We start from the raw sequence: 124923 nt of genomic DNA, 5'->3' as shown, positions 1-124923 counted from the left end.
AAACAAACCCCAATATCTGGATATCCTTCTGCAAAGAGTTTGCTGATAAAATTTTCCTCTGAACAGTCACAATCTGAAATTTGAACAGTGTGACCTATGTGACCTATTACATAAATTCTATTTTCTCTTCTCTTGTCAACCAGTGACCCACACTTTGTAAACAACTTCCTTTATTCCTCCCTTAACAATTGGTTTCAATCCAAAAGAACTTACCTTTTGAAATTTTAATTTTTTTTTTCTTTTAGGCAGGGAGACATTTACTGTTGTGTAAATCCCCATTCTGTCATGTTCTTCTCATAAGACATGGACACGAAGAATAAAGCCAGACCCCCAGCAGACATCCCAGAGGAGGTGGCAGCCAGTCAGTCCTGTTTGCAGAAAGCCTCCTCTAGAAACATCAAACACAAGGATTGCTGCAGGTATATACAAGCTTGCTTGTTTTCATCAGCTTTCACAGCTTCCCAAAAAGAATTCCATGGGCTCCCAAGGGTCCTGTGTGTTGAAAAACATTAAGTTAGAGAGTGAAGACACGTCTGTGCTCTGAGTGCAGCAGTGTACAGAGGTACCTTAGCTGGCATTGAGTGAAAAATCACTGAAACTAACACCCTCATTTTCATGCCAGGGTACAAATAGGTACACATTTGTAGCAGGACCTTACGTGCCCTGACTCAATTCCCTTGCAATAACTCATTCCTGCATCTGTGTTGTGTATTAATATTCATATATTTGAAGAGCACATCCATCGTCCCTCTTCTCCATCCCGTAGAGCCACCACCAGAGCCAATGGACACTGACTTTCTGTGACACTGAGGAAACAAGCAGCTGTCCTTCAGGGTGGCTGTTCCACACCACACCCCCCGAGCAGCAACAGGCAAGTGAGGTCAGCCCACAGCGAGCCCCAGAGCCACACACCCTCATCCCTGGGCAGCAGGCAGGCCAGCAGACTGCCGTGGGTGCCACTGACTCCCTCTGTCACCAGGCCAGATCCCAAAAGGCTTTGCTATCTCTTCAGTGCATTTCTGCTCCTTTCCTCCCTCCCAGAAGTTTCTGAGATTAAAAGCCTGGAACTTCTTCTAGTCATGGCAGGAAAAGTGGGTGCATTGCTTAGGGTCCCTTCAGCCTCTCTGTCAGGATCAGGAGAGGAAAGTGCTCACATCCAGCCCAAAGCTTCCCCCAGGTGAAGTGCACAGCATCTCCACCACTGGGATGAGCAATTAAATTGTTCCAACACAGACTCACACAGCTGCAAGAGCTGGCACAGAGGGCACTTAGGAAATCCTGCAGAGCAGGCAGCAGGCCTTCAGAGGCCAGAGAGCTTCTTTTCTGTTGCTTTTCCTACTCCATCATGCTCTGTAGAAGATGAATGACCAAGCTTGACTTTTAGCAATTTAATTTTCTGAGAGGGTTCTTTCATTGATCAAGAAGTTGCCTGGTTTGGACTTTACCTGATTGTCTCTGAATTGTTACTCCACACACATGCCTGCAAGCAAGGTGCCCTGGGACATCTCTGCTAAGCTAATTGCTTCCTGCCTCTGAAGCTGAATAGGTGTCACTCCTCTGCCATGCAAGGCCTGAAGTTTTCTGCTGAGGAAAATTGAGTAGAAATTGGACCTAGGGAGAAAATATTTTCTGCAGGATAAGAATTTTATATAAGTCTTAACCTTAAACAAAAACACCCAATCAAAATTAAGGAAATGAAAACATTTACTTTTCTAAGCAGCAACATTTTTTCCCCCCAAAAAAACAATTTTCTTACATATCTGGAGAGAGGCTGGATTGCCTCTATGGGCTGGATTCTGCCATCCCTCATGCTTTGAACCCACTCCATTGCCCAACCCAAAGCTGTTATCTCTGATGACTGATGGCCAATAGCACAGGATTTTGGTCTGGTATTTGCAAAGTTCCATCTTTTTTTTCTTTTGGAATGGTTGGTAACTGCATTTAAAACCTTTGAAGGAGTGAAGAAGTTTGGATTTTTAGCAGAATTTTCCAATTAGCAAGTCATGCCCCATGAGAGGGACTGCACACACCGGCCCTCAGGAGGAAGGTGGGCTACAACTCCCTTGTGCAGAAACAGCAACCTAATGTTCCTCTGCTGCATCACAGGCAGGTGTCCTACATGCACCAGGGAGCTTCTTCAGGGATGCAAATTACCCTGAAGGGATCAGACATGTACCTTGTCATGAATGACCACTGGTAGTTCAGGATCCAGAACTTCAGGAAGGCAAAACACTGAAGGCATCAGATGTTCAGAACACTGAAAACCATCTCTCTAGAGAAAATACAAACTATTCCCACAGCCTGTCATGCTTCCTCCTTCTGCCTTTTTATTACTAAGACCTTTCTTTCCCAATTTTCCCCTTCATTTAAATTTAAGAATATCTCTTTTCTCATAAGAGGAAGAAATATTGCAACCCGGAAATGTTTGTGGGTCTTTATCACTGACAGTGATGCACAATTTGTATTTTCCTCATTAAGGACTTCCCAGCCAAACTTCAGCTCTTCCCTGACTGTTGCTTCAATTAATCTTCTCTTTGGCATTTGGCTGCCTATTAACACTAACAAAATATTGTTATGAAAACATAGCAAACTGCCCTTCTTAGGCTATAATCAGTCTTTCTAGCATGAAGTACAGTCAGATTCAATGTAGACTATAAGTTCACTTCTAAACTTCAAAATGCGATGCAATCTGTAGAGGTTCAATAAATTAAATACCTTCTGCCCCATGTGATATGTGAGCTAATCTACTTTTTAATTTAATTTGATATGCCCTCAAAGTCAGGTATCACATCCAAAAAAGTTTATCTCTTTGTTGAATGGGTAATATCCTCTCTAGAAGTACTGGAATCTACTAAAAACTGCCTAACAGATGCTTGGTTTGACTTTATTTGTTTTGCTCACTGGTCCATATGGAATTTCCTCCACTGACCCATTGAGACCCCAAAGCTACCTCAGATCTCCACCTCTTGGGGTCTTGGAATTCCTTTTGAACCATCTTTTGTGCACAGATCTTTACACAGGGGCAAGGGGGCGGGCAAGTTCCTTTGACAGCTCTCAGAGGGCTTTACAAATAAAAACCTAATTTTCATAAAATGGCTCTGAGGGAGGCCAGTCTTGCCTCCCTTGCAGTATGACAAAGGAGTTGAGACATGGATGCTTTGTCTAAGACTGGTGCTAGTCTGGGACCAAGAAGTTAGAAGTCAGACCTCTCTTCTCCAGGTCCTATCCCAGGGCATTCCCATGAAGGTCATCTGGCTGCTGACAATTACCAGGGTCAGTGTAATCACTATATCTCAATGAATACCACAGATGAAACCATTTTGTCCCTATTTGTATATTACAGAGTAGATCTATACAAGTCCCTTCTTTAGTTTGTCTCACGGAAGCATAAAATGGTTGTTTCAGTACTTCAGTGACAACTTAAACTGCATATGCTGGAATTGAATGTAGTATCAAAGTATGCACATTTTAAATATGGCTCTCTGTGACAGCAAAGGAGATCAGATAACTTGAGGACAAACAAATTTAATTATATAAATATTATTAATTTTATTACAAATGTTTTTTTTCTGAGCATTCATCTAGAGGGGATTTTAGCTTGGCTAATCCAATAAAGAGCAGTGACTTGGAATAAAAACAGCAACAATTACTCCAAGTCCTCTGCTTTCTCTGGTAGCAAGAAGTGTGTCCCATCATTAGCTTCTAAGCTCTCAAACACATCCTTTCCATCTCGCCCACTGCTGCCATTTCCCAAATGCACTGCCTCCATGGACAGCAGTGGTTCAGCAGTCGGTCCCTCCTGCCACAGCAGATCCCACAGCTGTCTTATCCAGGGTACCTAATCAACCTGCTGGGGAGAGCTGGATTATCACTAATGTAACAGTGATTGAAATGAGTGATTCTGTCCACTTAATCTCAGTGTGAAAAATAGAGAGCTTGCATAGATAAATACCAAGATCTCACAAGCAAGTATGGAGCAAAACCCCCCTGAAATACCTGGGTTGTTCTGTCAGTACTGCTTGAGTTACTGGAATATTCTGTAAACCAGCTGAATGGTGATTCTAAGCTTGATTCAGATTGTCGTCCTGGGTATAGCTTTGTATATGAATGAGTCATAACTAGTACAACTGAGATTTCTTAGGGCAGACTCTCAATGCTCTAGTTCCAGCCACGTGCATTTCATAGGAAGAAGTCTTACAGAAGCCTTTGAAGATGCAGCCAAGAGTTTGTGTATCTTTGTCATGGCAGCTGAAGCTGAAAAAAAGCCTCCAGCAACTATCATCACAGATTCCCAACCCTGGACATGGCACCCTGGATCTAGAACCGAGTAGAATAAAATAGAATAGAATCCAATAAATTAAAATACATTATTTCTGTTGGAAGGGACCTGCAATGATCATCTAGCCCAACTGCCTGAGCAGTTCTGGGCTGATCACAAGCTAGAGCCTCAGTTTGTCATGTCAAAAGGAAAAGTACTGTAGAAGTCAAAGATAAATTCTGGCACCACCACATCAGTCAGGGAAGGAAACTGTCCAGTCTGTTTGAACAAACAGCTCAGATGTCTAGGAAAGAGAGACTCCACCAAAAGTACATGTAGTCTAAATTCATTTTTGCTCTTTCACCCTGGGCTCACTCTTGGAGGATACTCCTCTTATGATTCCTAGCCCCCACAGGCCAAATGGTGAAACTCTGCTCCTGAGAGGGTGCCCTGAGCCACGAAACCAGGGCAGGAGCGTTCTCCAATCACCCTCTTTGCTCCAAGCAGTGCCTCACATTGCAAGAGACTGTAATGAAGTCATTAGGTCTAATGGAGGAGTAAATAGCTATTTAAAGTAGATCTAGCACCAGAACTGGACTGAAGTGGAATTTTCCATTTTATACATATGAAAGATTAGCTGCTACTGCACCTCACTGCTGCAGAATTAGCCATGGATCCAATTATGACTCTTCTCCGTTCAGCCATGCAATCCTTTCTGAATTCTCAGTCAGCACTAAAGCAGCCAATGTTTATCTAAAATGCTTATAGTGCTTCCCTCTCCCTTGTGCTCCTTGTCAGCTACCTTTAGATTGCAAGAAAATATATTGTTTTTCCACCCCAGAAGCATTGCCCAGATGCCTAGGGAAACCCTTCACATAGCAGGTGCTGCTTTTAATGAGTAAGGCTTTTAACTTTCAGAGCTATGGTGTCACTACCAGAAGTGCTATTTGCTGCATGCTGTGATTTAAAGGTGTAAAAAAAAAAAATACAAAACACCAAAAACCGAAAAAAAAAAAACCAACCAGTAAACCCCTTAAAAACCACAAACAACAAAAGCCACTAACAAGACTGTCCACTCAGCTCACAGCCTCTCCCTGTCCTGGGCTATCACACAGCATGAGCCCTCTGAAGGTTACTTCTCTGCCAATTTCAAATATTGACCTTGATGTCCTGTCCCTTACAATATTCTTTAAAATCCATCATCTGCAAACTAAGTTCAAGTCAGGAAACCTAATTAGTAACAGAGACAATAAATAACAAGCTTAAGGGGAGGGAGGAGAGAACCTCTTGCAGGTGGCCAGATCTTAGCTGAATAATTCTCTGTGCAATGGTCATGCTTCAAAAATTTAATTCTCTGTAATTGCATTTAGGATGGGGAAAACAAAACAAAATGAGCAAAGTGATATAGGATTTCATTTGTATTCTGACAAGTACATTCATCTAAAGTTTAACCATAATAGCTGCAGCTACTGTATCTTTCTTACAAGCATTTAATGGTGTGAAGGAAGTGGCAATAAAAATTTAAAAAATAAAATAAAATAAGAAGGACCTACTTGGTGTTATTATTTGCTATTTTTATACCAAAAAAAGAAGAAGACTCCCTCCTGGCAGGCTGATTGTATTAATCTGAGATTCCTATGGTCTTTCAGACTTGATTGCTTTTGATTCTTGCTTAGTAGAAGTGGTGATGAAGGAGCTGAAATCATAATTCCTATTTAGAAGGCAAAGAGGAGGCCACTTCAGTTCTGTGGTGAGTAGCACATTTTGTTGTTTTAATTAAAAAGTTTTTCTGAGAAGCTTCTGCAGTATTCAGAGCAGAAAAAGATGGTATTTTCAAAGACACTTTGGGGATCACTCCTGCATTTTTTCTGAGCTATGTTGATGTTGCTTAAGCATACTAAGGAAGAGAAGCAATCACTGGATTTGAAGTACATTTTCTGTCTCAAAAATTGTAAATCAATTCTCTCAATGATGAAAATACATTTTCTTTTATGCAGTTTTTAAATTGCTATCCATCTCTATTAAGACTCTTAAAGAGAGATTTTCATCAACAGAACACCCTCTAAAACAAGAAAAAATCAAGAACTTAAGGTGTTTAGCCCAGAATGGCAAGGATTTTCAAGTGCTTGCTCCCTTTGAGATGAATACCCAGAAAACTCTACAGGTCAAGGCTTGTACCCCCTGAGAGTGTTGCCAGAAGTGAGGGACATTGTTCAGCCATGAGCCACCATTCTCTTCTGGAGACAGCAATGGCTGTCAGGCTCATCAGTGCATTGCACAGCCCTCCAAGCTAGCCAGACTCCCTCAAGATTCAATTTTCACTTTTAAAAATAAATACACTTCGCTGGTACTTTCAGTTTTTCCTGTGACAGCACCATTGAAAATTAATATTATACTGAGATTGCTAAGGATGGACTTAGGAGGGCATATAAGATTTGAATCCACTTCAGAAGCATGTGATAGCTTAGGTAAGATGCTGTTGGCTTGGAGAAACTAAGATAAATCATATTTAGGATTTTTATTCAATGATGCCAGGATCCTTCACATTGTCTGTGACTCAGATCAGCTGTTCCTTTTGCACTGGAATAATGACAAAAGCCTCTTAGATTTAGCTCTAACCTCAACTCAAACTATACAGATGTATTTCAGGTGCCTGCTGTGTTTCCCTCTGCTCAAGGTAGCAGCCAAAATAGCTCTCCCATGACAAAAGTATAACTAGTTGCAAGGGATGTAAAGGTCCCAACATTAAAGGTTAATTTCCCAATCTCTAGAACTACCCTTTACTAGAGCTGCATTCTAAATACCCCAAGATGCTGGCACTTACCTGAAAACTAATTTCTGGCTAAAATTTAGGATCCAGGTTTCTCTGCTGGAAAAGTCAGTCAGGAAAGCCTCAGACTTGCACGGGTTCACCTACACATCCCAAAGCATCTTAGTGTGACCTTTCCTGCTCACACCTGGAACAGGGCAGGAACAGCTCCTCCTTAAGTCTGCACGTCCCTCCAGGCCATGCTCTGTGCATTCATGAAGAGCTGAGGAGACCAAAACCTCACCAAACCCCTGCTTGTTTTGAATTGTGAGGGAATATCATTATGTCATCATCCTTGAGCTGCTCCATCAATGGAGGGTACAAGGGGGCCTGGTTGTTTGTCCTGCTCTCCTTTAGACGTTCTGAGTAGCCCTGTAACACACTGTGAAGCCCAGGACAGATGTCACAGAACACAGGAAAACACTCTCAAGCTGGGACCAAGCACAGCCTTGAAATGCTGCCATGGTTTCCAAGCCATGTCATTCTGCACTGCCTTGTGACACTTGAGGCAGCATTAAATTCCCTGCATCTAATCCTCTCATTTGGAGTGAAACATCTTCAGCTGCCCTAATGTTTGAGCTCAGCCTCACAGCTGGGGAAAACTAGCAGCTGGTTTGTGATTCAAAGGGAACAGAACAATAACCCATTGAGGCTACTCCTCCTGTCTGTGGATGGGTGAGTCAGATGAACAATTGGACAACACAGATCAGCTAAGCCTAATTCAGTTAATAGAATTAATTTGCAAATTAGTACACATTAGGTGAATCAGCTGCAATTCATTTTGACAGAAATGTTTAAAAATACTAGTTATAATGAAACAGATAAATATTACTGCAGGAAAGGTTCCAAAGAAGGCAGTGTCTCCGTGGAAATTTTTATCTGTTAATGCTGTGGATGCATAGGTTGAATTTCATATAATCAGTAGGAAGCATATCTTCTTCCTGGCTTGTATAGCCTTTATTACCCACACAACCTTTAATGGATCTTAAATAACCATTAGACATGGGCTGAGAAAGTTCTGACTGGGATCCAGGCATAGATGTTGGGAGTGATAGAGGGTCTGGTGCAAGGAAAAGGAAATAAACCATTTTAAATTTAAAGCCTGCCCTAGGAAAATTAGTTGGCAAAATAATTTGGTCCTCTAACATTCTTCCTAGGAAAGCTTGGAAACAGGTCTGTGCTACTGTTATTCAGTGACACACAGAGCAGATACACATCTGACATTTGAACAACGTCGGTGTCTTCAGGGCAGTGATCACAGGGAAGAAAATGCCAATAGCATGATTTTATCCTTGAAAGGCTTGGAAAATGCTTTGGGCAGGTAGAGTTAATAGGATCTCCTGAGCAAAAGCTGAGCTGCAGCTCCTGGAGCACTAAGATGATTTAGGAAAATGCTGAGCTCTGAGCTGTGTGTGGTCAGAGTAAACCAAGAGGCAAGAACAGGGGAACAGATGTGCCACACACACGAGGCTCAGAAGAAAACCTCCATTGTTGGGTTGCCTGCACAATGATGGCAACCCTTGGTGTTGAATAAATGTGTCTGCAGGAAGAAGATCAAATCATGGCCGCATCAGTTTAGCAGCGTAATGTGGCACCTCCCTGGAATCCACAAGCACCTGAAACACACATTGCTGAGGTCACTTCACCGTATCAATCCTTGCTCCTTCTGAGCTATACATAGGGGTTTGATCCCTAACAGGAACCAATGGTGCCTCTCTGTAGACTTCAGTAAAACTGCACTTTGTGCTTGCTTTGGATATCACAAATCGACACTCTATTCACAGGATTTTGTTAGCAGTGCAAATTAGGTAACAGTTTCAAGAAACAATTTATTTCTTTTAGTGATGGTCCTTTATATAATTTTACTGATACTTTCCTGCATGACAAGGATTCACAGGTGTAGCAAACCTTTTGTAAAGTACTTCACTGAAATAAATTTGACTTCATCCAAAAATAGTGGAGCTGCCACAAAAGCTAATCTATCTAAAAAGTCTTTTACCTATAAAATTTTTATTCTATGTTCAAACTTCACAGGTATGCTATTGTGCCTTTCTGAAAGGATTTAAAGTTGCAGAACAGCCATAACAGTTATGTTGCCCAGACAATTAATTATACCTTGGAAAAACTGACCTAGCATTACATGGTGTCTGTCAAACTTAGAGCCTCCCAGCTCACAGTCATGGCTTATCAGGTTTGATGGGGAGCTGGCTAAATGCAGTGTCAGAGCAGTTACCTGGGGCAGAGCACTGAAGGCTGCTTGACAGTTGGCTGAAGGCCTTCTGGTATCTATCAAATCCAGCAACATACTGTAAAATAATTCCCAATGTAGGCTTCTAGTGACTGAGTCATGGGTTCCACTTTTCCATGTTAATGCTCTCTAAGTATGGATGAGAAACGAGCCACTCTCCCACGCTCTGCCAGCTCTTCACAATCTCCTGCTCCTTGTACACATTATGATTCACAAACCACACACAGTGATAGCTGGAACCCCCAGTCCACAGCTGCAGGACTAAGGCACACGGGTCACCAGGCAGGCCAGGACTCTTTGTCATGTGGCCTTCTGTCCTTTGGCCTGACGCATTTCCAGTGGTGCCCACTGACTCCCCATCAGCAAACCCTGGGAAGGCCAATGCCAAGGGTGGGTTCAGGTGCTCTTCCTGATCACTTTGCAGCTGGGGAGCATCAGGACATCTTCTCCTTTGATGGCTATTCTCACTGCTGTCCCTTGATGCTCAGACTCCAGCTGAAATTGTGCTCAGCAGGGAGAGGCAGAAGTGGATAAAATAATTCAGTCAGAAACCAAGTGACAAATGCAAGTGACAACAGCAAACTGTAGTGCTGTTGCCTCTGCCTGACTTCAGGCAGACTGCTTAGCTGAAGACCCACATCTTTGACTAAGCAGCTCTTGTGTAATCAAGATTCAGATCCTGTTGAAAAAAAATAGACTTCAGCTTTGTCCAATAATCCCATTAAGAGGCAACAAGAAAAACTGTGGACAGAACTCTCCCAGAGCTGCGTGCAGCTGGGGGAATAGCACAGGATTCTTGGCTACAGAACCATTTTCCAGGACATGCTAGCAAAGACAAACAGCCCTGGGCTCTGGTAATCTTCATCCAGCTTGAAAGGAGGCTTTGCAGGCCAGAGTTCAGAGACATCTTCTGTCTCAGAACGTTCATCCTAGAGCACATTGACTGCTGTCACAGCACACAAAACAAAGCCAGAGAACCAACGGCGCTTTTAGGGCCTTTGAACTGCCAGGGCTCTGAGGACATGTTGTAGAAACATTACCTATAAGATAAGGCATGTATGTAGGTAGCCACTGACGTGCTGTAAAAGCCTTTGTTTGTGTGACCCTGCGTGTAGCTCGGGCTGTGGCTCTCTCCAGAGGCAGAGGAAAGCCCCTGGAGATGCCCACGCAGACATTAACCTCGCGCTCAGGACACGGGTTACGTAACCCAGCAGCAGTGGGGCTTTAACCATTGCTTCATCCAAAGTGCCCCTTCTTGTTGGGAATTTCACAGTTCAGCACACACTAAATTAATGCTTTTACTAGGTCAGGCTGGTAACAAGCGTTGATTTAAGCAGCTTATTGCGACAGAAGACTCAACGCTGCTCCTAAATGGCAGCTCTCTGTGATCCTGCAGAGGATGGATTCTGCTCCTGCTGCCACACACCCAGAGACACAGCCCTGCTGGGAGCCTGGCAGAGCAGAGAGATTTGCTGCTGCTGTTCGGGAGCATTTTCAGGGAACACCAAATGTTATTTACTTCCTAATCTTCCTACAGAATATAAAGAATTGCTGCTCTGGGCTATTTCAGAGAGATAATGTGAGTGACTCATTTGAGTTGTATATTGACCTCAGGCACTGTAAAGATACATTTCACAGTGCTTTAAAAAACTACTAATGCAGATTTCTGTACTTCTGAAGATCCCTAGAGTGCACTTCAAAGATTTTCCTGAGGTCTTAAACCACACACATCTGGTCAAGCCCCATGTTATTTGTTGCTATTAGTCAAACACCCCTAATTATTGGTCCTATCATCTTCCAGGCTATATCCCCTACACTAAAGCAGCTTCTTAATAACTTGCAGTCCTAATTTGCCTAGGCATAACAGCTCCATAAGACCCATGTTAATTATAATCAGTGACAGAGACATACTAAATCCGATGTTGAAACATGGGAGTAGTTTCTGTGACCAACTCTTATCTCTAAACCCAGAGCTGAAACCAAATCTCAATTCCTACAGTGTTAAACTGTTTAAAGACCTGGATTCAGCAGGTCTGTCTTTGGCTTGTGTTGCATTTTAATAACTCCCCACCACTGTATTTGCATTCTTTTTGAATGTTGCCAGTCTGAACTTAGATGCTTTGAAGCAGATTTTGCTAGGCAGGGAAAAAGCTTTCACCATGTTGCTTCCATGCATTATCCACTGAGATGCCTGATCATAGACTCTGCTTTCCAGCAGTGAGTTTTAACAACAAGCTTTCTCAGGCTCTGCTCTTCTCCTGCAAATCATCTCTTCATCCTTTAGGTTTCCAAAATTCCCATTGCACCCATCTGAGCTCACCCACCACACACCCGAAGGGCCTCAAATTCCCTCCCTCTCCTTGTCTTTCAGTTGCCTTTCAGACTCAGCAGATCACAGCACATCAAAATACAAAAATCTCTCTCCTACATGTCCCACTTTCAGGGGCCCAACAGCACTTCCATTTCAGTAGGGTGACCCTACACCTGGGCCCCTGTTCATGTGGTTACCTGGCAAAGGTATCACCTGTGTGGCAGGTAGAAAATTGAAGCAGACAAAGTTGAGGGATGGAAGGACTGAGTCTACTGAAAACACAGACCACAGCTCCTTTTTGCCCAAATTCCAACTGCCTACCACTCAGCGTGGTACTGCACCCCCATGAGGGAGTGACAGACCTTGGGGTGAAAGGAAGGGATCCCAAAATCAACAAAACATGGCTCAACCACCAGCATTCTGCAGATGAGCAAGGAAGTGCCTACAGAGAATCATTATGGAGAAAATCCCAAAACCCTTCAGGAAATCATGCTGGGCACCCCTATGAAGTACCTGTATGTTAATGCACACAATATGGGGAATAAACATGAGAGGAGAGCTAAGAGAAAGAAGGACACAAGAAAGACAGTTAATATTTGAGGAAAACCTACTCCAAGCTCAAGAGCATGCTGTGCTGGTGCTTCCCCCTCCTTGCTCCTCCTCAGGCCACACGATGATCTCAGAAAGGCTCCTCAGGCCACCAGCCTTTGAGAAGGTGCTGCTGATGGAGTGGGGCTGCTACCCCCACTCCTGGAAGCTCACCTTCCCCAGCACCTGCTGAGAAGATGCAGAGGCACCCAACGTGAGCACCTGACTGAACTCCAGGGGGTTTTCACAGGAACACACTTGTACACACTCCTCAGTAGGTACATGGAGAGTAGTGCAGAGTGCGCATGGGAGTGTGAATGTGCTGTAGTACGGGTACTGTGAATGCTCTGTCTTGGATTCTCAAGTATGTTAGGTGTAGTAAGAGAGGCTTCTAAGGGAGTTGATGTTGTTATAGAATCCTTTGTTAAATTGTTTAAGATAGGCTGTCAATTAAGTGCTGTTAAAACCTTCAGGCCAAAAAGTGTTGGACACATCTGGGGCTCACTTTGGCAAGGGGATCCACTCTGAAACTTGACTCAGTGGGAGGATGTCTCTCATTCCTTTTATCCCTACTGTTTTTTCATCCCCAGCCTCCATGTAGATAATTTTAGGTTGCTTTCAGTTTTAGATTAGCCAAATCAATTTCTTTCCACTGAAAGCACACAGAGGGGCATATTTTAAGCAAGCTAGCACATGCCTGGTTTTTATTTCTTTCTTTGGTTGATTTTTGTTGGTTTTGTAAAGCATAACATTACTTTAATGGCATATCTGCAAACATTTCCATTTTTATTTTAGTGAATGTGTTGAGGGAATACTGACCCTTCACAAAACCTGAAACATACTCAGGCAGATTGTGAGAGTGGTAATAAAGACTAGGAATTTGATACCATTTCAATATACAACTTAATGTTTGTTATTTTTCTAATCAGTGCATTACAGAATAAATGCAGAAAATACAACTGGGATTGCACAGATTTAGGTATTTATTACAAGAGGTGGTAAATCATTATGCTTTCAAGATTTTATGTAAAATCCACTGAGTTAATTGATTCTCCTTAGATTCCAATGGGCTTTGGCTGAGTCTCCTAATGATATTAAAATCCATCTGTTATTAAACGTCATGTATGCAACAGTATGCAAATGCTGGGATTTGTAAGTATCATTATGCAAAAGTTCAAGTCCAGTCATGCTTCTCTTGAAGTTTGCAACATAAATTCTGTAGACATCAATAAGAATAGATTTGGGATATCTTTTTAATTGCACTGTATACAAGTATCGACAGAAGAATACAATAGAGTAGTCACAAAATCAAAGAGGCTTCTATGAAACCTACAAAGTAGAGCAGCATAGAATCAATGAAGTAAAAGCAGTATTTCAAAAAATAATAAATCAGACCTGGCAGTTTTGGAAAATGTACTGAAAAAAACCACAAATTAATTGGCACAGTTTAACAACCTAATTTCTAAGTGCACTTCATAACAAATCTCCTTACAAGCTGCTGTTTTCCCAGAAGATGATGACAAAAAGCCTCATTAGAACATCACTGTTTTATAGTGACAGATTTTATTGCATTGCCAGCTGTGAATCAAAAAAAAAAAAAAAACCTCCCCCCTAAAAACTTATATAAAGGTTCCTAAAAACCGTATTTTCTTTTGTAATTGTCAAAAAATAGCAACATAGCACTTCCATGTTTGTGAATACCCACAATTCTATTTTTAAAAAAAATAGAAGTTAAAGAAAAGTGACTTTTGTTTTAGCTTCAAAAATAATGTAAAGGAACATTTAGGAACAAGTTATTTCAATGATCAGAGAGATATGTACAATATGATAGATTTGAGTCCAATCCATGTTCATGAACCCAGACTTAGAACCTGTTGATCCTGAGTAACTGTAATTATAAACTGGCAGGAGCAGGCTCTTGGCTTCACCCATTATAAGCTTTTTCACGTTCTGTCCTAGGCTAAAAAGTGTAGATACAGTATATACTCTGTATATGGATTTATACAAAAGGTCTTTTACAGCTCTAACCCTGTTATTGCTAGGCTAAAAAATGACTATTTTGGAACAAGTTACATGAATCATAAAGGGTAAAACTGAGATGCAGCTTCTGATGACTGGATTTCTACTTGAGCCATTTTGAACTGGGTGCACTGCAGCCACTTGCGGAGCACAGACGAGCTATTGTTCATTTGTCCTGACCCCTGCAACATCCTCAGGCTGTGATGGTTGACATTGCTCTGGATGGCTTGGAGGCGGAGCTGAAGGCCAGCAGATAAATGCTGTTGAAATGATGCAAAACATTCAGTTTCTTACCTTTAACATGTGCATTAACATAGCAATGTGAAGGGTATTGGTTTGTTGGCCAGGAAGTTTCTTGCATTGCCCCATGTCAAATTTCTTTCTTGCACATCCTGCCCCGTGGTGTTGCCATGGAAGGCAAATGTGCTTACAAACACAACTCCATACTGAGACCAAGTCCAAAACTTTTCTTCTCTTCACCAAAAATCTCTTGACTCACAGACCACACTGATCCATCTTTTTCTCCCTTACAAAGAGGGCCAGATGGTAGTTTTACCCAAGCAAACAGTCCCACAATATCTTCCTTAGAACCCAAATCCATCTCCTGAGTCAAGAGTCCCAATGCTGATTTGTCAGGGAACTCTCAAGCCTAAGGCATTAAGAAAAACCACAGCTCAGGGAACAACCAATCTCAGTAAACAGCAAGGAAAGGTCCCAGTGCAGAACCTGGGCAAAGGAAAATGTTCCAGAAGGGAAATGGATAGAGCAGAACTGACTAGAGGGCAAGTGTCTCAGCAGATGATGCTCTATCTATGCTCACACTTCAGAGCTTCATCTCAACTGCATATGCTACAATTATCTATTTTCACACATCTTACTTCCAGAATTTAGAGAAATGTATAATACTAACAATAAAAGGATAAAGCACTAGAAACAGCTTACCTTTAGGTTTGACTGTATCATTGGCAACCACATTGGTATGAGCTGCAAGAAGAGGTGCATTTTGTTATTATACAAGTGACTGTAAACATGCTACAGTCAGAGAAGGATACATCTCATGCATTTAGCCATTTGAATTGGCATGGTCTGAACCACAAATCTGAAAATGTGGTTATTTTAAGAACTTGGAGAAGGTAAATCTCAGATGTAAAGAAGCCAATTTCTCTTGTCGGTAGCTTGATGAATCACCAGTAGCAATTATTGATATCCTGTTTAAGGTAATGATGATGAAAATACAGAATTAAACTTGTTATAGGAAGTCACTTATTACTTTCCTTGTAAGGGTGTTTCTGTATGTGCAGGTGAGCAATATTGGAGTAAACAGACTAAACATTTTGCATGGTGAGGTAAACATCAAAAAATAAAAACAAAAAGCAGCAGCAGTTCTTAATAACAGGTCATATATTTAAATAGTAACCAACAGTTTTAAGCCACTAGTCACACCAGTGCTTCACTGCAGAATGTGAGACATTCTGTAGGGAGCACAGGTAAAAGCTATCCAGAACAACAGGGTGAGGAGGTCTGAAAATTTGTCAGCTCTGATTGGACTGGAGTTACACTATTTCAGATTCCTGCTCTTCAGGGAACTTTTTCTTCTGAGGCAGTGTAACATGACAGCCTTATGAAAGCCAGAGAGGCATTTCTAGCAAAAGTATTCATGTTTTTCAATATTAATTTAACTATTGAGGTTACTGTTCTAAAATGTTGCTCCAAATGGCATTAAAATTTGCAATTTGCCAATTATGCTACTGGAGCTGCAAGTTAAACCTAATCACTATTGACAACATTAGATAAAGTGCTGTTTCCCTTGTGCAAGGAATGACAATTGTTCAATTTCAGTGCTCTTTTGCTGGAGAATCATATGCAACTCTGTCAGGACTCATTACTGAGTCTACCACATGAAGAACCATAGTCAAAGCTCAGCATTTACAGACAGATGAATGCCAAAACAGCTGGAATTCAGCCAGATGCAGCAGATGTGTGAGCTCTGTACATCCTTCCATGGGCTCTCACACTAATGAAGTGCTTAATAAGATGCAGTGACCACAATCCCAAGGTGTGTTTTTGGTGAGGAGGGTACAGGTCTGGGAGGTCATGCTCCACACCTCACTGCCATCAACAAAACATTCATCTGGCACTGATGAAGTTCCTGTGGAGTTAGCCACTGGAGGCAGGACTGGTGTCAGAAGTACATCAAGCAAGAAGGGAAGCCAGGTAGAAAACTTAGGGTACCCCTCTGCATCTGAACCAATTCACTGGACAACTTTTACAGTCAGCTGAGAGCATCAAGCACTTCACATTCAGTTCATCTTGTCCCAAAGCAAGTATCTAAAATAGATCAAGATGAATCATGTCCAAAAATACTGACTGTAAAGGGCACTCATGGAAACTAGCTTTTATCAATATCTCTTCTGGACAAGTCTAAGGTTAGATACAGATCTTTGTCCTCCAGCACCAGTTCTGTCTTGCAGGGTCTGGACACATTTAAGGAAATGAACCTTCTGCTGCACGCACAAGCAAGCAAACCCTCTAGTGCTACAGCTGCCAGACAGATAAGTCACACAAGAAGACATTTTTATGGAAGCTCTTGAGTTTTGTTAACTAATCCTCAGCCAGCCTTTTCTTCACAAAGAAGAATACAAAACTCGAGTCAGAAAAAACACCTGGAAGAACAGAGTGCTGTCAGACACTATCAAATTTTTTGAGTTTATATTTTCAAGAGAACTATATTGATTCCAGTTTAATTTTTAAAGGGAAACCAGGCTGTACAACAGGCTGGTCACGGTGCTGTTCTGGCTCTCCAAATCTGCTGCCTGTGCAGCTCTCTAAAAAGCTACACAGCAGCTGCTGGGGCTGCCCAAAACCCCTGGGTCTTGGCAAAAGCCCTTGAGTTGTTCTTGTCTTCACTGCAGGCTCCCAAGTTCCTCAGAGACACAGTTGATGGTCAAAGATGTGACCAGCAAGGTACTGGTCTCCAACACCAATGCCTAACCTGGTATGGCCACTTTTCCAGCTCCTCTGACATAGAAAAGCAGGAGAAAAGTTCAACACTTTCAATTCACAGTCACTGAAGAAGAGACTGTCTCAAATTTGACTTTTTTAATTAGAGAACCCACTCACTGGTTCCTGTGTGAATAAGCTTTGCACCACTGTGTCTCTGAAGGACTTCAAACATACAGTAAGTCCCTAAATCATGGCACTTATTTTTCACATCTACAAAAAATATTTTTACAATGAGTTCAGGAAAAAAAAATAGTAATCAGGAACTATGAATCCTATAGTACTGATATGCAGGTATACTGTTCATGCAGGATTTCACTTTAGGGCTGAGTAAAGGGGATTTGGTCACCCAAATTCTTCTCTTCCATCTCCCACCCACTAAACATGAAAGCTTAGCACCTTAACTCAGAGTTCCACAGTTTTATGAGCTTGATTTTATAGTAACAACAATGTCCTTTTAACCTGACTTAGCATTATATTGATATATGCTCTCAAACATAACCCCCTGAAAGCATTCATTTGATTTGTGACAGGGATTTGGCCCTAAAGGCCTCTCTTTTCACAGCTTTAAAGCCACTCTTCATCTTTGTCAAATTCTGAACATCCTGGACTGGCTAAAAGAGAAGCCCGTATGTCTTTCAGACAGAGCCATAATCACTATAACAGCCCTCAGTGACAGAATTTCTGTAGTGAATCAAGCCATTACAAACCTGTATTTTCACAATGAGTGTGAATACTTTCATGTTGACATAAAGACCTTCAATTTTAGCTACTTTATTTTCAATTCTTGCTTGATCATAAAAGACTGGAGTAAAGCAATAGACAGAAATTTCCTTTATGGCAACAGAAGAACTATATTAACCTTAACTACTTATGTGGAAACACTCTTGCACTGGGAAAACATAAAAAAGGATAGTAAAATTGATTTATGCTTGTGAGACTACCTCAACCCTTCTGCAAACAGTGTGATGGAAGACTGGCTATGGATTTCCAAAGAAACAACTCATATAATAACAAGAAAATCAACGTAGCAAAAAGTTTTTGTCACCCACCAAAGGACCTATGATGACTAGAAAATACAGAATGGCTGAAAATTCAGGCAGTAGCTAGAGGTTTACAAAGTCAGTGACATTAGTTGTGTCTCTTCGAGGAATAAGATCATTACTGACATTAGTGGCAATGGAAAGAGGAAGTAGATTAGATGGTCATTTAAAAAAAAATCAGGAGAACTTGAATTTGAAATTGTGGTCTGGTTTTCTTAGCACGGATTTTATTTTTCAGTATCTCTGCTAGGGTATTTTGTGGCATTAACATTCAACCTCAGTTTCTTCCACTCTCTCTTTTTTTAAGTGGGAGGGAAAGCACAGGACAATATACATTTAGAAATCAGAATAATCAGGCAATATAATTTAATACATATTCATGGTAGGGTATGCCTACCTTTACAAAGATAGTAGAGTTGCATTCTTGTAAAGCCTCCATTAAACTGATCACATGCAGGCACACCATTTCCACCATCTTGGAAAAGAACAATCAAGCATAAAACCAAATTAATATCCAGCATAACAATGTAGTAAGATAAGCCAACAGCCTCTAAGAAGGATCTTCCTGTATTTGCTAGGCAGTTTTTTAACCACTGACACAGAAGATTAAAGATTACATGAGCACATATGGGATGTTTTTCTTTGTTTAGTTTTACCCCAAGGTGGTGACAGCTAGCTGTTACAACCTTTGATGTATTTTAATTCTTACCACACATCAAAACAAGCTGTCTTTGGCTTTGCTCTTTTCAGACATCATAAACTGTTTTTTGTGTCTTCGCTATGCAATTCTCATCAATCTGTGTGTCAGAAATTGTTATTTTTATTTATTTAATCTTTGAAAATTAACATTGTCACAAGCCCCATCTTTTTATCCCACATCAAAAGACAATTTACTGTTTTGAACTGACAGCTAGTCCATAATTCTTCCATTTTGTAACATAATGTATGACAGATGCAAATATCAGTTATTTGGTAGCAGACAGCTTTTTATGTTTAATATTGTGTAAATTCACAGGTACAAGACAAACACCCTGAGCCAGCAATGACTATTTACAGTGCCTGTCTAAACTACATGTAAATTCCCCTTGATAATAATAAACTCAGCTTTTATGTTGTGCTTTTCATCTTCAAAGTGCTTCACAAACACTAACTAACTAACCTTAAAACAGCCCTGTGAGACAGGCAAGTATTACAATCTACATTTCACAAGTATTACTATCTACATTTCACAGAGCAAGAGCTGAGGCTGAGAGCTTAATAACTGTGGCTCTAAAGCTACATTATGATATATTTTCGGAGAAAGGATTGGAACTTGGGACTTCCCAGTCATACTCTCATCCTGGGGCTTGACAAGAGGCTTTTGTGTCTGACTAAACAACTGGCTGGCTGGAAACACAATGCACACTACCTGTTCCTTCAAATGGAGCTTCCTGAACTACTGTTCCCAGCAATGGCTTGTGACCCACAGAGACCCCACCGTGTCAGAGGCTAAAATATCATCTAGGGACAGCTTTAGGTGGTTCTTGCCTGATATGGACAAGACACAGGAAATAATAACTGGCTAAGACTTTCAATTGCAGCCCATGCAATTACAATTAAAAGGGCAAGGTCCATACCTGCCTGGGATGGAAGATGCTTCACATGGGAAAAGGGGAATTATATAAAACAATTTCCATACACATAGCAGATCTACATTTAAAAAGAAAAAAGGAAACCCAAACAAACCAGGAATGAAAACCTTAGTAGCAGCAAACCTTAAAAACCCAAACCTTAAGACCTAACTTAAGAGGAATGGGCAATGTATAAAAATGTTTCCCAAAGCTAACCTCAAGCTCTCCAGAGCCAGAAATACTAGTGAACATTCCAGTTAAAAAGTTTTGACCTGTCATGACTGTCTGGGATGTGGGAAACACAATAGGCCTTGCCCATCAGTAACAAGCTCTTAACTCTAAGCCTGTAGGTACAGAGAATCATTAGTCAAGGCTAAGCAAAGGAGCAGCTATGAGAGGGCTGCTGGAAGCCCTCTGGGTTCTTATTCTACAAAGTTGCTCCAAAAGAAGAGAGTATTTGGGATAAACAAACATTTAAAGGTTATGTCCAAGCAAATGGTATGGATGATTTTTCTTATCTCTATCCTTCCAGTCATTCATTACTCAAAAATGTTTCAAGAGATATTTATGTAGCTTATTTTTGATGAATAGCCTGAGAATTATGGGTGGTCAGTTGTCAGCAGTTGAGTGTTTTTTCACCATCACATGGTATAACATAACCAAATGGATATTCACAGAATTATCCTAGAAAAGTTCATTTGTGCTGTAAGGCAGAGTCAGATAAAACAATAGACCACAGTTAAGAGCAGGAATATATACAAAATGAGATGTGATGCAAGGAGCTTTTAATCCAACAAGCAGCAACTCAAGCTCCTGATGCTGTTTCAGGTAGATTCTGGCTACATCCTGTTTCAGGCTCACTGTGAGGTTTAATCACTACTAATTAGCTATCTCTTTAATTTCTCAAAAGCATCAAAGTCACTTTATGATGTTACTCATAGTCTGTTATATTCCACTGAAACAGAGCCAAGCCTCCTCTGAGTTTAATCTGCACTAGATCTGTCTGCAGCACCTGACTTACCACTTTGTTATGTGCCATTAGCTGCAGGATGCTGGGTGTCACTCGGCTCCAGAACTCCAGGGCTGTGAGGATTGCTGTAAAGCTAAATTCGTTCTGATTCTGGACTGTCGGAGCTACTGCTGTTTGTTCACAGTACACTGTCCAGAGCTGAGCAAATATAAATGCATGGAACAGGGAACACATGTGCAGAACAGATGTCTGTAAAAACAGAAAATAGAAGAAAATGTTTATTTAAGTAACTGTATTGGGACACAGTGCAGAGGCTTTCATTCCCTGTCACGTGTCCCGCTGTGCAGTTTTGCCCCTCACTTTCCCATGTTTCCCTCCCATTAGGAACTAGTAAGTCAAGTACACTTGATAACAGCTTTTCCATGTTTACAAAATGGGTTTATATTTGTAAAAACTGCATTTGCAAATATGCTCCCATGCCATCCAAGTGCCTGGCATTAAGGTCAGTCCCTTTAAAAGAAAGTTAGTTTTGCAAAACAGGTATTCAGGACTATTTCTGAAACTTTCTTAATGGAAATCTCCACTGCAATCTGTGGAAGGTCTGAAGGCTCTGGCACACATGACTCCACTTCAGAACCTGAAAGGACAGTTATCATATAAAATACATGATTTTACATCTGTTCTGGTAATCTGTCATCCAATTTCTGCTTTGCTGGGACTGCTCATAGTCACAAGGAAACAGGCAAGGAAAGAGAATTCATTTTGCATGCTCAGACATGGCTCCTTGCTAATCCTTGTTATATATCACAGTGTCTGAGCCTCCAGGACTGCTGGACATTAACCACTTCATTACAGGAAAGATGCTTCTGGTCAGAGATGTTTTCTCAGTTTGCAAGAGCAAGAGGGATTCATGCTCTGTGGCAGTATGACTTCACCAAACATTGCAATGGTTGCTTGGTAACTGGAAAGAGGTATTTGAAAGAGCAAAAAAAAGGCCAAGGAAATGGATGGGAAGCACCAGTGTCTTGGCTGGGTGGAGGGAAAGAAAGGAGTATTTTATGTATAAGATAAATGTGTGATCATTCTCCTTCTGTCACTAATAAAAACCTGGTTGGTGTCAAAGACCGCTGCTGTATTTGTGTTAAACTACTGCCACAAATGTCTTATAATCTGTAATAACTCTTCTTGTCCTGAAAACTTAAAGTTGTGCTTGAATCATCACTGCTTGTAATTATCTTGATCATAAAATTATTTACATGCTATCCAATGCAAATATACAACAAGAATAAATAACTATCTGAGAGATTTGCTACAGAGGTGGTCACTGCTAAAGCTTCAATTCAGAATTCAGTTTTTCATTTCCTCACTCCTGTGTTCAGACATTTTGAAATAGCCAAACCTCAAACTTAAGTGTACTAATATCATCAGTCTTCTAGGCATGTAAGAAAAACTGTACAGAGATTTCTTTCCCTGGGTCCTGAGTTTTAGTAAGCTTTTACCCCTCCTTTTACTTACTAAAATAAATGTTTGCAAAAAGGCCAATACAAAACACATCTCTACTTAAAACACATAATCCCTTACCTTTGATTGCTCTGGAAACCCAATCAGAATAACAATAAGGTGGTCAGCAATTTGTGAACCTGCATCCAGTGGAATAGGCATGCAAGATGATGGAGAATTTGGACAGACAACATTGTGTGTCAGAGACCCCAGAAGTAGCCAGGACAGCAAACGAATGTGTGAGACACATTCTATGAACTCTTTGGGCCTGTCAAGAAAGAGCAGATTTTACAATGATACTAAGTTTTCTGGCTTTCCCCAAAATATGGAGTCTCCTTATGCACATTTGGCAGATGCAGTCTCAGTGTGCTGGAGACACAGATCATTGGGAAGATTCCAACCACACAGATCTTGGTGGCCTTGACATACCACATTCAAGTCCAATAGAACCTATTTGGTGGGTCTAAGAAACAGTCTCTATAAAAGGTTAAAGCATTCACAGATTCATTGCTCCCATACAGAATGATTTTTTACACAGATGTCATCAGATGGGAAGGATTGCCCAAGTGGAAATGCTCCTCTCAGCTGCCCTGGACACCACGCAGCTGCCTTACCTCCACTGTGTTCCACCTCTCCCCTGGTAAGGCAGACTTAATTTCTGTGTTCTTGGGCATCTCCTTGCACACTTGGATTGTGTTTTTGAGGGCAGGGACAATGCTTTTTTATGACACTCAAGTAGCTGTCCACTGTCTAGTGCAGTGTCTAATTGCAAAGCGTGTGCCTAGATAATCTAAAAAGGAAGAGACCTTTACTGGTGACATCTTGTCTGTCCCTTTGCTGCTTCCAAGCTCTGACTAAATACTCATTTGGATTCATAGGCACAGGAAAAAAATAATTGTTTTTCCATCTATAAATCACTATTTACTAGGCCACTCTCCCTGCTGGTTTTAGCTTCTAATTTGATGTTATTGTCAAAGACTCATATTACCCAAGACACATTCCATTAATTTTTGGTCTTTAATAAAATCTGATACAATGCTCTTCCTCAAGTCCCTATAGGACCTTAAAGTAACTCATTACTTTCAATTCAAAACATGTGTTCTTTTTTTTTTTCTTTTTTTTACATGTAAGAAACTAAAGTGCAAGGATTTAAGCACTCCAAAAGTAGATATGCTCCACATAAATACACATGCAGATGTACCTAAAAGGACTGCGCCTAAAGAGCTTAGTCCCAAGAATCCTGGACAGATAGTCTGGGAAAAAGCTGGGACAGGTTTGGTGAAACATAGTCCAGTTGCCTACACTCAAAACAAGTCCCTTATTGTCACTGTAATACAAGGGAGAGTACTCCCTTATTTTAGAAAACAAAACACTGTACATCAAGATTTCTCTCAGTGAAAAGGGACAGAAAACAGGTCTTGAGCAGGATTTCTTTCATGTAACTTTAGCCAGGTGAACTCAGTAGTTTATCATACATCAGTAGGCCTACACTTTAGAGTTCTCACTCATTTGTACTGCATAATTTCAAAGGCCATTTCCTGCGGTATTGTCTATAATTCAGAGTATATTTTCTGTAATTCTACAACTGATCAAGTGCCTGTGTGCTTTTCACTGTCTGCACCTAGACCAAGAATCAAGTTAATTTCCAGTGTTACTCCAGTCAAGCCCCTGGAGTAACCTCCACTATCCCTTTGGCATGTACTTTAAATACTACATTGACAAACTCCTCAGTTAAGGATCAGGGAGATGCTGAGCAGCTGTTTCAGTGTCCCACTGCCACCATTTCCTACTGTGGGTCTTATCTGTGGAATCTGGCAATAAAAACATAATTTTGTGAAGATTTCCAAGTCATTTTAGTATTCCATTTTGTGTAAAAGTGTTCTCACCCTTGCTGCATTGCTGAAGGAGGATGGTAAAGCCAAGGCAAATACCGGATCACAGCTTTGTTGTCCCTGTGGTTCCCCCGGGTGATTTCCATAGCAGCAATCTGAGCTAAACCAACTTTCAGATGTCCACCAAATGTGTCCTCATGCAGTGGCTGAGAACAAGTCTTCATGTGACTCTGCAAGGCAAAGATCTGATTTCCTACCCATAAAGAGTATTTTGCTTGAAATAAATTCTTCCAAAACCCAGCCTGTTCTATTTCACTCCCCCCTTTCAATTCCTTCCCAGGATCTCTAACTGTGTCTATGAAACAAAGCTCAGAAATAGATTTTTTTAAATTCTCCAATCCCTATATTAGTAACACCAGAATGGTGCAGATCTTTCCACAGAGGGCCAGAATTCCAAGAGGCCATAATATAATAGTATAAAGACATAATATAATTTGGGCAAAATGTATAGGCAGCTTTTGTACAGCAAACTCAACAGCTGATAAATACAAACTAATGCTTGCATATCCAGAGAGGTTAGGTAAAAATGAAAGACTCCAACCATTTAACAAGATAGCATCTGGGCAGGAAATGCCTTCCATGTGCAATATCCCATTTACATGTTCAGAAAGAAGCTCACTTACTCTCCAGCAATATGACTGCATTACACTAGCCAGCTATATTGCACTATTCTGTTAGAAATGCCTTTAAACTCTGGCAATAAAATGGTCAAACCTCTCACCAAGAAACACTCAAATATTTATGCTTGTAAAGATAATTTATTCTGCTTTGCCAGCTTTCAGGGATGTTTCCTTGCTGCTTCTTGAGATACTTCTGTATTTCTATTCAGCTAACTTTGCATTACCTTCTGGTACTAGACTATAACAGAACACATGCTGACTGCAGTTGCTTGCTTAAAAGGAGAGCCATATGCTTTGCACAAGAAAATCAGGTCATCAGTTATCCAATTATTGTAACAGGATAAAAATCAGTGAACCAACAATATTTTTGTAGCAGATAAATATCCAACCACAGAAACTTACACTCTCAAACTGCACTTACTTAAATCTCTTTGAAGAGAAAAACCCCAATGTACCAGCATGAATACTTAATGACTTTGTTATACAGACAGGTAAAAAGGGAAGACAGTTATGTAGGCAGATATATTAGAAATCTTAAAAAATGGTGGAATTTTCTAAATAAAATCCTGCCAAGCTTTACCAATTACGATGTTATCTCAAAGGTAAAAAGAAACCACAATAAACTGAACAGAAACAGTATACTGAAATGAGATTATCTTGAGAATTAACATTTACACCTTTTTTATAGTGCAGTAATTCCTAATATACAGGACTGAAAATAATTAGCCTCTTTCAAAGAAATTATTCTTGGATATGCAAAAGAAGACATTGGATTTAAATAAACTACTTTAACTAGGTCTGTTCTCTGAATTCCTACAGAGAGTAGAAATTTCCAAATTAGAAAACCAACATTTGAAAACCATCTTCTGCTGTTGGGATTGTTACTGGTCATATAAATGATACAGGATTCTTTGTTAACTACAACCCCAAATGCTGCTGCTAAGACACACTTGTTGTAAGAAACTGTACCACCAGATGATCTTAGGACTCATTTTCTAGGGAGTAACACTTCTGTTAATAAAACCGAAGCAATGTAAGTAAATATATTAAATGAGCTGCAAGAATTTGAATCTAGATGCTGTGAATTTGTCTGAAGTTCTGACTATCTGTAAACTTAGAAATGCTTACAAATATTTTCTCAAACATGTTGAAACCACAAAGTAAGCTCTATCTGTTTAAATAAAATCTGCCTTTTAATTTTACAAGACAGAAAAGCTTATTCTTTGCAATACATAAGATTATGGTCATATTTGACTCTCCTATTATGCTAATATGTCCTCAGATTCCTGTATTACATGGCTAAATCAAAACAACATGGAATTTCTGACTCAGTTGCAAATGGCTAGATGACTGACTTGGGGAGCTTCTTGTCCCATTTCAAAACATGAAAGGGGAAAAAACAGGTAAAGTTTTAGTGCATGTTCTACCTATATCCATATATAACATTTTTAAAAATAAATAGTCCCACTGAGGATAAGAAGTAATCAGCAGACTTCTGCACTATAAGAACAATTCTACAAATCAGACTACAGCTCCAGGGAGATGAGCAGAAGGAGGAAGTCCAAATGACAGAAATTTTTCTACAGAAACATTTACACAGGAGAGAGGATACCTGCAAGTATTTACAAACATATTTTCCCCATTCCTGGTTTCAGGTAAGCTGATTTTTTTCCTGTGGAACTAGCAAACCAGATGTATCTCTTGCCTCATTTATGATTCATTTGCTACCTATTCTGAAAGCAGTTCTGAACTTTAACAGAAATGGTGAATAACTTAAGAGGATAGAGTGGGAAGGTAATCCAATTCAACTTCAATCATTAATTACTTTGTGCTTTGAAGTAAATTTCTACTCCAGCATAACAGGCTGCTTCCCTTAGACTATTTTTTTTTCTAATTCAAAGGAATTCATGGCCAACAGGGTAAGAATTTAAGAAAGGGAATATTTTGTCCAGTAAAATACAGTTACAGAGAGTTTCAAGACACAAGTTTCAGTTTAGCTGGGATTCTTCTTCCTTGGTGGTAAGTATTACTAACATGCAATATGGCTTTCCCTCTGGGGCACAAGGTGGGTTTGAGGGGCCAGAGGGACAGTGAGTGTGTGAGAAGCTAGCAGGGTAAAAATTCTCATCTCATTGCTTCATAAATGAACTTCAGAGCAGCAATGTTACTTAGGCTACTTGTTTGTCAAAATATTTTAGAGAATTTCTGTAGGAAATTTAATAGGAACATGAAGTGCCTCCATGAAATAGGAATTCTAGGTTCTGATTAGCTAATGATTACTAGAATCTTTTTATGAAATGCATTCTTAAATAAAATATTTTATGTTAACAGAGGTATTTTCCTATCACTCCTCTTAAAAATTTGTCATCCAACTGATATAAAGAAACCAAAAAGCAGTTTGGACTACAACTGTACGAGCCATTTGGTTTCTCCCCACCTCAACAGAATACAAACTGACAATGAAAACAACAGAATTCATTAGGAAAAGGACACCCCCTTTTTTAGGTCAATTACTGCATTTTAATTACCTCTGAACTTCCAATAAATTTAAGCATCTGTTTGTATCTATAGGAGACACAGGATTCCTCCACAGGAGTGTACTTAGCTGTACAGGCAGGGAGTTTTATGCTTCCCTGGGTTATATTAAACACAACTACTTCTCACAGTGACTCTGGTATGACATTTGCTTTTCATCAGCATTTCAGAAAAATCATGCCTGCATTTTTATTATGTGCTCATGATATTAGAATCAGCCTCCATTTCAACATCACATAAGCTACTTTTTACTGATGCCACAGAAATCTCTAACCTATAATAGCACTAATATTCTTTCACAAGAGAAAGGAAAAAAAACCTGTCAGTCACCCTCAAATACTTCCTACTACCTACCCAGGCAGGTTCCTTACAGAAAACATATTTTTGGCAAAAAACCTCATACACTTTAGATCAATATATGCCAGAACCAACCTTCAGTTTGGTTAAGGTATGCATATCTGCAATGAAATCCAGCACTTCCCCAACATACTGCCTCATGCATTCCATTGCTGCTGTTCCACACTAAAACATAAAAGAAATAAGTTTAAGTACTGGGTTTTGCTTCACCAGAATACAATTAGTCTGTCTCAAATTCTTTATTTTCTTTTTTAGTTAGAATAATTAGGAATAGGTATTCTTTGATGTTCTTCTTCTCACTGTATTATCTCCTCTTATCTGCTTACAGTATGAGAAGATAGCCCAGCTGCTGTAATTTCTTCATGCATCATAAAATACTCTTATCTATGACAGCAGTAAAAGATCAACTGATGATACTTTCAGGAATATTCTGGTCATGTCATCCTGAAATTTACAGTGGTCCAGAATCAAAGTCTTAAAAACTCATGAGAATTGAACAACTCAGTTTTTCCAGCAGCTGAGCTTTTCTGCAATTGAAACCAATCACTTACAATCAAAGAAAAACAAAATTCAGTCACAGGCACAGATGCCCTTATTTCCCATTAATCACACTGGAAAAACAGTTTAAATAACTTCAGGCCTTTTATGTGTAAACATCACTGAAATGAACATCACTGAAATGTGTCATGTTTTTTCCTTTACACAAAAACTAGTGAATATTTCCTGTATATTCCTGAAGAAAAAGCATTCAAAATACAGCGTCTTCATGGCATTTAAGCTATGCAGTGCTCCAGTTAGATCATAAAGGTATAAGCTTGCTGAGAAACCACCTGTGCCAGAGCAAAAACAACCTCGAAGGGAAAACAAAGGGACTCAATGTGGTGCTTGCTGTATTTGTGCACTACAGATTTTCATAATCCTTTTCCTAGAACAGTGAGAAATGTGAATCTGGCCCTCAGCAAGCACAAGATGAGCCCGAGGTGCATAAAGCAGTCAACAGAACAAAGCTGTCAGATTAAATAAGGGCTTTGAATAGATCAGAGAGCCCTGCAGGGAAGCTTTCCAAAGGTGACACTACCAACCCACTAGGTATCACATAAACCTCTGTTTATATGTTAATAGTCCGAGGTGAAGAAAAAAAGTGCTACCTGAATTCAACAGGAACTCTGGATGCCTCATTCTTAGGGGTGAAGTAAAAGAAATGCTTAACTTTGGAGGCTAAATGGTTACACTAATAAATTGGATATCTTTTCAAAGTCACCAAAATCTACTTTATCCCAAGTCATAGGCTCAGGGCAGAGAACTGCAGTAAAGTTTACAGAAGAAAACTACTGTTCTTTGACCACTTTTTGATTACCTGCACTTTGAAGCACAGAAGCTGATTATCCTATCTGAGCATACAAATTAACTAGATTTACTTTTAGTCACAGAATTATTAAGCCACAGTTGAGTTTTAGTGGCTGAAATTTGAAAAATCGCTAGCATTCTATATTTAAACAGCTGACCTGGGCACTCCTCATTTTTGTATGTTCCCTTTCTATGCCACCTCCTGGCTTTTCAAATGTCAGTTTCCTGTCAGTTCCCATGACAGAATAAAAACCAGTGAAACATGGTCATTGGGAACCCTGTCAGTATATCCTCCAGCCAGTTTATGTGCACTAAGGATTCGACCTGGCTTCTAGAATATTGAATAACAGAATTATGAAGGAGACTTCACTTCAATCTCTGAAAAGAAATGCTCAGTTGCACAAGACTTCTCTCCAACGATCTATTCTGTTTCATGCAAGCAGTAGGCAGCCTAATTTTCTATGTTTTCTTCTGAAATGATCATGTTCCTATCATACCTTGTAACACCATTATTAGTCTATTCAAAGCAAGTATAAATTAAAATATCCTGTTGGGAGGAAAGGTATTATTAAAGACTGGCATGTAAAAAAATCACACACTTCAGAAGATACATGGGAAAGATCCTGTTAAGTCATCCCCAAAGCTGACAAACACAGGGAAACAAGTTTTCCTTACTCAGCTTGTAAAGCAAACTTGGCTAACCCTCTTCCATCTGCTTGGGCACTCAGTCACATGTGTCATGGAACAAGTCAAGACCTCCCATGGTGCCACTTCCTCCCATACTCACCAGGTGCATATTCAGTGCCCAGGCAAGGAGTACTTGTAATTTAGCTACTCTCATTAGCAGGATACAGATTAATGAGTTACACATTACTAGAAAAATACCATTAACTCCCTTCTTTAATCAGATAATCTCTGGTGAGAATGGAGGCAATGGCTCATAGCTTTCCATCTTGCTGCCATTTTTGGATGCACTCAGCTGGTCTGCTCCCCACTGAGAATTGCAGATCTTTGATTTGTTTTTTTGAGCACAGGTTCCACTGAAGTCACTTATAGGACTGAAGGTTATCAGTGAAAGCAAGGGAAGCAACATCAAATTCAGAACCTTTCCACTGTTAATAAAAAGAATGAAGCATCTCAGCCTCTGCCTGTAATCCATCTTGCCAATCAGAGGAGAAATGGAAAGGAAAGAGCACTAAATGAAGCAAAGCATGCTGAATAAGATGTATTTTTTAAAAAATCAGAACAGAACTAAGAAATGGACTTTGGTTCAGTACTTACTCCAGGCATTGAGGCAATCATCTGTTTATGTAGGATTGTTGACTCAGCTAGTTTTGTTCCAGCATCTGCACAAACAAACTAAGAAGAAATTAAAGACAAGTTATTTTTAATTATTTTTGAGGAACCTGAAGACCCTAATAATTTATTCATTACTTCATTAAAATCAGTTCAGATCTTTCCTTGCTTTTATTCATAGTAATTTGCCTTTAGAGATCTCTTTCTTTATAAACAACCTACTTAACTCACCATTATAAATGAGATAATTTTCTTGAAAAAAGATCTCACTTTAATGTGCTTAATTAACACATATGCTGTGCAGAAGCAATTTGAAGAATATTGTGTAACAAGTCAGACTTTCTTTATGGAAAAAATATATATTTGCTATTTCTTCCATTTATCAAATGCTCCTCTCATTGCAGAGTGAACCATGACGGAGAAGGATGAGGCAGGGTGCCATATTCTTCACTGGGATATTACAACTGGGATGTCACTGAAGTTCTACAATGATGAATTATATGAAGAGTTTTGAAGATGACAACTAGTATGGTGTGGTCTAACTTCTGTACAATACAACATAAACAAGCTGTTTCTGAGACATGGTCAGTGTCATGCTATTACAGTGGAATATCTCTCATTGCTTTTCTTGCGCTTTTATTTTACCTTTTTTCTTGTTTCTTTTTGTTTCCAAATCCCTTGACCTAAAATCTCCAATGTCCACATCATTCATACATTAAACTTGCTAATGCTGTTATTTAATCACTATAAACTTCAATAATGCTTTGGACAACCTGCAAATGATTTCCTTGTTCCTACAACTTCTTGTCCTAACATTTTATCTTCACTTGAACCATTTTTGTTCATAGGGATGCAATGTAACTTTCTTAGAAAGAGCAGACAGAAAATAACTGTCAACTAAGGTCTAAGCCTTAATCTTCCTTCTGATTAAAAAATTAATTTATACAATAGTACTTTCACAAACTGAGACAGATATTGACTACCATATTTTATGGTTGTCTAATGCATATATGTTAGCAGAACTTTCAGTGGCTGACTGCTCTTCATGAAATATTTCAAAATATCCTTTACAGCCCTAGAATTTACTCTTACACTTCTACAAGCTGTACAACAAAACAGATCAGGTACACTGAATTTTAGAGACCAACTGAACAAGCAAATTCTAAAGAGACACCAGTTAATTTGAAGTCAATGGAAATCCTGAAGATGTGTGCTGATGAAATGTGAGCAGGAGAAAAGTACTGGGAAACAAAATGCTGTGTGAAGAAGCAGTTCCTATGGAAACCCATGGAACAGCAGCATGTACATGATGGCTTTCATTTGCTAGGACAAATCAAGGAGACAGTCTCTCTGTACCCTTTATCGTCCACGACACCTATGCAAAGACTGGAGTGATCTGGTTAAAAATTCTCATTCTTTGTAAAGTGGGACAAAGTTAACTCTCATTTTAGCCTTAATGTCACCAGTGACACTGATGGCACTATGTAACATGGATAAACGTGGGTGTCAAATGTACCTTTCTAGGAACTCCTTTGTTAGTCAGCCCACGACTGATCTATCATTAAATTAAAGTGCTCCTAGCTCCTTTGTTATCTGGAACAGTTTGACAGAATCTCTGAATTCTGTGTGCACTGTCTGTACAGAATCTTACATACAGGCTAACATGTCCATGGAGACATAACTGCAGGAAATTAAAACCATTTCCGTTTGGTGCTGTGTTAACTCTGCTATGCCTTTATTCATTCAAAAGCATACAATTTGAATTAATATCATGTGGTAGAGAGGTGAACCAATCCCTTAATTCTATTAATGGCATCAGAGAATATTTAAAAAATAAGAGACGTATGCATTTTTACTGGTAGATTTCTTAAATTACAGTGGTGCTCTAGATGGGCTTAGTGGTTACTATGGTATTGCAATTCCAGAGGCTGTTGAGTGATTCAGACCACATACTACAGAGAGCTGCCAATTTACAGTCAATGGGAGAAGCAGTCATCATGCCTCCAGTAGGCATCTATGGCAGATGGTCTGAATACAACCCCTATTCTTCACCACTGACTGCATAAAAACAGAAGCTGGCTGCTTTGGATAGCAGGAAATATGAATCACTTCATCAGCCTCTGAAAGAGAGACATCATAAAAGACATTTATATCCACATTAGATGCTGTTGTATAAGGTATGAATGCATCCCAAAGTGAATACAGCATATGGGAACAGTGCTCAGAGGGAAACCCAGGCAAATGCCATTTTATCTTTATGAGATAGGGCAATGTAAGAGAGTTTTGCTTACTGGGTCTCTCGGGCAATTGACTCAATGCAAAGAACAGGTGTAAATCAGTTAAACTCCATTGCCCAAATTGACATGGCCTGTTTGCATTCTCAGACGACAAATTCAGGAAGGACTAGACTAGGAAATTGTCATGCTTTGAGGTAGCCATAGGACTGAACTATAGGAGTAATGCAGAATAATTGCTTTATTCAGTAATACATGAAAAATCAGTTCAAGTCAACAAAAACCAATGTACATGGTATCAACGTGCATCACTGCAGCTGTAAGACAGAAAGAGGTTGGTAGTTCTTATTTGATATATTGACTGGAACTGAAAAAAGTAAGTTTGAGTTTAATAATAATTAACAAAAAAACCAAAAAAAGACAAACTTGTACTTTTAAAACTAAATAGGTTTTAAAAAAGCATCAAAAGAAAAAAAAAAACCTGTGTTATTCTTCCCTTCCCAACTTGTTCCCCTAACACTGCATAATAATTGTTTTCAGAGTTAGGATAACTGGCATATTATTTCATTTGTCAGTATTATTTCTCTGTCAACTGGCAATCATTTACTTACTGTGAGTAATGTACCAGTACTCAAAAGATAATGAGTCCATAGTAAGCAACGTGAAGCTTTGACCCATCATGGGAAGGAGTGAATGGAGCTGGGATGCTGGGGGCATTATGGGGGATCTATGTAATAAACACCTCACCTGGACCTTATGAAGTGTTGTTATGCTGGTCCCCTATAATTTTGTTTCTGAATTTAAGTTCCTAACATATCATTGTTATCTCTTTGTAACAATGAGCCCAGTGCTTGTGATTACATTTTATGGACTTCAGCAAACTCTTTTGGTGACAGGCTTGTGATGCCAAACTGTGCCACACTTGCCTTCTTGGAGGCAGAAGTTTTCACAAGCCTGTATCTTATTTCCTCATATTTTCCAAAGGTAGCTTGACTCTACAGAATGAAAGCAGCAGAAATATTTTCAATGTTTTTGTTGCTGGAAAACTATAGGGCAAAAGCAAGTGGCCTTCAGGAAGTGGAGACAAGCTCACTGCCAGAAACTGAGTTGTGACCCGTGATCCACTAGCAGCCCTTCCCACACACGCTGGTGACAGGGATTGAGGCTAGGATATAAAGAAAAGGCAGCACCAGGGGCAGCTGCCCCAACAGGACATGATATAAAACGCAATGGACTCAACCCTTATGAGTCCCTTCCAATTCAAGATATATTCTGTGATCTTCAATAAATCAGCAGTGATGCACAGGTCATTATCATGATGAGAAATTTGGGGTCCAATTTTAGTTTCTTAAATTTTAATCTAGGAGCCTAAAGGCATGCACCAATGCATACAAATGCAACTGGATTTGGATTTAAGAAGTTCTTGTTTCTCCAGAAATTGCTGGTACTTTCTGCAGCCATGTTGGACTCAGTTCTTCAGCCTCTTCCCCACTCCTGAACCTGGACCCAGACAGGATCACTATGAGAATTACATCAGAATTTCCTGTACCTGCACCAGCAGCAGCAGATTCATGTCTGGTAAGGGCGACTTCAACTTGAGTGCTTGCAGTAACTCCAATATAACACAGCGTGTCAAGTAGAACTTGTCCCTTTCCTGCAACAAAAAAACCACAGAATTATGAATGTCCTGAAATTCACTGACAGCCACCAGTAAAGCATGAAGATATTTTTTATCTAAGTTTGAGAATAACAAAATTACAAAAATATACCAGCTTCTGCTGTCTAAAAAAAAAGCCAACATCACTCATAATTTATATAATTCTACAGACTTAATGAACAGACAGCAACAAAGGTGATTTTTCTTTGCTGTTTTGTCAGACATTATATCCAAGATTTAGTATTTCACCCATGAAATACAGACAGATTTTATAAAATAGTTATAAAACCCAGGTATGCAAGCACAGCTTTCATTAAGTAGTCCCATGAAAAGAGAAAAGAGGAAAGCAGTAAGAAATGACACAGAAGAACAAAACTTGCATAGTATTTAGCATTATTCTTTCACTGAAGCTGCCAAAAACAATCTATATTTCCCCATACTCTCTTTCTGTTGTTATTCCCCTTTGAAAAAAGAGTGCCTCCACTACAGCTGCTTGGACCATCAATTTCCACTCATTAGACTGGCAGTACTTTTCCACTTCCACAATAAAAACAGTCTTGGCTACAGCTGCTACAACAGAAACACTTTAAAACATAGGGGGAAATCAGCCAGTGGAGATCAGAACACAGAAGTCTAAGAATAGAGTTGTAGGGCTGAGTCAGCAAGGAGGTACAAGAGATAAGATGGCCTTGTTGTACATCTTACTTTGACATTCTCCAACGTTAGACAATAAGATAAAAACATGAAACAAATCCATAACCTGCTACTGACCACAGCAACTCAAGAATTTTGCTAAGCAGGGGAAGTGCTGTATTTCAGACAACCATTGGAGATGAAATAAAGGGTCTGATAATGAGAGCATATCCAAAGTGTGCTTAAAATCTAAAACCTGGCGTCCTCCATCTTGTAAATCCCATGCACTTGCCTGCTCACCTAAGTTAAATGTGTGAAAATTCCTACTCAGTCAGGGCCTCAGTTTCTCCACAAAATCTGTAAAATGGGATTATTGGTCTCTTCCTCAGAGAAGTTTTGTGAGGTTAATGAGTGAGAGACAATTTGAAGGCCGCCTCCAGCTGCACACAGGAGAAGCTGAGAGTGAGAGTGAGCTTCTGTTGCAGCAGACCAAGCAGTCACCAGTGTTCCTCCTCAGGGCACTGCTGTCCCCACACTAGCTGGGTGGCACACTGCCTAACAAAGCTTGCAGCAGCAGAGCACATCTCCCACAGCACCCACATATCTCTGAATGGAAACAGACTTTAAATATCAGGCCTTGATCTGAGAGAAGGTGCCAAAACAACAGAATGGTGTGCATTCCATGGAAGTTATGATGCCAGCCTGTGAATCAAGAGACCATACTTCAAGCTCCTAGTTTCCTCTTCAATTACATGGAGTGTGCAGACATTTAGATGGTAGAATGGGTCCCAAACTGCAGTCCTTGTCCCTTTCTGACTACACTGTTGCAGTCTAGGCAGCTAAACTTGCAGGAAGCTAACACTCCAGAATCAGCTGTATTATGAAACCATTTCTTGAGGGGACAAATATTCAAAAGTCACACATTCCACATGCATCAGTGCTGCTCTGATAAAAAATATACAATATAATACTCAGGAGAGGTCAGATGGGAACAAATGTCTTCAGTAAGTTATCTCCAACAAGGCCATAAGCAGAAGCAAAAGGAAGAATAAGAGCAAGGCAAGCATATATAATTTCACCATCTATTTTCAGTTCAGAGAACTTCTGAGCTCAGTGTGGTTTCTGTATAATTCAAAACTCTCAATGTATTTCTCTTCACATAACTGTCCATTGACCTCTGGGACTCATGCCAACCTTTAGCACAAATAGTAAAGGGTCACACACTGTTGAAGAGTCACTTCCCTTTACTTGCTTTGACTAGTTCCTATAAACTTAGTCTGTTCTTTACACTGGAAAAGCATGAAATTACCTATCCCTGTCTGGATCACTTGGGACCTTGCAGGCCTCCCTCACATTCCCATCAGCCGCTGCTCTTTCAGACCAAAGAGCTTTGACTTAGTTGCTCCATATGTGGAACTCCAACCGTTTGTTCATTCTTGCTGAATCACCTCAACTTTCTCTGACACTACAATATTCTGAGTAGGAATGGAGAACCAGAATGGGGCATAATACCCACAGTGTAAACAAATCCTGATTACTTGTTAGAATTCCCCAGGAAGAGTCTCCCTTCCACCATCAAATGCCTTCCCAGACCTGAGACACAGACACTATGCAGTGCCACACTCAAGTCAGCTGACTTCTACATCCCCCCAAAGAGTGGACAGAAGCTTCTATCAGTAACCCAGTCCAGTAGCCTGCACATACTGAAAAAGAAGGAAGACATAATTCAGCTATTTTACATACCAACATCTCTGCTATACAGGATATAACCTGGGCCCTAATAAATTGCTCGTCAGAACACTGGAAAGGAAGCATAGGCTTCATGAGCCCCAGCTTTTCTTGGCTTTAGGGATAATACAACTGCTAACTGCCTCTTTCTCTAAGGAGTCTCCTATCTCACAGTCTAAACTCTTGAAGTTTGTTGAGCACATGTAATGAACAGAGATTGAGCAAAATCAGGCAAAATGGTTTTTTGACATCTGATCTCTTGCTTCCTGCACTGCACAGCAGGGGTGATGACATATAAGTCAATGGCCTAGAGTATCATTCCTACCCAAGTCCATTTATTCCTATCATCCTGCTGGTGATAAATATGTATAAAGTTTATATTCTGCCACAAAGCCATTGCTCCTTGAGAATAACATCCAGGGGAGCCCCATGTATAAATCTGATACCAGAAGTGTCAGAAATACACTACTTCAGCGACTGTTCAGCCAAATTAACTCTCCCACATGTCTATGTATCCCCACAGAAAACAGCTTTGCAACCTTCAAATTGTGACTAACCACATGTCAATATGGAGAACATGAAACTACTGAAGTTCTAGTAGTACCTCAGGGTCCAAACTTAGTAATAAGAGTCAATTTGGATCTTTAATGGAGATTGCTATCCTCCAAACAAGCCAGTAAAAAGCAAAAATCTTTATTTATCACTGCTGCTACTACAGTAATTAAAAATACTGAAGATCTGCCTCTAAATATTCTTTAAACGATTAAATAGCAAATTCATGTGGCATTCTGCATTTACTTAGTAAGGCACAACAGAACACCAGCAAAAGGCTAAGTTAAAGTTCAAGCTTCTGCCCTTCTAAGAGATAAGAAAGCCAGAAAGTGTCCATTTAGGACCTTAAGACACTTGAAAGGAAAAGATAAGATTACAATCCACAGAAGAGACGGTATTCTCTACTGAGAGTTCCAAAGTCACTGAAAGAAACAAATTGCTGACCTGGAACAGAAACTCAGACAAGGAAATATCAGACTGACGTGAGTCTTCAGGCTCCAAGACAAGAGAAACTCAGATATTCCTGCCATAGGCTATTAGGAAAATGTTGGATCTTTTTTCCTAAAAAAAAGATTTGGAGTGGTTGTACAGCACTGACCTCTACAAAGTGCATGTCAGAGTAGCTTGCTCTTTGAAAAGACAAGACTCCTCCACAGCTTAGCTGAAAGTTGGTGTTCTGTTCCAGTCAGCACACTCAAAGTTGCAAAACAAGCAATTACATTTGAATAGCTTCAATGCTCACAATTATATTCCTTCTGGAATTCACTTCTATGTGGTCCTCTACCTCAACACTATTGTTTACCTACAGTGACTTCCACTGGAGAGAAACACAGACATCAAAACTGATCTGGTGTTTTTTCTAACAGCAGTCATTACTTTGACACTTCTACAGCAAAACTACGGCAAGCTTTCAGAAACAGCAAAGATAATATAGTGTGGAGTTCCACTAAATCAACTATTCTGTGGCCATACAATGCAGAACATTCACTAATGCTTCCATTTCTGGGTCATCAGGCTGCATTAAACTAAATCAAGAAGATTTTACCAAGCACTGTAATGCAAGCTTCCTGTGTGCAATTAAGTACTCACTACATTAACAGAACCATCAACCAGGAAGCATGCAACAAACACACGTGGGTTTTCCAACACCATGGTTTTAACTTCATTTCTCTGAAACTGCAGAGCCTGAGGAAAGTGAAAAATTTCCTGTAGGTCACCATTTGCTTTAGCAGATCTACAAAACACTCTGATAAGACCACAAGTGCAAGAGGGATATTTTTGCTTCAGTTTTAAATGAGGCTTTTCTGTTTCAATGAAAAAAAACTACACTATTAGATTTCAAGTTAACATTTTACTCACTTTGCCTTGCCCAAACCCTTAACTATAGATACAACTCAATTCCAAAAGCTAGGCAATCTCTTCTTAAGGATTATTCCACAGCATAATCTCTTCAGGATTATTCCACAGCATAAACTCTTCTTTCTCAAATTAGACAAAAAGTTGAACTTGCTTGCTGTCATTAAACATACTGTTAATTAACTTCTATTTAATGCTTCAAACCATTACACTTTGTAAAAATATTTCCTATTTTCTTGTGGTGCAGTTTTTCTGCGAGAGTGCCATTGCTTTCATCATTTCTTCTTCACTGTTTGTACAGTGATATTTTAAGTCTTAACAAGACTCAAAGAATGCATGTTCCAGTTGTACATTATCAAAATAGAAAATCATGTAGCTACTTATGACAGAGTGTTTCCTGAGGATTAATTACTGCTCTGACAAATGTAGCAAGGATGGAAAACTGTGCACTAAGAGGCTAAAGCAACATTTTTGCTCAGTACCTTGACAATCTACAGAATGGAGCATACATGACCATGGGCTCAGTTGTGTTTTGTTGTTGAACTTCTCACCGATAGCTACAAAAATGAACCCGAGCAATAACTAATTTGTATGCCATACCTTTCATCCAGGAATCTTTACATCTTTTTAAAAGTGTACATATACTGTTCTCTTTTTCACACAGCAACAGCCAAAGGAAAATACCCAATACAGAATAAACAGGATCTAAGACTGAAAGCTCCTAACTTGGAGTCTTCCATTTTAGTCAGTTGTCTACTGCCTCCCCCCTCAGCTGTGCTCTCAAAAGGCTATACCAGGATTATTTAAGCTTTTACTTTACTCACAAGTGTGAATGGCTAAACTTGTGCACCAGGAGATATGCCTGTACAGACATTTTAAGCGATGCATGAATACCAGGTATTTTATCAATACGAGAAAAAAAAGTCCAAGTCCCAAAATCACATCAAAAAACTTTTCTGAGCAACATCTGCAGCAGGTTCTCATCATCTGTGTCTTCACTGTGAATGTAAAACTCAGCATTATGAAAAGGCAATGAACCATGATCATTACTTGATTAACCAAACTATGTCAAAACTGTTGACATGCCTGGAACTTGATAGTGATTCCATCTTTACTTCCAAACTACTTGTGGGAAGCAGAACTTTGTCCTATTCTCACTTGTCCCTGAAGGGAGATACAGTGTCACTGTTACCTTTGTGAAGGCTCGGTAGCACAAGCCACATAGTTCCACCAGGTAGGCCAGAGTGAAGACAGCATTCTGAATTACAAAACTCAGTAATTTTGAAAAAGGTTCCAGAAGACTCTGCAATGACATGTGTTACAGAAATCATTAACTCATTGCCCAAAACAGCAAAGAAGCATTCCAACTCTGAAATGCCCGAATGGAACAGCATTATTTTTAGCTCAGAGGCTATCTGCCTGGGATTCACACTGTTTTGGCCAAACAGCTGTATCATATGCCTTCATGCTTCTGTCAGAAGTTAGAAACAAAAAGTTAGAAAATAGTTTCTCTTGTGACACAGTGTTTATAAGAGATTCTGTATAGTTTATGCAGGAAAACCTCACTGACTTCAGTGGAATTGTACTGAAAAAGGTCTAAGGAAGCTCATTACTCTTTTTTTTTAAAGGAAAAAAAAAAGAAGAGGGAAAAAAAAAAAGAGAACATAAAATCTTCAAGAAGATATACATTCACACCCACACAAGAATGTAATTCTACCTCCATTTTACTGTAACCTAGATTCCAAAGCTCTTATCACTCTCCAAACAGTATTGGACTGCACAATTTCATGCTTACATATAATGCTTTCCTAGCCAGGGGAAATGAACACATCCACACAATTGCACAGGCTGGCGATATCTGAGGCAATAGAATTTTGTCTTCTTGGAACTTACCCTGGTGGCACTAGTGGTAGGTATCTTCAACAAGCAAATCATGATTCTTAAACTAGAGTCTAAAGAACACTGAACATATTTGAAGACAAAAAAGAAAAAGAAAGCAAGTTAGTGCCTTTCTGTGTACATATCTTGCTTATAGTGGTAGCAGCTATGAATAACTTACAAGTGAAGTCTGAACAATGATCCCTGATGATTGATTTTTAATTACTTTCTCTAAACTGGCTAATCCTTGAACACAATCTGCCCCTTCAGTGGTAACATCATAGGTGCACACCATCAACCTCATTTTATATGTTTGTACTTGTTCTGTACTATGATATTGTCCCTCACGTATTAAGACATCTCACAGCCTTTATTTTTTTAATCTTTATTTCAAGTAAATCACACAGGTTACAGCACAGAATGGACTTTTCAGGATCAATCCATTGTCTTGCCTCACCCCTACTGTAAACATCTAGAATATCAAAGTGTCTCCTACGACCCTAAAGAAAAGAACAGGAGATGGAAAGTTCAGGAGTAAGCAATGGCTTTACTTGAATCACTAATAATACCTCCCAGGAATAGAAGGGAAATCAGAGTAAAGCCTCCCCCTAAAGGTTCTGTGAATGGTGGATGTGCAGTTGGAACCACTAAGATCCAATTAATTTCTTTTTATTTATTTCAGTTACATAAGATGCAGCAGATTGGGGTGGCTAGTACACAGAGGGAATGGTTATTGCCTGTTTGTCTTAGTAAGTGCTGAAGGATAATGCCACAATTTACCAAAATCTAAAGATGTTTCAAGATCTGATTATTGCATAATAGTGCCAAGGAATTTAATATCATTCATGTAGCCAGGTGGTGACAACCAATTTAACACAATGTTAGCAGTCACAGATTTAGATTTTGGATCCCTCAGCCCATATGGAACAACACTGCTTAGTATAGAAGAAATTACCACTGGGTTCATTCACACCATAGCAAGCAGATCAAGTGCATCAGAATTCCATTTCATTTACTGAAGTCTACTGGAAAGACTCTGAAGTTTTTACTGTGTTTGCTGAACTATGCACACCAGGAGATAAGATCCTGCTGTATGTCGTCTGAGCTCTGAAAAATCAGAGCCTAGAGCTTCTGCATTCAATTTCTGTAACAATATTCTATTACAATGAGAACTACAACCTGGTCAGCCAAACACACTAGACCCCAGTCCCAGCAGTTTCAGTTCTCTCTGCCTGTCTGGCTGCTGTGTACTTTCAGCAAATTAATTAGGTGGTGCTCTCTTCTTAAGGGTTTTATTTAGTTTCAACAGTTAAAACCAGATGGATTTTCACTGTCTAAATACTGACTCCCTCAAATGCAGTATTCTAATCTGACAAAGACAGAGCATAGAATATGCATAGGAGAAAGAAGTGAAAAGTAGCCCCGGTCAGAGTTGCTGTTGTTACCCACAGAAAACATAATTAAAGGGATGGATCAGAGACACAATAAATCCAGTCCTCTGGAAACATCAGCTGAATCATTAGGAAACATTCACAACAATCCACTCTGATTGGTTATCCACAGTTTCTGCACAGTTTTGGTACATTCTGACCAATGGCAGCACAGCTTGTTTCAGATGCCCACACATCATACCTTAAGAGGCAAAACACACGGGAGTTTAGTAAGGAAGGTCTGAAACTGATTACTAATTGTGGTCCAGAGGTTGCTGGGGGAATCCATTGGCAAGGCTTCCATAAAGGTAGCAATGTTTTCCAAACAGCGGAGCATCGCACCCCCTGCTGGCAAATTCTTTTTGTTGTTTAAACCCTGGGAAAAGAAAGGAGAACTGTGAACGATCACACACGAACAGAAATGGTCCCTGACACAGCATTTGGAAGTGCTGAGGTTAATTTGTTGAGACCGAATACTGCATACTTTTTCTATTATTTTAATGATAGTGTTGTGCTGGGAATTTGAGCTGTGTATGTGAAAGTTAGTCTAGCAGTTCCTAAAGTACTGACCAAAAGATTTTGAGCCTAAATGTTATAAGCAGGGTCCTAACTCATAATCTGCTTAGACTGGCATGGCAGTGAAAAAAGCAAAACTCAAAGTATTCAACAGCAGATTTTTCATGTTTTCCTTTAGACAGTTTCAAAGAAGATATGTTCATTAATGTTCCACAGACCATGTATACTTTTGTGGCTTGTGTCCTAGGGTGAGGCCTGAAAAGACAAGAGCAGTTTTAAAGTGGTGCCAACATCCTGTATGAGGTAATTGCCACGTTCTTGGAAGAGCAGGATACATGCAAGTGACTAGTTCTAGCAGGAGAAAAAAAGTAAGTAGAAATAAGCCAGCTGCGTAGAAGGCAGTCAGTGAAAGGCAGGCAATAGATTTTTGGAATACTTAAGAGAAACTGTCATCAGATAAAATGAAGAGCGAGAACTGAGATGTATGAGTAGAAATGTTCCTGAAAACAAAAAGCAGTGGTTGGGGAAGGAATGGGGCCCACTACCAGTGGCGAGGACAGCCTGATTCCTTCCAGGGAGGACAAAACAAAAATTCAATGTTTTTGATGAAGCAAGCTTGAACTCTAATGAGGAGAAATGACCCCGATAATGTTAATAAAATTAGCATCACTAACACAGCCAATTGTCAACATACCTCTAACAGCTGACTCAGAGCAGCAATGGAACTCAGCTCACTGAAGTCCATCAGAGACGTAGCCAAGGTCCGTAAGAAACTTCCATCTGAAATTTGAATGACATTTTCACACTGGCTGTTCATAGAGAGGAACCTGATGGTCAGAAATGCACTCAGGTATTGCACATTACCTTTAATAATGCTCTGGAAGAGCTGAGGGAAGATGCCATTGGGAGCCAGCTGATGGAACACACAACGGAGGAACTGCTTGGCCACACCTGCAGCATTTCCAGGGATCATCATGCTGAAAATGAGGGAAAACAAAAGAAGACAAAAATTGCATTGCAGATTAAACACTTCTCATTGCTGACTACATGGAGGAAATAAAAATGATGCTATTCTTTTTAATTATGGAATTGTTCAGTTATGAGTGAGACACTCAAAAACAGAAGTGTCCTGATCCTGAAAAAAAGTACAGCATGTTTATTTTCTGACTTGAGCTCAACTATGAATAGATTAAAAAATTACATACACATACTTAAAGTGTTTGTCTCAATAAATACCTGCATTTTTCCTGATTCCCCACATAAGTTTATTTGTGAGTCATCTGAATTTGAAATATAATCCTGCTCTCACCTTGTGTATTTCAGTGGCACATAATAAGGTTTCTGACTTTTCATAAAACACATGAACAACAGGTAAACAAAAACATTATAATATTCATTCGCCTCTTGCGGTTTCCTTCAAAAGATTAAGTACTCCCTAATCATTCATAAATGAATGGTTTAATTTTAAAAGCCTAAGTATTATCTATTTACTCATAAATTGCAAATCTTAACATGCTTTACAGCTTCACAAAATGAATTTATCCTATTCAGCATCTGATTTACATAATGAGGCATCACTACCAGGGATTCTCCATGGCCAAGGAGGATTCACTTGATTGAATTTATGGAGATAGTTTATCAAGACAAATACTGAACACAGAATCAGTTAGAAAAAGCTGCACTGAAATTGTGAAGACCAAACAGCATCTGAATCTGATTTTTTTCCAGCTTTAACACTTATGAATATGGGCTCCTGTTCATCTCCAGAAAATACAGGATATTTCAAATAAGAGTAAAGGGCTTTTTTTCCCTTTTACTCACAAATATTAAATAACATTTTTTAAAAGTTAAATTTTGTTGATTTTAGAGTCAGGGAAGATGATGCTTTAGATTGATTGTTTCACTTTTGTCAAGGTATCCTTTGCTACCATACCTTTCTGCTTGATTAGAAAAACTGGTACTTGATGCCAACCTGGAATAAAAATAAAAAAGAAATTGAAACTCATATACTTTCTGTGTGTGTGTGTTTCATTTTTAAGACAATAAAGTACTATTTTAAATAAATAACACACACAAATTCTAGAGGACATTTAAAATGTTAACATAAAGATCTTCTGAAGAGCACCTAAATTCAGAAAAATCATATTTGCATGACATAAACTCTATTCCGTCTTCAGTCTCACTAATGCTCAACTGCTGCAAAGACAAATCTTGCCTCCCTCTAGTAGCACAAAGATAATGAAGTAATGTTTTTGCCCTACAGCATATCATGGATAACTAAATTTTTTAGAGAGAAAAAGAGTTTGCCAGAAGCTGCCTACTGACTGAATAGTTTCTGATTAATGCAGCAACACAGACTAAGCAAAAATTCTTTGCTTGGCCCTCTAAATTGAGGCTTCTAGTTTCCGATATTGGCACCTAAATAACTAGCCTAATTTCAAAACCACTAATTACCTACAAGCTCTTCCAAAGTCAGATGAGAACTGCTGTATTCTCAAAAATCAGGTCATTTATTTTAGTACCTAAATATAGACTTTAAAACCAAATACGGGCATTCGGGGGTGAAAATACTGAACACAATCTTAAAGTAAAATCACACACTTCAATATGCAGGAAATGTAAATGAACAGAATCAAGGCTTACAATATCAAAGCAAAACATCTTTAATACCAAAAGCTACTAAAAAGCTGTACACTGTTAAGCCAATATAAAGATGGACCCTGGAAGCATCCCTTATATACAAAATAAAACTCTTATTTTAATCTGCTGCAAATCAGTATTTCAGATGGTGTAAGCTGATAAGTCTAAGGGGAAAGTTCATAGAGCTACACTATTTTATATCTAATCTTCAATGGGATTTTTTTTTTGATTAATGATCCTTTTATCCTGGACATAGCTGTTGCTCATCCTTGGTCACCCCCTGTTCTGAAGACAGTTTCCTCTCCAATCAACTAATAAAATCCAAAAAGGACCCTTAGGCAGCTCAGTCAAATGCAACAGCGTGAACCAAAATTATGGTGATTTTCATGAATTATGCATGACAAGCTGGGGACACAACATACTTCCAACAATGCAATAATCTCAAACTTGATGGTGCAGGGGATTAAAGATCATATTATCTTCAGTTGCTCTAGTGTAAGTCAGAAACACACATTAGAGTTCCTGACTTCAGTGCTGTTAAAAGGAATCCACACTAAAATACAACATATTATTTCTGATGTGTAATTCTGGGTGAGAAAGGTCTGAAGCTACCATCAAGCAACACAGGCTTTCATTCTGGAATGACTGTAGTATCAGCTTACATTAAGGCACACAAGGATTTCTGCAGAATGCAATGAGAACAATCACATGCCCAATGGACATTCCAAAATCTACTGAAGTACAGAAACACAACAATGTAAAATCTTTCTTCTAAAAGAAATCAAAGTCTAATGTTTTTCTCTCCTTTTGAATGTGATAATGCAAGCATGGGGCTTGTGACAAACAAAACACTAGGTTTCCAACTTCAGAAAAATTTCACCTAACATGAACTACAGTGAACACCTGGGAACATCTGAAACTTTCCAAAATTTACAGTCCGTATATATTTATCATTACTACTCTAAATATTTTATTGCACAAATGCCATGAACTCTCATCATTACCTCTTTGCAGACCACAAAGCAGAACAGGAAATGGATGTGTTCAAATCTGTACATGTTAGGAACAGAAGTTAAGCTTTTCACAGCTCCTCACAAACCCAAGCCTAAATTTAACTTTCAAACACAGCTTTAATGCTTGGAAAGCTAAATCTCACTGGAAATCAGTTAAATAAGAATAATCAAGTCAAAATTCTTGATTGAGGAACCAGATCATAAATTTAAATGCACATCAGAGTCTTAGAAGCACTCCAACCTTTAATTGTCAGTAACCTGAACCCAGAAATTTTTTCCCTTCTGAAAATCCCAACAGATGCCTATCTGTGCCTGTGGGTACCAAAATAACTTTTGAAAATCTTTCTGTGTATTGTTTAGGTCCTGAAACACCTGGGATGTCCTAACTCCTTATTTCCCCTTCTATGCATGAAAGTAGTAGCTCTATGAGTAAGAATAAAAGTGCAAAAAGTCTGATTCATTTTCACTTCTGCTGTTAGATGGGTATTTGGAGCTATATATATATATGGCACCATTTGATGAAAAACAGAGCAAGGTACATATATGAGGCACCCGAGTGCCTCTCTGCTTATATACACTACTTATTTTGCATGTTTTCAAAGTAATTCCTTTGTGGGGAGCCTCTTATTGGACCTAGAATTTGTCAGAAATTGCAACCAGCAGTAACAAGACAGGACATTTACCAGGAATGCCCCAAGTTTGCACTGTTATCTGCTGCTCTAAAACAATCAGCTGTCTCACTCTAAAGATGCAGCATTTCCCCCTCAAAACACAGAAAAAGGTAGCCCACTTATCCCTCATCCCTTGATAATTCATCTTCCAAATTATTTCCTCTCTGTGGCTGTAATACTGCTGGATTTACAAGAGTCACACAGAATGGGCAGCATCCGTCTAGGCCAGAAACTCTGCCTCCATCAGAGTTAATTAGCAGAGACAGCAGGGAACTGCAGCCTTGCAGTTAATGGAAATGGAGGATTTAGAGAGCTGCTGTGCTGAAATGGAATTGGGAGGGAGTGGAGAAGCGGGGCTGTGGAGAGACATGCCTCTACAGAAGCCACAGTCAAGCAATTTGAACTTCAGCCTCCAAAAGAGCCGTGGAGGAGGAGAGCTGTGCAATGTTTCTGCATGTCTAGTGCTGCTCAGAAATTTATTCAGGAACACCCCATCACATCCATCCCACCTCTGAGGCAAGAAGTTGTGGAAGTGGCCGAGACAGCAACCACACAAAATTCAATGGTAATGGCATACCTTAACTATCCCATGCACACTGGTAAAAGTAACAAGAGATAAATAATGGCAGCAAATGGTCAAGACTTTCTCAGAGAATTTCACACAGCAGCTGGTTTGGAAGCCCTTATAAGGCAATGCAAATTTTCACCTAGCATACAAAATATGGTTGAAAAGCCTGAAGGGTATCAGGTATGCTAATGAATGATCATACTTAGGAGTCAACACTCCTCCAGGAGCAAAGTTCAGTAAAGCTGACCACATTCCTGCATAACTTCTAAAGCAGGAGCCACATAAAAGTAAAAAATTGTCACAGCAGCAACAAGGGGGGAGCCAAGAGAATGCAATTTTTGTAAGAAGCACAGAAGCTGTGTATGAGCATTACACCAGAAACACAGGGCCAAGGCACTCCAGATGTTAAGAAAGATTTCAAGAGAGCAGAGGAGAATAAGGTAAGGGAGGTTATTAGAAAAGAGAAGGCTTCTTTCAAAAAGATTGAGTCCTGTCTCAAATGAAAGCAGACAAGAGCATAAATTCTGACAAATGGGGTATAAAAACCACGAGGAGGCAGGACAAAAAAAAGAACAAAAACAACCATTTTAAGGAGCAGCTAGCAGGAGGAATAAAAACTAACAGTAGAATTTTCTTTTCTTTTCTTTTCTTTCAAGCACCAAGCTTAAGAAGCACACCAATTGCTGCCACAGTTGCTGTTCAGGTAACAAAGTAGTAAATAAATAAGGGTACTGCAGGAAATCTGAATTTATCCTTTACATCACTGCTCACAGTGGGACAAACTGAGGAGATTCCTGAGCTGGAATTTCCCTTTGGAGGGTAAAAGGGGAGAATATCAAAGGAGCTGCCAAAAATTGAACTGACAGTGGAAGAAGTTACATAAGAGATTTATAAAATGATGAATAACAAAGACACAAGACGGAACCAGATGTTATTCACCTAAGAGTTTTAAAATATACACCTTTGTATACTGAAGTTTATGTAAACCCAATTCCAGGCACAAAATCCTTTCAATTTCGTTGGAGAGAGGAAAGTCCTGAATTTACCTTCCTACAGACTGCATGATGTCCAACAGCAGAGGAGCAGCCAAGTCTGGGCTGAGGTGAATGAAGGTTGAGAGCACAACTATGGCCAGGCCTAGTGTTTCCTCATCATATTCTTCAAGAACAGCCCCACAGTCATGGCACCTGCAGGGAAATTTTTAATGATGTTAACAAGTTTCATACAAAGCATTATTATGCATAAATCTGTGTTTAACTATGTCTTTTAAATGTATTATTACTTAGTACATTCTATTCCACATTTATTTAGAAAGACAATGTAATTGTGATCTTTCTATAATTTCAAACATTAATAAAACTTCTCACTAGCTACACTGCCTGTTTCTTTAGTGGCAATGAAAGAGGGCAGGCCTTGTTTTGAGTCCTTCACTGGTAATTGTACTCCAGCTCCCTCACTCTGTGGGACTGTATCAGCTTGCACTGCCCAAGAGGAGTCTGCAGCAGTCTGGCCCTCCACAATGTGAGCACAGCCAATTTGTGCAGCTTGGGCTAAGTCCCAGGCACCATGGACACAAACAATGACACTCACAGATGATGTTAAAGAGATGGAACAATTTCACACTGCCCTTCCTGTCAGTCATGAATTATGAATAACAAATTTTACAATTAGAAAACAATGATCTGATTGGTTCCCACAGCAGTTACAGCTATTAAGAAATAAATGAAAAGACCCCTCAGGGGCACAGAAGCTTAGATGTCAGGAAAGTCTCCTTTCCCAGGGCAGATTTGCTGCTGAGTCACTTATCTTTCCTGAAATACTCAAAGACAACTGAAGGAGGTCTGAAAAGGCTCCAAAATGTCTAATTATAAAGGGGATGTCAGATCTGGGAGAGATGAGACAGGCTTTCACAGCCTATGAAAAAGACAAACCAATGTGGGAAAAGGGTTTATCTCAGCCCAGTGAGGAGGCTGCCTTAGTTTGATCAATCTGTTGCTGATGACTCCAACAGATTGTGAGATTTTAACCTAATGGAATTGAACAGGCAATTTTCTTGCCTTTTTTTACTGAACATAAAGAAAATATGGCAACAAAGTCATAGAAGTCAAGCCCAGCTGGTCTGTATGTTAATATGTAGTGCCTGAGCTTTGGTGAAATGGCCAAGGGCAGTGCCACAGACCAGACTAACTTTGGGATGCTTCACTTTGTCACACATTAAGGTCCACTACACAGCCTGCAGAATGGCCCTGTCTTTCTCCAGTGATCATCCTTGCATGCCTGTCTGTCCACTGGACTGAGCACACACTGGAGCTTGTGGTTTCTCTTCCCAAGTTTTGAACAAGTCAATGCATGGCTCCCTGCTGACTGCTTTACTTCTCTATTAAATGAGTACACTTGTGTTTAACATTCCCTTTCCAGGCATTTTAACCAAACAATAGAGGTTTGCCAAAGCTTTGAGGATCAGTGAGTATCAGCATTAAAAATGCTATGTAGAATACACATGATGACACACCAACAGCTACTGATTTCAACAGAAACCCAAAAGAATTTTTAAATGGAACTTTTTTTCCCCCCCCAGAAAAAAGAGGTTTCTGATGGATCACAAGGAGTCCTTGATTTAAAGTTAGATGGAAAGTGCTTCCCCTGACCTCTGTGGACACACAATAGCCTGAGTCATCATTTCACCTGTGCACAATCTCCAGGTCCTACTGAATTGAAAACACATCTTGCTACCGTGCTTAGAAAATGTTTACCTTGAGGTAAAAAAAAAAACTTGGCATAGAGATAAATGATAGAATGGATTCTGTATTTGCATCAAGTATATCTCTACTTGACATATTTAAAGTTCAGCTAGTTCTTTGAAAGGAGAGAGAAAAAACCACTTACTTGTCAGTCATCAGAATGGGCTGGTCATCAGCAAATTCTTCTGGTGCAGGTACAAACATACTGACTATACTGGGTGCTGACAGCAAACTAGATTTTGTAGCACCTTAAGACAATTAGGAAAAGAATTTAAAAAAGGAAAGAATCATCAAACAGAAATCCAAAATGTGTAATGAGCAGGTTTCTAAAGAATAGCCATAATGGCTTTACTATGCCTAGAAATAAGAAATAAATTGTGTCTATAAAAAGACATATAAGCACATTCCTTGTTTCTGCCAGATTATTCCAATTACCTAGAACTAGCAATTCAAAATGGATAAATCCTTGGGGAAAAAGATAACATAAACCAGAAATTCCAGGAAATTGGATGCAACTGTTATCTACTAGATAGAGAAGTTGATTCTGCAGTTGCTACAAGACTGGACATCAGAAGATGTGCAGTATTCCCCCATACATTTTGGGAATTAACTTCCCATAGTTCTCAGGTACATGAAGAAGGAATTAAGTTCACATGTCTCAACACCAGGTCAGCAATCTAATCATACTATCCTAACAGAGCCACAGGAGATAAACCAGGAAAGGACAGAGAGAAGAAAGAATTCATAACAAATTGAGAACATTGAAGGGCTGATCATTAGAAATGCTTTCCATTGAAAATCTTCAAAAGTATCTTTAACCTTCAAAGCTGAAGGTTAAAGAGAGAGCACAGCCACAGTGATCATTCCAACATGTGGGGCTCACTTTGCCCTTGGCACTTTTTGTGCACCTAATTTCTGACAGATGCCTATTTTATTAGGAAGAGCCATGTGTTATCGGAGATCCAAACTCTTGACTTCTCCAAGTTCTGCCTTCCCAAATTACAGGTTAAATAATCCATTGCCAAATTTCTTTCTGGTTCCTTCAATCTGTAGATTCAGATTGAATTACAACAAGAGCCTGCTCTGGTAATATTTAACTATGGAAAAAGGAAAAAGCTTCTCTATGCAAGATTTAGATGGAATTTATTATAACAAAATCCTGGTTACTGCAGGAAAAGCAAATTTAACAACAGCTCTCAGGCAAAATAAGCTAAGAAGCTCCCACAATTTCTGAACTCAACAAAAGTGGAGTGAAATGAGAATAAGGCAGATTTTAAATAACCGTTTTATGAAGCATGAAGGAAACATTTCTTTCACATCCAGAGTTCACAACTTTATAATTGCTCCCTAAGGTTTTATTGGATATGAGCAGATACTTCAGGAAGGCTAGAATACTCCAGAGTAATGCAGAAAAACATCCAGAATGCAGGGGATAGGTATAGATTTTGTATCCAGGTTTTTCTTCCCCTCTCAGATGCATAAAGATCCATCTGCCATGACTTTCAAAGTTTCACTATCATATTCTCCAGATGGAAGTTCCACTGCAGCACACAAATGCTAAAAGCAGTCATAATGCATGCTAAAGTGTTGGAATAAGACTTAACCACTCAAAAACGTCCTCTCTTGTGCAGTGAACAGTAGGAAAAAAACATGATTTAGTCAAATAAAGTAGGTCACTGCCCCATTGCAGGGCTGTAAGAGAGTCTGGGTGTATTTCAGCTGTGAGGGAGGAGAGTTTACACAGAAATGAGATTCAGCCACTCTCTGCACACTTTCTGCAGGAAAGGACAGTTGAGGGTTTTAACAGCTGAACAGAACACAAAATTCAGCACCATTTTGTATTAACCATGAAATCTTCCTGGCAGTCTTGGCAGAGGACCAGGTCAAACACACACTGAACTAACCTCTGATTCTCAGTGGTGGTCCCTCCAAATCTGGGTTTAGGCAAACAGGGACATTGCACAGCCTCTTTCCATGCTGTATCTGCTCTGTGAATAAAGAAAGAACTTCAGTCTCCAGAACCACAAATCCAGCACCTGTCACCAGTCAACTGCACCACAAGCCTTAAACAGTTAAAACAAGAGAAAGACAAATACAACTGCTATAGGGGAAAAAAAAAGAAAATAGTTAATTTTTTAAGCAGGAAAAGAAAAAAGAAAAGAAAAAAAAAAGAAAAAAGAAAAGAAAAAAAGAAAAGAAAAAAAGAAAAGAAAAAAAGAAAAGAAAAAAAGAAAAGAAAAAAGAAAAGAAAAAAAGAAAAGAAAAAAAGAAAAGAAAAAAGAAAAGAAAAAAAGAAAAGAAAAAAAGAAAAGAAAAAAGAAAAGAAAAAAGAAAAGAAAAAAGAAAAGAAAAAAGAAAAGAAAAAAGAAAAGAAAAAAGAAAAGAAAAAAGAAAAGAAAAAAGAAAAGAAAAAAAGTCCATACAGGAAAAAGGACACAGACAACCTAAAAATAAAGGCATTTTACACAAGAGTTATTAAACAGGAAAGGAAATGTTAGCCATAAGGATTCTACAAGATATGGAATATATGAACCACAAAAAGAGAATGAAACAAGTGTTTAGAAATACCAATACTAGAAGATATAGTTTGTACTGACAGAAGCCAGGCACAAAACAATTTTTTTTTTTTTTTTACAGACAGGAAGCTTGGGAAAAGAGTGGTTTGAAATAAGAATGGAAGAGACACATGGCACCTACCCAAGGTAATAAAAAATAAATTAAGCATGTGTGGACCAAACACACATGTTTATGTGGGATGAGACTACTTCCTAGTTGGTATGCATGAGTATAATGAGTCTTAAAATTGTGGGGTGGCATTCAAATGACAAACAGTCACACTGAGCCTTTGTCCTAAAAAAAAAAAAAACAAACAAAAAACACCCCAAAAAAACAAACAAAAAAAAGCCTGTCCAAATAAAAAGTTTACTTTGAAGCTAGTGGTTGAACAAGAGACTGAGAGATGCAAAGCTTTCCAGAAAAGAACATTTAATTGTCCCTCTCCATGCTTGATTTTAGCTGAATTGAATATTGGAGGGAAAAGTCAGAGATGTTGTGAAGAAAGCTACCAGATTTGGAACAGGATTAACCAGACAGAGATTCTGAACAGTTCTGAGTATTGACCTGCTCATTTTGAATACAGGCTAAGTACTCCTTGCAGAACAAAGGCAGTAACTTTTAAATCTCTAAAACCCTGCCTGAGAGACTAGGTGATCCAGCTAAGTCTCTTCAATAAATAAACTTACCTGCTTTTAGAACAAAACCCCCATTGTGACCACTGGCAAATTCTGACCTTTATGACTGAAGGGTCTCATGCTGAGCATGCTATTCAGCAGACTGGAATAGAAGGGATAATCCTGAACTATGCACCACATCTTCAGCCACTCTTAGCTACACAGCTTAGTTTGATGGAACTTGATGCTGAAGACTAAATTAACCAAAAATTTCAACTCAGCTGTCCAGGGCTGATGGTAACACATTCATTCAGCATGCTAAGTTCCATATAGTATTTTAAGCATTCCTTTCTCTAGATGCATCTACATCTGCTGATAAATTCCTGAGAATTTAACAGCAGTCAGTAAAATCAAAAGGGGCACTAAAATATCTAGCATTTTTGATAGACCAGAATGAATTTATTGCTTTGTGACATCTGCTGTGAATTTGGTATAACTGACAGTGTTTTACAGAAGAAAATTAAAAACAAATGAAATGAGTAGTGAATAAACTACATGCTTGATTCAGTTTTCATTGCTTTGCATTCATCTTAAAAGGAGAAAAAGCAGTGAGTAAACAGAAACTTTATGTGTTTAGCATGAGTTGGTGAAAACTTCTTTAAAGAGAAACAAAACTGGCTGGTAGAAGGCACAACTCTGTGGTGTAACAGCACCATTGTAAACACACATACAAATAAATGATTCCATGCACCAGGGATGAAAACTTAGACCTAATGAATTCAACTGTGATTATTACATTTCCTTCAATGAGACCAGGAAATAATCTGAGTAATATGCACAATTAAAGGGACAACAGTGTACCAGAGGGTCTACCTCCCACATATGTAACTATTCCAACACTTACTAGGTGATAATCTTGCACTGTCTATGAAGATTCACTTTAGACTCGATACTGATCACTTATCTGCAATGGTAGAATGGAAATACTCCCTTTTTTTTTTAAGTGGATTGTTACACAGTAATTGGTTTAGGAAATAGAAATAAAGAACAATAAATGCAGCTCACCAGTATCCCAAGTGCTGATATTGTGGGGAGCACTAGACTGGTGTTCCAGCTGCCTCTTCATTAGCTGGTTCATTGTCAGAGCTCCCAAAGAGCCTCTTTTCATTTGTCTGAACTGAGCTGCAAGTCAGAAATGCAAAAGGATTTCAGGAGCTCAGACAACATTTAGAACTACACTCATTTCCTCATCTTACAAGCCAGCATGATATAAATACTGAAATGACAATGATGGCTGGCTCTAAGGATCTTGCTCAATTCAATATGCACCTCTCACACAGACTTGGTTCACTGTGTCAACTGTCAGTGCCTTTTTACCTCCAAATACTAGGAAAGCTAATCAAAAGACTTGGTATCTGGGAAGAGCTAAGATACTACCCCAGAACTCCCACGCTGGAGGCAATAAATGTACATTCAAATCTCACTCATACATCATAGCAAGGAAGGAAACTCAGCCTCCTCCCAGCAAAGCATGAGGACTGCTGTGTCCATGCTGACCCTAGGGACACAAAGTCACTGACACCATGTACCACAGCATGGGAGGCACGAGCTGAACCTGCCTCCTACCCCCACCCTCAGGCAGAGCACCTGCACCTTCTGCTGATGGGTGAAGCCAGCAGCCTTTGAAGATGAGACCCTTCTGTAACTTCTCTGCCATTTATCTTACAGAGAGCTATCAAGCAACAAACATTCCGTTTTTATTCATCCAACAATTCACTTCATTTAAAAGATTGATTTGTGAGATTGGTGTCACTCAAAGTAAAACCATAAGGGAGACTGAAGACTTTTGGTTCATATCAACGTGGTGCTCAGGAACATGACTTAGTGATGGACTGGCAGTGTTAGGTTGGACTCTGGGATCTTAAAGCTCATTCCAACTTAAATGATTCTACATATTTTCTCTAATTAAATTGAGGAGGAAAGAGATTATACACAACTTCTGACTTTCTCACTTTTTTTCTCCATTCATAAAAAAAATTCAAATTGAACAAGCATAATACATTCACTTGGACAATTGAGTCTGAGCAGTACACTTCCACCATAGAAACTAAAATCACTGTTCACTGAGTGAAGACAGAGTTTTAAGGCCCTGCTTGAGCAAGGCCTGTGAAACTGCTGACACAAGTATCTAGGAAAGCTTTTAAAATGTGACCTTGAGAACAGCTTTAAGTTTTTCCCCAACAGGCTCTTAGAGCAAGGGCAACAGAGTAAAATCTCTGAATGATCATTTTCATCAGTTGAACTACATTCAACATCATTAAAAAGACCACTAACTAGGAGTTCCATTCTAAAATTCTGAACAGTAACCATCTAAGCTGTGAAATTAGACACAGCATTTCACATTATTAACTGTGACAAAGAAGTACAGATAAAGGATAAAGTGCAACTTTCAGAAAGTCAAGAAGGGTTGAGTGCCTTTCCTAAACTTGTTCTACTCATTTTCTATCAAAGAGTTTTAAAATTCAGAGTAAGCAGAGTACTCCCTCAAAAACAAAACAAAACAAATACAGGCCTTGAGTAACAACAACCAAAACAAATATTTCAGTGAAAATCTGCACTGAAATTATTTTATTAGATGAAATATTTATGTTTTCACTCATTACATCCTTTCCCGTTATATCCTTCTGGAGTGCATTTAAACTCCATTTTTTGGCCCAAGTACAGCATTTCTGCAAAGCTGCCCTGGTATAACTGAACCTGTAGAACTGAACCAGACCAAGAGACCATTCTATGCTTCACTTTTAAAAGTTATATTGCAGCTGCCTTTCACAGCAAATTAAGAGAAAAACAGAATTTCCATCATTTCTAGGGCAATGATTTTAAATGGATGCTTTATCACTTTATCAAGTATGGAATTTCCTGATAAAAGAACAGCAATTAATGTTAGAACTGACAAGACTGCTTGGAGTGCAGAAGACTGTCAAAGTAGAGAAAATTATCTCTTTGAATTTTCTCTAGCAGCTTTTTGCAATTGCAATTAAAAATTTTTCATGACTATATCACATAATCAGGCTATTGGTGAGCAGGTTTGGATTTCCAGGACTATTTACCTGATTTCTCAATGACAGCAATGACTTCAAATAATGATAAGTTACCAGGCAAAGAAAAAAAAAAAGAAAAAAAAAAAACCAAACAAACAAAAAAACCCACCCAAAATCCAGACCACCAGAGAGCTACAAAAAAAAAAAAAATTTAAAAAAAACTTAAACCACAAAAAATGTCAGAGTTGCCAGCCTCTGAACAGTGTTGGATCCAGGATGATTGCTGTGGACCAGCAAGTGACTTTTCATGCCTGTGACTGACTAGTGGGCAAAGGGAGCTGTGCTGGTTTCTGCTGGGGTAGAGTTAATTTTTGACACTGTGGCTGGTACAGGGCTGTAGTTTGAATTTGTGCTGAAGACAGGGTTGATAATGAAGAGATGTTTTTGTTATTGCTGAGCAGGGCTTACACAAATACAAGGCCTTTTCTGCTTTCCATGCTGCCACACTGGGGGTGCATGGAAGGCTGGGAGGAGACACAGCCAGGAGAAGTGACCCAAACTGACCAAAGGGATATTCCAGACCTTATGGCATCATGTTCAGCATATAGGGTGGGTGAAAGAGGGAGGAAGGCAGGACACATTTGGAATGACAGATTTCATCTTCCCGAGTCACCATTACTTGTGATGGAGGTCTGCTCTTGTGGAGATGGCTGAACACCTGCCTGCCCACAGGAGGCAGCGAATAAATTCCATTTTTTGCTCTGTTTGCATGCACAGGTTTTGCTTTCCCTATTAAACTGTCTGTATCTCCACCCATGAGTTTTCCAGGTTTTACCCTTCCCATCCTCTCCCCTGTCCTGCTGGTGCGAGCGAGAGTGAGCGGCTGCCTGGGGCTTGGATGCTGGCTGGGGTTAGACCATGACAGGGGGGATGTTTTCCTCTCTCAGGTTCTCTGCAAGAAACCTAACAAGCACATTAAAAGATGAGTAACCTTCATACAGTGGCTGGCAACATTTTTCATTTCTTATCTACTGAACTGGTCAATCCTGTAGAATTCTCTACTCAAAGAGAGAAGTCCAAAGGCAAAATCCTCCCATTGCAGGGATGTATGCTTTGTGTGGCCAGGTTATGTTACCTGTTTGTGTTACAGAGGTGCCTTGTGCTCACAGGCCTGATCAGAGCCTACTACACAAAGCACTGTAAAGATACATAGCAGAAGATTAAAATCATTTCAGTCTAAATGCACAAGAGACACAATGGAAGAATTCATGTCCCTTCTGGAAATTGAGGCAAGTTACCAGAAAGAGAAAAGAAAGAAATATTTACATAGGAATGCAGGCTCAGCATCATATAGGTACTATTCCCAGTTTCCTGTGTTGGAATTTACAGGAACCAGTAGCACTGGGCTAAAAGCAAGAGAAACAGGTCTGAACTCTTCTGCTGCTTTAGTAAGTGACATCTGTATCATTAGGTGGCCACGTACTCTATGAGATGCATATGACCTTGTGGGAAAACTGGGGAAGTACACAACTAGCATGTCTAAAATAACATTCTTCCTTTAATAAGCTAGACAGCCCTTCCAATCAAATCAGCAGATGATGAACTTCCAAAAGTTAAATTAAAATTTAATATTGCTATAGCAATCCGAAATTGAAGTACAGCAAGACAGTTGAGCTGACCTAGCAGTTCACTGGTATAAGAAGAAGTCATTTCCCCTCTCTTTTTTACTAGCCACAGTTCTGCCCCACTGGCCTTCAGATGTGTCACCTAGATGGACACACCATTCTGAATTTTGTTCAGGTGCCTCCACCTTAACTTCTTATCTTCATGTGCTCTGTTAAGCCATTTGTCATGTCTACTTCAAACAACAGAGTTCACTTTCAATTGAAATGATTATGGGAGTTTCAGACAAAGAATTACCACATTTCAGCAAGAAGCTGAGGAAGTGGCATTCAAGGCATTTTACAAAAATTGAAAGAGATTTTTTTTTTCTCCTAAGGTACAGCAAAAAACGTACCAAAGGCCATAGTAACAGCCCTGTGGACTCTCATCTTCTGCTTCTGTGCACTGACAGTTGACAATGCTTTCTCACAGGGGAAAATAAACATTCAGCTTTAGTGAATTACTGCTTTTAGCTGCTACCTACTTTAATTCAAGAAAACCACATTTACCCAACTTGCCATGTCCCAAGAGAAAACCTTTAGCTACTACCTGTTAAAATGCTGCTGACCATCAGAGATGTAACAGTTCTAACGATATCCAAACCGGCTGTACTTCGAAGAATCAAGGGAACTCAGAGGAAGGAATTTACCATACATGCTGTGCATCTGATGCACAATACATTAACTTTGATTTTAATCCTCAAACCAGAGGTAAACTTACTTGATATGGAAGAGTGACTACTCGTCTCTGGAACACCTGCTTCAAGGGTTGGTGCAGATGATGACTCTCTAGGCATTTCCAGTGTTGAAAGTCCTTTGGCAGCAGGATCTGCATGTGAAAATTGTGCTTAAACTCTCAGCATTTAAAATCAACAAAGTTTTTAATCTTTCTTCTCCCTAGATGTCCTTTTCGCATCATTTCAGTCATCCATTCACCATCTGGCATTCCCAGCAGTTTTAAAAGGATTCAGTGTGTGTATGTCATAAGAATTTTTATAGGGGCACAGGGACCTATTTCTTAAAATCACTTTTTAAAGGAGTCTTCTGCCTGTGCTCTTTAGAGCTCATGACTAATAAATGCACATAGAGTTTGATATTGATCCCACTCAAGGGATTATTGGAACCACCAACATGGAAAGGAGAGACCACTGAGACAAAGCAAGTTTAAGTGACAGGTTAGCATCTTTTAAAAGCCTTAACCCCAACATGCCATCAGTTTTCATTCAAGAGGCTGTTGATCTAGCATTTGATCCTGAAGAGTCACAGTTTAAAATTCTGCATTAAAAAGGTTCCACGTGGTGTTTCAGAACTGGAACAGCCCTTCCAGGCAGCGTCAAGGGTGACAGTGTTCATTACTGCATGAAAACTGGCCCTTTTTAGTGGTCAAAAAAAGCACTGAGTCTAATTGCACAACTCCTTCAAGGCCACACTTCTCTACATGAAAGGCTCAAAAGCACTCAGCTCTCCTTAATTTTTATAAAGCTCCCACAGTTCTGCAGATTATTAGAACCATAAATGGGACGACAGGCCTGAAACATAAAGGGAACAGTGTAACTACGATTACACACAACAATTTCACCTTGTAAAAGTGGAATATCCTCAGAAGAATTTATATGGTGATTCCCTCTGAAGCACTTAAGAAAAAAGTGAGGTCAGCAATGCATGAATATTCTCCCTCACTTCAACAGCAACAAGGAACTGAGACCTGAGGGATTCTGTCCTTTTTCATTAATATGTTAAAAAATATGGTAAAATTCTAGTAACTGAAAAATCCTAGGGAAAAAAAAGCTAAGAAATTAAAAAGGCAGCAGCATACTATTTTTCAATCTGTTTGATAGATCCATTTGGACTCTGAGGAAAAGCTAAAGCTCATTTTCTCTCCACCAGAAAAAAGTTAGTAAAAAACTTTGCATTGAAATCACCTGAAAAAACACTTAGGGTACACAGAGGAATCTTTGAATCTTAACTCTTTAACAAACACAGACCAAGAAAACTTTGTGGATACCCAGTACAAAGAAGGCTACAAACAGGTTTTAGTGTATAAAAACAAAATATATGTGTATGTCTATATCTAATGCTCAGCCTTACACTTCATGATCCATTCTGCTTTCCATTTCCTTATGCTGGCAAAAGAAATAAGGGCCAAAAATCACTACAGCAAAAGAGAATCAGTGTAGCATGGACTAGATTAGGAGGATAAAAGGCGTGGAAGTATCTGACTCCCAGCATAAGGGGGACGGGGAGTTTCATCCCCTTACTTGGATATCAGAAATGAGTATTTTTGTCACAGAGTTCCACTTCCTTTTCAAATGGGTCTTTTACACATTCCTCATACCTGAATGATTAGCACTTTCCTTGTGAGAAACAAACACCTCAAAGCACTCAGCCAGCACATCAGATGCTATAAATACCCACATCTCACTACAAATATACACATCTCCTTATACAGGTCTGTTACTAAAACCTTCACACAAAAATAAGCCTTTTGACCAGGTGAGTGAGCTCACCTGCCTCCTTCTGCTCTCCCAGCTTGTCAAGGATGTTAAATGAAATGTCCAGGTATTCTCTCTGAATAGCACTCACAGCAATCTTCCTCTGCTTCCTCTGGCGAGGAACAATCTGAATCTTAAATTCAGACTCCTCAGTCTCCCCTTCTTGTTTCTGCTCTGTGTTTTGTTCGGTGTCAGACTCTGTATTGGTATCAAGTTTATCACTTTCTGTTTGCTTTTCAGAATCTTCAGGGACTTTAATAAGGACTGTCTTTACATTTGGGCTTGGAATTGTTCCACTAGGTTTAATTTCCTCCACACTGATCTCAGAGTTATCATCAAGGGACATTTCTGGAAGGGCAGATGATTTCTGCAGCAGGTCCCTTTTCTGTTTCAGAGTTAGCGAGTTTCCAGAGGACATGTCCTGAAATTCTTCTGGCTTAACTAACTCTGAAGAGTCCTTCTGATCTTTGGGAGAAATGGAAATGACCTCCTCTATTCCTGCTGAGGCGTTGTTGCTTGTATCCTTAGAACTGAAGTCTTTGGAGCAATCTTCAATGCTGAACTGTACCAGCGGAGTGGTGCTGAGGCTGAGCGCAGACACGTTGATAGGAGTTGAAGGAGATGAAACAGCAGTTTTGCCAGAGACCTCATCATTCAGCGGGTTTGTCGCTTCCTCCTCTTCATCACTCTCCACTATTCTAAGGGGAGGAAGTGGTTCAAAGACTAGAGAGTCACTGTCTGAAGTGGAGAGCACCGAATGTTTCTCAGGACCCGACGTTGAATCGGAGGACAAATCTATCAGATCTAAATCTTCCTTGGGATCAGCAGTTTTAACTGGGGAGTCCACTTTCACTTCATAGCTTTCCATACAATTTAGCCTAACCTCTGGTATGACAGGTCTTTTGGTTTCCTGGAAACTCTCTGCATGAGGAAGGCTTTCTTGCGTGTCTATATTTTCGGCTCTAGTGGAAGAATTCTGCCGAGAGCGTCCATAGTCGCTGTGCCTGTGTGCGGCGTAAGCAGCAGGGACAGGAGGCTTGTCTAGGTCACAGCGGTCTATGCAGGACTTCCTGCGGTGTTCGTCTAGCGAGAACAGCAGGGAGTCTGCGTTCCCTATATCAAGAGATTTTTGTTTTAGAGAGCGCAGTTTTTTTTTCTGAATGCTTTCTTCTCTCACACAGCGCAGAATACTGTCTTGTAAGGCCCCCGTCTCTCTATATTCAGCCAGCTCTATTTCACCTGATTAAAACAGAAAAAGCTAATACTACCTCAGTTGGAGACTTTTGGCAGATACCTTCATCTTTATATCACATTCAACATGACTGACATTTTGAATACAAACCCACTATTAGTCAAAATTGCCTACATTTTCTTTTAACCTCAGAAGCCAATTACATGGATTTTTTACAACAAATAATAACAAAAACCTGCTATTTGGATAGTAGATTTTACCTAAATGCTGTCCAAAGTCTCTTCACCCTGGACAGACGTACATGAAGATAGACTGTTCAACCTTGTGCATTGAAAGGAGGTGTCATAGGCAGGTAATTTCCACAGTACCTGGGATGGCTGCATGTAGTACATCTATTATTTACTGCAGCAGAACAGGCTTAAAATGGATGCCTCTGATTCAAGAAGCAAGGGTAGTATTGGCAGTGAATATATTGCAGCACAAGCCTGAGATCAGAGAATTTTTCCCTGGTGATCCTAGAACCCAGCAGGGTCCAGCAGCTATCACAGCAGCCAGTGCCCCCTCCTCATGCTGGGGAGGAGGGCAGTGAGCACAGCTGCACCTGCTGGCACTGCCACTGCACTGGTACCTTGCTATGTGAACACACTCATTGAGAACATTTTCAAAGATTATCACCGTTGCTGCCACTGTGAATTACATATTTTCTCATAAAATAGGATATTCCTAATCATTAATATCCCCATATTTCAAAATACTCCACATTCAAATCACCATGCAGAAAAAAACAGTGATAGAAGTTTAAGTGTTCACTCTAGTCAGAATCACTTCCCCTCCCTCTGCAAACACCTAAAATGAAAAAAAAAAAACCAAAAAGCAGGCAGGTGGGTGGTAGTGAAAATCTCTTCAACTTTTTTTCAGGCTATTGATTCCAGACACCTTAAATTGGAATCAAATTTTTGAAATTTGATTTTGAAAACCTACTTTTTGAAAACCTCATTGTTGCCAATGGAAAACCATAACATTTGCAGCTGCAAAAACAAATTTGCTTACCATAGAGTCCCACCTTATCAACAAAATCAATTTCTCTGAAAAAATAATTTAAGTAAAAACTCTTTGGCCCAATGGTTGAAGAAAATTTTTTTAAAAATCCTCTTAATTGTTTTTTTTTTTTTTTAATTTAGAAGAGCTTAATATTTCAAAAAAAACAACTGCTGAATTTGGGTATTTTTACTCTGGAGTGCCTACTTTGAGATTCCTGGAAGATAACTCGTTCATGAAAATAAGTGTTCTTCAGAGTAAGACAGAGTAGTTATGTTAAAATTAGGCAGTGCAACAAACTCTACAAAGAAAGTTGGCAGCTTGAAACTAAGAGTAGAAAATTGTATTTCTGCAGGAGTTTATACCAACAAAACAATTCATACTTCTCTGAGCATTCATCTCAACTGGTTGATATTTCACCATTTTGCTGCCACCAATTCTTTTCAGTCTTGCAAAGAAAGTTTGAGACTCTTTATTGCCAGGTCCAGTTGGTGTATCATGGATATCAGATTCATCAAAAACACTGTCTTCCTCTGCTGGAGAAAGAAAAAACATTATTACTCTTAAGAGGGAGCAATTTCTTGAATGAAAAGCTGTGCAACAAAACCTCAGCTAGTGTCAATTAAACCTGAATTGAAAAATAAAATTTGCTAGAAAATCTGTATCCCAGGTTTAACTTTGTCATTCTTATTACATCTTGAGTTAAGGTCTGAGAGAAATGAAGAATGGGTTACAGTGCAGCAAAAGCATAACAAAGCTTTTACCATTCTAAGGTGATCTTCTCTACCAACAATAATACAGATTCTTTTTTTTTTTTAGATGGAAGAAATACACTAGATTGGGACACTGACTTGAGTAAACAACTTCTGCAGAGCTCAGTGAGAAATGGTAAATTGAAGATGGAAATTAGTGAAAGAACCACAAGGTAAGGAATAAACCAGCAAAATAAGAAAGTAATAGATAACTGTGGGAAGCTGATAATGGTAATAGTAATACAATAAGACCTAAGAGTATGAATTATGAAATTACTGATCTAAGTAGTAGATTTGAGACCAGCCAGATGAACATGGCAAAGAGAAAAAAATATCCAAATCTATCTATCCATCAAAAAAGTGCCATATCATCTCTATGAAATGGCTATTAAAAACAAAACAGAAACAAAAAAAATTAAAAATCGATCATGTGGAATCATTCTGCAATTCTACGTCCAGTGATTCATCTCCAAGGAAATAAGAAACACTACTGGGACAATAAAAAAAAACAGAGCACTCAAAAGAAAAACAAAGTTGGCCTTGTTTATTGTAGCAAGCAAATATGGAGAGGAAATGCATTTGATGTCTGGGAGTGAAGGGGCAAGTACGTCAAAGAACCAGAATGGACAAAACCTGAAGACTTAAATGAGACATAAATATCTTCTGTTCTGAAATTGCTGGGAAGCTGCTAGTACATGTGAAGCTATGAAACTGCCACCTAAAGGCATCAGGGACAAGACACCAAATGGAAATGATGAATCCAGAAAAATCAGTCAAGGTTGATAGTAAGAATTTCTACAGCAACTGGCTTTAATAAGTTGGAAGATTACTTTTAATGTCATGTCCTATGAGTAACTTCTTCTGCCCCTTACCAACAAACGCTTTTTGTCACAAGATTTAGCATCAGTTTCACAGCAGTCTGTACACTTGATCCCCAGACAAAGTCTGGCAGAAAAATTAGGAAAAAAGTTCAGTACTGGGGAAATCCATCCTCAGCATAGGAATTCTTGCTGTCTGACAACAAAATCCTCATTTGTTCACTATCTAAACACCACCTCTGATGATGACAGCAACACACACACACACACACACACACACACACACACACACACACTCTACCTGACTAGTGATTAAACAAGTCCCTGGGGAATTGTATTTGCTGATTTTGTAGGTGAAATAAAATTTTTCTACATCATCCTTTTTCTACATCCCTTCCACAAAGGAGGAGAACAAGCTTTGTTGTTAAGGCAGTAGTTACAGAGTAAGATTTGCCCATTTATGGTCCTTTACCTCTGTGCAGCCCAAAGCCCTTCACAACAGCTTTGAAAAGCGAGTAAATATTATTCTCCTTACTGTAAACATAAGGAAACAATGCTGAAGTGAGACACAAGGCCACCCAGGGAACCAGTATTGGACAAGATGTGTACTTGGGCACCTCGATTTGTCTTTAAAATCTCTCAGAATCAATCCAGAAAGTTAATGCACTATTAAGCATAATTAAGTCATTAACCTGTCTCAAAACAAATTCATAGTAAGGCTACAGTTGTCTCTTAGGCCTTCACTAGCAATACAAAATGTCCAACTGAGTGAGGTTATGCAATATGCAGTTCAAATCCACATTAAGATTGCTTTAATTTGCTAGAGCACAGTAATAGGGTGCTCAGGTAAACAAAATATTGTGCTCTTGTTTTGCTGTACATCTTTTCACAAGCAATAAGCAGCAAAATAGGAAAAGGTACTGACATGAAAACAAGAGAGTTTCTTGGATTTTTCTTCAGAAGTGTTTTCTGCATACTAAGACTATTTGAGAAGGAAGATGTAAACAGCAAATAAGCAGCTAAAAGGAAAAACAGCTGAAAGAAGGCTACAGAATGTCAAAAGAACATGCTAATCATTTACACTTATTATTAATAACTTCATAAACCTAAGAAATTACACTCAGTGACACCATGGCATTTGAAGCCCCAAGCTTGCACCAGTTCACATCATCACAGTACCTCTGCTACACCTGGCAAGCACATACAGAGCTCACCATCAGACACAAAGTATTGAACCATTCTTTTGCCTTTAGACAGCCACCTACACCTTTGCATTACCCTTAAGGACAAAAGCAAACTATAGCCTGAATTCATAGTCTTTTCTGTATCAATATTTGCTACTATTTCATGTTATTACAAAGTTAAATCAGAATGTGGTGTCAGGCTGGTTGCACTCCTTGTGTGATGCAGGATCAGCTAGCACTGCCTTAGGAAAGGCCAAGAACTATCCAGGCACGGTGACTGAGTGTGAGATACACTCCCCTGGGAGATGTGAGAGCACTGTGCTATGCTCAGCCTACAGAGCAGCTGAGAACCTCTTTTACTGTACATGGCTATCCTGGTCAGGTAGAGTCCACTTTAAACTCAATTACAAGTATTATCTTCTAAAGTTCAGACCATCTTTACCCATTTCTACAACATCTGCAAGACTCAGTGAATTAAATCAATGTCTCTCATACAAATCAGAGTGTTAAAAGTACCTTTCTCCTTTTCACTGTATCGGCTTATGTTACTGTTGTCGCTATACAAAGGACCAGCAGTTGCATGGGGCTTGCAGCTGTGATACTGAGCGTTGAGGGTATTGACTGTGATGTGGATTAGGTGAAGTACAATCTTGCTGATTTCACAGTCTCTGTAGGGGTACTGTTCAGCAAAAGAGAAAAACTTCAGCTTAAAAACTAGCTTTTCTCCTTGGATAAACATTTAGGCAGTAAAACAGAAAAATTACAATAATATTGTCAGCTGGATGCCCTTTGCCTTCCCTTGACTATACATTTCCAAATATATCACGAGAAGCAGGACTCTTGTCAGCTTTGTACACATAATTATTTTATTAAATATAAAAGTCCATATTAGTAACATTTAGTGTCTGCACTTCCTTGTACACCCTACAGACCTGCTAGAAATTTGTTAAGCACATCAAAAGTATTTGCAGCTCCATTTCAGTGCATAAATGCATTACATTTTAACAGCATTTAACAGTAATAACTAAAGAATACAAACTGCTAAATTGACACACTCCTCCATTTAAAGTCACTACTTAGTTTTTTTTAAACTAATTCTAAGTTACTCAAAATACTCCTCACTGGAATTTCGTACATCATTTTCCTACTTTAACATTCATATTTTCCTTTCTCAGGTAAATATCTGAAAGACAATAAAGACTGAAGGAGCACAGAGGAAGTCAGAAGCACAGACTAAATCCTAACTACTTCAGACACTGAAATTAAATGCAGTAAAGTATATCAAAGAAAAGTGTCCTTTACAGTTCCATTCCCTTGCCATACATTTAGGTGTTCCCCATAACAAATTTCAAATTGAAGTGTAAATTTTTCTGTGGACGGTGTCTTGTTAAGACCACTCACCTTGTAGAGAATAACAAGCAAAGCCTTTAACCACATCTGCCGAATGTGAGGCTTGAGGGACCAGAGGGAGCAGCGAGGAGGCTGCTGAAAGTAATGCCTTAGCTGAGGACAAGTGCAATATTTCAACACCTGCACCACCAAAGGAAGAAGGTGTTTTCCCAGGTTGATGTTATAGTCCATCACCTGAAAGGAACACAGGAGTTACCTCACTGAAATAAATCCAATGATGGTAAAAAACAAAATTATTAATACAGTTGAGGTATTAGGTAAGTGAAAGGAAATCAAAGGTTTCAAGGAAATCTCACTAATAGAAGCTTTCTGCCAGCTTGCCACCTTCTCATTTAAGCCAGATAGGCAGAATGTAACAAAGAAAATGTGTTCTGAAAGCCTTTCATCCAGCATGGTTTAAATTTTAAGATACACTGGCAAGTTCATAAAATATATTATGCTGAAATAGCCTTGTGTTATGGCAGAAGTTGATCATGCTTCAATACACAAAACCATATCATGTATATCCCATGTTTAACAGGATGCAGATTTTGGGGTTTGGGGAGTTTGGTTATTTGGGAGTTTTTTATTAACATTTTAACATTAAAAAAACAGAAAACTGCCAGTACAGACTCAATAGGCTTGCAACATTAGGCATTAAGGTTTTCTAAGCCCTGGGTTCTGGAATCAGGTAATGACATTAGGTTCCCATTCTCCACCAAAGGTAAGAGTTCCCACTATGTTATGCAGGAAGTTTATGCACACAAATCCTAAAGGATCCAAGAACAAAGCAAATGAAAATGATCTTTCTCTAAATAAAATGCTCATTATTCTTAAGTGCTAGTGCCTAAGAGAGGTTGCTGTGATTACTGTTGGTCTCTTGCCTTGCCTCCATCATGACCTTTGAAGAGCATCATGCTATTTGGGGCCAGTGGTTGGAATCCTAGGAGTGATTAAGAAGTGCAGTGAAGCCATATATTCCCACTACCCTGGCACAACTGTGTTTCACTTGAAACTGCAATGCCATTTTGCCATTCTTCATAATCTTCCTATCAGTCTTGCAACATGAGCTATTTTTAAAATCACACCTGCTGAAATCAGCAGTTAAACTAGATCACATCAAGGCTCCACAAAGCCCTTGTGTCTGATGCTGCCCTTTGCTGGCTGACACCTGGGAAGGTGCAGCAACAGGCCAAGGCAGCTCCAGCACAATTCCTAAGATCTAACATGCCCCTGCAGATTCAGTGAACTTACTGAATTTTATCAGCACATCTAAACAGAGAGTCTATGCTGCTTTTGTTTTGTTTTTATTAGAACAAGCAGAAGAGACTAATTTACAAGCACTAAACTCATGGTCTCAAGTTCTCTCCTGAAGAAGCCAGCTAGAAGTTTTTCCCTGTAAAATTCTCCAGTTTGATGAGCAGCTGTCTCAAATACTTGTGTAGACCTGAACAGATGAATCGCGTGTCTGTCTATGTCGGGTGAGCCAGTCGAACGTAGGACCTATAACCACCAAATTCGGTCCTACCCCGCAATGCCGCGTTCCCCCAGGGAGCGAAAGTTCCCCGGCACGGGTGGGAGAAGCGCATCCATACAAAGGACGCAGAGCGCTGCCTAACGGAGCACATCCCGTAACGCAAACATGCCTGGCGCTGAGCAGAGCCATTTCCAAGCTGCCGAAGGAAAAGAAGGAATAAAGGAATAGAAGAATAAAAAAAGAAATAAAGGAATAAAAAAAGGAATAAAGGCCGCGGGAGAGGCGGAGCGGAGCCCGCACAGGGACAACGCGCTGCCCAACAGCGCCACCGCGCGGGCAAAGCCCGCCACTGCAGAGAAAGCCGGGCTTTCGGAGCCCAGAACACTCGGAGATCACGGGGAAAAATACCGAGACTTTTGGGGTTTTGTCTTTTTTTTTTAATTGAACTGTCCACTCGAACCAAGCTTCGAATAAAAATCAGCGAACCAGCAAGCCAACCTAATCGCAACCTTTGTGGGGCTCACGGGGTAAAGCAAGTATTTACGGCTTGGGAAAGAAGAGCAACTGAAATAGATCTCTGAAGAGCTCAGTACTAAGTTTTCACTCTGTAAACACATCCTCGGATTGCAAACGGCATTTCTCTTGCAGAAAAGGTGATTCCAAACACAAAGCAGCCTTACAGTAAGAAAAGAATTCTCCCAAAATACAAATTAAAGTTGATGTCTGCTTCACAGAGAAAAACCCTGGACTACTGAAGCTCTCAAACTCCTTTTGACATCAGAGGAACCAGGATTCAGTTATAAAGCTTTAAACACAAATGGTGAATTTGGCTCACACAAGACATTTTAAAGGCGGAAGAGAAAGACAGGGGCTGATATTTACAGTTGCAGTAAGGAGTACTTGTGAAAATCAGTCCAATTATAATCACTGAAATTTGGGCTTCCAAAATTGGAAAACACTTGGAAAACAAATGTGGAAGATGCTGCCCTGATCTGAACTGCCACTTCCAGATTCTCAATACAAGAGCAACAGGTCTGAATCTGCTTTTACACTCTTTAATTTTAAACTGCACAAACAAAAGATGATTAACACAGAGCCGTAGTGCTCTGGGACAGTAGCTGCATTTGCAGCTACTCAGTTTGCATTAACACCATCCGTTCTGCTTCCTGACAACTCCCCAGCTGTGAAAGTTGATCCAACTATCAACATCACATTTAACTTTGAACAATCACTGATTCCAATGCATGAACCAGAAAATCTTGCCAAGATCTGCAGATCCAGAAGGGACAAGGATAGCTTTGAGCAATGTTCAAAAGTTACAGAGGACATCTGAAAACACAGCCCTCTTGGTCCCCTAAGGTAATCCTTAATGAGAGACTGTGATAAGGAAAAAGCACTGAAGTGATGATGATGCTCCACTGTGAACAGGAATACTCTGCAAGTGTGAAACATTTTTCAGACCACTACCACCCACTACTCTATCAGTGGGAATTAACTGAGCCTTAGAAAAGCCTTGTAAGGTAGAACATTATGGTCCTCCTTACAAGATGGAGAAAGAAGGCACAAGGATGTGCTTGGTCATTCATCACAGCAAAATAGGCAAAAGTTTATAATGGCAATAGCACTCCCTAGGAAAGGGAGAACAGAAAGTCCTGGTGCACTGTAAGGAAGAAAAATGAGCCTCCTGAAAAGTGAAGAATGTTGAAGAGTTCACAGACCGTGAACTCTTCTTCCGTAGGGAAAGTCTTCTGCAGGGAAACAAAACAAGAACAGGTCTACCTGAAGAAGAGAGGAGGAAATATTCATGAGGAAAGTAAGGCATTCAAAGGCTAGGGAAAGAAGGCAGAGGTTAAAAGCAGACTCTTATTTTTCATACAGTGGTAGTATCCGCATGCCTCCATGCACACAAAACTATAATCTCTTGGCCAGTGATGCAGAAACTTTAGATTACCAGTGGAAAGAAATTCTTTCACAAGCTGAAAATGTGTTGAAGTTTTAAGTAGGATTGTTGAGATATTGGGACACAAGACAGATGATGGACTTTGGACGTGGTTAGCATAAGAGATTTGATAATAGGATGCCTTGACAAGAGCAAAGAGAACTTTGAGGATTAAAAGAAGATTCAATCAGACTGGTTTACCAGAAAAAGAAAATTTCATTAAACTCTGCAAGCAAGAGATGTTGTAATATGCGTAAGTTTGTGATTTTAACCTAATCATGATAGTAAATGTTAGTAGTCTTCCTAAAACAGTACATAATCATTGGTAGTGCACAATAAATTCAGATTCTGATCACCTATCAGTCTTGCCTCTCTTCATCACCGACACAGGATTACCTCATTCAGCCATTAATTTGCTACAAAGAAGGCTGTGCTACCATTATTTCAACAACAGGCAATAATAAATGGCATCAAAAGCGAGCAAGTGCCTTCACCTACTTGTGCTATTCCAGCAATAAAGGCGTTAAAGCAGGTTGAGACACGCATTTTTTGGGGTGCTATCATGAAGCATCCTTCCTGCTGATCGTAGCCAAGCAGGACGTACAGATGGCGCTTGACCGTGTTGAAAGCTTTGGCACTGCTGATGTCCGACTCTGCACTGCTCTCATCCTTTGCCATGAACTTCATCAGCACTGTGATGAGCTGGTGGACAGTCTGGTGGTCAATCCCAGCATCCTCTGGCAGCAGGTCTTTAATTGTATTATCGTTCTCTGGGGAAGGTTGTCCTATGCGCACGAGAGACATTGGTATCAGAGACTGGAGAACACTGTGTAAACTCTGTAAATCCAAAAAACACGGTACAGAACACAACAGAACTTTTTTCCAGAGTTCACCGCTCCATTTCTTTCCAAATACAGCCAGTGAAATTGCAGGAGACAGGAATGCACTTCTGAGGACATTGCTCCTCTCTTGCCTCAGGTCCAACAGCACAGAAACACCTCCTGTGTCACTCAACTCCATTTCTCAGCTTTCCCATACTTACTGGAGCACTTTATTTCCCATCCCTGTGCATTACTGCCAAATTGAACATTATTATTCTTCCACATCCATCAAATCCCACTGCCACCAAATTCTCATCTGGTATGGTTATCAGTCCTTCCTCAGTAAACATGAACAGACATCACTCTTTTCACTGGAAAATGTACAAAATGGCAAGGGTAGGAAATACGAAAAGTTGTATCAAATAATGATTAAACAAAGAATGAAGACTTCCCCTATTAGCACAAATCTGTATTTCTCTTAAATAATTTGTAGTACTACAAATAACTTGTAAATAAATCGTGCTATCTTAATATTCTCATTTTCCCATATTCTCAACGTGATATGCTATTCTAACAAAGGATTCCTTTGCTGGTACAACTGCACCTCTCTTAGGTTCTTCACAAGAAAAACTGCAATGTCTGTAATTTCTTTTAATAGTTTTAAAGTGTGTTGCATTTGTATTTGAGGGTGAACAGAGGTTTGTCTGGCTGTTTTGCAAAGCATGGGAGATGGCTGCCATTTCTATGACAGGTGAAAATTAAAACTATGCAGGGGGGCAGGAAATTTCAGACCCACTTCTATCAAGAATAACTTTCCTTTATTGGTCTTATTTGGGTTAGAAGAAATAATGGAACTTTATGTTACACAAAATTTTTGGTTCCAAACAGTTCTCACTGGAACTTTTTACTTAAAAACCCTCCTTCAAAATGGAAATTCTCTACCCAAGCTTTTGCTGGACCAAGATTTGCAGATACAAAAAGAAAACAATGAATTCTGAAATAATTAGAATCAGAAATAAAGCAAAACCATTTTCAGAAGTACTTCAAAAATGTACACAGAAAGTAATCTTAGTTTCACGGACATAAACTGAGAAATAATCTTTGATTCTTATATAATATTGCACCCAGGTTAAAATTTTCCATGGAATTATATCATAAAGATACAATTTTTGTAACAATGATATCTGACTGTATTATTCAGCTCTATTTATTTTCATCTCTATAACATCTTGTGAGATTTTCAATAAAATAAAGAAGGAGATAAGATTCAATGAATGAAATGATCATTTGGCTCTAAATAAATACTAGTTCTGCAAATAGAATTCAAAGAGTAATTAATCTGAAAAGACTAAACCATTTTATTTTCACTTGCTGAGCAATATAATTTAGAAGCTCAGTGCTAAAATGTTCAATTTCAAAAGTGTTTCATAACTCTAACACAAGCTAATAGACACTTCTCAGGACTTTTCCTGACTTTTTACTTTTCCAGAAATATAACTGCATTTTCTGATGCATTAAAAATCTCATTTCTCATACTGTACCCTCAGGTAAAACTATACAGCAGGATAGAGTGAACAGAGCTTCACCCGGATTTGTCACATTTGTGACAATGTAACAAAAAGCAGCAGATCAGGATTACATCATGCTTCATCACCCCAACTGCGGTCCCTATCAGTGAATCTCTCTCACTGACTGTCCAGGATGCTGCAGAGGACAGGCACAAACACATGATCCTGGTGTTTAACCCATACAGAATGCACACTCAGTTCAGCTTGCATTTGGACTGTGCAAGGATGCCTGTTTTAGATCTAGAAAGAACAGATGAGCATGAAAACTGGTTCATTCAAGGGCTATGTATAAAAAACATGTTTTTCTACAACAGATGTACATCCTCCATTTAGGAGTCAGTCAGTTCCTTAGCTGAAACACAGATGCTCAGTACCACCAATGCAGCGTTAAAAACTAAAATGAAACAAACCTCTTTTTTTTTTTTTTCCCCCCACAAACATACAAGCTTTTAGGAAGAAATAATAAATATTGGGCAGGAGAAAAGGGACAGTAATTAGTCCTCTAGTTTCCAAATCATCTGTCATATTCTGAATCATATTATCAGAATTTTCTTGAGATCAGTAGTTACTAGATACGTGAAACATTTTATATACATATTTTTAGTGGAAACTTTGTTTTAACCTTAGGTGATAAACTACCTAAGGCTGGAAAGTCAAGTGTAGCAACAACAAAATACATCTGATAAAACCACAATGTAACAATGCCTACTGTGACACTGAGAGTTCTTATGCAACAAATTTCTTTAAGCCCAGTATTTAGCAGGTGGTTGGTGCCATCAAATGAAGAACAATCATCCACTGACATACCTGTTTATTGCTTGATGTCACTTGTTCCCTCTGTGAGCCTGTGACAACCCACACATATGTTCTGTAAGGAACTAGTTTATTTCCAGCTCTCACTGGGCTAGCACAGGAGGGCTATATCCTGATAATTCAGAAACTCCCCTATTTCATTTCACAGCTTAGTCAGCTCCCACAGTGACAAGGTATCTTCCTTTCAGCTGATCATCAAATAAGTTGATATATTTTGATTAGGAATTTGCATCTGTTGGAAGTATTTCAAATCTTGAAGACAGAACATGAAAAGATCTGAATCTGACATCTTTTCACTTCCAAATCATCAGCCTACACACCACTCAGAGCAATAACTGTCAATAGCCACAATTATTAAGAGATTCCTTGGATCCTGCTGTACTACCTATTCTACAGAAGCCTGACAGAAAGGTGTTATCTTCAAAAAATCTCAGTAAATACAAAATAAGGGACATGAGAAATCTATAAGCATGCAGAGTATAATATACAGTACTGACAGGCAAAAGCATTCTGTCTGCTGCCTTTAAAATCTGAAGGACTCAAAGATCTGACTCAAAACAGGCGACCCATGGGGCCAGTCTGGCAAACATTTACTTGTGGGCAATCGAACCCAGGAGCGTGAGGCACTGCTGGCATAGCTGACTGACTCCAACTGGAGGCAGCCTTCAATACAGATTGAGAGCAAAGCTTCAATTTACACTTTTTGGAACCGTGCTGAGATGTGATTCAGTCTGCCACTTAGACAACTTCCATCTTGTGCAAGTTTATCTCATGATTCAGCAAGAAAGTCAGAGTTAGAGCCTTCCTTTTCCTGTTCCATCAAAACACACCTCCTTTGTCACACCCACCTGGTGTTTGCTCTGGTGTTCCTCCAAGTGCTGGTGCAGACTGCTCATGTCTGGTCAAGCTCACAGCTTTAGGAAAAAAACAAGAGCAACTCTGTTTAATAAGGCAGCACTGACATCTTACACTTAGCATATATTCAGTGCTAGCACATTTATGTTCATTTTCTCATGCACTGTTGTCAGGCAGTGAGTGTAACTGCTTGGAACATGTCACTTGTGTGCCCTACAGATTTTGCGCACTATGTTCTATAACTCTAATTTTCTCCATTATTTAATTTTGCTGGTACAAGAGTCAGCATACAGAAGTCCCTGTGCAGCATCAGTAACTGGTCATGAAGAATTACCTAAGAATCCCAAAATATTCAGGGGGACTGTGTTGGAAGGAATATATATTGCAGTGTTGGAAAGAAAACTACCTTTTAAGTTAATGGTTCACTAGCACCCAGGTTTGAAAGTTTTATCACCTCCTATTACATGGGTAAGAGCAATGTGAGAGGTCCAATTTGAATATAAAGACTAATCTGCTTTTGCAAAATTCTCTAAATGAGAACAGACAAGCTTCATTTCTGCTTGAAAAGGTATCTGCATGGCACTCCAGACAATCCCATGGTTTTCCAGCACTAAGTCCTCCTGTAGAAGCCATCAGGAAAGACGAGTTGCATGGACATTGTTTCCTTATCAACAGAATGCTGAATATATTCAAAAACTCATTTGAGCCATTAACAGCTGTTTTTAAGACATCTAGCATATGCTGCATGCACTGATTAATAATTATAACTAATAAATATATAAGTAATAGAGGATTTTTTTCTGTAAAATCTGTATCTATTTAAGACAAAACTACTGCATATTAGCCACAATTAAAAATTAAGATCTAGAAAAGACAAACTAGTTTTGGAGCATTTTATTCTGGCCTTTTAAATAGACACATCTAGACACAATTTATCTATGTCTACTTTCTTTGTCCAACTCACTGACTTGTCGTTATCTGAGTAATGCCCAAAGCAGTCAGAAACCAACTGGATAAATACTGACAGCTCCAATGTGTACCCACTGACGGGATACAATCCATGGGGAGAAGATAGAGGCGTGTCACAGAAACATAAACAGGTACTCAACGAATTTTGGTGGTTAAGGTTTCGGGAAGGGAGAGCGCTCTCTTGGACTCGGCGGGTCCCTTGACGCTGTCCCGCAGGGAGCGCACGCTCTTCTGGCGGTTACGCGCGAAACGAGCCCTCTTGATCTTCCACATTGCCGCATCACTGAGGTTGGCCACGTTTGTCCTGACAGCAGTGATAGCTTTGCAAATGCAATGGACCAAGTTAGGATTCAATCCACAGCATGGGGAGGTCCTACTGCGGCCAAGTGCCAAATGCAACTGGGCCCCGGGTCCCACTCGAGCCAAGGAAGTTTCAAATGGGCCCACGGGGTCCATCTGCAAGGTACTCATGGGCATGCTCTCATTCTAAAAACCATAAAACCCCAAGAGGCATAACTGTGCCAAAAAATGATCCTGTTACTTGGTCAAAAACAGATTCTTGAAGCCAAAAACTGAATTTCAGGCTAAGAGAATATGAGGTGGCCCCTATTTAAAAGGGCAGAAATCTCTCAAGTGTGGATGACATTTAGTGCACTCATACCTAACCATGATCTCTGGTTTTGCCTTACTAACCTCCTGTTCTGCCCGTACCTACCATCCTGATTTTGAACTCAAAAAACCTGTGAGTGTTGATTATGGAGTTACAGTGGTGCTGTCAGCAGTATGACTGCATATCTTAATGGGATCACCAATACTTTTCCACACTCATATCTATAGTGCACTGGAACCCTTAGAGTTTAATCATCTGAGTGACTGAAGTGAGTGAGCCCATCCTTTACATCACCCATCTCTTTGAAATGGCAAAGAAAAAAGGTGAAAAAGAAATCTGAACCTTTTCTTGTGCTCATTTTAAATCACACAAAAATATTCCTGTTTAAAGATATTGCCCTACTACTGCCCTACAGCAGCAGTTCGCAGCATTGGGTCAAGCTACTCACAAATGGAGAAGAAAATACCTTTGCAGTTCCACCCCTCTCCTGTGGAGCAGTCACAGCACCCAAACTTTTTCAGGCACTGGGCTCCATGCAAATGCAGAAGGAAGCACTAGGCTGCTGAGGGAACTGTTCAAACAGCTGTTCTCATCTCCTCCAGGAAATGGAAATAGATCTGACTCATAGGCCACCACTTGGGTTAGGAAGTTTTCAATTATTCAGCATTCTAAAAATTTATACATTAATTAACTTTTAGTGCCTCTCTAGTGAAACTAAGATTTGGTTTCTCATTTAGAAACCAAGTATGAATAGGACAAACATTTAAAAACATTTGTCACTGCAAAAATAGTTAACTGAGCACTGGCTCTAGGAGTCCATGTATCTCTTATGCTGTGCCCCACACACTGGGGCTTTTCAGGGGGTCAGACAGCTCCTTGGGCTGACTTTGTACAGACCACCACAGGACAGGGCTGGGCATGATCTGGGACCTGAACAATAGCAAATGTGACAGCATTAGAACGCCTACAGTAGAACAAGTGGGTTAATGTGGGTTGCAGGTGATCACAGAATCAGATTACAATTCAACCAAGGCTGGCAATCACATCCTAGTGAGAACAAAACACAACACCCCAAAGGAGCAGCAGAATACAGCCTAATCTGTATTCAGGAAATAAAAAATGCTTACTTCAATTTATTTTATTTTGGCCTGAAAGATTACTTCAGAGAATTTGTACACAGGAGACCTGCAACTCTCTCAAACTCTTGCAAGCAGCTAAAATTCCAGAAGCTGGTAAAAAGTGATCAGATTGATTTGGAATATGCTTACTTGTTGGGAAAGGAAATTCTTTGTTGCAGTCCAGATGAAGCTGAGCCTCCAAACTCAGGGTCTCAAAGCGATTCACAAAGAACTCCCAGCTCAAAGCTGGGATATCTGCTTTTAGAAAATGAAGTAGCAAAAGCTTACTAAGAATTGTGGGCCTATCCTTGACAACTGTGTCAAACTGGAAATCAAGGCAGAGGCAGAGACCCTATAGAGGGAAACAAAGAAAACAACACATAACTGAGATATAAGATCTCTTAAGGATTTTTTAAAGAAAGGGAGGTCAAAGCTGACATATTTTCCTGTCAGTTAATATAGGATCAAGGTTTAGCTCCTTTTTTCTACCAAGTCCTTTAAATTAGAACTAATGCTACTGATCTCAGAGAAAGTAAGGACATAAATAAGCATCATATTTTGAATGTAGAATTTTCTAAGATTTTTGAGTAATGCAAAGGTACAGGCAAAATTCTATCCTACTGCATATTTGGCACACAAGATCAAAGTGCTTTGCTCACGCTCCCCACCTGAGAAAAACATTACATTTATGTAACTGAATCAAGCCCTTAATTACAAAAAGAATGAATCACCAAGGTTAAACAAGGGAAGAGAGATTACATTGTGAAGTGTATCAGAGGCACTTTGCCTGAAAATTCTTCTGTAGATTATCTGCACTAGAATTTTGTCTGGACAGTCAAGATTTAAGTTTGATAAGAAAGCCCACAAATTGAATATGAAAGTGCAGTATACTGGTGTCATTGAGCCCAAGTTCAGAAATAGTGTCTCTGAACTCAGTTTCTCTGGAAATTATTTTGAAAAGGTACCAAATGGAATTAAACTAGCAAACATTAACAGCTTTTTGCAGGCAGCAACCCTGAGATCTTTAAAATACATATTCATTCTATTCTCCATAGAACTAGAACTGAATTGTTCTATGAGATTTATTTTATTATCTTGCTTTTCTTACTTAGGTATCTTTTTAGATTTAATCATGTGAATCCTGACTGGCACGCCCTCTGACATTCATAAAATTACATGTCTAAGTGAATCTTAAAAAAATCAAGACCAGGTTTGCTTTTGCTCAAATACATTTTCTCACTGTGAGCTCAGCAGGGTCTTATAAGACTTAGAAATTTATTTTTTTAATTGAAAAATACCAAATTATTTTCAAATAATCAAAAATTACAGTTTTCTACAACAGCAGTTCAAACACAATAATCCTCTGCAGTCATCAAAGTATTTATGGTTGGATTTGATCTTAAAATTTTTTTTTCCACGATTCCAAGTTGGGGTAGGGCAGTATCATTCCCCTTGGTTATTTTGTGCATTTGTCCAGTCCCAAGACCAATAATGCTTGCCTAAAGAGGTATTAGCAGTGACTGTGATGCTGTACATCTGAGCTCCAGGTGAAAAGCCAGCTTCTCACTGGAATGTATTTTTTCCCAGGTAGTGCACCCACCTGTAAAGCTGGCCTCTTTATGGTGTCAAGTAATAGTCCAGCTCTTGTTGCCACTGCTGGGTTGACATCTTCCACAGCAGTCAGGAAGCAGCAGAATGCATGAGCCAAAGAGTACTTTAGTAGGTGGTTTTTTGTCACAGAATGAATATCCAAAAATCTGCACAACACAGCCACTTTTTCAACTGCAGCAGCAAAACAAGAGGCATAATCATTTAGGCAATGGCTTATGTACTGATTAAGACACATTTCCTGGAAATAAGCACAGCTAAGAAAGCAACAATTAAAAATAGCCAGAAAGAGTTATAATTTTGATTTCTATTATTCAAAATGTCCCATCTTCTCCTCTATTTTACTGCACACTCGTGCCATAGTTTAGCATCGAACTATCTCCAAAACTCTCCAAAGCAGCAAAAAGTTTATCAGTTATATGCCACCTTAGTTACTGCAGAGAAAGCTCTACTTCTTCAGAGAAGAAACAAAGAGAAAATAAAGTACATTTCTCAGGCCTACCTGCTTCAAATCTCATCTTCCAATCTTTACTGTTGAAATTGCTGTTTATGATTGTCCAGAAAATGTCGGCTCCATGAGGAAGCGAGAGTGCATGAAGAAGAAGTGGGACTGCCAGGGAAGAAAGCTGAGAAAATTCAGACTTCACAACTCCCCATAAGCTGGCAAGACAAAAGAGCAAGCCTCTTTATAAAGACACTCCCTTGATAACCTTTCTTCTAAGTGTAAAGAACTTTCCATGAAAATTTTTATAAGCCATGCTGGGCACTCATGTGGATATTCCAGAGTGGATTGTAGTAAAAACAGAGTATGAAAACAGAGCTACTTGCAAATCTTCCACTACAGCATTTTTTATTGAAAATTCAGTTTCAAATATTCCTCACTTTGAAATACTTTGTTTTGAAAGAGCTTGCCTAGTTCAAGACAACTGCCATGGAACAGTCTGTGGTACAAATCAGGAGTTTCAGCATGACCAGCTACACCACATAAGCCACATGAACTGCCTTGACACCACAGATCCTGTGCATCCACAAATAACTATGAAGTTGGATATTCACAATTTGCTGGAATAGATTCAGGACAGATTCTCTGGGCTGCTAAAACTAAGTCTTGGGAGATGCTCAGTGAAATACAGAGCAACTGTTAAGTGCTGACAAACACTATTTCAGAAGATCATATGCTGATGTTAACTCAACTAGCTTTTTTCAGAAGTCCCTTTCTCCAAAGAGAATCTTAAAATGCACAGATTTCAATCCAATTCTGTCTAAGTGAACAAACTTCCTGACCCTCATAAAAATAGGGTGAGATACTAAAGCTGTTGTCTCAGCTTTAATGCTAAGGCCCTATAAACTGTGTGCCTGCCTTCACGATATCTTTATTTTATTTTGTAGATTCCAGGCAGATACATCAGTCTCAGGTAGTGGTATTATTGAATATGAGAGGGTCTGACTCATTGCAAAAGAGGTGGTTCACAATGGAGTAGCCATGATGGACACTGCAGGGCTACCTTGACTTCATTTACATCTTAATTAGCCGTGCAATAACTTTTACACAGGTTTCTTAATCTTTCCACACTTCTCTAGCACTCTTGTTAATTTCCCATAGTAAACTCGCAAATTCTTTGACACTAACAACAAATGTGTACCTGGAGAACTAATGAAACATGAAGACAAAATGTGCAATAATAACCCACCTTGCAATCAACATGTGATCTTGAATATAGGCAAGAAATTGTGGATGGTCTTTTCTTGCTATATACAGGCATTCCCCATGAAGACACAGGATCTTCAGACAATTCAGCATGTTAAAAAGAATGTCTGGTTCTTCAAACCTTGACATTTCCTGTATAAAAAGATGTTTCTCTCTCAACACAATGACACCACCAGCAATATAAACTAAACTAACAAGTAATCAACGTTACCTGCAATATAGTGTATATGAGCCTCAAGGTAACTGGAAGTTGCTGATAACAAAATTTTCTTTCTGTGTCATTCTTTATTGCTGTTAAAAATGTAAGTTACAGTATTAACTTTCAATACTAAAATTCTTTTATCTATGAATTCAAAATGAAACCAAAGAATGTTAAGGTGATGAGAGATAAATTAATTCTAGGCACATTAACCCTGCAGTCAGCAAAGTTAGCATAGCATGGAATGTGGCATCTAATGTTTTTGCTACTTTATATGTTCAAAAAGCCAAGACTTCTTTTAACACTTTTGGGAGACAGTCACACTTGCTATCAACTTATTTACAGCCTAGCCAATTAATATGTTGAAAGAATTAAATGCCTGATTAAAAAAAGTGACTGTGCACTGTTGGACTTGAAAGACTGCTTGTATTGTATATGAGTATAAGCATTTCTTTTAAAGCCTTACTGCAATAACCTTTTCAGCCTCTACCTACCAGCATTCTCTGTGGTCTCTGTGTGATTTCCCGGGTTTTCTCCATGCTTTGGTGCTGATTTGTCTTCCTCTTCTCCTTCAGTTCCTATAATAAACTCAGGTCTAGTATACAGAAGACTATCCTCGAGGTTATCTGTGGGCTCCTTTAAGAATATAATAGGTTAAATTTATTTCTTGATGTTACCTACATACATATGAGGCCATATCCTGTTGACTAAGCTACATTTGGTGTGACAAACTGAGCTCTAATGAGGCATTCTTTGTTTAGTTCCATGTACATTTATGCACTCAAATCACCTGCATATCTAATATTTTGCATCAGCAAATGCATACTGACAAAAAAATTGTGTTTCTGACATTGATTTAACAGAAACTCTATATCCATATTGGAGCTGAGGTGGATTCAGTCGAAGGGCCAATACTTCACCAAGTTTGTCAAGCTTGCCTGAAAGGAGTAACAAACAGGAGCGGGTGTTTCCTGCACTACTGTGGAGTTACAGGCTTAGGGGCAGGACCTACCCCAACCACTTTTACATTGAAGAATGTAAACTCCAGGCTGGAGGTACTTCTGCCTGTGGCAAGGAGCACAGGATTAAAGGTTCCCATTATGATATTTATGTTATAAATTTCAGGGTGAATTCTGGCAGTGTCCCAGCACCCAAAAGGCTGCACTACTCGCTAATTCTATCTTGAGATGTACTGGAGGGGCATGAGATGATTTTTCTAGCACATATACTATATTGAATACTATGTACAAAAAATCTACTTCTAGCATACACATCAAATGAAATTCTGAAAATTTGACACATAAAAAGTCATCACAATTCCCTGCATGGAAGGAAAAAACCTAATAAAAATCTGCTACTAACACGCCACAGCAAATGAGCAGCAGAATAAATGGAATGAAGCCTTCTCAACTACCAGATGGAACAGTTGCATATAATAGACATCCAGCTTAAAATAAATTCATCAGACCACCACCACCACAGGAAATTCTCCAATTCTTCTGCAAAGCTACAGAGAACTTTAATGATGACTAGCGACTGAAGAGTGCATATCTGGGTCTGATAAAGTTGGATACTCAACCTGAAGTAAATCATTTTTCCCACGGTGCTCAGCATTTCAAACAGTCAAGCTCCAACTAAGGCTTGCTCACTTGACAACTGCTTCACTCAAAATCATTAATCATATCAAAGTATCCACCCCTGGCTTTTAACAAAAGGTAAGTATTAACACTTTACATTTTATTTGAGACACAGTATGATTGGAGTCATGCACGTCCAAAGTGAAATAGCACTTCAGTGTTCATGGGGAAGAGTTCATAGTGGATGAATATTGCCCTCTTCCCTGGGTTCTTTGAATCAATTCAAACTTAGGAAATTTTACAGCTCAATGGCATTTTGCTTTAATCTCCCTAATCCTTCATGCCAAAAGTCAGTGCAGCTTTGCTCCCTGAGCACAGTGGAATGAGAACAGGGAAGGAGTTTCAGCACACCAATAATACAGACCCTTTCCTGCTCTACTTACCACAAGCCTGATTTCTTCCTTTGGAGCAAGCTGTTCCAGCAGCTCAAAACCCAGCTGGTAGCACAGAATGCTGGACTGGCACAGACCACATTCAACTGCTTTTTCATCTTTCTGACAGGTGTGAGAACCACCCCAGGGTGCCTGAAACACATTGTTTATGATGGATATTATATCTTTTGAGATGCTGTTCTCTAAGCCCATAGTGACACCATCATCCTGGAGTTCCATCTGAAAGAAAGTGAAAAGAGTAAGGATTTATTATTAATTGAGAAGGCAGAGTACAAACTGTCTGCCTCTTCCTACATTTCTACTAGTTTTATATTACAGTACTGGGAAGAATCTGAGATAAACTGCAACTCAGAATTTTAAATTGCCACTGGTGTTGAGGCCCAAACTCAAACGGCTAGAGTAAATAGACAATTTCAAGCACAGAATTGATCCATTAATTTTACCTGGAGACTGTTATCCAAAACAAGTGTCCTTGGATTCATAATGTAGAAACTAAGCTATCCAAAAACTGATAACCTAAGCTTATCAACAAATCTCTGCTTCTAGTCTGTAAAAATAAACAAAGCTCCAAGGAAAAGTTCCTTTCACTAGTGTCAGGTTAGTATCTAACCTGAATGTGGAGCTATCTAACTTCTTTGAACATTAACCTATAATATCTATAGAGATAAAGACAGATGGCAGCTGGACTGGGATTAAAATGCCTTACACATCCTGCCAGGCCCTTAGCAGAAAGAGAATCAATACAGGATCAAAAGAATCAATGCCAGGCCCTAAAGAGAATCAATCAAGGAGAGCCAAAAGTGACTACAGAACTTCAGTGTTCCTTCCACGTGGATGTTTTAATTCCTCAAGTACCTGCTTCAGGATTAGATCAAACATCAGAATGAAGCAATTAAGATTCATTTCCTCATCTTCACACTCAAAATCAATAGTTTTTCCACTAGGATGTCCAAAATTCTTGAAAGGGCTGTGAAAAGGACTCCGTATTGGGCTCCGAAATGGGCTCTGGAAGGGGCTTGGGAAAGGACTCAGCATGTTGTGCTGAACTCTGCGCCCAGGGTCAGACGCAACGCTTACCTGAAAACATAAAAGAATCAACATGTCCAAATGACTGTTAGACATTTAAGCAATCTCATTCTATAAGAAAAGGCCAAAAATAGCAAGAGCTCTGACAGCCTCTCCACTCCCTTGTGTAGCTTTTTTGCAAAATATACAGGTGCCCCTTATTAACACCACTGAACAATAAGATACAATGGAAGTACAGGAACCATATTCTGCCCAGATGATACATTCTCTCAAGCTAAGTGGCTCATATCCATTATGTTACTCCTTCTAAGGAGAATTTCAGCATCCAAAACCAAACTGAAAATTGGTGCAGGTAGTAAAGCAGCCATCAGTTTACAATGATCTGCTCCCTAATCCATGGACACTGACTTTAATAGCAGGAAGCTAATAAGGGAGCCCACCCCAAGAGAGCTTTGTTAACTAAGGCTGTACCAAGGATACAGGCAGCTGGAGGTGAACTAGACACAAGGGCAGTAAGTTGTGCATGTCTGCACTGATTTCTGCCCCCACCACAACAGGCCAGCTAAAACACACTGAGACCTTCTAAGGCATTGCAGGGAGATACACACTTAGATGACACACCAGGTCGATTTTCACATCAGCTATGGTCTGAAAGACCAGACAGTAAGTTTAATCATTTTTCCTGCTTAGTTTAGAAGTGATCATGGGCTAGTTGTGGCAGTGCTCTCTGCAGAGCTGTACCAGAACACTGGCAGACCACATGTAAGGAGTCATCAACTGCCTAGCTGCTGTAGTTCCTTAAATCTAAAGAATCAGGTCTTTCAAGAAACCTTGTTCCTGATGTCCTTGTAGCACTTCATCCAAACTACTGGGAAGTTGAGTCACATCAGACCAAGTATGTGTAGAACCTACATATTTGTACATGCTTTCTTCCAGACCATAGACCTTTGACAGACTTTAGAACTTTAGATCACATTCTGCATCTCTTGTGTCTGGGACAAAAAAGGCAGGGAACCAGAAATAAATTCTGCTCTCTCATGCTTTCAAAACATACCCAGGCCCACCAAATTCATACCAGAATACAAAAGGTCATTCTGGATGACCAGCTGTCCGTAACAGTTTGTTCCTGACGGTTATTAACAGAAGGTGCAAAGAATAAAACAGCTTGGAAAAGATGCCAAGTCTCTACCTGTGTTACCTTTACACTTTTATATGACAGAGTAATGTTAACTGAAGGCATGCCAATTTTCTTTCATTTTTAATACATAGTGTTTTCAACCAAATGCTGCCATATTGAAAGATGTTTTTTAATTCTTCCTGTGGACTCTCTCAGGAAGACAGCTATAAGCAATAAAAATAAGCAGGATAAATAACAGTTACCCTCCGAGCTGCAAGATTTCCTGCCAGTTCACTGACTCTCGATTTTCTTTGATTTGCTAATTCTTTAACAGAATTAACTCCATCAGAAAACATGCTGATTAGTAACTGAAGAGGAACCACAATGTCTAGTTCAGACAACACCTAAGGAAAGACAATAAATAAGAAAGCATGAGTTTCAAGGTAGATCACAACACCAGCTACTTTTTATGCATTTTGTAATATGATCCTCAGTTCAGCAAGATCGTTGAATTTAATTTTGTGATTCAATGAGGTGAGGTGCAAGCTTAGATTTCTGTTAGAATCAGGGCAAAATAAAACAGGCACTTTCAAAATATTTGTTGGCATCCATTTGGTGCACCTTGAGATCAATTTTATGCACAAACACACAGATATGTGAGGTTATTCCACAAAAATATTTCCATAAAGCAGAAATATTACCAATACTTGAATGAATAACTATTTTTTATTATTCCTTAAAACTGAATTCCTTTTTTTATTCTAAGAATCTGGTCAGAAAGGTAGCCTACAGGTATCAACACAGTGACAGGATTGTTAATTGCATATCATTTGGAGAATATTCCCAATCTATTATGCCACCAACACTCACATAAATATAAACCCATTTGTACTTGTCATTATGAGCGATTAATTCAAGAAAAATCTAAAAAAATCATGCTTTACTTGAAAACTCTGCATACCTAAAAACTTGAAATTACAGTCAGGTAAATTGGTCTTTGTAGAGGCTTAATTAAAATAACCCTCAGCAGGAAAGAAGCAATAATGAAAAGTTCAGGTATTATTCTGAGGTGCTGTGAAAAATTTGATACCCTTTTTGAATTCATTGCCCTCAGCTGACATGATCATCCCTGCAGCTCCCTGTCTCCCTGTAACATTGGGTGAATGCCAATTTTGTGGGCAAATATAGCACCAAAAGGGCAAGAGCAGCAGAAAGTTTGGTGGGTATAGAGCTAGTCTAATCCAGTTCTTCATATGCAGAAACAACTACAGCTGTGTCTGGAGTTTGGAATTAATTTTGGAATCTACAGACCAATTTCTGTGGCGACTAAAAAGTAATGCTTTAAAAACGTCAGCCAGCTGAATGGCCCTAATGACTCAACTGATAACAAAGGTTTGCTTTAAAAAAGGTTAAAGGAATTCCCGGGCTTCCATTTTGAAAGAATCACAAAATCATTTAGGTTACAAAAGACCCCCAAGATTACTGAGAGCAACCCTTGACTGATCCCCACCTTGTCAGCTAGGTTATTGCTCATGATGTGTTAGCAACACTCAGGGTCTGTCTACCAACCATCCTTATACTGGAGCTAAGCAAAGTGCAGAAGGGGTGCATCGACTTCAGAAAAGCAGATTCTTTTTCAAAATTATCAGCATGACTTGTCAAGTGAGGACACTTACATGCAGCCAGAGCAAGGCCTGCTCTTGCACAGAGGATGGATACCCTGTGAATCGACAGCTAATAAAGCCAAACATCTCCTCCAAGGAGAAAGGGAGAGGACAGAGCTCAGTGTCAAACATTTTGCTGAAAAATAGAACAAAAATGTAGCATCACTGAGTTAGCATGGCATACACTGTGTGAGATAGAACAGAAAACTGGTAGGAAGCTAATCTTACTTGCAGCCTCACCCTCCACGGGAGCTGAGCTAGGCTGCTGATAGCACCTGTCCTGACTATACAAGGCCATCTCTGAATTTGGTGATGCGCCGTAAGAATTGACATCACATAATGTCCAGTTTCATTTGATAGCAATATATTTTCCAACATCCAATGCAAATATTGGAAAATTTCTCATCTCATTAGTCCATTATTCCACATTTGCACTAAAAAACGTTTACAGCAATACCTACAAATATGAACTTACAGTCAGTTTCAGAGGCCTGTCATCAGTTAAAAGGCAATGTGAAGTTTTACCGTCAAAGTCATAAACCAGACATAAAATTACGACTCCACCACCAACCTTATTCTGGTGCTTCCTTTGCTCAATAGGGGAAGATATCATCTAAACAAATACAGCTCTACTAATCCCCACCATTTCTCATCAACTGGACAGGAGGAGAAAGATGGTCCTTCCAACATGCTGCAGGAAGCACACTAAGAATATGCCTCGCTCACACCAAAGAAGCCTCCATGCAGTTGGCTCTTGACACAAAGATATGGGGGGGCAATAAAAGAAAACTTTCCCAAAGCTTAAATCCTTTAAGCATAAGATACAAAAACAAATCCAAAGCATTCACTCACTACTGTCTATAGCACACATAGGCATTTTTATTAGTTGTCACCATCTTACAATGCTAAAACCCTCAACAAACATATGCAAAAGCAGAATGATTCCAACATATGCCTACATACCTCAGCACTTCCCGAAACTCTTTCAGCTGGTTATCGGGCACTTCTGTCCTTATAGCTTCCAGCCATTCAGGCATGATACACTCCCACACCGACTGGTTTATCACATTGTATGGAATCAAGCAAAGGATTCGATTCAGCCCTTCTTTTAGCTGGGTTACAGCACTACATGATTTGTCCCAGTATCCACCAACCTGTGGGCATTTCAAAAAATCATTCTGATGAACTATTGTAAATGCAGATCCACCAATGAGGAGAGAGAAGGAGTCAGATGCATCAATCTTTTCAGAAGGCTAATTTATTACTTTATTATACTATATTATATTAAAGAATACTATACTACACTACACTAAAGAACACAGAAAATATACTTATTGAATGCTAAAAAGATAATAATGAAAACTCGTGACTCTTTCCAGAGTCCCGACACAGCTTGGCCCTAATTGGCCAAAGAGTCAAAACAACTCACACTGGAGTCCAATCAAGCAATCACCTGCAGGTAAACAATCTCCAAACACTTTCCACATGAGCACAACACAGGACAAGCAAATGAGATAAGAATTGTTTTCCTTTTCTCTGAGGCCTCTCTCACTGCCTTTCAGCTTCCCAGGAGAAAAACCCTGGGCGAAGGAATTTTTTCAGAGAATGTGAATGCCACAATGAACAACATTTCTAGTCCCTGTAACTTGCTCACTATCACTAATTTGCCCAGTGTGTTGCAGCCAGGAAATTTTTGGAGGTGATCATTAGTAACTTCAAGGCAGAATTTAGAATTCAGCCATGGAGCTGCATTGTTTTTTCCTCTTTAATTTTACTGACTGTCCACAAAAGCCTTGTCCAAGACTTAAATGAAGTTTGCTCACTTCCAGGCCATGATTCAGAGTACTATTATTTATAATTCTCAAAAAAGCACACATTTATTTGGTCAAACTTGCACCATCAATTTTTTGCTCTGGGCAACTTGTTACAGGACCGGGTCTTTATTCTTGGTCTGTACAAGGTGTTCTTTCATGGGTGTTAGTTTTTTGAAGAAAGGTTCTCAGTGGTGGAAGCAAAAAAATATGCTTCTAAGTATTCAAGTAATTGGCATACAGAGATTAATTATTCTAACTGACCTCGGCTCACATCTGCTGTTCCTGACTAATGGCTCTAGAGATGCCTGCTGTTTTGGCAGCAATTACTGGTAATCTCAGCCAGCAAATTATTTTTCCTTCATTCATCACAGCTAATTTCATGGCTATTTGTCTTCATGTTCCAGTGAAGTCTTGCAAATCTGGCAAGTTTTTGGTGTAGTCTTAAGTATTGCAGTAGGGGGTAACAAAACTCAAAAGAAGGGCTGGATCCAAGAAAAAAATCTGCAAGAGATTACAGCATGAGGTTCAGTCCTCCCTTCTCCCCTTAACCTCAAAGCCATGGTCTCTTTTGTTCAGTTTCTAACATTGGAAGTATCCATCCACCTCTCAAACTGCCCCTGCTGACCTACAAGCCTCCCAGCAGCAATGGTTACTGAGTAAAACACGTCCATGCTGGTCTGCACATGCACAGCAAATCCCATGCATTCCATCACGAAAAACCCACAATGTACAGTTCATGTCTGATGATGTAATATATCACATGAAGTCTTTATGGCTCTTCCAAGCCACTTAATTTTAGGAAACAAGCCCAACATGTCCTCTGGACATTTTACATGAGAGTCTCAGAAAAAGAAAGTCTTACAAAGCATGATTAAGTGGCGAGTTCTGCTTCATAACTAATGGACAGAAAGAATGACTCTTTTTAGAAGAGGCTGCACCAATGGTTGCACTTAGGCACCCTGAAAACCTTTCAGGTAAATCTCTCTCTCTCTCCATTAGCAACAAGGCAAACCATGTCAGACTGGGATCTTAATTGAGTCACTCAAATTAGGTCTCTGAAGTTAGCATCAGTATTCCCAGAGTTCCCTTCAGTTAGAACTGTGTGAGCTCATAAACCTTAATTCACAGCTGCAGAGATGAAGTATGCAAAGAGAAAAGAAACATCACTAAAGGACAGGCTTATATCTGGGAGTAGGCAAATGATTTTTAGCAAAGACAAGTTTGGGTGCTTCAGCAGCATAATGAAAATGTGCAGCTATCAAAAATGTACAATATCTTTCAATACCTGTATTATTCTTCTAACCTGCCTTCACATCAGAGTAAATAATGCCTACTTTCTAACACAGTAAAACTAAAAATGCTGTGAAAAGGAAAAATTCCCAATTTCCACTGCTCCCTCTACTACTGAGATTTCTTTGTCTTGTCAGAGCTGAGAAAGAAAAGGTGACTTAAGACCTTAATCTCTGTAGCAAATAAGGGAGCCTCCAGATAAATCGTTCTTACCCTGGCAAACTCCATTGGCTTTGGCAGGAGGCACATAACCATGACATCAAACCGGACATCACAGACAGTCTTCAGCCACTTAGTAACAAACTGGGGCTTCAGCTTCTCAACCAGGCTACCAACTTCATCATCCATCATGTAAGCTGTAGAGTGAAACCACTGGAACACCATGCTGACCAGCCTTGCTAAACTCTCTGTGGGTGTATTCTCACTGGGAGTGCAAAGGCTCACCTGGAAGAGAGAAACACAAGCCAACTTTCATTTCTAGAATTAAAGGTGGGAATTTTTTTGTCTACTATATTTTGCATATTCTCAGAGTTATGAGGCTGCAGATTACATAGGAGACAAATGAGATGATTAGTTTTAACTAGAGGTTGGTACAGGACAATTGACAAAACATTTCCTAACCAGAAAACAACAATAAAATGGGGAAAAAAAACCAGGCACTGAATTTTTTGTTTACTTTCAACACTGAAAAAAAAAATCAGTATAGAGTGCTATGACAAACTTTTTGGTTTGAACTTTAAAATTACCTTTAATTTCAGAAGGCACTGTAAGTCTAGTAAAATATATGCTGCACATACACACACATACATGAGTACATGAGATGTACCAGGTAAAAAGACAAGTCAAATCAAGAACTTCAAAAATTCTGAAAGAAAATGCCTACCTAATGTAATAAGTGAACTTTACTTTGCAAAACTCCAATCTTGAATTTTTGTCCTTATTTGGGGCATGAATATGAGTTTTAAGTCCTCAGAAATTTCCACAAAATGATTGACATTTGTCCCCCCCTTCTCCAAACTCTGCAAAATGATACCTGGACTGTAAAGATGTTACAAATCTGAGACCAAGTTTCTATCCCTGTTCACAGGCCAGCACACTGCTAAGCCCTTAATTACCTGATGTTTGAGCTCTTGGTACCCTCTGGGAACAGGAGACAAAGTTTCAAGTCAGGTTGCTGCACTGAATGCAAAGAATGGCTGACAGGAGAATTGAGAAGCTCCTTCAACCACGTCTCAGCTATTTGTGGTCAGTTCCTAGTGAAAGCTGCACTCTAAGCACGTGGCAACCTGAAACTGGTGACCACTGCCTGGCAGTGAGGGAACAACGGATATCTGGAGAAAAAAAATTACAGCTGTCCTTCTCAGAGAAACCAGAACCCATTTTAATGTTTTTCCTCCATGATTTTTCTTGAGATGAGGCAGCCACCAACCCTCTTGCCAATTCAAAGTACAGTCTTCTACTTCATTGCAGGTTGAAGCTCAGGTGTTTTCTTCCTTGTGCTTGGCTCAGCTGAGCATTAACTCAAAGGCATTAACTCAACCAGCAGCCTTTCTAAAAGGAATTCTTGTCCCCTTTTCCAGTTTCTGCATGAAAGATAGTCATTTTGTGGAGGAAAACAGCAACCCAATATTTCTCACAAGCTGTGTGGTCATCTCTGTCAATATCCACTACAGAGAGATCAAGAGATTTTACAGGAAAAGAATGGAGACAGTGAGTTCCTCCTCCTTACCACAGAAAGGTACAATTTGAATGTCAGGAATGAGGCATGTACAGTGAAACATAACCTGGTCTGTTTGCACTTAATTCTACTTCTGGAAATATAGACCTTCAGTCTTTATACAACATCATTTAATACAGAATAGATGCACACATCAGGAAAAAAAAAAAATAGAGATGTCTTTAATTCTAAGACAACATTAAACAACAGAACCCACAAGAGGTCAGCAGAATATAAAGTTTATTCATGTAGTTCCTTGAAACTGCAGAGCAGCTCTTTTGGCACTAAGGAACTCCACACCTACCACCCTGCCATCCAGAGATCCTACCTCTGTTTAGACAATGGATGAGGGGTCCTGCTATTTGTCCACCTGTCACTGGGTGACTGGAGAGCCCCTGAGAAAAAAAGGTGACTTGGAAAGAGCCTGAGAAAAAGAATTCTCCTTAAGGAGAACTGCAGAATGCAGTTTCTGAGGATCTAAGAGGCTGCAGCCTGGCCTGCTCATGAACCAGCCAGCAGCAGTCCTGCTGTTTTGGAATAATCTCTGGTAGTTGCTGTAGGGGTAGAACCCAGGGCTTCATTCTGTCAACACACACCAGGTGAATGGAGTAGACTGACTGACACAACTTGATCAAGCTGACTGCAGGAAGGAACAACATCCCACTAAGAGTCCTCCTACCTATTCAGAGGTAAGAGAGAAAGCTCTGCTTCCAGAAAGTGATGTTGAAAGCTGGAAGGGGGAAAATAGATTTTTAGGGGACTGCCTTTTAAAGTTAAAATAATGGCACTCACCAGGGGGCACTTGTGAACAGAAGCAAACAGAAGTCACTTAAAAAACTGAAAGTGAATAATTCTGTTATATACTTTGTAGCAGACTCAGAGGCAGTCAGCAGCTCCACCCAAACTAGTTATGAAATATCCAAGTCTGACAGCTTCACAGGACAAATTCTTACCTACAATTCAGAGTAAGTCTCCAAGTAAAGCCAAGAAGTGAGAAAAAAAATAGAGGCAAAACAGACTTCAGAAAGTAAAGGGGAAGCAATCAAGAAAAGAGAAGAAAACAAGAATTTCTTACCAAGAACCATATTCCAAACTGGCTCAGGAGGCGTTGGTCATGCTTGTCATCATCTTTATTATCAAAGTCTGTGTTGTCCAGGGAGTGATGGGAAGAGGAGAGGCCCATCTGCCTCCTTCGGTTGAGTTCATGCTCCCTCTGCTCTGCATGAAACTCTGCTTCTTTCAGCAAGCTATAAAAAAAGCTTGTGGTCAGTGAATGCACCTTTCCTGCAGTGGACACAGGTATCTAATCAAGAGTAACTAGACGTTAAACCATATGATGTCATCACTTTCCTGAAACAACATCAAATCCCAGGCTGACTTCCTCATCAGGACAACAGTCACAGAATCACAAGGTTGGAAGAGACCTCTAAGATCATCAAGTCCAACCTATGCCCTAACACCTCAACTAGACTATAGCACCAAGTGCCATGTCCAGTCTTTTCTTAAACATATCCAGAGATGGTGATTCTATCACCTCCCTGGGAAGAGCATTCAGTACTTTATTTTTCTTTTGGTGAAAAATTTTTTCATAATATCCAACCTATACCTTCCCTGATGTAGCTTGAGACTGTGTCCTCTGCTTCTGTGTCAGTTGCTGCCTGGTGGAAGAGACCAACCCCCACCTGCCTACAGCCTCCCTTCAGGAAGCTGCAGAGAGCAATAAGGTCACCCCTAAGCCTCCTTTTCTCCAGGCTAAACACCCCCAGTTCCTTCAAATGTTCCTCACAGGGTTTGTGTTCCAAGCCCCTCACCAGCCTTGTTGCCTCCTCTGGACGCGCTTGAGTATCTCAACGTCCTTCCCAAACTGAGGGGCCAGAACTGGACACAGCACTCAAGGTGTGGCCTCACCAGCACTGAGTACAGGGGCAGAATGACCTCCCTGCTCCTGCTGGCCACACAGTTCCTAATGCAGGCCAGGATGCCATTGGCCTTTTTGGCCACCAGGGTACATTTCTGGCTCAAATTCAACCAGCTGTCAACCAGCACCCCCAGGTTCCTTTCTGCCTGGGCACTGTCCAGCCACACTGTCCCCAGCTGAGCCACTCTCCGCTAAAGCAGCAGGAGTTCAGTGTCTGCTCCCCAGTTATTCCAGTGAAACTAAAATCCACCTGAGCACAAGACCTGCAGGCAGCATGGACACCAAGGCCTGACGCTGGGCTCACAGTACCTGATGACAGCCTCCACGGTGCACACGAGCTCCTCGGCGCCGCACTCGCGGGTGTTGATGGGGGGCGGCGAGGTCTGGTACAGGTGGGTTTCGGCGGCCGCGCCCAGCTCACTGTGGTGGTTGGAGTGGCACCTCTTGCAGTAGCGCACCGGCCGGTTGCCGTGGCGGCCGCAGCAGCCCGCCGAGAAGCACGTGACAACCGCTCTTCTGACGTGGGAGCTGCAGTTCTGGAAAATAAAAAAGGGTTTGTCAGGCCACACGTTATGGAAAATGGAACCGAAAACAGGGATGAGAGACAGCACCAGGGAGCTGGCTCAAGTGCTGGCAATTTCCAAAATCACTCTGTCTAAGCACTACTGTGTGCAACCTCCTGATGCCAAACATCACTGACCTTCCAGAAAAACAAGCTCAGGACTAAATGCTGAGCCTGGACTTAAATGTCACGGTTGCTCCTCTTCTGAAACACCAAGCTGACATTTGAATCATCAACCTCAACCTGACCTGGAGCAACCTCTAGATTTTACAGTAGTTCTCTTAACAGCTGCTTATGCTTCAGAAAGTCTTTTTAACTTACAGGTAGCAACAGGTAGATCCTTAAGAGTGCAAAGAAAAATGCTGCCACCATGCCACAGTTTATGCTATGTAAGGATCTGCCTTATCAAAGGAAACTGTACAAGCCTTTGAAATAAGCACCTGAAATTTCTGCCACCTAGCAAACCAGCCCAACAGAAAAGCTTTCTTTGCCATATGAGAACTGCAATATCTTATACACTGTATCTCTTGCTATAAAAGTCTTATCAAAACACATTAGCTGGTATGTACTGCAAGCAGATTCTTTTTGTCAGCAACCTTTTCAGAGCCAAGCACTAAAGATTTTCAGTCCATGTATTTTTAAAAATACACATTTTAGAGTTTGATTTTTGCCCAATTTAAGATCAATCCAAGTCTTCGAGGACATGAGAAGATATTTAAAAACTTAAATTTAAAATTCATCTCTTGTTCTATCCTCTTCAGAGTTATAAAACACAAACAGAGCTCAATTGCATAATTGGATTGCTTTACTAATTGCCACTTAAACTAAAACTGACAACTCAACATTGTCAGTTTTAACAAAAAGAAACCTGCTGCTGCTGAATTATTTCCATCCACCAATAAATGCATTCATGGATAAATTGTGAAATTTTGGAATGGTACAAAGAACGCACTATACAGTAATGGAATGACATTACACACAACATCAAATCATGCCCCATCACAGAAATGGCTCAATCTTACCTTCTTCTGACATATAGCAGAAATTTCAGCTGTAAGGGGAAGGCATACAAAACATGAACACAAAGTGACGATCTTTGTGGTTTACTACGGCAGCCATGGGAAAATGGGCATCCTGCAAGGAAGTCTCTGGGCTAAACTTGTGTTTCCAGGTACTACTGAGACCCCTAAGCCTGCATGAGTTAGGACACTGTACACTTAGGCCTATTTCTGCTTTGAAATACAGTAACAGCCTTGGTGCATTAATGTGGTGGGCTCTGCAACCCATCCACCTTCTGCTTATGCTTCTGCCTCACAGACGGACTTGCAAAAGCAGCCTTGCACACACAGCTGTGCCATGCTGTAGGAGACATGGCTCAGGTGAGCCTACACTGCTTGTGAAAGCTCTTGTGAAAGCATAAAAGAGTAGTGAATATGGATGAACAATGCCAAAGCAGGCACTATGTCTGGCCCATCATTTCAGAGAGAAATGTTTGCAGATTCAACCTGTAAGCAGTAGCTATTTGATGTGTTGCCCTGGCAACATATGATTCAGTAAGTTTAAGGGGCTGATTAAGAAGATGTGCTTCCCTTAAGTAAATAAAATATTCCTTATCTGGGTAACATTTCAACTAAAAGCAGACAGCAAGAAAATCTCAACTGCTTAAGAATTTTCAGTTTGCAAAGCAAAGAGACAGGCAGTGTCTTCATTCTATCCCTGGAAAGGTTATTTCAGATAATATGCTGTCTGTCAACACACTTTGTCTGCATTCTAGTAGATAACAAAATATCAGGTTTTCTCACTGGCCAAAGGACAATGACTGGATCAATGACTGGATCATCAAAAAATATTTTATGTCCTTTTCTGATACCCTTTGCAGTCTCGTGTTACAGATTCTCAGCAGCTTTTAGAGCTTTCAAATCAGACCCAGGTTACTGGAAGAACTAGCCCCATTTTTTGGGCAGCACTGTGGGACACAAGTACTTTTTAAAACCTTGGCTCCAATTGTGAATGCTTCAGGATTTGAAAATCTGTTCAATTGTTTTTGTTTCCTCACACATAAAGAGTTGCACAGTATTTCAGATAGAGGATTAGTCAATTCTTCATAGCTCTTTAAGGACATTAAGCAGCATTAAGTACAAGCTACTTTAAATTAAAAAAAAAAAAAAAAAAAAAAAACAACATTTTTGAACAGAATGCAGCAGTTCAAGTAATACAGTATGGAGAAATACCAGCATAGCTTTCTACAATTATGATTAGTTTGTACCTACCCTTAAAATATCTCTTACCTTGTGGCAGAAGAACATCAATCAACCATTCACTGTGATCCCTATAAAAATGTATATATAATTAGCCTTCTTTTTATACACACACATATATATATATACACACACACACAGATTTATTTTTGCACAGAGGAAATTTAGATAAATCAATGTGGTAGGAATGCCATTATTCTGAAGCTGCTTTTTTCAAATGTAATTTTATAAACTGCAGACTGGTTTACATTACATCTCTTTGTTGTGCTGTCTTAGCACAAATTACCACTTTGATGATGATGGTCACCATGTTCAACGTTTTCAAAAATTACTTTTGAGACCTAAATTTTTCAAATTAAAAGAGAGTGTCCTCTGAAAGTCTGACAGCTAAGAAATGGTAGTGAAGCATAACAGATGAATGTAGAAAAGAAGCCAAAGTGCCAGTACTGTTTTGTCTGTGTGTTCTTAAAAGCTATGCTTCTACCAAATTCAATTACTTTTTCCTGCAGCTTTAATTCAATGATGACTTAAAAACCTAAGGTGAGATGTAATTGCTTTTCCTACAGCCAGTGTGATTTAAAGTTATCTGAAACTGAGGAGGAAAACACTCCTTTAGGTTCTGAACTACCTGTAACCTTGTCTATTTGAAGTAAGGACTGGCACTGACTGTAAGTATCAGTAGATTTTGTATACTAATGCAAACCAAAGTAGCAATTTAAAGATAAAAAAGGCAACCAAAAATGAAAACAAAGTGAGGTTATTTTATTTCAGGGTACATTCCTTCCAAGTGCTGGCCAATCCTGAATCAACTTCTTTGATCTCTTCTGCTTCATGGTGTATGTTAGAGACTAAGCTGAAATACATGTTACAAAACATTAGTGAAAGCTCTGTAAATGAACTTTCACTGTAATGTTTGGTTTTAAATGACAACTGAGGACAAAAAATGTTTCATAAGCATAAGCTGGTTCAATAATGAGGTTTCCCTATCATAGTCAATGTATCCCACAGTATCTATTCTTTCAGAGATCTCAAATCAAAAGCTCTGTTTAAAGGTAGGTACAAATGCTGATCATGTGGGGTAAATATCTGTAATCCTTATTCATACTGAGTAGCAGTGAGTTCCATATATTCAACAGTGAGTTCCATATATTTCATACTGAGTAGCAGTGAGTTCCATATATTTCAACAGGTTTACCATATATTAATTATATGCTAATCATGCTGAAAAAAAGCAAAACTCCAGAGTTCATAACTCTGGAGTCTGACAATATTTATCATTTTCCAGCTCTTGGTTTACCTACCCTGCAATTCTTTGGCTGCACTCTTCACAAAGATATAGGGGAGGTGGCTTATCACCCAAAGCCACAGACAGGGATGGGTCAATGCACATCTGAAACATGGGGAAGGAAAAGGATTTTAACATCTCTGTTCATTGATGCTTGCTGGAAAAGTTCAACATGTTAATGCTAGGACGTAAAATGTAACACAGCTTTGATATGTGTTAAGAGCATTTAGTAATGATAGTACTCAGCATGTGGTGTACAAAATCTCAAACTATTTCTAACAAAGATAGGGATGTGAGAGCCCGTAAAAAATAGGACATATTGCAGTACCAACATTATCACTTTCTGAAAGACAAGTATGTTTTGTTATATACTCACATCACCTATTCACCTACACTGCTACTATTTTGTCCCCAAAGGGACAGCACTTAGAGGATCCATTGTTTAGGACAAGGTATTGGAAAGGTCTAGATTTTTCTATCTCAAAAATCCAGCAAAATCTAATTTTCAGTCATCAGAGTTTTCAAGTACAGAGCATAACTGCAGTGACAGAACAAAGACTCACAGTTCCCTTGGCAACATAGGTCCAGACTTTGTCTTGCATTAGCTTTTATCCTTTCACATACGTCAGTTACAGAAAACAGCTACAGTTAACAGCCAGTTCCACACTCATTTGTTCAAGTGTTCTGTACTACAAAGGAAACACTGCACAGTAGTATGCATGCATACACTACATCTTAACCACTCTGATCACTCTTACTCCATTGCAGTGCAAGACTTTTATTCATAAAGACAAATACCTCTTTGAATGTTTCTCATCTTTATTAACCAAATCATCTATTTATGCTGCACTTTTCTGAGTGATGACTGATCAAAATTGGTTCTGTCAAAATTAGGTTAACAGATCACTCAAAAATATTCATGTACTTAATCTGCAAAGCTTGAAACTATACTTTGTTTAATATTTTGCCCTATTGTATTATTAGCCTGGAACTAGTGACCACTACAAGATGAAGCACCTTTCAGCATTTTTCCTGTGAGAGAGGAATCATTGAGAATGCCTAGAGTGGGCAGGAAGGCGATGCCCTGCAGGACTTTCGAGATAAGTGCCATCATTATGTCCTATCACAGCCTGTGGAAAAGGCTCATTGCAGAACTCTGACTAAACAAATTAGATTAGTATACAAATCAATGCCAGGAAAATTGGTTGTACCTCCATATTTAACTAGATACAAATTAATTAATCAGTACACCTAACTACAGTATGTTCTGGACTTCAGCTGCTGTTCTTGCCTCTGCTATCATATTGTTCTGTGAGCCTGGTCAAAGCTTTTTCATTTTTACTATGCCTGTAAACAGTAAAGATACAATTTACCTTCCTCAAACAGGGCTGCAGAACAGGTAAGTAAAGCTTTGTTGCTATTTGCTTTAGGACACATTCCAAGCAAAGGATCATAACCAGAGCAGGTGCATTGTATGAGCTCAATCAAGACACCAAGGTGAACACATACCTACAGAATTGAAGTAATGTTTCCTGTATGCAGTAATATTTGTGCACATATTTATACACATTTATGTGTGTGTTCAGGAAAACATTTACATGGATTAGCCAGGAGCCAGCTTAGAATTTTATAAAGTACTCTACAACCATCGCCATGTTTAATTTCAAGATTTCCCACAGTAGTGGCAGGAAAAACCTCATCTTGCTTGAGGCAGCCAAAGACCATATTCACAAAGGTGTGGCCCCCTTGGTGCCAACAGGCTTTGCTACTCCCTTAGCACCTGCTTTTGGTCACCACCACACTCATGGCTGCGGTGGAAGTACAACCTGCCCTGTCCCAGAGAGGCGGGTTTGGCCCCTAAAGCAGCAGCAGTACCTTCACAGCGGGTTTGTTAATCGCATTATGGCATTCAATGTGCTGGCAGTGAATAGGATTCCAGGCTGCAAAACCAAAACATGGCTGATTAATAAAGGAGAAGAGATGTTTATATTCTTTGTGTCTAGCCATCTCAATTGACAACAAGATCCTCTTGTACTAAGTACTATACAAATATGAGTATGATACAAGTAGCCATTCCTCAGGAAGCTTAATAATTACCATAAACAACCTTGAACATACCTGCCTCCTGACTTATTTACAATATAATTAAATGAACCATGGATTCAGTGAGAAAATGGAAAAAGTAAGACACATTCGGGTTGCAGACTCTTCCTGATCTCACCAGCATCTTGAAATAATTAACTATCCTTCCACTCCAGGAGCTAGATGGTAGGAGTAGCTGAGTAAATGCAGTTACTTTCCCAGGCAAAATGAAAACACAGCTGGGACAAAGGAAAACAAGTCCAGTGACAGAAGGAGCCTTGGGTGCGTAAAGACAAGAAGTAAACAACAGAGGGATGCTCAAATGGCAACACTTGGATGCTCTTAGGGATGACCCCAGGTCAAAATACCATGCAACTGCAGATAATACTCATCCCGTTCTGGGATATATTAGCAAAAAACTTACATATAAGTGGAAAACCCCAGTCTATCCAGTACTAGTAACAGTTCAAAAAGAATACCATCATGATTAGTTTACAGACCTGCTTGCATGGAAGAAATGATGCAGAGCAGTACATGAAGAATTTTTTTTTTCTCAATAGTCAAGAAAATTTATCAACCCTTCAAGGGAAGGCTTTAGAACAGATCAGACAAACTTCTACTGGGAACATTAGGGCTGCACTTGAGTTGGTCTAGGGCTCTTCTAAGGTTTCTTCCAACCCTTCATTTTCATAATTTAAAATGTCACATTCTGGTCCAGAAATTGTAAAAGTGAACAAAACCTATGTCATATGACAGAGGTTATTTGAAACAAAGGTTTGAGGTTGAGGTTGAGACAAACAAGCAGGAAAAGCAATGAGTTGTGGCTGGACAGTTGCCCCTGTGGCAGCACTATCCCATCAGTATCTCTGGGGAGTCTGGCAGACAGAGGCCTTTGTACCATGAACCTACTCCAGCTGCACTCCTGACTTTGGCCCCCATTTTCATCCTATAATCAACCTTGAGAACTTATCCATTGTACTAACTGCACCAGACATCACATGACTTTTTTTGACAGTAACAGCCAGATAAGAAGTCTTAGCAACAGCAGCAGTGTTAGCAGCTGACACAACAAAAGCAACCAAAGCAGTAATTGAAAGGAACATAAACCAGAACTGTTGGGAGGCCCAGGCAGCAGTTTCACAGACTATTTGTTACAAACACGATATTTATTTCTTCTCAATTCAGGTTTAGTTAATATTGTGAGGAAGACAACATACTTACTAGCCATGATCTGAGTTTCTATTTTTCATGACATGTTTTGAAAATGCAGATAAATGGATATTGCATACTGTTATGAAAGTACAATTTATCAAACAAAAAGAGTCAAATACATCATAGAACTGTAAAAATGTAACTTTAACACTCTTCATCATTTATTTATTTTGGCCTATACAAAACAAGCTGCACTGACCTGTGTACTGAAGTCCTCTGTACTCACTGATTGCCCCAGGGGGTTTTAAATTGGGCCAATAGTGAAATAACATTTGTACTGCTGGAGGTTTAACTTGAGATGGTCCATAGGCTATTACATATAGCAAATCCTAAGGAAAGAGATGTACAAAATGTTCATTTTTGCAAGGTAACACTCCACAATTCAATACATTGTACTTCTGTTCAAAGACAGCTGAACACACAAAATTAACACATTTAATGGCCTAAGAAACCTCCTTTGTATGCTCTTAGAGACAGATTAGATGACCAACTTGAATGCTTCTGATGCTTCTCTGTTTGATCAGAGCATGCAACAGCAACCACCCATCCCACAGTGTACTAACAAAGCAAAATGAATTCTCTGTCTTGTCATGGAGGTGAGATACAGATAAATAAACCAGATTCAGAGCAGACTGAGACAACAATACTCACAAATAGTTCTTGTAAAAGTCCAGTCCCACATAAATTGAGAAGCCTGCTCATTATTGAAATTTTCACTCACTGGAGCCACAACCACATAGTACTTAGGAAACAGAGCTCGTTTCTATAAAACATGGAACTGCCTCTGTAAACTAAAAATTAGAGGGACCTTCCTGTCCATAATCCAGAGGGAGGACTGGGTATAAAGATCATTTACAACTTCTTGGCATACAGTCAGTTCAACTTTCAAGCCATCTGGTTTTTATTACTACCCAAGCACAGTCATTTCCACAAAGTATATATGATCATAAACTTACTTTCCATACTTCTTGCTTATATTTCATGAGACATTCCAATAATTGGCAGTGATACACTGAGAGAGAAAAGACAGTATAGACTTAACATGGACATGGAAACTCAGGCTACAGAAGTTACATAATCAGCTGATTGGCTTTGCTTTGTCCATCCAGAAATCTATGCCTCATTCAAATATTTTTTATTTTAAAGGGCTTGCTAAAGAATCAATGTCCTGAGAGTCATCACAAAATAAATGAAACTGAGTATTAGTAGCTTCTTTCTGACAAGAAATACAGGAAGACGATTACCATGAGGGTACAGCTTTTTGCACAGCAATGGAGATCTTTTTCAAACACATCCAGTTGAAAGATACCTGCTGATTCACTAAAACTTTGTCCCTCTGTCACAGTGAAAACGGTATCCTGTCATTCATCTTGAGGCAGCAATGGAAGTCACATGTAACAATATATTATTCCCACATATACAAAAGGCTATAGGAGCCACTCTGTATCAAACAAACATGAGAGCCAAGTGAACTACTTTACATGTCTGACTTCCCAAAAAAAAACAGGGCAACTCTTTCTCTGACAGTTTGAACGGAGAAATCACAAAAAAACAAAGACAGAACATTTAATGAAAAAAACTGACTTCTGCAACCAGCTTTTAAAAATGGTGTTCTGCTTCTATTTACTTGTGTGAACTAAGTTAGGATGATGTGACACTCCTCACACAATGCAGTGGGGGCTTCCTACACGCACACACCATCTACCCATCCACATAAGACAGGAAGATAGTTGACAGCTGATGATCATGCAAGGTAACAGCTCACTGGGGTTAAATATGGTTTCAATTTGGTTATGTGATCCCAATGCATAAACAGGGACTGCCTCACTTTTGTTTAGATACTCCTAATTACATTTAACTTCATTATAGTTCCATTAAGCCTGCAGCCAGCATGACCTGTCTTCCTTAGAAAAAGAGTACCAGTTGTGAATTCAGTGATAGTGGAATCATGGTATAAGACAGTACTATGAATTTCTGTAGTCAAGGTAAGTAGTATTTCTCTCCAACACTGACAGTATATATATCAGCACTTTATTCTGATGTCACATGTGAGTAGATCAGGGTCTCCAATCCTGGGCCAAATCCTACTTCTCCATCACAAAGGGATCTCTTATCTACATAAGGATTATTTCCAGCATGATGCTCAGAAATCTCAGTTTTGACTAAAATCAACAATTTTTCATCGTGTGCTGGAAAACAATACAGTTTTTTCCCATTATGAAAACTTTTCTGATTGCATTTGACAATACGTCCTGACTGACAGTTCCAGAACGAATGATACCATGTTGCATGTTTACACATACCTGGGTTTGATGTGTACTGCATTGCAATCATCAGCATTGATGATGCAGACAGATTGACATGTGCTGGAACACCTTCTCGTTTTGAAGATCCCACTCAAAAGAAAGGAAAAAATATATAAATTTTTCATTGTAATAGCAAAATCAGGTGAGAATAGCATGTAACTGATTCCAACTCATGCAGTTAGAATTCCTAAGGTGCCATGTCATGAAAACAAAACAAACAAAAAAAAGTGGAAGAGAAAGATGGCTAGGTATTGACTGACAGAGCACACACCTGGTTTTCCAGATCAGTGTGACCTCATCCCTAAAACTGCATCAACCAGTTGCCTTTTCAGGCCCTCTCCTTCAGAATCCACAGACTGGTCAAAATAACATCACCTGAACAGCCAAGCACACCTAGGCCTTGGATTGTAGGAAGGGTGAAGAGGAACTGGAGGGTGAAATGGAAAACCTGCTGTTGAGGCGTGCTGAGGAAGGACTGGGGCTGGTGATAGCTGCTGGTGCAGGGCAAAGATTACTCCTCAGGGAGCATCTGCTGAGAGCTCAAGTTACAGCTGGAGACCAGAAAGATCAGTCCCATGGTTATGTGAACAGGGCTGAGGTAATGATGAACAGCAGCCCAGAGTGTCCTTCACCTCAGTACCTTTGACCTCACACAGGAAGTGGCTGGAGTTCCTCCTGGAACCACAAAGTGGTTACTATTAAATGGCATACATTTGGAAAAACCCTGCAGAACTTTCACATGGCAACATGGCTTTGAAGGCAAGCTCCTCCACAGAGATGTCACAAGTATCTTTCCACCCTCACAGCACTTTCCCAAGCCTGGCTGCCAGGACCCAAATACCAAGCATTTGGGATAGAAGCACAGAACTGTAGCTACCAGCTCAGCGAGCTGTTTTCATCCCTCCCATCTGGCTCTCCAAGTGCTTAGACAATCTCTTGCATCCTCCCTTTTGGTTTGAATCAGAACTAAAGGTTAAGGGAAAGAAAGGTTCTGCACTTGCCTTGCAAAGGAGCATATAATTCCCAGCAGGGGAAGACAAGGAGACTAATTAAAAGAACACTCAAATAGAAATGAAGGAGAGAAGAGAAAATGGAGACTTTCTCCCTTTCTGTTATCCACATGACCCGACATTACTATGGATCTCTTCACTGCACTTCATTCATTTGTTTTTTAATGTTATCCACACAAGTAAGTGCCCCCAAATTATTACAGAAAGGTGTATTTTTATGGATTTAAATTGAAAAATACTTGGCAGCTCTGGGCAATTAAATATAGCCATCAGCAAAAAAGTAGGACACAGTACTAGATTAGTAAATTTAAAAAGCAGCAGACTGGTGTCATACAGAAATCTCACCAAAACAGATAGAGAAGAAAGCCAGCATGACAAATGCAAATGCAAGGATGCAATCTCGATCAGGGGCAGTTGGGGAAGAGTATCTATTTAAGTAAACCAAGGATTTGACTCAACCAGTTATTCTGAGGTGTAGTTCTACAGATCTGAGGACAGACAGGGTAAGTCACCACCCTCAGCTGTTCTTTAACAGGTTACAGCAGTGGGAAAAGGAGTTTTTCAATGCAAAATTCTGTTCTTAACACAAAGAGGACCTATTGCACATTCATATGAAATGTATCTTAGCACTTTTGATTTGCACACTGTCATTAAATGTGTCAAAGTTAATAGAGAAAACCTCATCAGGATGTACTAAAAATGAATATTTTACATGAGAAAACTGAGGTCCAGGAGAGTTAGGGGACTCTTCCAAAATCATTGACTGGTCAGAAAATACACATGATAAATTTGTATTAAATATTAATCTCAAAACACTGAACTATACTTCTTTCAGCATCTTCTGCATGCTTAAATGACATTACTCTTGATCTCTGCACAAAAATTGTTCACATTTTTCCACAAAGATCAGGAATATAGAGGTAAGGAAGAGACATTCTCACAAAATCAAGGGACCTCTGGAAACCATCTTGGCCAATCCCTCTGCTCAAAGCCAACCAGAGCAGATATCCAGGGGGATTTTGTGTTTTGAGCATCTGCTAGGATGGAGAATCTGCTTCTGCCATTTGGTAACACACAGTAAAAGGCTTGTTGGTTAAAACTGACCTAATATTGACCCTAATGATTCTCTCTGCAGAAAATGGTTACATTTCTCATTACTGCTGAAGTCCTACCATGCTTTTTGTCAGGTACATGGACAAGCATTCAGAACACGCCTCAAGATCCACACTGACAGGGACCTTAAGTAATCATGTGGTATCTTCACAGAGGGGAAGTAAAAAGAAAAAAGAGGAAAAAAGGCAGGGACCATCAGATTCAGTCCTAACTGCTAAAGGAGACATTACAGGCACAGCCATTTTGTATAGAACTTAGAGAGAAGTGACAAGAAGACAGAGAGGGAGAAAATCAGAAATTCACCACAACATCATCACATTGAAAAAAATCATACTTCTACATCCAGATATAGTCCATTTGCAAAAATTATGCATGTTGCTATTGCATCTATTATTTCAGGAGCAGTTTGCCCATTGATTCTGTACTCACAACTCCCACTGCTGGCACTGAAAGTTCAATGAATCTGAAAACAGTGATTTCTTAAATAAACATCACACTTTAAAGGAAGGAAGAATTCACACCAAAACACAGTGCAATAAATAAATAAAAATTATGGAGCTATTTCCCTTTGAAAACAGTCACATGAAATTATTTTATGTTTGCAAGGAGACTGATGTTCCATTACAATGCTATGACAGACCAAATTTTGACTCGTACAGTCTGATACTGTTATGTGCCAAGAGAGAACAATACTAGAATGAGTTCTACTTACATATAGCCATAGGCAGAAAAGATGTGCTGAGATACTCTATAATATCCTTGTGCAGAAATGGAGGAAAGGTAGCTAATGTTGAAATCATTGTATAGGGTAAAGTACTCAAAATATCATCACTGAGAAAAGGAAGTAAGCATGTAGTAGTGTAAAAAATTGATTGGCCAAGATCTGTTGAATAAAATGAAAGAAATATAGAATCATTACAATGAAAACGTAATTATGACTATGTACTTTCTATGTACAAAACTAAAAAAATTAATTATATTTGAATTCCAGCTTTCCTCTCAAGGTAATTTGGAAAGACAATCATTGTAGATAAGTGAGTTCACCCTCAATTTTTAAGTCCCTCCTAAACAGAGGGAAACAGCTGTTGAACACTACTCCAAAGAGTCTGAAGGGAATATGAAAGCTAAAGCCTATAAAATCAGTTAAAATCAGTGTTGATATTAATAATATGGTGATTAACATACAATGGCTTGAATTTAAGCAGAGATGTTTCTCAAATCAGAATTTGAAATGCACATTGTATTGGTTTTTGCAAAATCTGGCCTTCATTCTAGTCTTTACTACTCATAATAAAATAAGAACTTTATCTTAATTACCCTCAAGAGTTCTGCAAAGTACCTCACATATATTGACTATAGGAAGTGTCACTGTATTTTTCAAGCCACATGTGATTAAACTACAGATTTTGATTTCCAGGGAAACCACTGAGGCTAAAAGTGGCCAGAGCTTAAAAGGATAGGCATGCTTATCAAGATTTTCTATCCTTATTATAATGAATCATACTGAAACTCTTTGGAAAGGATCCTTAATAACTGTGCAACATTTTAAGATCCAAAGAGGCAATAGTTTATTGTGTATCTGGGCATTGTGGAATAATCTTCATACTCTCTCCCAAATAAGAAAGTGAGCTGGTGCCCATAACCCTCTGACAAAGGTTACAGCACTCAGTGAAGCCTGAGTATGAGCCAGTACGATGATGCAGAGCCATCAGAAGGCCTTCCTCCTGCATTTGTTAATTATTCCCCAGCCCTAAGTACATACACAGGCCTTCAGCCTCACCCATACACCTGGTGTGACTTCCCACTGTCTCTGTAAAGCACAGAGATCTGTAGCTGTAAACACCTTGGGTCATAGAAACTAAAACTGGCAGCCCATTTCAGTGGTTCTGGCCAGCCTTCCATGCAGGAGTCTAACCAGACCCTCAATGCTACAGAGGGCTCCTCCTGCACGACATATTCACCAGCTAAATACACTCTTTTACAACCTGATTGGGCCAAAGCTCAGGATTGCCTTGCACAGCAGTTGTACTTACCCAAACAGCACGGACTGTTCTGATAAAAAAAAAATCTATTTCTTTTAATCAATTACTAAGCTGAGGAAGAAATAAACAACAAGTTGTACTGCAAAATTTGATTCTCTGCACACAAAACCATACAAAACAGCAAGACATCTCCCCTTGCCCCAAGCATGAGTCAACCAAATTATTTCTGGCACATATTTATCTAAAATGTTCTTCAAAACCTGCAAGACGCTCCTTCACTCCTTCTCCTGTCAATCCATCCTAATGCTTAATCATCCTAATCATATAAAAATCTTTTTCATTAGAAAAAAATTCCATTGCTGCTATTTAAGTGTGTAACCTCTTATCCTGATCAACTTTAACCATAAATAGATTTGTTTAGTTTATTTTTCCTCACAGCAACCTTTACGTATTTTCATGCAATAATCACACCGCCCTTCCATTTTTTTCTAAGCTACATAAACCAAATGTTTTCCGGTTTTCTCTCACTGCTCACATTTCCTAGACCTCAAATCATTCTGTTGTTTTTTCCTGGACTCTTCACAAATAGTTCATGTTCTTCTTCAAGCTAGATGGACAAATCTGAAAATTTTACTCCAGCTGAGGCTTCACTAAGGCTGTTAGAATAATAAACATAATGCTTTGGGTGCCTCATACATTAAAAAAAATGTTTACACATTGCTAGAATAAAATTTATATGCCGGTGATTTTTGGTCTTCTCTGATCTACTGTTAACACCCAGAGCTCTCTGCAATACAGCTTCCAAGCTAGTATTGCCTCTATTTCCTTTAACTTCTCTCTTAAGCAGAGTATTTTACATTTCTCCTGTGGAGACACTTCAAAACAGAATGCAACTTGCCACAATTACTTGAATCACATATCTCTCACACAAAGCACATGCTAGCAACCACCTTGATAACACCTGTAAATCCAAATTCTATCACCTAAGTAAAAAAAATTTAAAATAAAAATATTTAGTAAAATTTAAAATATTTAGTAGCACTAGACCCAGCACAGAGTCCTGTAAGATTTCTCACTGTTATACCCTTCCAGCTGCCAAGCCACTGGTAATTACTCCTAGAGTGTTCTCCTTACTCAAGTGGGGATCGTGTCCCAGGATTGCCTACTAGGATGTAAAATGACACAGCAACAAAAATGTGACTAGGGACAGAAAAACCACTCAAGGTGAGCCCCTGTGTTGCCATTAAAAAGAAAAAAAAAAGTTTGCCCAATGTTATTTGCTCTTTACAGGTCTCCATTGATTATTAATCATCACCGTATTATCTATTTTGGAAAAGACTTTTTGATAATTAACTCCACCATTTCTAAGAATTTAAGTTAAGTCAACTAGTCTGTATCTTGCTATAGGCCCTGCTTTTGCAAGATCATACCATTTCCTAGTGCAGCAGTCTTGGGTTCAAACATACTGGTGCCAGCTCAAAGGGAATTCAGCACTTAACAGAAACAAATTTCCTTCTGAAGAATTTCAGCAACGTTATCAGATAGACAACCATCTTCCCATAGTGAACTATGTAAGAAATTCATCATGATACCACAGTGGAAATTAACATTGGCTAATACATAGGGAGAACACTGGGGTACTCAATCCCAGTAGGGAAAGGCTAACAGATTAACAAGCCAGACAGATGCAGAGCAGAACTTAAGGAAAACAATAGAAATACAACACAGTCACAAAAACCACTTGCAGCTAATTTAAAACATGAGACACTATTGTTTTTCTCTCAGTCAGACAGAGATGCTGCTATCTATTTTACACAGGAGTACCTTAAAGCCATCTCAAAGCACAATTTTACTGTGTTTTTTTCTTCAAATAGATATATACTATACTCTGTGTAGAGATGGACCTTCACCAGAACACTCAATCTGTGTATTTCTTATAGGCCAGATACACATTTGCAAGCTCTTCGTGCATTTTTAAGACACCCACCCCAAAAAGACAGACTGAAGTTATCCCAGCAGATTCAAGTGAAAAATCTGGGTATTTTTACACCCATCTGTGTAATTTTCGTTACATACAATTGTATTTCAGTTACATACCACCAGCACATCACTAAAACTCAGACAACCTCAGAATTCAAACCCAAATCCACAATTTGCAAAAAAAATCCTTTATTTGAGAAAGTCAAACGGAACACTTGGATATAAATGCATCCCAGGAGATTTGAAATCCAGATCCAGGTCAGTTTAGGCCCATCTCTTCTACTGGATATATGCACCACTCATGGATTCACAGCACTGGAATCATTCAAGGGCCTGCTTACCATGTTGCCCATGCTGTAGCAAGGGAACTAGATCCAGTAGTGTCACCAGTGTCACGTAAAGTCCTTGATAGTCCAAAGATGGGTAGTCTGATAACTGAGCATCACGACTTTGCTGGCCACGTTCAGATGGAGCATCTCGCAGGACGCTGTAAAGGAGGGAGCGAGTAACAGTAGGGTTGATGGAACTGACCTGTGGTCTTAGAGATGGGGTGAGTGGGAATGGCACAGGAAAAAGACACATGGTCATGGGCACTGTCAAATTGGAGGCATCTTGATTCTCCTTCTTCCCTGTGCGGGACAAAATGCTGTTGGGGGGACAAAGAAAAAAAAGAGACAACAAAGACACAAAGAACAGCACATTACATTGAAATGACACTATAAAACAAATAATAAAAGACCAGATACATCCCACATAAGATGCAATCACTACCAAAACCAGCATGTCTACAAATCTAGCAACCATTTACTTCCATGCTTCAAGATAAGATAATTAAAAATTGACGTCTAGGAAAATTTCATTGCATCTCATGTGTTATCTGGTTCATAAGGAGCAAAAATATAAAAATGCATGTTTCAGTGCCCTACCCATGTTTCACAGTTAAGAAAAATTCTAAGAATTAAAAGTGTTTAGCTGTGTCAAAATAGGCTGGTATTTTGCTCTGAGATTCTGAGGATTTTAAGAGATTTATTTTTTCCCCCCTATAATCTTTTGAGCCAACTGACTGAAAACATGCAAAATATAGGTGTGGCACTTGCAGAAACATGTTTTAGCAAAGAATAAACATGTGTGTTTGTTAAGATAGTCTTAAAAATCACATGTTTATTGCATTAAAATAATGTCCGTATGTATTTTATGATACTGTTTCATGACCACTCACTCAGTATCATTTGAGATAATGAAGTTTAAACAGGCACATGGATTTAGAAATAATATAATATTTCTAAAATGTTAACTAAACTACATTTGGAAAAGTCATAAAATAATATATAGTAGATGGTCTTTAGCATATGTTTGTGAGCTAATGATAATGGTTGTTTATGTTTGTTTTTAATTTCCCATGTTTAGGGAGGAAACGTTTTGCTTTATGAATACAAACACTCCTTGGGTAAATAGTTACCTTCAAAAATCTAAGGGCTAAGCAAGCAAGACCAATTATGTAACTGCAGATCAGACAGTATGTTACCATACACTCCTGCTGTTACTTACGTTATTATTCAACATAACTCACTATAAACTAAAGGAGAGATAATTTCAAAAAAATAAAAATAATTTAGTGGGAATCAAAATAGAGGCTATACGTCAACCAGCTTGTTATGTAGTTTTAAAAATGTTGCAAACATGGTTGTAAACATGGTAATCTAATTTTTTTAAAAATAAACCCCACTATTTTAAAAAGAAATGAATTCTCACTTAAGCAGTGTTATAGTTTTGTTATCAAGCAATTATAGGGTTACTTCATAATCTCTATATGTGCCTATAAAATATAATACACCTTTTAAATATATTAACCCACACACAATGTTGGTTTTTTTTTTTTTCCTTTTAAGCACCTTTTTGCACCTCTCACTCATTGGGATTTCCAAAAGCAGCTGCTGTTGGTTTAACTCTGTTCCCACAGTCAGTGCTAAACTTATAAAAGACAAGCCAATAGCACTAAGATTTCCACTGACTCATGTAGAGCAGAATTATATCAAGAGAGAGCACTTCTGGAAACCTCTCTTCTCTGTAACAGCACAGAAATCCCTACCATATAATCACCTCAGCAAATCTTACCCCCCGATTAATTCAGCAATTTACACAAGTAAGCCAAACTCTTGCTAAGGTGCTTCTAAGAGAAGGTGTCATTCATTTGCCATATATAAAAAACACTTTTACAAAAACAATTATTTGCCAAGTGGCTACTATCATATGGCTACTTGGCTACTATTACACCACCCTTGCAGTCAGAGATGACAGACACAGTCTGTCTTATAAAATTACTTTTTTTTTTTCTTTTTTTTTAATTGTGCCTCACATATTTGGCAGATGCTTTTGGTTTCTGTTACCCAATGTCCAGTAAAAGAAACATGATCACTGTCATGCTTGTATCAGAACATCACCTAAGATCCAGTATGACTTTAAAAATGAATTATCAGAGTGCTGATTCCTTCTAATTTGCTTGATGTTCATTTGCCATATCTTATAGCTTATGTTCAGAGATATGAAGGTACTACACTATTCCCTTCTTGTCTACCAACAGATAATACCAATTACCCATCTCTTTACTTGCCAAAACATCACTCCATGTGCACTTATTTCCAGAAAGGATATTAATCCTTTCTTTTTACACTGAGCTACAGGCCATCTCTGGATTAGATGCCAAAGCACACTTAGTATGTCTTGATCAGGGCATCCTTTAGTTTCACAGTAATAAGACTAGATCTAAATTCCAGATGGCACCACACCAAATTTATTAAAAAACAAATTTAAGAAACCCCTAAATTTTATGTCCAGGCTCTTGCCTGACCTGTATTTTTAAAAGGCAATAAACAGAGGAGCCAAAATTGAAAATCTAGGAGGTCCCTTAGGACCAAGATGCAACAGCAATTTGCTTCTGGTTCAATTTAAATCAAGTACTAAGAATTTGGAGTGTCTGCAAATCATAACTCCATACTGAACTTACTCCATACTGAACTTGCTCTGCAATAAGGGGCAAAGCTACCAAGGCTTGTTTCAAGATGTGTATATCTTTGCTGCAAATCTATCCCACAATTACTGCCTTCTTGGACAGGTTTCCTAAAATGCCTACAAGTGAAATTACATCTCACCAAGGCAGCATAACGACGACCATTAATTAGCCACCATGTCATTCATAACTATGCCTCACATAAAATATTTTACTTAGAAATACATATGGAGAATTTTCTTCAGGAAAATGTGTAAGAACAAGCTTTTTCTGCAGGATGTTTCTTAAGCCTTAGATCATTCCTCAAATGAGGGAGAAATCACTGAAAATGAGTAGGGCATGAAACAAATTCATGCTGTAATGTAAAGAAATGCTTTTCCCAAAGAGAAAACTAAAGAAGAATTAAATGAATCAATGTGCTATGCATTGTGTATGGTGATTTTATGTGATGTTTGTTATAGAAATAAGGAATTTTTTTTCAGTCATTCCACATCTGTTCCCCCCACCCCTGAGCTTGTAATTTATGGAGGCTGCATACAGAGCAAAGGAGCAAATTAATCTCTTGTGCAATGCATCTTTTGCCAGCAAAATGACACCACATATGAATGTGATTCCAAACAGTGGGCACATCCCACTGAAAAGAACACAGTCAGCGTGTCCCTAACATGGAAAGGTAAAAGTGGAATAAACAGTCAAATCTACTTCTGTAAAACCCAATCATTATGTGGAATTTCTCTTCATTATTTCTATGACTATACATGTTCACCAAGAATTGTTTGTCCCTAACAGCACAAATTCATTGCATATGCTCTGTGTTAAGCCAGAAAGATTATTCTCCACCATGTACTTCTATTACTGAAGTTAAACCTTGCACAACGGAGTCTCAGTGTAGGAGGCAGAAAAGAGACTCAGCATGCAAAATATTCAAATAAATTTTTGAACACTCTCTTCAGAAAGGTTCTTAACCAGTCTGTTTAGTTTTAGGGTAAATCTTCCAGAGATCTGCACACAGTGGGTGGGAGTTTCCTTCTTTCCATCTGCCACACTAAATACAGGGTGTGTTGTTTTGCTTTTGTATCCATCTTCTTTCTTAGTATCAGCAAGTGTCTAAACTTACACTGGTTCAACCATAGCACTCAGCCTTTGACCCGCAGTTCAAACTCCCCAGTTACAGGGCTTTAGAATGTGAGTTAGACTTTGCCCGAGTTTCAGAACTCAGTCCACTTAAATTTAGATCCTGGCATTAATTAAAATCATACCCTTTTAGTTCTGAGGCTACTCAGATCCCAGATCATGAAGGACAAAGCCATTTGTGTATCAGATATGAATATCACTTCTGCCCCATGGGGTTCAGCATAATCAACAACAGGATTTTGGTTCAGTCCCATTCTGAACATAAAAACAAATGGAATAAAACAAATGGAGTTACTCAATTGTGCAATTGCTGCCCTGATTTCTGATCTGCTCTCACATTTGCTAAGTACAAAGCTCCTTCAGTAAGCCCAGGAACATCACTGCTCCAGGAGTGTGAAGAATTTATCAACAGGACAGGTCAGCTGTACATTATACAAGAAGACCACAGAGTGGTAGAAAGATGTTTTCTTAAAGCAGAACATTCTAAATCTATCCTGACCCAGTGAACTTCTGGCCAAAAAGAAACATATCTCATTATAGCACTTGGTAGTTACAGCTAAAAGAGAAAATGTTCAGAATCAAGTCCAACTTTCTAGCTTTAACAGCTTAAAGGCTCAAAGTATTTAAGCAAAAGCTGTCTTGTCATAAATAATCTTACTTAAATGCAATTTAAGTGTGTGTTGTACAAATAGTCCATCATAATCTGATGTGGGAACAGAGACACATTTCAGAAGTATCTTTCGTGACTCTGAACATTTTTTTCCCACTGCTTAATACAATAATAAAATTTAATTTATTAACCATCAAACAAAAAGTCCTACTGGATGCTGTAAGTTTCCTCAACAGTCTAAATGAGAAGGGAAACAAACAGTTTTGCTCTTGAAATTTTCAAAAGTAAACAGGAGGTTTCAAGCTTGCTGTGAACAGACATTCTACTAAAAATTATTTCTGTCTATGTCTCTCCTTTTAAACAGGGTCAAGAAAATTTTCATGTATCCCAGGCTGTTTAAATGCTAGAATGAACTGTTCTCATTCTCTCAAGTTTAAATTCTTGCTTCTCAACTTCTATACATCATAAGAGTGTATGTACAAATACATGGGTAAATTGTAATCTGTTAATGTTTCCTCCTCAAATAAGGCAACTAGCTTTATTTCCAAACTACTCTTTGACAGCAGGGACAATCTTTCCAGGTATAAAACATGAAGTTATGCATAGAAATGCAATTTGAACTGCATTTTTCTGGATGTGAAAATTAGTGCCAGCCAAAACCAGCAGATAAAAATCCCTTGTTCACGGTCAAAAATCATTTTAAAAACAATATGGAAATATGAATCCACTAGGCAGCACTGTGGAATGTGCATTATTCCCAATAACATCTCACATTTTTTTCCTAGTTTTTGGAAGACAAGAACAGTATTTCCTAATCATAATGTATCCTCTATTCATGGGGTATTTAGCACTATACATTATTACTAAACATTAGAGTACGTCAAAAATGTTGGATCAGAACAATCCTGATGTGCTGTTACCATCCAAATCCAGATCTGTACACAAACTTTGTCTGCTCCTGCTGTTCTAAGGGACTGAACCAGAACCCAGAAGAGCTGAACACAGTGAGAAGCCAGTTCTGCTTGCTCCTCTGGCTGCACTCTGGGATTCTGAGGCACCAGGACTGTCAAGGAGGCCATGATTCTACACATCTAAAACTCTATAGGTCACAAACTCCTTTCTTCACAAGTTCAGCATGTTTGTGCGTTCAGCTAAGTCTTAGGACCAAGCAAATGCATAATCAACCAAGTTTATTCTAGAATCAGCCACTCAGTAAGGGGGCTTAACTGGGCAAATTGGGCAACAGCCACTGAAGAGATTCGTTCATACCATGGTTTTCTTAAATTATGCTCTGACTTTTTTTGGCTGACCATTGACCCATTAAATCTGGCAACCAATTCAAAGCCAATTGATATTCCCTGCAATTCTTTAGCTCTTTTTCTTCAAGAGCATTAGTCAAAACTTACCTCAATAACGTCTGAGAAAAGTATTTCAGAGTATTTGCAATGTCAGTTCCAGAGGGCACAGGGTATATGTTGTGGAGAACCCGGTTGTGGTATTCTTGAAGGTAACGGATTTTGGAAGCAACTACATAAAAGACAAAAAGACAAACACAAAAACTTGCAATTAGGTTTTTTGCAGACTTTGACAGAGTCATGTCTGTTTCTTCCATTCTTTTTTTTTTTTTTTTAAATTTAAGTATCAAACTCAAAAACCAGAAAAATCTCTCTGCTCCTTCTGTTCTGACTGAATAAATTGTAAAAGACTGCCAGGGAGAACACATGGAAGTGAATTTCTGCATCTGTATTAGGCAAATTTAGTGCTAGCAAATTAAAAAATATATATTGCCACTCTGCACTTCTTCCATGTCTCCAAGCATCTCAAGAGTCATTTATAATGAATGAGTCATTGGATCACAGGAGGTTCATGTGAGACAGATAAGTATTTCTACAGCCAATGCAGAGATATAAGCTAAGACAGAAAGACCTTATGTGATTTACTGTTAGCCATACATTTAGTTTATGCAATGAAGTAAAGATACAAAAAGAGTGAAGTTTCTGCTATTTGTCTTAGGAAGTGTGATCAAGCAGATAAGGGGGTTTCAAAGAGCAGTAGCAGGTGTACACCTCCACTGAAACTATTTTTTGTTGTATTACAAGTAACAGTGGATTTACTTTCTAATAGGAATCCTTGTACAGGTTTGGGGAAAAAAGTGATTACCCCCCCTAGTTGCACTGCCTTACACTGCCTATACAGCACAAGCAGTCTCATGTAGAGACACCTGCACACACAACCCTTCTTGCTCCACTCAGATTAGCCAGCTCTGCTGAGAGGGAGTGCATTGGCTGGGGCAGAGGGCTGCCCAGCTGTGCTGCACTGCAGACACTGCCTCATCAAAGCACAGCTGCCTGGGAACCCTTCATCGTGTTAGAAGTGCACCCAGACTGTGACAGGCAGTTGAAAGGGGAGGTGTTCTGAATTCTTTCAGCCCTTAAGCATATGGATTATAGCAGCCTTTCACTAGACCAAGATAGACCTTACTCCCTTACAGGGCTCCTTCAGTGTGGAAGATAAATCATGCTTCCTAAACAAGCAATTAGTCAATACTTGTTTTTATTCTCATAATTAAATGGTATTTATTAAGGAATGAATACCATTAAATCCTCCACTGAACAGAAAGGTACTAACTACCTGGGAGACATTGCTATGCTTCTCACTGCTGAGATAGCTGAAAAGTTCATGAATTTCTGATTTTTTTCTGTGCCACTGGCAAGCTGAAGGAGAAGGGGTGACATTGTATCCATATTGCAGAAAAGACTGATGGACAGGCACCAAAAGCAAAGTGTCTCCAAATATTGTTGGAGGCTCAGCTTGGGATACAGAGAGCCCTTTTGCCAGTATAGGCAACAGTACACACTGGACTTTCACATCCAGAAAATAAAAGATTCCCTGAATGGTCAGCCACACAACATAAGAGATTTGACAATTTCAAGTCAATTAGCCATAAAATGAGGAACACTCAAATAATCATCAAATGAAGAAAACTATTTTCTTGAATGCATGACAAGAAATCCAGTTTTGCAGCACCCAATTAAGGTCATTCTTTAACTCATTTCCTGCTGTAAGGAGGGCAATCCCAAGTTCTTGCAGCAAGTGAAGCTTCTACAGACAAAAGTCTCCCTCATGATATTACCTGGCTTCATCACAAGGAGAAAGCCCATCATGTGACTGAAGGGCTGGGGCCTATGTGAAGCCAGCAAGCAAAAATGCAACCACAGACATGGTCATAATGCATATGGAAAAGCCACACACTAAAAATGCATAGGCATCTTTAATTATATTTCCTCATCTTTAAGTCTTTTACTTCACAATTAATGAATAACTAAAAGCAATCATGACTTTTTCCCCTCTCTCTCAATCAACTGAAAACAGAATTCTGTCACACAGACTCAGATGGCCCCCACGTAGGCCTGTGGCACATGACCTGTGCTCTGCAGGAGCTTATCCTGTGTGAGAGCAGCCACAACTGCCTCCTGCACAGCCCCCAAACCACTGGGCTGGGAACATCTGGGCAGGATGTCTTTCACTGCACATTACAGAGGTTGACTTGAGCAGTCCAAGACTCTCTTCCCCTTCTCATCTCACGCCTCACTCTTTCTGCCCACTAATCTCAGTTTTAGTCACAGATTTGCAGGCCGTCTCATCAGATTATTTAGAAGGTAGACATTTATTTTAACTGTCATAAAACTAATCTAGTTTAGTTTCTAGATTAAGAAAGCAATAACTTCATAAACATATTTTATGATGTTACTTTCTCTGGTCGGAGAGAGAAAAAAGTATGAAACCAAGTATATTTGTAAAGGACACAGACTGTGCAAGGCAGTACCCAGCTAAGAACAATGCACAGCAAGGTGCACAGATTACTGTGGCTGCCATGGTTTGCTGTCAGATATCTGTAAATTAAATGGACTAACAAAATGCCAAAGATTATTACTGAATTCAGATCTAGATGTATTTCAGAGAGCTGTGTGCCTCCCTACAGTTACTAACTTTCAATAAAGGGCATAGGGTATCTAGAATCACTTTGAACAGCTTTTTTTAAAAATAAATATGGAAATACATTCATTTTTATTGATTGGCATTGTTGTGCAATTGTATCAGGCCAAATATCAAAATAGAAAACTTATTTATAAGGCCTAAATATAAACATTGGCTTTGGGCTAAAGGTTTCAGCCTCACTTTTCAGTTCTGTTTCCCAAAATTCTGTCCATTTCAGCACAGTCTCCCAGAAACTTCTGAAGGAAAGCTCCAGAGCAAAAACTTTGCCAGCTTTCAAGCTACAGCAAGTGTGGGAATGACCCAAATTTCTGAGTATCCTGAGACACACTTCAAAAAGTGGTGTCACCCTGTGGAAGCACTTGAGCACTCTCATAGGGTCATCACAAAAAACAAATAGGTATCCATCTAGCATCTACACAGACTTCACTAAACTCCTCAGCCCCTATGTCAGCATTGACTGAACTGAGAATGAAACCATTAGGAGCCCTCAAAGATGAGCTTGGTTGCTCCACTGTCCTGAAGGGGAACAGAGCAGGCATCAGGCATTCCCAGGGCATTGCTTACCACAACTAAACACCAATTACTGCTTTTTAAGGTGAAAAAGAATTCATTTTCTTTGAATACAACAGAACACCTTGGGCATGCTGCAAAGAGTCAAATGATCAAACTCACAGTCGATATATCTGGTATGCAATACAAGATGTGTGTGGCCACAAAAAAGAGCAGCTTCTCCAGTCAACCTTCAGACTGACACCATTTTACCTGTTGTTCATAGAACCTGCTCAAGAGCTGTGGGATTCATGTTTAGACCAGCACATCTTCTGTTCCAACCAGTGACTCCTCAGTTGCAGTGTTTCACTGATGCTCTTGGTAAACTGAGATTCATTATGACTTGTAACTTGAGTCCTTCCCAAGACATTCTGGTTCTTGCCTGTCACTCACTGAGGGCAGAAGCAACAACAGCGACAGCTGGGGTTTGAAAGTTTGACTGGTAGTGATATATGCACACCAACACATCCTTGTCAGAGTCCATTACTCAAAAATTGCTGGTGAGGGAATCTTGAAGTTATGTAGAGACAAAGACATTTGGTAATGGCATAAGAACTAGTCAGGGAAGCAGCCTTAGTAAAAAAAATACATTCAGCAGGTTAGAAGGCACAGGATATGTCTATTAACCAAATACTCTTCCCGGAGTGTCATGAAAAGGAAATTAGAAGGCAGAAAGATCTGAAATCTGGACCCTAAGTAAATCTTGAAATAGACAGCAACAGGGACATAGCAGGCCTGGATGCAGTGTCTTGAAAAGTACAAAGGGATGAAAAGAAAAAATAGCCAAGGATAAAATATGTAAGAGAAGCTCAAACAGAGCAGACCAAAAGCATTGGGAACAGAGGAAGAGGGAAGTCAGAACAGAAAAGGAAGAAAATGCCATAGCCGGTGCTAGGACAAAAAGTAGCACAAATTCTTCTGCATGGCAGTGTGAAGGAAGTGTAATTAATGTATAAGTACCACAGGAAAGAAGAAACAATTACAAAACTCAGGTGCAAGGTGGGGAAGGCAGCAGCAACAGAAGGGTACATATCCAAACATTGCACAGTTCAGGGCTTCTGCACAATTAGAATACTGTGTCTCTAGTTATGAGGCTAGAATGGCATCTTTACAGCAATAAATTAATATCTGCATAGCATTTTTAAAGCAAGCTCATCCATCATAAATAAGTAGTAAACCCTAACAGAAAAAAATACAGATATTCTTTTTGTTAGATGGGGTCAGCATAGGCATATATAAACACAAGGATCCTTCTCAGTGACCTGGAGGAAGAAGAGAGCAAGTCTCAGCATGCAAAGTGTCAAATCACATCACGTCATTGTGATAAACATCAATCCAACCTCCTGGTCACAGACTGCCTGTTCATAACCATGACACTGTATCAGGCAAGAAAGTAGCTTTGACATGGGTGATGAGCTCGATTGCCTCAGAAATTTCTTCTCAGCATCTGATCAGGGCTCTTGCAGACACACCAGGTGTCATGAGCAACAACAGTGGGGAGCACTTCCACAGCCCAGAAGCAGGTACCCCAACCACCATGTCATCTACTCATGCTCTGATCAGCTCTAGCCAACATGGTGGTTCCAACAGCCGTGACCAAGCAGAGGCACGCTGGCCGCGGGCAGGGGGATGCCAGCACCTGGGGGATCCTGCTGGGACCGGGCACTATGGCAGGCGGCCTGTAGGCAACACACAAACACCCAGCCCACATTCACCCGAAAGGTGAGCGGCCCGGGCAAGAACGACAGCACAACTCTTCTCGCTCCATCTCACTGCAAGACCACCTGCAAGGTGGCAAGGCGTGCGTCACCTCTGCTCTCGCAGGTGGCTGCATCCTTCGGGACACGGAGCAGCGCTGGCAGACGGGGCAGGCTGGACCGCTCCCGCCGTGGGGCGGGGGGCGAAGCCGGCGGCCTCAATACGAACTCTTCCCCCCCACCCCTCACTCCCCCGTCGGCTCCCCGGCGCTGCCTTTTGCCGCCGCCCCGAGCTGGCCCCCCGAACAGAGAGGAGCTCCGGGGGCTGCGGCCACCAGCACCGCCGGCGGCTCCGACAGAAAGAGCCAGAACGCCGGCAGCCCCCTCCCCCTGCACCGCCCGCTGGCGGCCGCCGCAGACCGCGGCAGGAGCTCGGGCAGCGCTGCCCCGCCGGGGCGGCGGGCGGGCGGCGGCGGGGCAGCGCCATCGGCGGGACGGCGCCCCCGGCCCCGCTCCCCTCCCCTCGGACAGACCCCGGCCCGGCGCCCGCCCGGCCGCACTCACACTGTTCCGCCTTGGTGGACATGCTGCCGCCCCGCTGTGCCCCTCGGCGCCGCGGAGCGTCGGCCCCCGGCCGCGATGGAGCTGCCGGTGCCCGTGCCGGTGCCGCTGCCGGTGCCGCAGGGCTGCGGGCCGGGGAGCGGCGGGCGGGCGGGACCGGGCGGGAGCGCGCTTAAAGGGGCAGCGCGCCTGGCGGCCGCGGCAAACAGCTTCCTCGGGAGGGACGGCGTGGGAGACAGGATGGGAAGCAGGGGAATTGGGATGCAATGGGTTGCGATGCGAAGGTGGAGGCCGACTGGCTCCGGGGCAGACCCGGGGCACCTGCCCCAACGGGGCTGTGGCCCCGCCGCGCTTGTCACAACGTCGAGTTGGGAGCCGCCGAGCCGGAAGACCTTGATAAGCGTCGGCGGTGCCCCCGGGGCCGCCAGGGTGGCCGGAGCTGCCGAGGGGCTGGCGGTGCCCTCGCCCGGCCCCGCGGGCGGCTCCGCGGGAGCTGCACTGAGCGAGGACAGCGGTGGTGGCACTGCCGGGAGCTGGGCTGTGGATCCGTGTGATCTCTGACATGGAACAGCACCGTTGCTCCCTTGCGCACTTCTCCCCTCGGCCCCTGGGCTCCAGCTGTACCCCGGGCAGTCAGGTGCCTCTGCGCCGCCTCTCCCCGTGCACCAAGCGCCCCGGGACCGCCGTGCCCTCCCCGAGGAGACAAGGACTGCGCTCAGCCCCGACTGTGCCCCCTCTATCACCAGATCCAGCTATGGTGACTGCCCCAGGACGACGGTTGGATGAAAAGACCTTTGTCCAATTCTGGTGGGAGTACAGTAATAACAATAAAACTCATTTGCTCCAAGAGAAATTATTTCACTGCTGTCCTATCAGCTTCCCCAGCGTCCTGACTTGACCTTACCAGGTGTCAGAAATTAAGGGTTAGCTCTGAGTTTCTTCTCTGAAACTTTCCATACCAGTTTTTCAGATCCTCCCACCTCTGAAAAAGCTACGTGGAAACAGCAGCATTTCATCAGCCAGGGCATGGGAGTCTTGATGTTTACACACAAAAAAATCCATTGTAACATGCTCTCCTCAAAATGCTGGGCTGTGTAAGATAAGTAGGACTGTGGCAGCCAAAGAGAACTGTGCTGTGGAGGTGGAGGAAAATAGGTATGTTTTGTTATTCATCATACAAGGCAGTGCTTCCAAATTACTGCTGCCTTGATTTGGGGACAATGCACATTCAGTGCCATGAACTACAAAAGGGGAAAATGCTGTTCACTGGCATTTAACTGGTTCACTTTTTTCCTGAAAGAAATTTTCTAAAAATACTGCATGGGCAATATTCTTCAACACCACTTAATCAGGGACAAAACAGAGCTCTTACTGAAGGCTATAATTCCCTCTCTGCTACTTGTGAGCCCCAAAGACAGAGAGAAGCCAACTAATACCACTGTTTTCTCTTTTACGTTCAAACATTTGAGAGTAAATATTTATGTTTTTTCTTTTATTAGAAGCTTTATTTAGTGAAGTGCCCAGAGAGGTCATGTGGTGCTACAAACCTGCTTCCCTCGACTCTGTGTCTTACAACATGGAGCCTAAGTGATGAATATACAGACAAATGGCTTTCAGATTTCATTGAAATAAGATATTGTAGACAGGTTTCATCTTTGAATTTCTGTCTGTTGATGCAACAAATCAATCTGAACTGCTTTATTGCTCATTACAATAGGGAACTCTCTGCACTGAGGGGAACTGATCTTCCATAAGTATCTTTAAATTATACCAAGTGTTCATTTACCAGAGTGGTGAGCTTATTAAAAACACTCAGGTTGATAAAGCAGGAGTACACTGAGGAAATATTAATTCCATTTCTCATGTAAAATTTCTTCTTTAGTTTAAGTGCCTGAAAATTGCAGCTATGCCTTCATTTACTGAACAAGGTCCTACATAGTACAGCATGTAGCTCAGGTACATGGTAAACAGTTTATTGCTTTTGAGTCCTCTGCATTGTCCAAACAATGTCTAAGCCCTAAATAAATCCTGTACAAGTAGTCTGTTGTTCAGTCAAACGATTTAATACTTGCCTAGCTTTTTAATTGAAGTATAGAGAGTCACACTTTATATAGTGAACAAATGTCATTAAGGAGCAACTATAAAAACATGGTACTCTGGGAATTAATTTCTCAAGTCTCTGGGCTGAACCAAAGTCATAGATTCTCAGCAAGATCCTCATGAATATGCCTAACAAAATGGGTACAGTGCTCCACTGGAAACCATTTTAAGCAGCTAAGGTTTATGTCTATATGGTTTTTGCCTCTGCACACACTCAGTTAAGAGAACACAAAAGCTGCAGGCATCTTAAAGCCCACAAATCATTAATGAAAGAATATATTTTTAACATTAAATGAATGGGGAGTGGAAAATTTACATACCAACTGATGAAAACTGAAAGAATAAATGTTATTTTCTGAGTTCATGAACAGAAATTTCAGAAAACGGAACCATGGAATCTTTGAGGCTGGAAAGACTGTCTGGAGATCTTGTCTATTCCAACTTCCCTGCTCAAAGCAAGGTCAGCTAGAGCAAATTGCTCAGGGCCATGTCCAGCCAGGTTTCAAATATCTGACCCCACAACTTCTCTAAGCAACTTGTTCAAAGGTTTGACCATCCTCACTGTAGAAAGCTTTTTCTTCTGTTTAAGTGGAAATTCTTGTATTTCAGTTTGTGCTTATTGCCTGTGGTCCTGTCACTGAGCTCCACTGAGAAAAGTGTGGTTCCATCTTCTTAGTCCCTCTCCTAAGGTATCTGTACACACTGACAAGACCCACTCCCCACACCAAACCTTTTGACTTTGGTGCTAAGCAGTCCCTTCAGTTCTCTCAGCACCCTTTCATATGACAGGTGCTCCAGTCTCCTCATCACTTAGCCCTCCCCTCAACTTACTCCAGTAGATTCATGTTGTTCTTGTACTGGTGAGTCCAGAACCAGACCCAGAACTCCAGCCAGGTCTAAGCAGTGCCAAGTAGAGCAGTATAAACACCTCCCTTGACCTGCTGGCCGTGCTTTCCTACTGCAGCTCAGGATCCTGTTGGCCTTCTTGCCAGGCAGGCTCATCCCTGGTTCACAGTCAGCTTGGTGTCTACCAGGACCCCCATGTCACTGTTTGCAGAGCTGCTTTTCAGCTGCTCAGCCCCAGCCTGTACTGGTGCTTAGTTATTCTCTCTGATGTGCATGACTTGGATTTTCAGCTGTTGGACTTCATGAGGCTTGTGTTGGCCCACATCTCCAAGCTCTCAAGACACACTTGAATGGCAGCACAACCTTCAGCTGCTGGTGTATCAACTGCTTCTCCCAGTTTTGCATCATCTGCAGAGGGTGTCCCATCATCTGGGTCACGGGCAGAGACACAAAACAGCACTGGTCCAGGGCTGACCCTGCAGGGCAGCACTGCTTTCCAGCTGGGCTTTTTGCCCCTGAGCACAACCCTCTGAGCCTGGCAGTTTGTTTGGCCACTTTTCAATTCACATCACTGTCAACTTGCCTAGTCCCTATTTCATTGCTTTGTCTTTGCTGATGTAATGGGAAGCATTGATGAAAGTCTTGCTAAAGATAAACTTTCGCTGCTTTCTCCTCCTACACTGAGTTAGTAATTTTGTTGCAGAAGGCTATCAAGTCGGTCAGGCATGGTTTTCCCTTTGCAAATGCACACTGACTACTCCAAATAACCTCTCTGTCCTTAATGTGTTTGGAAGTGCTTTACAGGATTATTTGCTCCATCATTTTCCCATGGATCAAGGTGAAGATAAATGACCTGTAATTTCCCAGATACTTCTGCTTGTCCTTCTTGAAAACAGGAGTGACTCTTGCTTTCTTCTATTTCTCAGGACTCTCCCAGTTGCTTTGACCTTTTTTTAAGATAATAAAAATCAGTCTTACAGTGTCATTGGCCAACTCCCTCAGCACTTGTGAGTGCAACCTATCATGACCCATGGACCTGCGTTTGTCTGGTTGCTTTGAAATGTGGCTTTTGCAGGAGAAGGTAGATAAGGTGTGGAGGGGATTTGGAGCATATTGCTTCTGTGAATTGTGCTGGCTTTTAACTAAGTTTTGCCCACCTAAGAGTGTGTACTGTAGTTACAACATAATTCAGGAATAAATCAATTAAATATCCTGTAAGGAGAAAAGAAATAATCAAGAGCAGAAGTCACTATTTATGTGACGATTGTCACTTTGAATTACATTTTCAAATATTCAGCTCCAAAAAGACACAAAATCTAGTGTTGTTCCTTTCTTTTTTAAATCTCCATGCATTAACAAATCTACTTTCAGAAAGGTAATCCTTTCTGAAAAATACAAATCCTAAGCCCTCCTACCTTGAATCACATACAGAAAGTTTATTAAACTGTTCATAAATTGAAGTGAATTGATGCATGTATAAAAATAAATCATCAGTTTACACAGATATATAGCTGCGCATCTGTATCCAGACATGTTCACTGTTACCAACTGTTAAAACATTCTCATGTTTTCCTTAAAGGCTCCACTTCCTGAGTAATAGAATTATATGGGTC

General features: G+C 39.8%; 1 protein-coding gene across 2 annotated transcripts; it reads right to left on the bottom strand.

Annotated features, from left to right (window-relative positions):
- Nucleotides 1-13449: 13449 nt before the first annotated feature.
- On the bottom strand, nucleotides 13450-120488 carry UNC79 (unc-79 homolog, NALCN channel complex subunit). Of its 2 annotated transcripts, XM_059850204.1 has the most exons (52): nucleotides 120368-120488; nucleotides 114965-115085; nucleotides 109149-109453; nucleotides 105558-105728; nucleotides 102720-102812; nucleotides 101373-101428; nucleotides 100616-100745; nucleotides 98998-99062; nucleotides 97139-97227; nucleotides 95868-95908; nucleotides 94602-94630; nucleotides 93327-93553; nucleotides 92175-92346; nucleotides 89596-89826; nucleotides 87242-87432; nucleotides 86291-86414; nucleotides 84878-85018; nucleotides 83327-83548; nucleotides 82463-82690; nucleotides 80937-81078; nucleotides 80455-80534; nucleotides 80227-80375; nucleotides 79038-79195; nucleotides 78528-78709; nucleotides 77078-77279; nucleotides 75340-75519; nucleotides 74224-74289; nucleotides 70672-70958; nucleotides 66770-66952; nucleotides 65885-66047; nucleotides 62998-63150; nucleotides 60400-61623; nucleotides 58614-58721; nucleotides 54256-54372; nucleotides 51925-52008; nucleotides 50166-50268; nucleotides 48326-48466; nucleotides 44321-44359; nucleotides 43252-43364; nucleotides 43082-43167; nucleotides 42074-42247; nucleotides 40457-40525; nucleotides 39756-39866; nucleotides 34187-34291; nucleotides 30389-30466; nucleotides 27836-27925; nucleotides 24243-24418; nucleotides 22438-22624; nucleotides 20908-21105; nucleotides 18674-18751; nucleotides 15176-15217; nucleotides 13450-14493 (listed from the first exon to the last, which is right to left on the bottom strand). In XM_059850204.1, the coding sequence occupies exons 1-52, from the start codon at nucleotides 120387-120389 to the stop codon at nucleotides 14293-14295; spliced, it is 8127 nt and encodes a 2708-aa protein (XP_059706187.1). In that variant the 5' UTR covers nucleotides 120390-120488; the 3' UTR covers nucleotides 13450-14292. The 2 variants fall into 2 exon arrangements, with proteins under 2 accessions (XP_059706187.1, XP_059706186.1); XM_059850203.1 differs by lacking the exon at nucleotides 120368-120488 and having other exon boundaries at nucleotides 114965-116034.
- Nucleotides 120489-124923: the final 4435 nt, after the last annotated feature.

Source organism: Haemorhous mexicanus, chromosome 6, assembly GCF_027477595.1.
Source record: "Haemorhous mexicanus isolate bHaeMex1 chromosome 6, bHaeMex1.pri, whole genome shotgun sequence".
In the NCBI taxonomy this organism is placed as follows: domain Eukaryota; kingdom Metazoa; phylum Chordata; class Aves; order Passeriformes; family Fringillidae; genus Haemorhous; species Haemorhous mexicanus.
This window is presented reverse-complemented; position numbering and strand designations above follow the sequence as displayed.

Excerpts from the sequence above, each read along its gene's own strand:
- UNC79 (XM_059850203.1), bottom strand. The coding sequence starts at position 115,299 with ATGCAGAAATTCACTTCCATGTGTTCTCCCTGGCAGTCTTTTACAATT. Across the intron at positions 95,909-97,138 it reads TGCAGCCAAAGAATTGCAGG|GGATCACAGTGAATGGTTGA; the intron begins GTAGGTAAACCA and ends ACATTTTTATAG. Across the intron at positions 80,376-80,454 it reads TCATATACACTATATTGCAG|GAAATGTCAAGGTTTGAAGA; the intron begins GTAACGTTGATT and ends CTTTTTATACAG.